We start from the raw sequence: 137,461 nt of genomic DNA, 5'->3' as shown, positions 1-137,461 counted from the left end.
ATCTACTAATTGGGCTTTCTCTCTCTGCTCTCCTCCTTCCCCTCTGCTTTCGGTGCAGCTGCAGATAGAGCCGACAACCAGACAGAGGGAAGAGCCGGCTCGGAGCAAGTGGCCGCGTGAGGCTGGCGCCGGCCGCGCCGCCCCGGTGGGCAGCCTGTCTCGATGCCCCTCTCTGATCTGTCCGGTACCCAGGGCAGGTCCCCTTTGCCCCCGGCCCAGCTGCCAAATCCATCTCCGTGGCTTGTCTAACCGGCATGGCACTCTTAACCCCCTGCGCCTGGTGCTTTCTTAATTCCGTCTCGAGAAGGGGGAAAGAAATTTGGAACCGAGCCCCCCTTTCCCGCTGCTGTGCCGCCCCATGGGAAGGGTGCCTGCCCGGCCCCGGCACCGCTGCTCGGGGACCGCACGCTGCCGCCAGCTCCCGGCACGTCCTCCGCATCCCTCCCTCTCTGCTCGGATGCCTCAGCCCAGCTCGGCTCCCCCTCCGAGGCGGCGGTTGCGCAAGGATCACGGCATGGCCGCCTGGTTGTTTGTTTGTTTGTTTGGATTCAGCCTCCCGCTGCCCTCCCTGCCTGGCCCAGCGTTGCAAATAAGAATCACTCCTTCCTCTCCTCTCTCCGAGAGTCCTGGTGCCTTTCAGACCCTCCGGGCAAGGAGGCCTGGAGGATGGGTTGGCATCACCAGCCCTTTCCTGCAGGCACCAAGCCCTGGCACCAGCACAGGGGGATGGATGCTCCTCCACCTCCCCTTTGCTGCCCAGTGGAGGTGAGGATGGGCCGGCCTCACGCTGGTTGCAGCTGAAGGAGGTCAGAGCCTGGTGTCTGACCCTATTCATGCCCCCAAGAGCCCAGAGCACACACCCTGGGCTCCCCAAGACATCGGAGGCTTCACTGGCAGGATGCTGGGATGCGGACCAAAGGCTGGGAGAGGAGGAGGTGTGTGTTGGGGAACTCAGTCCACCTCCGGTCCTACAAAGAGGGAGATGCTAAATGTCCCCTTTCCCAAGACAAAAGTCTGGAAAGGCTCATAGCACAAACTCCCTCCCCTCACCTTTTTCAGCAGGACCCAGGACACTGGTGGGGCAACACCTCTGTGCAAGAGCCCATTGTCTGGGCATAAGACCTGCCCTAGGCCTGGGGGACACACAGGGAGGGAACAGACCAGTGGATGCTGCCTTGCAGCCATAAATAACCCCAGAGCAGATGTGCAAGCCAAGCTGGTCCCTCAACATCCATTCCCTCCTTCCTGCAAGCCCCAGCATCCCCCAGGGCCTTATAAAGGTCCTACGGTTGCTGGCACCATGGCACAGGAGCACTGTGCGCCCAAGTACCATGGAAAGAGAGCAGGAAAGCTCAGGCCAGCCGGGGACCCCCAGGTCTGGTGAGGGGCGTCTGTGTCCCCTCCTCTGACCCTCTGCAAGGCACAGGTACCCAGAGCCTCTACCCAACCTGGCAGCACCCACACACCCATCCCATCACCTGTGTCTCTACAAAGGGGGTAGAGGGCACCCTAGTGAACAAGTGAGCTGCAGCGGTTTGCCAGAAACCAGGCTTTTTTCATCCAGGCAGGTGGTTAACCTGGAGCACCAGTACATGTCCCCGGTGCCAGCTGCTGCTTGTAGGGACTTGTCTCTTCATTAGCCTGGATCACTGCGTGAGGAGTTAGGGCTCCTGTCCTTGCCCCTTTCTCATCCCAGAGCACACAGAGACCCACAGAGCTCACATCATCCCTGATCCACATGACCTGATTTCTGCAGTGTCACCTATCCCCTACACAGCCCCTCATCTTAAACGTGGCAGAACCCAGCTCTGCAGCACCGCATTTCCCAGCAGGATCAGACCCCGGTTCCTGCCCTCCCCTGTGGCAGGTCCCCCAGAATGGCGCAGGGGAAGGCTGTACAGCACCACCCAAGCGTGCTGTGAACTGCCCACACAGTGGGGAGCTTCAACTCCTGCAGGGTGGCTCCTGGCTTTGGTGGATGAACCACCTTGCAGCCTGGGGTCCTTCCTCGGGTGGGTGGCACAAGCCCAATCCAGGGGACGAGCTGGGAAGGAAAGGCTGGGCAGGGCACTGTGAGGGATGTGGGGAAGAAAGGGGGCCATGGACAGGCCATGGGAAAGGGCAACAGCATCCTGGAAATCCTTTTCACTCCACCAGACCCTGAGCCTACCCCAGGGTTGGGTGAAGCAGAGCCAAACCTGCCCGTGTCCTGGGGGATGGAGCAGGTGGGATCTCACCCACGTCTGCTGGCCTTCCCCCTGCCTGCAGACCAGCCAAGCCGTGCTCCCTATGTCCCTCATCTCCTGCCATCGCAGGAACAGCCAGGACCTGGGGTCGCTCAGGCTGAGCTGTGAATGGTTATTAGCACTGTTCGGTGAGCAAGACCCAGAAAAGGAGAGATGGGGCCATGCTCTCGGCAAAGCCTTGTGCATAGAGGAGCTCCCCTGATGCATGGAGTAGGTTAATGAATGACTGCCTGCTTTTTCCTGCCCATGGGTAAAAGATACAAAGCCACACTCTGGGAGCAGAGTAGGACAAGAGGTAACGGGCACAAACTTGAACATAGGAAGTCCCATCTAAACATGAGGAGGAACTTCTTTACTTTGAGGGTGGCAGAGCACTGGAACAGGCTGCCCAGAGAGGTGGTGGAGTCTCCCAATCTGGAGACATTCAGAACTTGCCTGGATGCCATCCTATGCAAACTGGTGTAGGTGACCCTGCTCTGGCAGGGGGGTTGGACTAGATGATCTCCAGAGGTCCTTTCCAATCCCTATCATTCTGTGATTCTGTGAACTCCCAATGGCTCTCACTTCTCAGTGCAGGTTTCTTCCCCTCTCAAACATATAGCAGAAAGATCTTGCACTAATGAAGTTCTCAGGAGGGGCACAAGGGTCTCCACCAGCATGAGTGGTGTTTGCCATATATCCTGTGAGCAAGCTGTGCTGCTGGTGTTCAGCGGTGCCAGACACATGCCCTGTCTTTGAAGGGTGGCCATGGCGGGGTTTCATGGCGCCATCTGAGGCTATGTCAGGCTGTGCCCCCTGCAGTGCCCTAGAGAAAGGGGATGCAGGTATACGGGCCCTGGCTCTGCCCCATAAAACTCTCATCACATGCCACAGCCCATCATTACCTGCCTGCCTGCTGGCTGGACACCCCAAGAAACAGAACTCAACCCCCACTTCTGTGTTGGCTTTCAGTTGCTGACTGCAAAGCGCCGCCGGAGCTGGAGCATGGCTTTGTCACCTTCTCCTCCAGGAACAACCTCACTACCTACCGAGCAGCCATCCAGTACCACTGCCAGCATCCTTACTACCACATGGCCCCCAATAGCACCGGTGAGCGGTGGGGCTGGGCCGCATCCCCACGGCACGCTGCGGGTGGGCGCGTGGCCGTGCGTGTGTGCGTTTGAAGGTGGGGGGGAGCTTGGGATGCTCTGCAAGCAGCAGGCTGTGGATGTAGCCTACACACATGGTACCCTGTGTCTGCACTGCCTGGGTTGTCAGACTGGCCACATCCTGCTCCGTCACGAGGTAGGATGGAGTTAGCACTGCCTGGTGCTTTGTCCACGTCTTTTGCAGCCTCGGCAGAGCAGTGTGGCTGCTCTCCTGCGCTCTGCCTTCTCACCCTGCCATCTGCTCCCGGCAGCGTATGAAATTTTCTGTCTCTGCGAAAGGAGCTGCTGCTGGTGAGAGCACCAGGTTCAGCAGCCCCAGAAAGGGCTCCACAAGGGTCCCCATCCCAGCACGCACATTTCCAGAGTAGCCAAACCTGAACAGACAGCAGTGGGATCATGGCAGAATGGGTTTCCACCTTATCCCCCTGGTCCACAACCACAGAGACACCACAAGGTGCTTTGCCAAGCGCCGCAGGTCTCTGCACCCTTCAGACCCAGCTCTGGGCAGCAGAAGGGTTGTGCACACACACACACCCCAACCCTCCTTCCTCCTCCTCCCTCAGCAAGCAAAGCCAAAGGATAGCCTCACATTCCTGCCTCCCTGCACGCTGGCTCCGTGCATATGGTCCCAGCATCCAGCATGCATTAGCAGACCGGGCACTGGCAGCATTAATGGGGCGGCAGCTCCCAGCCGAGGGTGAGGGCACAGCACAGCCCTCCAGAAGGCAATGAAACTGAGGATGGTGGCACGTCCCCTGCTGGAGACAGGGCTGCCAGGACCCCCCAGGGAATGGAGCACAAAAGAGCGTAAAAGGGAGATCACCTCCTACTCTGGAAAAGGGTTCAAAAGGTCCTGGTGGCTGGGCAACATCTTGCTGCAAAAGACACCCCCTCACACCATGGCCACAGCCCAGCTAATACTTTGCTCTCTTCCAGCCACCTACACGTGTGATGCATCGGGGGTATGGAGGAGCGAGGAGCTGGGGACCAAGCTGCCGACCTGCCGACCAGGTACTAATGCTGGGGTGGCCGGTCCTGCGGCGATGGGTGCGGAGCAGGGATGTACGGGACGGGGGGTGCCGCCATGCCAGACCTGATCTGCCGCTTCCCTAGGCGTGGACCCTGCTCTCTGGTGGCAATGCCATATGTCTTGGCTATACATATTTAGCTGCTGCAACATGTGGGAGGGAGGGTGATGGGGACAGAAGCCTCCTGCTATCCAGACTGGCCCAGATGGTCAGGGTGTAGTGGTGGCACTGGGCAGCAGTGATGAGGGTGTCTGCCTGGCAGCATAGGGCAGCAATGGAGTCACAGCTATCAGGGCTCCCTGAGCTCCCTGCTCCAGCAGACAAGGAAACCAGCAGCCCCAGCAACCCAGGGCAGAGCCCACTGGCACCAGCCCCCAGCATCACCGGAGGTGGCTCTAGCCAAGATGAGAGCATTACCTGCCCAGCACCGCTGGCTGTCAGATCCCATTAGCAGTGCGTCCACATGCAGGAGCAATTAACACCTCTCTGAGCCTTGCAGAAAAACCCAGCCACTTCGCAAGGAAGGAGGAGCCCCAAGCCTGTGAGCAGTGGCAGAAATGTTTGCAGCCAGCAAGTTTTCAGGCCAGGCACCCACTCAGGTTCAAACAAAGTCCCTGGGATGTTGGCTGGCCATAGCCGAGCACGGAGCCAGGTCTGGCTGCCAGGCAGGGGGGGCTGGAGACAGCCCCGAGTGCAGGTTGTGGTCAGATGTGAAGGGATGGCTCTCTGGAGAGGTGCAGGAGGTTCAGGAGCTGGCTCAGCCCCATGGCAGGTCTTGTAGGGCATCTGCTCTCTGGCCACGCTGAACGACTGCAAGACCAGAGGAGGGACCCCCTGAGATTCCCTGCAGCCCACAGAGCTCCGAGGCCAGGGCTGCGGCTGCTGTTGTTGTGGCGGCTGCTCCCTGCATCTCCCCTTGATGTTTCAGCCTGAACTAATTTGAGCTGGGAGCATATGGGGACATCTTTTGGGGCCATAGCTGGTTTCATGGGCCATTTCCAGACCTCCTGATTAGTGACAGAAGTCAGAGAGGCTTCAGGAAAATGGAAAATCCCAGAGAGGGTGACGCTCTCCTGAGATCGGGATCTGCAGGCAGCAGCTGGCCAGCTGCTCTTCAGATCTTCCCCCATGTCTCACGCCACCTCCCCATCAATAGAAACTCCTCTTCCAGGCCACTCCATGCCTTTACTCTGCCATTAGTGGGAGCATTTGCAGCCTGGTCAGCGTTTTTGATATGTAATTTAATAGAATAAATATTTGGCTGGGTGCGCTTCCTCCAAAACCATCTCCCCGGGACGGCCGTCAGCTTCGGTGCAGCAGACCAGCTGGGCTGGGACGCAGGAATTATTTGCCTGAGCACGTTTTCTATTCCTTGCAGTGCTGGGAAAGGCAGGGAAGCGAAGCAGGCACAGAGACACTCACCACGCTCCATCTCTGCCAGAGTCGAAGTTTTCTTGGCAGCAGACCCCAGCTGCAGCAAATCCATGTTAGCAGCTCCTGGTGCTCCTTCCCTGGTTGCAAGGCTGACTCTTAGCCCTGATCCCATCACCCTGGGGGGTCAGACCCTCTTTCCATGAGGCTCTGAATGCTCCCCTCCCAGCAGAGGGGGCATCGGTGCACAGTCCTGGCACTTTCCGCAGAGGACATGGGTTTCCCTTGCAGACTCAGAGGGATGAGACCAGAACCTGCACTGCTGTGATTCAGGACTCTTCCAGCTGTGGAAGCAAAAGTCCAAGCTGGCTTTCACAACCTCCTAGTGACATTGGCACCCTCAAGCACTGACCATCCTGGGAGTCCCCCTCCACAGTGCTGCCACAAGCATGAACCGGCCCCACCACTACCACACTTGTCCCAAGGCTTAAGATCCCCAGTGTCCCTGCCCACCCTGTCCAACCCTCTCAGAACCACCTTCATCATGCTGAGTGCCTCCTCTTCCTCATGCCGGGTCACAGCACCTGGATAAAGCTCTTGGAGGTAAACCAGGCAGCACATCAGGGCTCTTCAGACATTAATTCCAGGTCTGTTGAGGAGCTGAGTAGAGGGATGCTGGTTTGGCTGCCAGAATTGTGGTGATGACTTGAGATGTGGGATTAAAGCCCATGGTGCTAGGCAACATCCCACAGCCAAGCCTTCTCCAGTCACAGCTCCTCTGGGAGGGCGAATGCCATAGCCATGAGACCACAGACCTCGTGACAGGTCTCAGAACAAGGGGTGAGGCTGGGCTGATGTCAGGCTCTGGTCCTCCCACCAGTGTTCCCCTGGGTTTCTTGGCACATTGAGCAGGAGCCACGCAAGTGGCTGGATGATCTGGGAAGAGCTGAGCAAGCTCACGGGGAACGGTGAGGCTGCAGGATTACTCATTTGGCCTTTCTGCTTCTGAAGTGGTGTGGATCCAGCCAAATCACTCCAAAAACTGAAGTGAAAAGTGAGGAATTGCAAAGTGCAGGCTAGCCCTCAAGCCATTTCCTTGTCCTACCTACCAGCTCAATGGTACAACAACCCTTTAAGTTGCGGCCTTGTTTTACTACAATCCAGGCTTGGTAGAAATCATAGCATCCACCACATCCTCAACATAGCAGAAGGATCCCTCCACTTCCCCTTCCCTAAGGGATCTGGTAGCATCGTGGTCCTCATCTGGAGCATAAATCACACAGGTGTAAACCAAGACTAAGATCTAATCCTACTTGAGTGCTTGAAGTCCCAACCTGGCTTGCATGTTTTGCTGGATCCACGCCTGACTTCAGTGTCAGGAGATCTGGTACAGCTTTGGGGTAGTTAACCCCAGATGAAAGCCTCCACAATCCCGTAGTGTGCTATACGCAATTCTGACTGTCCATATTCATGCCCACCAGGCAACAGCCCACTCTTCACACCAGATGAGCCTGCTATTTGCAGAGTAAATCCTGCAGCCTCTCTGGAGTGGTCCAGCGCATACCACCCCTTGGCACAAGCCTACCCTTTTCATCAAGGGCTCTCCACCTCCCTTCATGACAAGGCCACATGTGCTGCAGCCCTGCCTTGACAGGTACCAAAAGCTTGACTTTTCCCAAGCTCAGTGAAGACTCTTTGGTCCTGAGACCCACCTGGGCTGGTAAACAGAAACATGCCTTGAAAGTTCATGGTCTCATGGCGAAAAGCATTCACATAATCTTTTCACAGCCTACAGCAAAGGTGGGGAAGGAGAGGGCAGCTGGGAGGCTACTTTTTTGAGCAAACTCATGGGACTAACTGGGCCTTGGCTGCCCATGGACAAACCCAGGATGGACTCCCGCAGAGCCAGGACTGCAGGAGCAGGGAGCTCCCAGCTCTGAAGATGCTTCCTTCCCTGGTCCAGCATGGGGTCTAGTGGTTCAATTTGGTTTCAGTCTCATTGTCAGCTGAAGAATGGCCTGTTCTGGGCAGGCTGCCATAACCACGGGAGCCACACAGGCACACTCCATGGTGCATGCGTGCTGGGGAGATGCAAGGGGAGATGCAAGGGGAGATTGGACCCTCTGCCCCACCATGAAGGTATTGCAGTCCCCAAAGGTGCAATGATGGATGGTGCTGAGCAACGTGCATTCATCATTGCAGGTAGATTATGCCACAGGCGTAGTGGTACCTCCTGGGACAGCTGTCTGAGATCCTCCCTTGGGTCTTCCAGGGCGCCATGTGGGAGCAGATGCCAGGACTGTGGTTTCCATGGGCACCTGGGGAAAGGGGGCCCAAATCCTGGAAACCAACAAGTTCTACTGACCCACAGACAGGACACTTCTCTAATCTATGCCTCATTGTCCACAGCCCCAGAAAGCATGGGACAGCCAGAGGGCTTGTTATGACTATTTTTAATTCTTGGATAGCTGTACCCAATTGTCCTGTGGCTGTGAGCAAAGAAAGATGCTCTGTGCTCCAAAAGTATTGCCAGAATAGCTCAGAGAGCAGAGAGAGGTGAAGACCCCAAAGTCACGTAGCAGGCTGGTGACAGAGGCAGCACTAGCACTGAGGTCTCATGTCTAAGCTATCAGGCTTAGAGAAACATAGGGTGGCTCCTACTTCACAGAAGAAACTGGACAACCCGTGCACAAGGGCTAAACAAGGTCACCCCACCATCCTCATGGAAGAGCAATAGATTGCCCCTTCCCAGGAGGGCAAACCACTGCCACCAGAAATGGTTCCACCAGGCAAGGAAGACACAAAAGGAGCTGGGGCTGCCTTTAAGAAGTGAAATCCTTCAGAAGGACAGATGTATTCCTTTCCCAGACATAACTCCTAAGACCTGTTAGTATAGGGAATGTGGTGTAATGCCTGCTCCAAGCTCTGAAGCACACTCTGCCAGGAGAAGGTGAAGATGGCAGGGAGGATGGGTTTTATCCACTGAGAAAATAAGAAGAGTTTCCCTCTATGGAAAAAAAAAAGACACAATTGAGCATTTGGTTTGAAGATAACCAGCCATGTGGCATAATCTACAGGGTTGTCCCTTTTCATTTGTTCCCCAGGTAAGTGCTGGGAGTAACTGTCCTGTCCTTTTTGTCCCCAGTGTGTGGCCGGCCAGCTCGTCCTCTGCCTGGGATCATCAAACGCATCATTGGTGGACGAAATGCAGAGCCTGGCTTCTTCCCCTGGCAGGCCCTGATTGTGGTGGAGGACATGTCCCGGGTGCCCAATGACAAATGGTTTGGCAGCGGGGCCTTGCTCTCAGACTCCTGGGTGCTGACGGCTGCCCATGTGCTCCGCTCTCAGCGGCGAGACAAGACTGTCATCCCTGTCTCCAAGGAGCACGTCACTGTCTACCTGGCCCTTCATGATGTGAGGAACAAGATGGAGGCTGTCAACAGGACAGTGGAGAGGATCATCCTCCATGAGGAGTTTGACATCCAGAACTACAACCATGACATTGCTCTGGTCAAGCTGAAGGAGAAGGTGACCATGGGGAACTACGTCATGCCTGTCTGCCTGCCCCAGTTTGAGCACGAGCTGGAGGGGCCTCACCCTAACACGCTGGGGCTAGTGGCTGGCTGGGGTATCTCTAACCCCAACATCACAGTGGATGAGATCATCAGCTCAGGAATGAGGACACTGTCTGACATCCTGCAGTACGTCAAACTGCCGGTGGTGCTGCACGCGGAGTGCAAGACCAGCTATGAGTCACGGTCGGGGAACTACAGTGTGACCGAGAACATGTTCTGTGCCGGCTACTACGAAGGTGGGAAGGACACTTGCTTGGGAGACAGTGGAGGAGCCTTTGTCATCCAGGACCCAGGAACCCGGAGATGGGTGGCCCAAGGGCTGGTCTCATGGGGTGGCCCAGAGGAGTGCGGCAGCAAGCAGGTGTACGGTGTGTACACCAAAGTCTCCAACTATGTGGACTGGGTGGAGAAGAAAACAGGCTCCTCGGAAAGATGGACATTTCTGGACCCGGAGCTGGAGAGATGAGTGACTAAGCAGCCTGCTGCCACAGCTCCCTTTCTTGTTGTTGTTTTTTAATATGCTCCAGACTCTGGTCTTTCGCAAGCAGTAGCCACAATGCTCAGTGCACGCCAGGCCTTTGCCAGCCCTCCACGTCATTTGTTTCGCTTGGTCCCACGTCCCTTCGCTTGTGCTCTTAGGAAATGCTTGCTAGGGAGCTGGGGGAAGGGAGTGAAGGGTGAGATCTCAGCCGGCATCTTCAGCTTGTGCTGCCCATCTCCAAACCTCACCGGTGCTCCCGGGGACCCCTGCTCCAAGCCAGGACAAAGGCACAGTGATGGAGGCAGCATTTCCCTGCCACCAAAGCTTTGGGCCATGCACAGAGAATTGCACCCATCCCTGTGGCTCACCAGCCAGATCTTCCCCTCAGATGACACAACTGCAGGAGCTTCAGAGGTTATGGACAGCACGGGAAACCCAGCCGGGCAGGTCTGGATCTCACAGGTCCCCCACCTTTTCTGTGCGAGGAGTAGTGAGAGAGCTCTGGGGGTTTGCTACTATTTTTATTTGTAAAAAAAATTCCCTGCCTGATGGCATCTCAGGTGATGTCCACCTGGCCCCAGGGGTGTGAGGATGCATCCACATTAGTCCTAAACTTCAGCGATGGATGGCAAGCTAATGGCTGCCAAGACGGCACCAACCTAAATGGGCTACTTTTACCCCACCACGTGGGATGGGTGCCCCACAGAGGACACAAGGACAGGGAGCAAGGTTTGAACTCAGTGTCACCCTCACTTCCAACCACCAAAACTTCTCCCACCTTCCATCACCTCGAGCCCTCTTCAATCGTCTCCCCCAGACTAGCTCTTGGAATGGTTTCCAGCCACAGCGGACCTCCCAAGGGAAGTTTTCCAGGACAGGAGACAGCGTCGCATCTGCTGTACCTAAGCAATACTTATTTTCAGCAGAATCATTTCAGATAAAATGCCCTTCTTTGGGATTCCACCTCGTCTTTAGGGGCCTCAGTAGTCCTGCATGGTAGTGCATTCATTCTTGCAGGAACCTAGTCCCTTTTAACTGCTTTTAAGGCCATTGATTTGGCTGATTTACAGGTTATTGATGGTGTCCAGTGTTTGCTCATGACTCTTCTGGCCTATTGCAGGTGTCCAAGTCATTCTAGACTGACTCCAACTCACCCAACACACCAGAAGGATTCATATCTCCCCAGCCTCCCTCCACGGCCCATGCAGACTAATAAGCCCCAACAAGGAACAAGGTCGGGTGAGCTTACCTTCCTTCAGTGGGGACATCATCTCCTTCGCTGGCCAGCAAAGCCCTCCTATAGCTGCAAGCAACATGCAAAAATTGCCTGCTGTCCTCTCTGCGTGCCTGTAGCCTCCTTTGGGCCTCTCCTCCTCCTCCTCCTTTGGTTTCGCCATGCAAGGAATGGGGTCCACAGTGAATGAGTCACTCTGCCATTTTGCTATCGTCCAAAAAGCCATTTGTAGAGCATGTAGAGGAGCAGAAGGCCTAAGGAAGGTCAAACTTGCAGACACACTAAGAACTGTATTCTTGGCTATGTCATGTAATTGCAGAGTATTTTTTATATATCTATATCTATATATCTTTTTTGATACTACATTCTGTAAAATATCCAATGTCATGTAAGGATGGTTCAGTGGAATCCTCCTCCTGAGAACAAAATAAAACTTTGATATGTACCGAGTTTGTGCCATGAGTTTATGCCCAAGCAAGACACGGTCAAGGCTGGTTGCAAGTCTCTGCTACGGACACTTGCGCTGCCAGGGGGATTCTCACGCTGTCCCTCGCCCCAGCGGCTGCTCAGCCGTGGCCCGTGCAGCTTCATGGGCTGAGACAGACCCCGACCAGCCACGAATACAAATTGCAAAAAACGGCAACAAAGGAGATCCCGCCCTTCAATTATTTACAGCCTCAGCACATCACTGAAGACGGGGGCGGTGGCAGGAGGAGAGTGCAGCAACCTGTATGCTGAGAATAGCAATTAAATCTGGGTTCAATTGACATGCGGAAAAAATAACAGGTATGTGACTTTTGCTTTAAAAGGGGTGAAAAATCAGCCCGTCCCCACTAGCTGTTGGACTGAGAAAGTGCGTCCTCACAGCAGAGGCTCTGCAGCAGGCGCAGGCCGGGGCTGAGGCAGGGACACAGCTCTGCCGGGCATCTCTTCTCCGCATCACAGGCTGTGAAAATCCAGCCTTTGGAGAGAGCTTAAAATCACGGGCACTGTTTGCTACCATGTGCCTGGATCCAGGGCTGAGAGCTGGGTTATTGATCCCTATTTTCCTATGGCACAGAACTGAAATAACAGCACTGGGGTCCTCTGGGTTGGGAGGAGGGAGGTAGATCTGGCTCGCTCGCTCACGAGTCTGCTAACATGTCCAGAGACATCAGGGGGACGAAAGGGAGGAGAGAAAAAAAGCAAAATCAAGGCATGGCCCCCTGAGCATTAAACCATCAGCTGTAGGATCTGAGCCCAGACAGCTCCGGGGCAAGTTAAAAAATATCGCTGCCCTATAATAGATCAGTCATAAATACAGACTCTCCTCCGCCTCCCATCGATAGCTTTGCCGGGAAATCCCCGACGCGTCCCAGCCCTCGCCCCCTGCTCACCAAGCCGCTGTGCTGCCAAGTGCCAACCCTTCGTGCCCCGCGGCCGCTGCGGCTGGCTGCAGGGAGGGCTGGGAACGGGCAGCAGAGGAGAAAAGCGAGAGCAACAACAACGGGCTTTGCATTCGCTGGCACCTCGCGACCTGCCGGGGTGGTGAGAGCTTCTCTCCAGGGAGACAGGCACGGAGACAGCTATTCATCAGTCTGACTGCGGTGAAAGGCCAGAAAAAGGTCCCTGGGTGAGGTTTGGCCATCCCTGGCTGTGTGTGAGTACCAGGCATGAGTTGAGAGTTGGCTGCAGCAGACGCCAACCTCAGATGGACCAGGGGGGACAGCCAGGACCTGCCTGGGACCCACGGGGAGAGAGAGCATCCTTCATCCTTCAGCTGCCTTCCCCAGGATGGGCTCGCTGTCCCTATGCCAGCTGGGGGGCTGGCCGCTGCTCACCATCCCTGGGGGATGAGCTGAGCTGTAGGGGCTTGCCCTGAGCTCCAAAAGTGCCAAGAACCACAAAAAGCAGCATTTTGAGGGCAGTTTGCTAAGAAACAAGTGGGAGATGGGCACAACTGCACATCGGAAAGGCGTATCCTGGAATGAGCCCGAAAATGAGGCCGTGGCTGAGAAGCCCATGTATGCACCAGTGTCTCTGAGTAATGGGGAGCGGATGAAAGGGCTGCGTGATGGAGGGGACATGCACGCACAGCACGAGGAGACAGGCAGGCAGCGGCAGGGAGGGGACCAAGGACAAAGCACACAGGGCCATGGGTGGGGGAGGGCATTGCAGGGGAGTGAGGGATGGCTCTGCCCTTGGAAAAGAGGAGCCAGACCCAAGGAAGAAAATAAGGACCCCTGCAGGGATGAGGTCTCCACCAGAGCTGGCTTCCCAGGCGGACGCGAGGGAGTTCCCCCTCAGCAGCTGGGTGGCTGGGGAAGCTGCAGACAGCCAGACATGATGACTGGGGCTGGGAAAACCTCAGCATGGAAAGAAGAGGGCTAGGGGCAATGGCAGCAAGAGACTTGGCCCTGTCTCTGCTTCATGACATAATGCCGGCGGGGAGAGGGTGGGTTGCTCCCAGCGCGGGGAGAGCCACGCAGGGGGGAAGGGAGTTGGTCCAGGCTTCAGAATCAGCCTCCTCCTCCCCAGCAGAGCCACTCAGCATCAGCCGCCCCAAGCAAGGAGAGACCTCCTCCAGAAAGACAGGTCCATTCAGACACGAGACCCTTTGGGTCCCAAGCACTCCCTCAGTCACATTTCCCCTGCCAAAAATGCTCGGGACATCACTGATATTCATTCCAAGGGGGACAGGTCATGCTGGCTCTTCTTCCTGGGGAAGTACCTGCTGGTGGCACCGCGTTTTCCCCAGCCCTGCTGCCCAGGCATCACTGTCTCCCAGGCAGCGTTGGGGGCCAAGAGGGGTTTGAGGCCCCACGCTTTGTGCCATGTGTGCATCTCCAGTGCTCCGAGAGTGGAAAATCACAGCGAGGGACCAGTTCATCCACCAACCTGGACCATATCTACGTAGGATTCAGTCTGGGGGTACCACGCTACAGAGAAACAGCTGGGCACAGGGATGAGGGGGAGGGCATCCCCCATCTGGGGAACGCTGGCCCGTCCCAGTGCTGGCGGGTCACTGGTCCCACTGCTTCCCAGTGCACTGCTGGAGATCTCGCAGCTCCATCTGCTGGCTCCACGGCCGGGGCTGCAGAGGCTGCGGAGGAAGGAAAGCTCTGGGGAAGGGGGAGAGTTGGTGGGATAAGCAGGACAGAGTACTTAAGAAACAAAATCCACATGGCCCCTGGATCACACAGGGTTTTCTTGCCATTTTGATTTTTTTAACCAGTAGCCTGCAGGTTGCATATATGAAAATACAGGAGAACCTTACACCAGCAAAAAAGCAAACCCACAGTGAGCAGTGTAAGCAGCACACAGCAGGGAGGAGAGGACCTGAGAAGCTGCGCAGCCAGGGCCTGATGCTGTGCAAGCTGCACTGGTGATCCTGGGTTTGGTTATTGGCTTTCCTTCAGCCCATCTGTCTTCCATTAATTCAGCCATAAAATCTCTTTTACCGTGTCCATCTTCAGCATCAAATTGTTTGCAAAGTCAGAAGGGGACAGATGCAGCTGCCTCGGCAGCTCTGCAGGTCTGGCCCTTGTTTGCCAGACAGCCCAAAAAACAATTTCAGTACCTAGAGTAGTTTGGGGGTTGTTCACTTCAGCTCTTGCTACTCACAGTGAGCAGCAGGTCCCCAGTGTCTGTTTCTGCTCCTTGACCACCCAGGCAGTGTATGAACCCCAGAGAACATGGCAAAGAGTGAGTAATCCAGCTCAGTTCAGGGGGGTGTTAGAAACCCCCACAGCCAGCATCCCAGTGCTATCAGGTCCCTGGTGCCACTACAGCAGAGCAAGCTGGAATGTTGATGGCGTTAATAAAAGTTATTCACCATCCTGCAAGAAGAAGCTGGAGGCTCCTAAAATCCACCTTGCTCTCTGGGTATCAGGGAGGGACTCAGGACGCCACTGCTTAGCCCCAGGCTGTTCCTGGTTGACTGCTCATGGAGGGGCTGATCTGCTTCCGCCCCCTTTCCAAAACAGTCCCCACAGGATTACCCCAGAGGGGCTGAAGCAGTAGCCTTGGGGCCCCAGGGTGAGCCAAACGCCAGCCCTGCTGCACCCCGAGCTCTTCCCCTGGGGCACTGCAGGAGACAAGAGCCCCAGGGCTCAGGGGGATTGTGAGCCATTTTACAGATTGGGAAACCGAGGCACAGCACAGCTGCACAAACTTGCCTAGTGCCACTGGAGGCGTGACCATCTCTGAGGCTGGGCCAGGCATGGGGGAAGGCTCTGGTTACCACAATGGTTTTACAGCTCATGAGAGACCGTGAGACCCTGCCAGACCCAAAGTTTTGTCCCTTAAAACCCAGGCAAGCAGGCAGAGAGAGATGAGCAGAGGCAGACTGCAGGGGTGTGCCTTCGAAACAGGGGTCTGGTGCAGTTCATAGATAAAAGAGGTAAATCTCGTGGCTCTGCCTGTAAAGGCAGCGTTTCTGAACCCGTCCCTTGCTACAGGCTGGGGCTGGCTGCCCCCCTCCCCGCTGCCCTCACCTGGCCAAGCCATGCTCCCCCCCACACCTACATCCAGCCCCAGGGCAGGGCTTCCAGAATGAGACCCTGGTCCATCATCAGGTCCCACTCATCCTCTGGCTTCACCTCATCTATCAGGTCATAAAATATCTCCCTCCAGGTGTCCATCTGCAGCGCATCTACCTCTTCTATGGGCTGGGCTTGCTATCTGGGTGCAGGGTGAGTCACCAGGGGTGCCCAGTTGGCCATGATGCCTGCCCCAGGGAGCCAAAGCCTGAGCACAAGAAAGGAAACCAAAAGGAGTTTTGTCCACAGTGCCCAACTGGTTCCTCTCCAGCTCCTGTGTGTCTTTTCCCGCCTGCTGTGAGCAGCAAGGGGCAATGGGTCCCTGGCTCTGCCCATGGGCTGCACACAGGGCATCACCCACCAGGCATGCAGTGGGGGCACAGTCTTGCCTAACATGAAAACTCAGGCAACCACAACACACAAAGAGGAAGAAACAAAAACAAGTATTTCAGCAACAAGGTTACCCTGGGGGACTCCCCGCCACAGTTGATTTTGGATGCATAGCGGGATCAGGAGAGCAATCAGGTTGTTTACATGAAAAAGAAAGGGACACCTTCCACTAGATCAGGTTGCTCAAAGCCTCATCCAACCTGGCCCTGAACAATTCCAGGGATGGGGCACCCGCCATTTCTCAGAGCAACCTGTTACAGTGTCTCACCACCCACACAGTAAAGAATTTCTTCCTAATATCTAATCTAAATCCACCCTCTTTCAGTTTAAAACTGTTACCCTTCATCCTATCATTACACTCCCTTATAAAGAGTCCCCTTGTGAAAGCTCAGCACCCAGATGTTTCTGGAGGACAAAGCAATCTCTGGGGCCCCTGATGACACAAGGGACATCCACCAGTACGCGGGACCAGGGCAGATGCTGCTGTACACAGCTCACAGGAGGCAGTGCCAACCTCCACGGGCACTGGCTCCCTATGACTTTGCTGCAAACCTCCAGCTCTAGGTGCCCCTCAGATGTATTGGTGCCTAGTTCCACCAAAGCCAAAGGCAGGAAAGCGTCGGGATGTGCCTCCCTGGAAGCTGAGCCCAGCTGGTGGAATAAAGGCAGCCCCCAGCTTCCCACCAAGCTGCTCACACGTACCTAGAAAAGGCTTTGGAAAAATTAAAAAGCACAAATGCATGCTCGGGGTGAGGAGAAAGGGCTTGTTTTATTCTTGCAAGTACACCCAGGTGTCGCATGGGTCAGCTGAGGCTCTTCCTCACACTGAATATGTCCCATAAGAAACCATCAGAGCCACCAGGCTTCCCAAGGCTGTGGGACAAGGTGCCTGGCTGAGGCACCCCAGTGTGTCCTCATCCACCCACGAGCTGGGGAAGCCTCGCCATGCCACAGGAGAGGGCTGACCTAAGGCACCCTATTTTCCAGGCGCTCCATCAGCCCCCCCAGCCATCACCCCTGTTCCTCTTTGCGAGCCCCAGCTCCCACTAATTCTTGGTGAAATAAAGCAGGAAGAAGAGGAGCACTGCCAAAACACAGAGCAAAGAGATGCTGATGCAGCAGCAGCTTTTCCAGGGGAAGCTGCTGTTGGAGGGTGAGCGGTGGTGGGTTGAGGTTGCACAGGGCGTCATGCCCTGGCATTTTGGGGTGCAGTGGGCCCTGGCCTTGCCTGCACCCATCAAGGGCTTCCAGGCATCTGACGCTGGAGCCAGCCTTGACTTGCTGCAAATGCCAAGCTGGCAGCCCTCGCAGCGAGCACTGTTGTGTGGCCCTGTCACCAGCGTGTCCACCACGACTTCCAGGAGGTCGGAAGGCTGGACTGGCACATGATAGAAGTACTGGAGGATCTTCAGCACCAGGTTGTGCAGGAGCCTCTCCACAGTCTCTTGGTCGAATTCGGCCTCCTCCAGCCAAGGGTCAGGACACCGCTTGCACGCCTGGCGAAAGGTTCGCATGCAGACAGTGCCCCAGCCCTGCCACCGGCACATGTGGAACAGGACGTGCACTTTGGCAGAAGACCACTCCTGAAAGCACTGGGAGCACCGAAACCTGCCAGGGCGCAGAGGACACCAGCTTATCTTGGGTTCCCTGTGCTGAGCCAGCGGCTTCCCGCACAGTCAGCAGGGACCAGGGCAGCCAGGGCTGATAGTTTAACTTCCCTCATGCAAGCTTTACCCCGAACTGTCCTCCCCGTAACAGCATGATGCCAGTCCGGAGAGTTCAATACAGACATGAGCTCAGGGCTGGCCCCAGCTTTAAAGATTTAGGAGCCAGGCTGACTGCTGGGACCACCCTGGTCCCTTTTCCTAGCCCATCCCAGCATTATTGCCAGGAGCGGGGGTCCTTGAGGTGGGAAGCATTCAGGTCCCAGGACTATTTGCTGCTCCAGCCCCTCACCCATGCCGGCTCATCACAGCTCAGCGGAAAGCTGACATCAAGCCCAGGGCCGGGGAAGTCAAAAACAAAAAGAAGAAAAATAGAAGGAAGGTGTGGGTGGAGGCTGCAGGGCAGGTGAGGAGATGTCTTGAGGAGTCAAAAGGTGTGTAACCTGCAGCTCTTCTTCTTGTGCAATCTGTGTGGGGGCTGGTAGCCAAGGTCTCCATTTGCTGCCACCTGGGCAGGGTGTCTGGTCAATGGCCAGAGTCCTGCTTGGGGTGGCAATGTTTGGGATGGGGTCTCTCGTCAGCAATGCAGAGCCACAGCCTCTGCTGCTCCAGGACCCTGCAGCCTGGTGCAGATGGAGGGACTGCTCAGGTATTGTCCCATGTCCCAGCAGACAGCAGCTCTCCTCCTCATCCTCTGGGTGTGAACCCAGAAGATTTGGCTCTGGTGTGGTATAACTACCCCTGCTTGCTGGAGGAGCGATTTGTATCTTGACACCAACATGGAGAAACTGTGGCCAAATACCAGCTGACCTTTGGCCCTGTGGAACTGCCACACTCCCTTCCCCTCCCTTCCAACTATTGTGATTTTTTTCCAGTTTGGCAATAACTCACCAAGCTTGGAACAAAATGGGAAAACCCCTCCCAGCCTCACTCACCTCCAAACAGCCCCCTTTTTTGGTCAAAAGCTGTTGCCTACAAGCAAACTTTGAGAAAGGGAAGGTCTGCATGGCAGCCCATCGTCCCTGGTCCCGCTCCGACAGGGCCCAAGCTGGCAGTCCCCTACCTCCCAAGAGCACGGCGCTGCACAAACTCCTTCCAGCCAGGCTTGAGGACGTTCACTTGCAGCGTATCATCCTCCTGAAGCATCCACGGCTCTTTTAAGTGCATTTGTGCAGTCTTCTCTGCAAAAATGTCCTTCCAGGTCCTCATGGTTCCACCCGGAGCTGGAGAAGAGGCAGTGACCAAGCTTGAGGATTAAACTTGCAGCTTCTGAGTGCTGGTATATGTGTGCAACTGTCTCTTCCCCAAACTCTTCCTCTTTGCACAACGTCTTTGTGCTTGGAAAGGGGAACCTTTGCTCCCACGGGAGCAGCACCGCCCTGTCCCGATCCCTGTGCCAACAGGCTCTGCTGACGCTGCACCAGATCCTGGCCAGGTGAAATGTCCCCCAAAGCAAGGACAAGGTGGGTTTCCCCAAGCCCCACACATGAACCCCCAACCCTGCTGAAGCCGTGCTCTTGTGATGCTGCTTTGTTCATAGGCAGAGAGGTTGGAAATGAAACCCCCTGCCAGGCTGCCCGTGCCCATCACTGTTATGGTGGCGGCAGAGGTTGTGCGTAGCATAGGAATAACGGAAACGAAACCCACTGAAAACACAGGACTCAGCAGCTGATAAAGCCCCAGGTAGCCTTATCTCTCTTAATAGCTGCCACCAAGTATGGGCTGTTTTTAACATCTTTCAGCAAACTCGAGCAGAAAAAGGCCTGATGTGAAACCGCAGGGTGGAAAGTTGGGGAGGATGGCACCGCACGTAAAACCGAAAGAGGTGAGGTGTGCTCCGAGCCGAGAGTACCCAGGGTAGGTATAAACAGCGGGGCCAGGGCTGCCTGCAGCACTCTGCTCCCCAGCTCACCTCTCTCCAGGTGCTCAGGTCACCAGGACATCCCATGGAGAGTGATGCAGGATGGGGAGCAGGTTAGATAAAATGCCAAATGACAACTGCTATTGAGTTAGGGGAAGATCTGCAGCTTGATAAAGCAAGCTCAGCTTGCCATGGAAATAAAACAATCTCATCTCGCGTGAAGCTTTCAGAGGACCATCTTGTCCTCTGAAACAGGACAGAGAGGGCACAAAACTCCCCAGAATGGCTGGCCTTGGAGAAAATGTGCCAGGTGGCTGCTGAGGATGAAGCCACCATGGAAACTTATGGCAGCTACTCGTGTTGACTGTCCAGAGCAGCGCTTAGGCTCCCAGAAGCAGGGAGGGTTTAACACAAAGACTGTAGGATATTAAAGCTCTGCTTTATAAAAAAAAGGCAGAAGGATCTAGGAATCAGGCTCAAAATACTTCACATTGGTGTCAAATGAAGTATGTCCCTGTGGCAGCTCTTCCGGCTTGACACCCCAAAAGCTGGGTGGCCCAGGCAGCAATTCCCTGCCCTGGAGCTGGCTGGGGCAGTGGGATTGCTGAGGATGTAGGCGACGGCACCTATGGCCTCGCAAGAGGGACACAGTGGCTGCCAGCAGTAGGTGATAGCGGCTGCAAGGTCTTAAGAGGCACCAGCACATCAGGCTCATCCTCCAGATCCCAAAAGGGAGGCAAGACAACGTAGATAAGTCCCAGTAACCACAGGTTGGCAGGAAGCCTCTGATCTTTGCTGCTGGAAGGGAAAAGCCAGCGAGTCATTTGTACCAAGAGCCCTCCAGCACCTTCACAACATGCATTGCCCCTCCTGCGAGAGCAGAGGGAGGTGACGAGGTCCTGGGGCAGAGCCCATCTTCAGCTTCGAGATTCTTCCCTGCTTTGAGGTCCTCCCACCCTTTATTATGCCTTGATGCTACAGTCTGGAGCAAGACTAGAAGGAAGGAAAGGAGGTTTCCTGGAAGCAGAGAACCAAACCAAGGTCTTCAGGTACCTTACGGAAAGCTAGCAAAGCCATAACCTGTGGATAGGACCTGAGTCACCGCTGCCCAAGAGCCCTGCCATGGGGACATGGGGTCCCGCTTGGGCTGGGGCAGCACCCTATAAGCAGGATAGTGAAGGAGGGGTTGTCCTACCAGCATTTCCAGTGCACACAGGTGGGGACCGGGGGACATCCCTGGCTCAGGTCTGATATGTGGGGAGAAAGACAGGGAGCAGCAGATCTCCCTGGCCCCCTCCTACTCCTTTCCCAGAGCACTTGTATAGGTTCACTACAGAAGACCCCTTCGTGCAGCCCACCACAGAGAGGTCTCCAGGGCAGCAGATCTCCTAGTGCAGAAAGCTGGCACCATGTAGTGCCTGGCATCGTTGTGCCACAGCATGGTATGGGGAGCCAACAGCTGACAGGTTTGGGACCACCAGCCTTGAGGTATCTGCTGATCCCCTTGGACACCTGTGCTAGAGGCTGAGATTTACCCAGAGGTGGTTGAATGCAGGAAAAACCTAAAGGTTTTGACATCTCCCCTTTACTTCAAGGGCAGCCGTGCCTGTGTTAAACACCTCAAGCTATTTTGAGGAGAAGAAGCCCCCCGGGGAGGCAGCCCTCTCTCCTCACACTCTCATATTCACCCAAACAAACCGATCACTTCATCTGGGGGATCTGTGGTTTCAGCCCAGCCCTTCCTCCCCGAGGCTGCTGCTGCAGGGCAGAGAGATGCTCCCCACCAGGGCAGACACTGCTCCTCATGATACCCACCTCAGGGGGCAAAATGCCACCTCTCAGGCACACAGCTCAACGGGGGTCCGGTGGCACCCCTGGCGCAGGGACAGGCCCCTGCCTCCATAACCTGGCTGTGATGGAAACCAGCCCCCCATTACGTCATGGCAACACAACTCAAATCGTGACTTGCAATGCACCGAGCCCTCGCAGTCATCTCTGAGAAGAAGCCCGGCGCTGGTCCCTCTATTAAAGCCTTTGACTTGCTTTTACTAAGGGGACTTTCCCAGAACCACCCACAGAGCTGAAACTGCTTTGACGTCCTGTTCCACTTCACACACACCTCCCGGCGCTGCCCGAGCACCTTGCTGCTTACCAGCACCCACCTGGAAACAAAAGCTGCTCCTGCAGGTCCCCTTGCAGCCTGGCCTTGGCAGGGACCGAGGACAATCCCTGTCCCAGCCCCAGCAAGATCCCGCTTGCCTGGCCAGCCCCTGCCAGGGACAGACCCTGGCAATCCTCTCCATCCCAGCACGCTGGTTGCGGTTTCTCCATGGGATGCATGAAGGAGGCAAACACAAGGTGCATCTCAGGCGGTAATTTCCCTGCCGCTTTAACAGCCTGAAATTATTTTTGACTTCAGCTCCCACCCCCGGGTAAGCCGCCCAGGCGAGAGGAGGAAGGTTTCCCAAAGTTCTTTCTCCTCCTCTCCATCTCTCACTGTGTCTCAGCCTCCCCATCCCCTACCCCTCCAGCCCAGGGACAAAGTCCCCATGCTGTCCTGCTTGGCCCACGTGTGTCCCACCCTTGCTGAGACATCCATCCCTTCCCTTTGGGGTCACCCCATACGTAGATGGCTCCATCCTGCCAGCAGTCCCCAGGAGGGGCAGAAATATACATTCAACCCTGGTCCTCAGGCAGGACCGCAGAGCAGAACATCCCCTCAGCAGCAGGAATGCTGTGTCTGTGGGCACAGCAAAGCTTGCAAGACAGATGGACTGCCATCTGAGCAACAAGGCATAAGCCTAAATGCTTCTCTGTCTTTCACTGCTTACTTCATACCAAGGCTCTTTTTCCCCACTCTAAAGACTTTCCTCATCTTTTCCTGCACTAAATATGCCCAATTCTTTTCCATCAGTCATTCTTTCAGGGCATTTTTGCTCTTTTCTCCAGGTCATCAGGGTGAATTTGATTTCTAACCCTCCTCCCAGATGGCCCCTACACCCTTCCTCAATAGCATATTGCCTTCATTTGAGCCATTCTTCCTCAGAAAACCTGTTTGATGTGTCTGCCATCACAAGCTATTGGTAATTGCTCATGGGACACAGCTTCTTGGGTAGCCATCCACCACAGTGGCAGAATTTCCCATTCCCCTAATTTGCTTGTGAGACTGTCACATAAGGCAGCAAGAAGATAGCATCACTCCCACTTTCCCTGTGGTACCCAGCCCGTTGCCCTAGTGAAGAGAAAATGAGATTGGTTTGACACATGTTCCCGCTGAATCTGTGTTCTCAGCCCCAGCGCTGTCCTCTCGGTGTTTACCGTTTGGTGGCCTTACTAATTTGTTCCAGGGGCTTTCTGGGTACAGAGGCAGGCTGACTCATCTAGAGTTTCCTGGATCCTCTTTTTTCCCCTTCCTTGAAGCAAATGGTGAATTGGACATCCATATCATCCTGGGACACAGCTCCACGCCAGCTCTCTGAGCCCCAGTCCCCCTCCGACCTTGCCACTGTTGACGGTGAATGGTTGCCACCTTGTCACAGTGAAACCCACCACCTCTAGGGACAAGCAATGGCTGTAGGATCCCTTCCAGGTTGGACTGTCTTCATAGTCAAGCTCTTGGAGCAGAGTCGTCCACCTGTCCCAGGGTGGATTTGAGGCAAAGCGGATCCTCTGGAAATGGAGATATGCACAAGCTGGACTGTAGAGAGGGGATGTTGCCCCATCACCCCACACTTCTGGGATGAAGAGGGATGCTGAGTGATGGGGAGAGATTAAGGGAGGAGGTGGCTGTGAAGATGTGAGTAGGTACTACCCCAAATGGGTTTGGGCTCCCTGGTCATCTAGTAGGCCTCATGATGGCCCCTCCAGGAGGAGGCACAGAGCTTGTCCCCCTCCAACAAGACTCTGCCCCAGTGCCATGGGCGGTGGGTTTGGTCTTGATGGTGGTGGAGCGGTCAGGCACAGGGCTCGTGCCTGGCCCTCCAAGCCCCTGCGTGCCAGGATCCAGCCTGCCAGCATCCTCCTCGAGCAGCGCATCCTGCCAAAGCGAGGAAGAGAGAGGAGAAACCCTGGAGCTGACTCAAAGCAAAACTAGAGAAAGCAAAGTGAGGCTGGTGGGAGGAAACACAGATGTTCTGAAAGCCTACAGCAGGCTCAGCAAAAGGCAGGGCCAGGCTTTTGGTGGGACAGGATGGAGGAGATGCTGTGGGTCTGGACCCCTCAGGACACACCAGTGCTGTGCAAGCCGGCCATGGTTAGGGGACCAGGCAACCTGCCCAGCAGCCCATCCCTCCCACCACCAGCCAAAGCACCCACCAGCTCACCCCAGCCTGTCTCTTCTAGGACCGACAGCTGCTTTCCCAAGTCAAGGTAAGTCAAGGCCATGGCAATGGTCCCACACCATAATGCCCAACAGACCAGTCCCACCCACGGATCACCCTATTAACCCAGGAGCCAAATAACCCACACACCCTGCTGCTGCACCTCCACCCCAGCCTCTCCCAAACCAAAACGCAGCTCTGAGACTTCCCAGTGACCAGGAAAGTGCACACTTGTACATGTCCTTAATGCCACATGACCTGACCACCCCTTCTCCCCCCAGCTTCTGCAATGCCCCATTTTGCAGGAAAAGTGCATTGGCGCTCCATGGCACGGCTCTCCTCGAAGACGCTGCTGCAAGCAGCAGGACAGGACTTCCTCTCCATCTTCATCTGCCTGCCCAGTTTTCTCAAGACCTGGGGTTTGGCCTCAGGTTTTTTTAAGGGATATTTGCTCACATGTTGTTCCCAATCACCTTTAACGAAAGCTGGGATATATAAGGAGCCAGGCTTGCCCTCAAGCATTAGTATAGAGGATTTTGCTTGCTTGGGTATAGGTTGGAGTCACCCATCCAGCTTCCTGCAGATGCTGACAGGGATCAGTCCCATCTCTCTGAGGATTCCCTGTGGGATCCAGCCATTCCCCATCAGCAAGGCCCCAGCATGGGACCAGGGATGAGCTCTGCTCTCTGGAGGTCCCAGCTGATGTGAAGTCCCAGGGAGCTGACAAAGCATTTTGGCACCAACAGTGGTGGCAGCCACTCCTCAGGGGAGTGCCGAGGTGTCTGTGGTCAGAAGTGGTTGCTCTAAATCCCAGACCAGAGTGTGCAGGAAATGCAGCAGCTTCAGCGCCCACAGCCATCCTCCTGGGCTGCACCCGGGTCCTGGTATGGGGAGAGCCACAGCGCACGTGTGGGGTGGCTGTGGCTGGGGTGGCTGTGGCTGGGGGGCTGCAGGGGTGTGTGTGTATTCGGCACACAGTAGCTATGCAAATCTGGGGGTGTGCCCACTGATTTGCATGGGGAGCAGCGTGCACATTTGTGTGTTCATGGGCATTTGTGTGTGCTTGCACAAAAGGGTGCGTGGCCAGGCTGGGGGTGCTTGCTCTGGGGTGATAGAGGGGAAAAAGGAAAAAAATAAAAAAAAGTTGGAACCTCCCCAGTTTGCATGCTGTGTACTTGTGAACACAAAGCACGGGGGAAGCGGCTGTCAGGAGCATCCTCCATCACTTGCATCGTGACGTCGGTAGGAATGAGGTAGGCAGACCCAAACCTGCGCCCTGTCCCCTCTGACCTTTCAGGAGTCATTCCCAGTGATGGCACATGCTGAGAGCATGGAAGAGTCCAATCCAGGTGCTATTTAATTTTATAGGGCCTTGTTCTTCTCCCACTTGCACTGCTGTAAGCCTCAGTTTTCCCAAAACGGGATGCTGAGGACCAGGCTGGGGCCGTGCTCTTACTCTGTTGGTGGCCAGTGGCTTTGAGTCACAGGGGTTAGCTCCAGCGGCTGTGACGCTGCAAGGGAGCGAGGTCAAAAACCAGAGCCAGGTGGTGGGGTCCGCCTAACCGCTCTGCAGCAAACCTCCTCTCCACAGCCAAAACCAAAGACCACTGAAACCGTGCCACCCACACCCCTCCAGAGACAACAAAGCAGCTGCAGCAGAACGGATGTACCCCAAAACCATACCAGGCCCATCGCAGCCCAGCCTCTTCTTGTTGTGGGCAGGGAAAGCCAAAGGACTTGAGGGTGTCAGCTCAGCCCTGCCCAGAAAACCTGATGCAAACCTTAGCAGCACAGGTGGAAATGAGTTTGCTTGGGTCCCTGCTTCATTTGGAGGGGAGAAAAGGGGCATAAACCTGCCAGCTGGTGCAAATATCGGGCAGCCAGCTGGGATGGGTGCAGTGCTGGGCAAAAGCAGGAGGGCTGTGATATGGAAAGAGGGGAAGGGGAAGGAGGGATGTGGGACGGTGGAGCTGGGAAAGCCAGAACCAAGGATTTCTCAGGACTGGAGGTAAGAGCTTCCTCCAGATCATACACAGTGGCTCCAGGAAGATTGAACTACAATCACTATGCTGGAGGGAGAATCAAAATGGTCAGCGGTTGCTCTCCTGGCTTGCATGGAAAGACAAGAGTAGCTCCTGCACACGAACACGCTTGGCTCCCCATCCCCGAGCAGGATGCTGGGATGTGGGGGCTCACACCCAGCTCAGGGCACTGCTTGGTCTGGGCATGTTCATTTGGGAGCTCGAAACCTGCATCCTGGCCAGAGCTCATCCCAGCCCCATTCCTGCTCTGGCCAGCACAGCCAGTGCCGTGCCCAGTGCAGGGGAGTGTAGCTCAGGTCTCTGCTGGCGCTGAGCACCCTGTCCTCCAAACAGGGATGGGAGATGGTGCCTGGCAGCATCCCTGCCACTCACCCCATGTGTCCCAGGGCCCCAGCCTTGCTCCCTTCAAGGAGCAAGATCACAACTAGGCTGCTGGAGAGCTGGAGGGGCACAGGTACTACAGGCTGGGTGCTCTCCCATCCCCACTGGCAGTGGGAGATGCTTTTGCTACACCTCCAGCTCCACCATCTGGCTCAGGACCCTCCAGCTGGCTGCAGACCACCACCTGCTGAAAGGGGAAGGGACCCAACCCTGACTGCTCCTGGAGGAGCCATGGCCGCAGCCGGGGGGTGCAGAAAGGGATGAAGACCCAGCACCTCCACTGCCCAAGATGCAGGATGGAAAATATGAAGCAGGGCCCACCCTCTTGCTGGCGTCATGTCTGATGGGAAAGCAAAAAACAAAACTGCTGACTGAGCTCCCGCTTCTCGCCCGCTGCGGCTGCCTCCTGCCTCGGCTTTCCGGGCAAGCCGAGCCTGGCCGGCCACAGCAGGTCTCTGCCAGAACCACCGGGGGCAAGGAACAGGGCTGCGGCTTGCAAAAAGCCCCAACGGGCTGAGCCGTGCACTGGCATGAGTGAATGTTGTGTGAGTTACAGTACTGTCCATGGTGGCTACTGGGAGCCTTCAGCAGCACTAGGGACCAAGATGGGCCACCACATCCACTCTCCTATCCTGAGGAAGGGTGAAAACCATCCCAGATGGATGTTCGTCTCGTCTGGTCCCCTGTGGAGGTTTTTTGGGGACTTTCCAGCCCCCACAGGGGACAAACTGCGGTGCCTGGCATGTCTCACCCCTTCACCCAGCTCCCAGGCTGGCTCCCACAAGGCTGCGCTGGTTGTACTGGGGGTAAGAGAAAAAGAAAACTGCTGACACTGCCACCGAGGTGTGAGATGCAAGTGACTCTTCTCTGTTTCCGCTGGGTTTCATGGTCTCCTGACAGGTCTCTGCTGCCTCCAAAGCCACTCCTTACTGAGGTTTCTCACCTCTCAAGCAATGTCACTTCTTTCTGTTCTGGTTTCTGGCAGGAAGCACGGCCCTGGCATCACTTTCAAGAGGGAAAATGGAAGCTTGGAGCCAGAATGTTGCACCGAGCACCATGTTGTGAGCTTTGCCCCAGATGATGGCACCCAGGCCAACGGCACGGCAAGGCTGCTCATCCCCAATGGGCTGGGCAAGCACCCCGAGATGAGCCTGGTAAGGGCGGGCTTGGTTTGCAGCTGCACCTGGGTGACCGGCTAGACAGGGACAAGAAGAAAGACAGCAGTGGCTTCTCTAAATTATTAAGAGCAGCTTTGTGGAAGAGCAGCTTGCATATCACACGAAGAGGCCCAGGAACCACAACAGACGCTGCCACCTCCTGGCTCTTGCCTGCGTGCTGCCAAGAGCCGTTATTTGCCTGCCCACGCATTTGCCATCACGAGTCAACAAACTCCCCATACGTGAAACCCTTTATTCACTCTGCAGGGCCAGATCCATCTCCCACCTGTGGAGGGAGGGACACGGGGGTAGATTTCCCCTCTTGCAGAGGAGAAAAGTGACTGGAGACAGGAGGAAAACCAGCCACCCGCTTCCCAGGGGTTTCTTTAAATAGCGTTACACAAGGCAGTCTCTGCCCAGGGACTCAGCCCTGGTTTCCTGCGAACAGCATCTCCCAGGATCCGCTCCAGTTCTGGCCTCGGGAGTTTCCTCCCACAATTGTGCTTTACTGGTTGAGTCAGACCTGGGTGACGGAAGCAGTGTGGCCACTCCAGAGAGCCCTGAGTGGAGGTAGAAAACTGAGGCATGATATAAATCACCTTTGGGAGAGACCTGTTGGCATTGCTGCTCTGTCCCAGCCAATCCTCCCCACCCTGAACGAAGAGGTGGCAGGTGGAGCCCAGCAGGGACCTTTCTCATCCCACCGCACGGCCACAATCCCACCATGGCCAGGACTGTCTGATATCAACTCCAGCAGTGGTGCCTCTGTCACTCCAGTCCTTGCACACTGGATCTTTCCCAACTGCAAACTGCGGTGGGAGCGAGGGGCCAGGGCAGCCTGTCCCTTCCCGCACTGCCCGGCCAGGAGGGACCCCAGCCCTCAGCAGGGCTGCAAATGCAGCTGCCAAGTCCTCTCATCCAGGTGTTTCTTCCCACTCTCCGGCGTGACAGGTTTCTCCTCTGGGAAGATGATGGTGGCGTATTCAGTCTGGTCGACCGGTCGGGTCTCAGGGGGCACCTGGGTGCACTGGTCCCGCTGAAACTCCAGCACACCATAGTCCACAGTGGACACAGACACCACGGCGGGCTTCTCTTCCTTCTGCAAGGAAAACCCGTCAGGGCAATTCATCATCCGGAGGTACCCGCCATCCCCAGCACAAGCCCCCTTTCTACAGCAAGTGCGAAAAACAGCTCTGAAGCATCCCAGGAGGGCAAGAGCGACATAAAGCCGAAAGACGCACAGACCTGGTATAGCATTTGCCCAGAGAAACCAGACCATGAGCCTTGGGTCATCGTCGAGGCCATGTGGGTCTCAGCTCTCTGCCTCTGCAGGCAGGTGGAGCTCCCTGCCGGCCCGGCCATTGAAGGCAGGGCACGCTAGGAGCCCTTTTCCCACCTCTCCATCAGGCTCTGAGCTGGCACAGGGGGCACGAGAGCCCAGGACTGAGTTTCCTCAGCCCAGAGAGGGGAGAGCAAGGGGGGACCTACTCACTGCCTTCAGCTCCCTAATGGGGTTGGAGAGAAGATGGAGCCAGACTCCTCCCGGCAGTGCCCAGCAAAAGAAAGAGAGGGGACAGGGGCTAGCTGCAGCAAGAGAAACTTTAGCTTAATATATTGGGGGGTGGGGATCATTTTCCCCCATTGTCTACAGCAACACAATCCACTGTCAAAAATAACCCTGCTTTGAGCAAGGGTTGGGCTGCAGAGGTCCCATCCTATCTCAGGAAGTTTTTTGACTGTGATGGGGCTGTGCTGCAGGTGCAAAAAAGCAGTTGTAGCTGTGCAGAAAAGATCTAGCAGCATCAGAGAAGACAGGAGAAGCGAGAAGCCTGTGCGGGGCTGATAAAGGGAGGCCCTGCACCCTCCACACCCCAGCGATGGCACAATGCTCCCCTGCAGCACGGCAGGGCATCAGAGAGACAAAACTCACCGCCAGCGTGTTTTCGCTTGGTGGTTTCTGCGCATCTGCAAAGTAACGTATTTGGTTAGAAGATGCTTGTCTGCCAAGACAGCGTGAGCATCTGCAGCTGGGGCTGAGCCAGCCCCCACGTCCTAGGAGTGCTGGACAACACAACTGTTGCACCACACTTCTTCCTTCTCCACTCACGGTCTAACACCCTGACCATTACAAGGACAAGTAAGGTACCAGCCCACGGTCTAGGGTTTAACTGGGATTAGTAGGGTGCAATTCCTCAGGAGTCACCTCTGGGATAGCCCCCTCGGCTGCCCATGGCATGGCCAAGGAGATGCCCAGTGCTGCAGTGAGGAGACAACGAGATGCCCTGAAGGTGAATGGGACGGATTCACATGCAGCATTAAGACACCATGCTAATGAGTGGTTCAGAGCCGCAGCACGTAGCCTGGGGGCTCCATGAAGGGTAAGCATGACCCAAAGCACTCTTCTCCCTTAGGCATGGAGATACCTGTCCCGTGGGGATGTGCCACAGCTGAGTTTAGTATGTTGAACCTGCCTGTGTACCCCAAGGAGCTGCAGGCATCCGGCTGCCCCTGGGTTCAAGCTGGGTTTGTTGGATAAGCGTCACCCTGGCAGGTCCCCTGGCAGACCCCAGCCCCTTGGTGCAGCACAGCCTCCACGGGGGATCATACCTCCTCTCCTGTATGTGACGGTGAGGTAGCCAAAGATCAGCAGCACAACTGCCCCAGTAAACAGCAGGATGCCCAGGAGCACAGCCTTGATGTGGTCCGGGGGATTGACTTCCTCCATCTCAGGCTCATCAGTGGTGTTTGTCTTCTCAGGGGCTGCTGTAATAGCCATCCAAAAAAGAGGAAATAAAACAGCATGTCAGGAGTGTAAAATGGCCTCTATAGTCCCTGAGAAAGTCAACAGGGGAACACAGAGGCTGTACCCAGAAAGGGCTCAGTCTCAGGCAGGCTGCCCCAGCCCCACCACTCCTCAGGGGCCCTGAATTTGGGCTGACGTGGGGGACGTTTTGGCCATGTCCCATTCCTTCCCCCATCACAGGTGGTGAGGATGATCCCACACTGCTGAGAGCTGGGGTGCAGGGGGCCAGAACACTGCAGTCCTGTAGCATGACCCTATGCCCAGCAGAGCTCCATGGAAGACACGGCTTCCACAAGCCTCCCAGCTGCTTCCGCGTCCTGGGGCCAGCACAGCTTCAGCTGATGTTGGGAGGAGATGTTGTCACAGACAGCAACTTTTGCAGTGTTATTCCTTTTTATAAAAGGCCGTCTCCATCCCCTGCAAAGCCTCTATGCTGCCAAGCAAGTGCATGGCATATCTTCCCGTGAGATCTCTCTCCCACACCATGGGGCTGTGAGATCCCCCCAGGGCATGGTTTTGCAAGAACAGTATCTACACCAACACTGGCTACTCAAGGGGGCAGAGCCCTGGTCATCACCCCAAACACAAGCCCTGTCCTCAAATAAAGGAGCTGTTCAGGGTGCAGGCAGCTCCCTACGCTGGTCTCCTGCTTCCATCCATGGGTAAGGACTTGTTCGTCCCCACAGCATTGCTGGGGACACAGCCCCAGCAGGATGGAGACCTCTGTTTCAGGGCCAGATCCATCCTCAGCGCAGATGCAGGAGGACAGCCTGTGTCCCTGGGCATCAACCAGGCATGCAAAGGAGAGGGGAAAGGGCAGAGCTGTGCTCTCCTGATCCACAACAGGCCCTCCCCCAGCGGGGTCGGACCTGCCTTGTGCCCTGGGCCTCAGTGTGCCCGGGGGCCATAGCACCACATGACACCACCGACAACCTGTGCCCATCAGGTCAGCCCCAAAGCTGACCTGTGACAACCAGGTGGGACCGGTTGCTTTCCATCACTTTATCTGGTTCGAAGAAGGTGATCAGCCCGCAGTAGTAGGAGCCTGAGTCATTCTGGTGAAGGTTCAGGATCTCGATCTTGAATGCAGGAGTGTGGTTGGTGAGCAGGTACTTCTCCGTCTTCGTCTGGAGGTTGTTCCGGCTGATTTCAGCAATTTTTTGGGCTTGGCTGTGGTTGGTCTCTTTGTACCAATTGAGGCTGTACTCTGAGTCACAGTCATTCTCCATGGAGATGTTGCAGAAGAAGGTGGCTGAGCCACCTACAGGAAGAGTTAACATGGCTGGGAAGAAGGTCACTGTTTGGGAGAGAGAAAACAAGGAACAGACATGGTTACAGCAGGCACAGGTCTCAGAAACAGCTGTACACCCCGTGCGGGAACCAGGGACACAAAGGGTGTGAGAATCCGCCATCGCCCCTGCTAGCGCCCCATCTTATGGAGAGGTGATGGACTCCTACGTCCCAAACCCAGAGGCTCCACGCATTCCTCAGCTGTTTCACCCTCAGGTCCTGAAGGCCCCTTCAGGGATTTACAAAACCCTGCCGGCGAGTGCTTGCAAGCCCAGCCCTGTGCCATAGCCAGCACCCAGCTCACCCGTGGCCAGGCTCTGGGGTTTGCCAGCGACGCAAGCAGCCTGATGCTTGGCCCATCCACAGCATCACCCCGGATCACAGGGAGGTACACCAGCCCTTGTCTCTCCCCTCCCAAGTGTGTGCCTGCCAACCGGAGGGAAATCTTCAGGTGTTAGTAACTGTACCGTGAAGTGGTTTCAGCAGAGCAAATTGTGCTCTGGGCTACCTAAAATTAACCCAGAGCACCTGTACCGGGAAAAACAGACTTTGGGGTTTGTATTATTTTTAAATCTGTGCTGTATTTTAAAGTCTGAGTCATCCTTCCTCCAGCTGATGTTGCCTCTGAAAGTGAGCAGCAGGAACGAGTCATGAGCCGGGGCAGCACCCCACGGGGCAGCACCCCACACTGCAGCCCATCGCATGCCCGTCTGCCTGCCGCAGTCCCCCGGATCTTCCCACTGCTCCATACTGGGAGCACAGAGCGGGCAGGGGCTGCCCAGGGCACGGTATTTCCCATCTCCAGCCTGAGACCATCTGGATAGTGCAGAGTGACCTGGATCTTACGATGCCATCCCTTTCCAGCTGCCTGTCCCCTCCTCGCGTGTACGTGGGCAGCCGGGCACCCGTCCTGGGGAGTCCTGGCCAGGCTTGCCAGGCTGCTCCCAGCACGGAGGGCAGTTGGCCACGGCTGCAGCCCCTCCGGCCCTTAGCACCAGCCCTGCTGCTTCGCCACATTTCCCTGCCTGTCATCCCAGTGGGTTCATCCCCCCCTGGGCAGCGGGGATGCTGCAAACACTTCACAACATCCAGACTCAGCCAGCCCCATCCAGCAGGACAAGGCAGCCGCTGTGTTAACTTTTGTTCAGAGTAATGAAAAGCAGAAAGAAGCATTTTTCACACGGGTTATCTGAGCAAACGATTCAAACCGTCAGTGCTTTGAAAAATTCCTGCCGTTAAGAAATTTATCTTCCCTTTTCAGAAATCATCACCACCAGCAGCCCCAGGGCTTGCAGGCAGAGTTAGAAAAGTCCCTCCTGTCCCTCCAGCACTGTCCTGAGGCCACAGCACCATGTCCTCAGCATCACCAACAAGAAAAGGAACCCGGGCAATTCCTTGAAGAGATACAGGATTAGATGGAAAACTGGGCTGAGAAATGAGGGATGAGACCAAAGAGGAGGAGGGGGTGAGGGAAGTGCCCTGGCCCCCACGGGCAGCACTGGCTGCGGCAGTGCCCACACCAAGGGATCTAATTTTTGCAGTGTTCTGGATTTTTTGTGATTAACAACAAATATTCAGCAGGCTTGGGACTTTGCTTCCTACCCAGTGCCACCGCCAGCAATGAATGAAGGACTCCGAGGACTTCTGAAAGCAGAGGTTGGGTTTACGTGTTTCCCCACATCTTCCCAGCACCAAAGGTAACATCTGCTCCAAGAGATGTCCAGCCCTGTGCCCACCCTCAGGGCAGAAAACACCCGAAGCCACCAAAGAAAGAGATGGGCTGTGAGGAAGGGGGGACACAGCTCCATCGGGGCTCTCACTCACTCTGCCCAAACTCACCCCTTCCCCTCCACCTCCCATTCTCCATGAAATTTCACCCTGAGCAAAACCGCACGCAGGACCCTGTCTCCCTCAGGGTCAAGCCCAAACCAGGAGGCGCAACCCAAGGGCACAGCACGAGGCTGTGAGAGCCAGCACAGAAAACCCCAGGCGCCGCAAGACATTGGCAAACCCAGAGGCTCAACACCAAACCCTGACTTCGGCCAGTGTGCCCACAGCGTGGTGCCAGCACCGCGGGTGAGGGACCTGCCCCCTTCTCCATCCTTTAACTCCATTTCTACCCCGAGCATCCCTGTTTCCCTTGCTTCAGCGGCACGTACCCAAAAGCCTTGGATTTTTTGCCTTCCTGATGCCAGAGCTATTTTTAACTACAAAGCTCCCACCCCTTAAGACATTTTCCACCCTCTGCGAATGATGCCGGCTGTGCCAGCAAGCACACCGCACTCCGGTACCTACCCCGGCGGCAGCCGACCAGCACGGGGCCACAGCAGAGCAGGACAGTGCAGAGGCCGGTCAGGGCCACCTCCATATTGCCCCACATCATCTTCGGGGCACGCAGAGCCACGGTAAGGCGGTTGGTCCCCTGCCTGGGCAGGTGTGCCGCGCCGTGCCGTGCCGTGCCGTGCCGGCCCCGGCTCTCTCCGTGCTTCCTTCCCCGCAGTGGCAGCTTGTTCTCCGGCGTGCACAGCAAGGGCTGGGGTGGAAATGAAACGTGCCCATCTCTGCCTCAGAGGGAAACCCAGGCTGCCTCCCGCCCCCAGCTTCCTCCCCACAGACGCAGGGATCAGCTGAGCTGGGTCTGGCCCCTTCCCCTCCCCGTGTGCTCCCACGCAGGCACCCAGCCGCCGAGCAGCGGGGACAGGCACCGCTAAACCCACACCCTTTTTGGGGAAAGCTCCCAGGGATGGAGCAGGCAGGGACCACAGGGGACAGCTCCTTTGCTCCAAGCCTGGCCCAAGAGTAAAAAGGCTGTCTCGGGCTCCTGAGCACCCATGGGTGCTGCCACTGGGTGCCCATGGCTGTGTGGCACCAGGCAGCTGGGCAGGGTCTGAGCAGCCATGGGGCATGCTGAGTGACATTTCTCAGGCTGCTTCCACTGGGAAGGGATGGGAGAGGAGGGAGGAGAGGGAGGAGAAGGAGGAGGAGGAGGAGGCAGAGAAGGAAGGAGAAGGAGAAGGAGAAGGAGAAGGAGAAGGAGAAGGAGAAGGAGAAGGAGAAGGAGAAGGAGAAGGAGAAGGAGAAGGAGAAGGAGAAGGAGAAGGAGAAGGAGAAGGAGAAGGAGAAGGAGAAGGAGAAGGAGAAGGAGAAGGAGAAGGAGAAGGAGAAGGAGAAGGAGAAGGAGAAGGAGAAGGAAGGAGAAGTTTTGCCTCCTTAGATGTGTTTCTCCACAGACAGCTTCACAGAGCGCAGGGGCGGGTGCCCGGGGCCAGGGTGCTGTTATTGCGGTGACCTTTGCAGCACACTTCTATAACTTCTCTGCCAGCGATGCTCTCCACTCACCTTGCTGACTAATACTCGTATAGGAAACAACCAAAGGCAAAAGCACGTCGTGGCTGGCTCCTCCGCTTCTCTTGAACACAGCCTCGGTGCCCCACAGTTTTGGAAAACGTCAGGGGAAAATTAATAATCGGGGTGAAGGATGCGATTCTCATGATGATATCATTATTTTCCGGGCTTTCAGAAATGAGCTGCAGGGCTAGGGTTTGCTCACCTCTCGCTTTCAGGCATGGCCCCAGCAGGCAAGCCGGCCGGAGGAGCCACCCCTCATTTGGGATGGCAAACAAGGGGGCTCTGAGCCGGGGCAGGCAGGGCTCACGCTGGGGTAGTGGCTCGATCCAGCCTGTCCCGGGTCCTCTTTTCCACTCTCCTCCTGGCATTGCAGCATCACTCCTTTCTCATGAGCTTCTGGCCCTGCTTGGACAGCAGAGCAAACCTGGGGGGCTGTCCCCTCCTTGTCACCTCACCATGCCGCCTGGCCAGAGGCCACTGCCTGGCAGGGTGGCAAGGGGACTGCTCTCCACAACATGCAATGGTGCTGGTAGGCGTAGAGGTGGACATTGCCTCTTGCTGACAATTTCCTGCATTCTCATTAAAAAGAACCCTAACTAGAGTAAACTAAAAGGAATCCCAGAAAATATGGAAGCTCACAGCATGGAGGCTTTTCCACCTCGAGGCTTTTTGTCCCCATACGGTGACCCCAGGCATCCAGGCCGGGTGCGGGGAGGCTTGTTTGGTACTTGCAACATGTTTTGGTTTCTAGAGGCGGAAGATGTGATCGCTATCACTGCCGAGATCGCGACTCACCAAGCCAGGGATTGGCAGGAAAAACTGGCTCATCCTTCCCACCTCGCGTGGCAGCGCAGGGCTCTGATTAAAATCGTAGCACAAATTGCTCAAACTTTCCAACGCATGCTCGAAATGGGGCGTTAGTTAGTACCCGAGGCGGGGAGGCTGCCTCATCCACTAGAAACCTGTGGTGGCTAGATGCGGAACATACGGCAATGCTTTCAGATCCTCAGGTTCCTTCGGAAACCCCTGCCCCAATGGTCCCCCACTGCTCCCCAGCAGGAACCGGCACCAGAGCCTTTCCAGGCAGCTTGGGGTGCAGGATGAGGCCGTGTGTGGCCAGGAAGCACCAGGGAGGTCGCAGAGCTGCAGAGCGAGCAGCAGAAACTGCAGGGGAGGGTGAGCCGGGAGCCCTCCGGCAGCATGCTGATGGAAAGCTTGATCCACCGCAACAGAGAGAACAGGGGTTTTTTTTCCTCTTTTTGCTGAAAAAATATTTAAATAGGACAAAAAAAGACCAATCTCACTGCTAGGAAGCCGCTGTGGGGGAAAGAGAGGTGAGCAGCAGTGCCATGCCCCAGCCCGGCGCATGCCCTGGGTGCTGGCATCACGGAGGACTCTGGCCCTGCAGCAGCCCCCGGGGTTCAGGCAGGCTTTGTGCCCTGCCTGCACCCTGCCTGCACCCTACCAGGCCAACGCAGCTCCCACTGGCTCCAGCACCAGCTTCTCCAGCACCAAGGCAAACAGCCTAGCTCCAGCCATGCTGCAGCTCCCGCTCATGCTGGTAAATTCCCTCCAGCCCAAACAGGGTGGATGGCACATCTTGGGGTTAGCTGAGGGGGGGGTCTGAAAAAGGTCCTTTGAGGCTTAAATAAATGAATGCTCTTTCTCTGAGCTAGAATATGGCGAATTGCATGGGGCAGTCCTCTTCTATTTGGCCACCGAAAGAACAAAACAAGGGCTAAAAAGGAAGGAGAAATGAATGAATGAGAAAATAGTTTGTTCTTCAAAACTAAGGGACAGGAACTTCAGCAAGCACATGTCATACCACTTCATTGAAGCACAAATGTCCCTTTTTTCCCCAACAAGAAGCTGGCCCAATGTGTCGGCAAGGGCCCCACCAATGCATCTGGGACCCAGACAAGGCCCCAGTCTCCTGCAGCCATCACTGTCGGGGCACACAGTTATCACCCTGGGCAGTTACCTCAAAGGATCAAGCGTCAGTCCCAAAATGGCTTAAAAGCACCCTGGGGTATTTAAGGAGCACTGAAAATTTGGAAGATGAAGAAGAAAGCAACGACCAAACACATCAGATGGAGCCAACCGAAGCCCAGAGCTGAATGTCCTCAAAGCCCAGGGAAAGCAAAGCTTCCTGAATGAGATGGGGAACACAAATTACCACAAAACGATGCTGAGGAAGAGAAACCCACCAGTTCCCAAAGATCCCTCCCCCACTGGTTTAACTGAATTTACAGATGTGGGTCTGGGCCAGGCAGCAGGCGCTGTGGCTGGGGCAAAGGGAGGAAATGGTTAATACTGTTTGCAAATAAACACGGAGAGCGTTGAGATCTTTCAGATACTTCTTAGAAATTAGGAAGGCCCCTGCAAACAATTTGCATGAGCAACGCCTGACCCTGCGGGGAAAGGCAGCGAGTAAGGGAGCACGAAAAGGGGTGAGTAAGCAGCGAGTAAGTGGAGCATGAAACTGTTCCTTTAGTGAGCGGAAATCTGCAGGGCTCAGGCAGGGCAATGGCAACTGTGACGTGAAGATGCCACATGGTTATGGCATGGGGCCACCACCACCTTCAGCATAGCAGCGGGGTGCTGTTCCTGATGATGATGATGATACCCAGTCCGGCGGTACTAAGGGTGGACCACCTCTAGCGAGCGGTGCTGCTAAAGCCCGTGGAAATCGGGAGCTGCTGCTGCTGCTGAGGGTCTCAGCAACCCGCCCGCACTCAGAGTGGGTTGGGGCAGGACCCGGCACCAGTTGGGATGCATCCACGCATCCCAAGCAAAACTCCGTCAGAGGCACCTCCCACATCCTGGTGCAACCTCACACCCTCCTGGCACCCAAGGGACACCTCCAGGCAGCACCCTGGCCACAGAGCCCCAGTCCTGGGTGCCCCACAACCCTGCCGCATGTGACGGCCCCCACCAGCCCAGTGTCCCCAGCAGCAGCACGCTCCGCACCAGCAGCGCCTTCATGCTTTTTCCATTCGAAGCCTGGAGACCTTTCTCTGCAGCGTCACCCGCTGCACGTAGAAAGCGCGTGATCGTGAAGATTGCTGCATCAAGATAAAAGAGCGGAGGAAGCAGGATGTCAGCTTCTCAGGAGGGGGCTGTGTCATACGCAAGCTGTCTTTCACCAGCCTTTCCTGGGACAGCCAGCAGCTGCGGACAGGGGAAAGAGCGCAAGGGTGTGATGGGGGGGCAGATATTGGGGGGGGCAACAATTTTAGCCCCTTCTGGAAGAAGTTCCTGGAGGAAGGGGGCAAGGCTGGGATCTCCATGCTGAAGGTTGAGATGCATGGCCCAGAGGCAGGGAGGGGGCACAGAGTCTGAAATGGGGGCAATAGGCTGTCCCCCACCTGCAGCCGCAGCCCCTGCAGCAGTCAGGCACTCCCAACTGGAGCTGGGACACCAGCACAGCCCCCCTCCCTCCGGCCGAGGCCATGGGCTCGTGTCCTGGTTTGAGTGACACAGGACTGATTTCTCTTTCAGTAATTTTACTTTTCAGTAAAGTCTCTCCTAATGCTCGGGAAAACTGCACTTTTAGGAGACTCTAGTGTCTGAATTTGTGAAAATATTTACTTTATAGCCAGCTATGGTACGTGGGTTTCAAGGGCTCGGTGTTTTCGAGCTAGCCAGGTGCAGGGATGTGGATAAGCAAGACCCGGGTGCTTGACCCAAGCTGGCCAACGGGATTATTTCATACCATGAACCTCACATTAAATATAAATCAGAAAGTTTGCTGAGGAGTTCTCTCTCTCCCTTGATAACTGCGATCCTGAGAACACCTTGCCCCAGTGCCAGACCCCTGAGCCCTTCCCTTCCTCCCGAAGCTGTAGCGCTGGCAGTGTCCCACATTTGCTGTCCCCCGCTGGGAGTGCACAGCTTCCTACGGATGGACTGGGATGAGTATAATCCTTGTGTATTTCATATTGGTATCAGGATCAATGTTGGTTCTGTAGTGCTATTAATGTTAAGTATTTAGTCTTTATTAAATCTGTTTGTATTTCAGCCTTCGGGTTTCCTTGTTTTCTCCCCGATTCCCCTTCCCGGATGGGGAGGGCTCATCAGGTGACAGAATAATTGCCTGAAGGACAATAAATTGTTGCAGGTTCCTCCAACCATAACAGCTTGCGAAGACACCCCTGGGCACGGGGACCCCTCTGCCCCGCCGGCCCCCCAGAAGCACGCAGGGGCCGCAGCTGCTCCGGCCCACCCAGCCCTGGGCTCGAGACCCCACAGGGGCCCGGGCTGCTGCGGCTTTTGGGGCAATTTTGGGTGGGAGGAGGGCACTGGGGAGCACCCCGCATGGGAAGGTGCCTGCCCGGCCAAGGGGTTGCTCTCCCTCCCCATGAGACCCCCGGCCACGCTCAGCTCCCCTGGCAGCAGGCTCGTCAAACCCTTCATTGACAATCTACAACCATTATTGCAATTATTTACCATTTATTGACCAATTATGGTATTGTGTAATTTTTTTAATTGTGTAAAATGGCAAAATAATAAAAAAAAAAAACACACACACAACCTTTTGACAAATATCAAAAATACAGACACACCCCCCTCCGCGGGTCCGGTGCCCCCACGGCCACGTGCAGCCCTCCCCGACGCGCTGTGACGTACAGCGGCGCGCCATGACGTAAGGAGACAGGAAGCGGAAGTGGCGGGGGGGTTGCCGGGGTAACCAACGCTGGGGCGGCCTGCCGGAGCGGGGGGGGGGGGGGGGGCGGCGGCGGCGGCGGCGGCGGCGGCCATGGGCGAGCTGGGCCCGGACGATGGGGCCGGGAATACGTACAGCCTGCGGCCCGGCCTCCAGCACCGGTGAGACGGGGGAGGACCTGGGGCACGGAGGGGGGTGGTCCTGCTGGTTCCGGGGAGGGAGGGATGTGTTGGGGTTGTCCTGGGGGCTTTGGGTCGGGCGGGTGAGGGGGTGAGGAGGGGACAGGCGGCCCTGGGGGTGTGGGAGCTGCGGTGGGACTGTCAGAGACGGGGTCCCTGGGTATGGGGGGCTGGCACGGGGCTGTGAGGACTGGGGGAGGATTGGGAATGGGGGAGCCACCGGGGTTTGGGGGCTGGGGCAGCACTGGGCTCTCAGAGCAACTTTGACGTGAGATGTAGAGGGGGCTGTGGTTGGGGCGCACAGGTGGGGGATGCTGCTGAAGGGGCAATCTCGGGTGGGGCAGGTTTCATACCTGTGGTGTTTGGCTTTTGGCAGGGCTGGTAAAGGATCTTCACCTCAGCAGGGCTTCTTGTCTCCATGGTTTTTTATTTGTCATTTGTTTTTATTATTTGAAAGCTAAATTTTCCCAGGTTGGGTTATGTATGTTTCTACATGTCATGTGAACTTTCTGGGCCTTCTGTTACTGTTTTTTTTCCCTGATAGATTTAAATCATCCACAGTAAAAGAATGTATCCATGCGATACTGAAGGAGAAGCTAGCCAACGTACAGTACATCCCAGAAGAAATGCCTCAGCTTACAAAGTCTTTATCAGAGACAATAAAAGACAGACTGAAAGGTAAGGAGGCTTGCTGGAAAAGTTGTTTCTTTTCTTATTGCATCCTCTCCCTTTGACAAAATCCCCCTTTCCTCCTTTGTTTTTGAAACCTATATTTCTTCGCTGTTGACTGACTGGAGTCTACTGTTATGAAACATTCTGGCCTATATACATACGTTCCTTGCCTGTGGAACTAGAAACCTAATTCAAGCAGACAAGATTTGGTTTTGTATAGACTGGCTGGTGTAGGATATCAGCCTTGGAGGGGCTGCAGGGGGAAAGAAGCTGCATTAGAGAGAAGGAAGAAGTGATGCTTCATTGCTTCTTGCTTCAATGAACAGAATCATTCCTGCCTTTTTTCTGCTGCAAGTTAGATCAGAGTTGGGTTAGAGTGGAATAGCAGGGAGGTCAGAACAAGGCCCAGTGGGAGCAGCAAAGGGGGAGAGTTTAGGAGCACAGCCAAGGAGGGCTGTGACTACAGCCTTACTGCACTAGAAAAAATGTCGAGGTGGTGCTGCGCAGGATGCCCTCCAACGTTTTTGAGTTCAAGAATTAAACTTCAGGCTCCAGCAGGTGTTGCCTGTGTTCCGTGCTGGAACAAGTACATAGATGTGAGTTGGCAGCACAGTCCCTTTTTTTTTTTGCCTTCTTCCTGAGGACTGGCTGGTGCTCCATCTACTGGGCTGGCCTGACAGGGTGACACAGACATACTATCAGCCTCGGCAGGAACCGTGGATTTGTGCTTCTCCCAGAGTTACTGCATCTGCTTTAAAACCAGCAGCAGCTGTAGTCCCAGCACGTGTTGATGCTGAGCTAATATGCACAGGGCTTGGCTTCAGTAATCTGTAAACACACTTGCAGTAGCCTGAAGCGAGACTGGCCCAGTGTGGCCGTTGTATCAGCTGGCATCTCTGGAAAGCATTGACGTGGTGGATGTCAATAGACCCAGCATGTTGTGTTCATTCCTCTGGGGGAAACGCTACGCCAGAGTCTTCCCAGGACACTGCTTTGTTGAGGACAAGCATTAGGATCTGTATTTTACTTTAAACATGCTTGTTCTGATTTGGCTTCTGGAACATTGCCATGGCCTGATTGGATCTGGCCTGTGCCCCAAAGGTATTTCTTTACTACTGTAAAACAACTGCATATCTTTGCAGACACATAACATAGACCTGCATGTGCTTTTATGCAGCCTCTTATCCTAGCTCAGAAGCAAAGGAAACATCTATATGGCTGAAGAATCTCTGCAATACCCTTGCATCAGAACAGTTTTAAAATAAGCCATTTTTTTTCAAATTGGATTTTGTCCATCAGCAGCCCTATTTACGTTCTTTCCATGTGTTCAGTTCTTGAAAGTTGTCAAAGTAGAATGCTGACATACAGTGTGGCTGTTCAGGGGTGTCTTTTCCCTTAGATGCATCTTTTGATGGATGCCAAATACCCTGTTGACCCTTTAAATCCAATAAGACAGTGGTACTCTGTACCTAGGAAAATGAAGCCGCAAGGCACTCTGTCCACTTTGCCAATTGCATGGACTTGTACAGGACATTTGCCTTGTAACAGAAATCTTTAGCTTTCTGGGGCCTGTTTTGGACTCATATTTTAAACAAGTTGTTGCTTGCACTATTATTTTTTTTTTCTCTCTCTCTCTAGAGGAGGGATTTGACAGGTACAAAATGGTGGTGCAGGTTGTGATTGGAGAGCAGAGAGGAGAAGGAGTGAAGTAAGTTTTGCATCTACTAATTGTATTTCTATCATTTTTGTTGGGTTAAGGTGAGGTTTTTTTCTTTGGAAGCTGCTTCCAACTTTCCTAGCTACAAAGATCTCTCCGCAGATGATAAAACACTTTCTTTTAAGTGGAAAGTGAGGGCTTGGACTGTGGCTGATTGAATTACCTGGTGATAATTGGCTGTATGGTGGTTCTTAGCAAGCTGAAATGCTGAAAAGCATTTGTGAGGAGTGTTGCAGAAAGTTATTTTACGTTGTACTCATGATGAACTAGAGCACACACCCAGTCCATTCTCAAGGCCCTGCTGGAGCACAAGAGCCACAGTAACTCATTTCTGTCTAAAGCCACAAGTCCCTAAGTGCTTCATTTGCATTTAATCCCTCAAAATAGGCATTTTTTCAGAAGTTTAAATACCTGTAATCCACATGCAATACTGTCATGGGAATCGAGCCTAGACTGTGGGTGCTGAGCACTTGCAGTCTAGTTCCAGATGCCTGCAATCAGACAAAAGTATTCCTCTTGGCTGCAGTAGTGGGCTATGGCTTTCCAGTACAACTGAGTAGAGAGAAGACAAAGAGAACAGCCTACAAGGTTTATGTGCTTTATCTGCTGGGCTTATCATTATTATTGTGCCTGGTACTCCAGGAGATGAGTGCAGCAGAGCTGTAATCAGACCTGCTGCCTCAGTATTCTGGAGGTCAGGAAGGAATATCTGTACCTGCTGTTCAGGCTTTTGTCAGGAATGTCAGACTGCTCCAGAAGCACCATACCAGGGTGAACGGTTTGATGAGGTGGTCTGATTTGAAACGTAGAGCCCAGCAACACAGACTGACAGAGCAATTGGGAAAATTCTCCAGCTTGCAATAGGCAGGAGGCAAGACTGAAGCATGATCACTAACATCCTTCATGCAAAATACTGGGTAACCATGGGATTCCAGAGGCAGAGTGGAATACAGATTAGAATATTGGACTGGAAAAAAAAAAAGGCAGAATAACTCTGAGGGCTAAGGTAATAGAAAAAAAAAAAAGTAAATTCATCAAGCTTATTGTTACAAATCATACATGTAGGGACTAGGAACAACACGCTGTGCCATAAACAGGGATCCCGTCAGCTGAGACTGACCAGGGCAAGCAGGGAGCTGGGCACTGCAGCAGAGAAAGGGGAGCGTCAATGACATTAGACAAGGCAGCAGCGAGGTCTCATCTGTAATACCCTGTTACAATCTGGTTGCTTGTCTCCAAGGTAAGACTTGGACTGAAGCAGGTGTAGAAAAAGGCCACAGGATCATTAGGGAACAGAGAGTATAGATATGAAAGGACTAGAAGAGCTTAGGTTGTGGTCCAGTAACACGATGTCTGCCAAGGAATATGATAGCTCCCTATAAATAAATTGGGAGTATGTACCGTGAGGGTGCAGGAGGTGAAGGACAAGAACAAATAAGCTAATTTAGCCACCATTTAGCTAAATTAGCCACCTGTTAGCATAGGCCAGAAGTCAAGTATTCTTAAGCACCATAGCAATGAGGTCTCAAAGCCTGCTGCACAGTGGATGTGGCAGCGTCAGTAGCTGATGAGTTTGAAGATGGAGTTTGATCCACATACAGAAGGGGTTACAGCATGTGGTGGAATGCAGCAGTGAGAATCTAGGCTCAGGATTCAGGACAATGCTTCCCATTTCCTTTATCTTTAAAGAAAGCTCAGATTGCTTTTTGAGGAGAGTCTCTGAGGTCCTTACACATGAGCTCTGTGGGTAATGGCTCTGCACTGTCTCCTCTGTCTAGTATGGCTGCGCGATGTTTCTGGGACGCTGACACTGACAGCTATGCTCACGATGTGTTCATGAATGTAAGTATTGTCTGTTTTACCATGGGAAAGTGTAAAGCTACTTGTTTTTATATGAGAGGCTGAGTCACCTTAAATGTGGAGCTGACAAAAAACAACCACTACAAGGAAGGAACCAAGACTCTATTGAAACAGTACAATTTACGTCCTTATTCATGAAACATACTTAGATATAATATCCAACATAGTAAATCGTATTTCCATATAGTACTGTATGAAAGTCGTTATAGTCACACCATTTTACAGACGGGGAGAGGAAGCACAAGAGATAGTGTCTTATATGCTTTGCTGAACTGATGTCATGGAGTATGGCTGTAATCCAGGACTGAGCAAAAGTCAAGGTTTTATTTCATTATTATTCTATTTTTTATGTTATTTTAAACTGACACCTAGACACCTGCGGGTGTGTGGATGGAGTAAATTGAGGCACTTCTGGCATTCAGACACACTGACCCGGGTTACACCACAAGTGAGGTGAATGAGAAACTGACTAAAAGACAGAAAATTGCAATATGTTACGATAAAAGGTCACGCTCTGGTCTAAATGTTGCCTTAGGTTAGCCTTTTCAGTTAGGCTAGCAAAGAGCTTGCCTTTATTAACACAGAGCCTTTCTCTGTTTTCCCCAGGACAGCCTGTTTTGTGTGGTAGCTGCATTTGGCTGCTTCTACTATTGAAGATGGTAAACACTGCACAGAAGGACAGAGGTGGGGGAGAGCGCTTTAGGGTATTTTTGGTTAACATGCACAAAAGCATCATTTTCTTCCTTTAATACCTAAAAAATAACAGCTCTACAAAGTACATCCTACACCTGTTCTACACACTACAACATTCCTTCTTCCTTGTGGATATTGATATAGCTTTAAGCACAATATTATTATGTCCTTTATTTAAATCACCCTTTGTTTTTATATAGCATATTGGTTTTGTGCTTAAAAAGTGTATTGCCAATAGCCCTTGTTTCTAAGGCAAACTCAACTTACATCTTGAAAGGGTTCTGATTTTTGTTAATATTTTGAAATGAATGAAATATTTATAAGATGTAACATAATAAATCTATGTATTTAACATTTCCTCTCCCGTGGGTTGACCAAATTGCCATTTCCACCATTGTCCTTCCACCTCTACAAGATGCACTAGCCTTGACTGCTTGTCTGTGCTTCTCAGATGAGCGTTTTCTGAGGGTTCTTTGTAAATTAAACCATAAAGCCAACCTCATATTCTGGTTATCCAGATTTCCTGTGACTCCCATAACAATTGGACTGTGAATCCCAGTCGAGTGTCACACAAGATGATATTAACTGATAGGAAGACAAAGTATTTAGGACATTAGGTCAGGCCAGTAACCTGCACACCCCACTGACTGCCAAAACTCCTCCCTGCTCTCATTGGTTTGGTGCAATTTGGCACCCGTGGATGCTGTGAGTAATCACTGCTCATCATCCTCTTCAGCAGATACTGCAGTGTTTTCTCAGTCCTTGTCCCTCTGTAATTATTTTGGGATGTGAGGGTGGATGTTTGGAGCCCAAATTTCTTAGGACTCCAGTCTTGGAAAGGAGCAGTAGAGAAGGCTGCTGTAGATCAGAAAAGGAGTGCTAAGGCATCTCATCTCCCCAAAAGTTAAAGGACTGGGCTGGTTCCTGAGAGAGTGGGTGCCACCAGAGTGCATCTCAGGTGCCCATCAGAAGCTGGCATGAGTTGCTCTGTGGTGATGCCTGTTGTCTGTGTCCCGACTGAGGTGAAGCACAGCTGAATCATCTTACTGGCATGAATGGCTTTTAGAGTGCTGAAGTTGGGTGAGGTGAATCCCGAATCCTACCCTCACTGGCTGTTCGAGCAGAACAGGCTCTGCCCATGCAGATCTTGGAAAGCGGGGAAGTAACAAATTACAATGCATCTTCTGGAATCACCTTTTTTTGTTGTTGTTTTTTAGCTACAATACTGGAGGCAGCACGCTCCTGTTTATGATGTTTGTTTATGATGTTTGTTTGAAAGTGGTTTCCTCTCATTTTCCTCTGATGGGAAACAGAGGGTGACTTCCCTGATTGCTTTGCCGCTACCTGTGTCTGTCGCTCATTAAGGGAGCTGCAGAGGGGACGCAACGGCACCGTTGGGTTTGTGTGTGAACCCGGGAGTGCAAGTTTTGGGTAACAGTAAAACCCTCCACATAAAGACACTTGCCAAGAGATGATACATGCCCTTGGACTCAAAACTCTTGTTTTGACACTTTTATCAAGTCACAGCAATTAAACCCCCATTTTTCACCTTGCGCTCGCTCTATTTTTGAGGTTTTTTAACAGCTGCTTCACCAAGGCGTTGTACAAAGCCGGGTTGAGTCTGTGATCGCCCACCTTCGGCCACCCTTGGCCGCAGCCTGTGCTGGGTGACAGGTGCTATATTTTTTTCCCTGGAGAGAGACCGAAGCGGAATTCCCGCCCCACCACCCCGAGACCGGCCGGGCCGAGCCTGAAGGGCTGCCGTGCAGCCGCCGCGGCCGGCTGTGCTGTAGGGCCACCGGGCTCCCCTCTTCCACGACCCCCAGAGTCTGTATTTGACAGGTGAAGGGCCGCCGGGCACGGCGCTGGGCCGTTCCCCCGGTGTCAACGCGGAGCCCCCGGGCACCCTCGATCCTATGGGACCACCCCCGGGAGGGGACGGCCCGTTGCGAACCGGAACGGAGGTTCCGGGCGCGGTTTCCCGGGGCGCGGCCGGTCCCTTCCTGCCGCCCCGGCCCGACACGCAGCGGCTCCGCCCGCCGCCCCGTTGGCGTTGGCGGGAGCGGGGCGGGGCTGGGCCGGGAGCGGCTCCGGCAGCGGCGGCGGAGCCGGACCGGGCTGCGGAGGTGCCTGCGGCCGGCGGCGCGCTGGTAGGGGGGAGCGTGGGGACACCAGGGGGGAGGACACCGGTGTGTCTGTAGGGTCTGTCACTGGGGTCTGGGGGGTGCCCTGGGGTGGCTATGGGGTCTGTTACTGGGGAATATGGGGGGGACACTGGGGTGGCTGTGGGGTCTGTTACTGCGGAATGTGGCAGGGACAGTGGGGTGGCTGTGGGGTCTGTTATTGGGGAATATAGGGGGGACACCGGGGTGGCTGTGGGTCTCTTACTGGGAATTGGGGGGGGCACTGGAGTGGCTATGGAGGTTGTCCCTCCAGGGTGGCCCTGGGGACAGGTTTCCCCCCAGGGGTGCTGTGTCAGGAAGGGTACAACAGGCTGACAGCAGTAGATGCTTTGGGAACCTTTTGGAGTACACTGCCAGGGCTTGGGGCTTTGGGGGACATCCCCCAATCTAGAGGACACAGCCAAGGTCTGGGGAGAGAGAAGGAGAACAACGAGGAGATGGCCCTGGCTGCGGAGGAGGAAGGTGTGACCTAGCTGATGTGCAGGCACACATCCTCTCCAGCCCACGTTTTGTGTCCACCAAGGTCCTGGCTGCACTAATTAATGGTTTTGTAGTTAGAGTTGAAGTCTGCAGGAATTCTCAGAGATGTGATGCTCCTCAGGAGCCCTGGCTCGCTGTGGAGGGAAGTGCAGGGGGCTGCAGGTGGCCTTCCCTCCTCTGTGCCCACCCCGTGCCATTGCAGCACCAGGTCCCCCAGCCTGCAACTGGCAAAGACTGGCATGGTCAGAAGCAGGTACTGGTGGGTTTCCATCCTCAGGACTCCAGGGCTTGAGGACAGTCACCGTATTTGCTTCTGAAATTCAGATGGCAAATGCACGCACTTTATTTCCTGAAGAAATTTCCTGCATATACAGAATTATTAAAATTCATGACGTGGAAGTTTCTTGGTCCAAGATCTGGATTGTAATTGTCTTGAAATTACTGTAGAGTGAGCTACAAACAATAATTGTTGGACCGAGGGTTTGGTATTGATGTGTAAACTTACTAAAGGAGGTCACCTCCCAAAGTCTCAAAAGGCTCTGTTGTTAAGCCCTAAAAACAAAACACAAGGCAACACAAAAGTCGGGTTCGGAATGAGCGCCCATCCTTGTACTTTATTGTCCCTGGGCAGGCTCCAGATATTCTCTGATACTCTGCATAAACCCTACCCTTGCTGCTTCCCTAACCACAGCAGAGACTTTTTCACGTGCCAGGACGCTCAGTGCCTCGGGGTTATGGTGTACCTAGAAGGGCCGTGAATTCACAGAGAATGTCTTGCCAACAGTTTCTCTTTTTTTTTTTTTTGCGTGTATTTCATAGCAGCGCTGCCTAGGTGACCATGCTGCACTGCTTTCAGTTGTGGTGGTGTTAGAGAGAGTTATCCTAAGCCGTTTGAGACTTTGTTGGTGAAAAGCAGCATCTCTTCATCAGTTGCAGGACACAGGTACCAGATCTTGTGTGTGCTTGGGCTCTCCTTGAGAAAATGTTATCAGCCTGCCTGTAGCAGGAGGGGATGCAAGGCTTGGGGGTTTGTTTTAGCTGGTATAGCAAAGGTCTGGGTCTGTATACTGTTGGACCAGTGTGTGGCACTGGCTGAACTGGAATGCCTTTTATACATTCACATGGCTATGAATACGCTGCAGGATAGCTGCTTTTGCTCCACCAGAGTAGCTGAACAGCCTGTGTCTTCAGTGTAGGCAGGACTCTGCCTGCCAGATCCTGCAGTAACCTTTATGAGGGGCTTAGACTGCCTAGATAGAGCTGGTGCTGTCTGTGGGGAGAGTCGCAGCCTTCTTGATGTGAGGAGGCTGGGTCACTCAGTTTTTAAGCAGGTGCCCTCAGTCTGGAGGTTGCGGCGAATCTGGGCCTCACAAGCCTGGGCTGGGAATGACATTACTTTGGATATTGGGCAAGATTTTTAAGCACATACTGGAGAGGGAGATCCTGATCTCTCCCCATAATTATGTACAGGTTAACCCTCTATCTTGTGAGCAGGCTTTCATCAGTTTCTCACTGTGATGAGTCTTCTGTCATTAACCTCTTCTGAGTCTTTCTATCTGCAACAGACCTCCACAGGGATACACACCAGTAACGTTAATTGTGAGGGGGGGGGGGGGTTGGAGGTGGGGAAAATGATTCTCTTCTCCCCATGACCAAGGAGTGCAGGGTACTTTACAGCCTGGCAGGGGAATTATCTGAAGTGACAGGACTTGTTTCTTTTCCTTGAGGCTCTCGCTGTCCATGTGTCAAGGCAATTCTCTGCAGACAGCTGGCAGAATGCAAAGTTTAGTAGTATTTGCCTGCAGATGAGTCAGCAGAAGAGAGATAGCTTGCTCCTGTAAAGTGGAGTGATCTTATAGGCAAAGCAGCACATGACAGTCACATCTGACTGTGCCAACGCCTTCCAAGTTCAGCGGGAGGATGGGGGAGCCTGGGAGTGGGCAGTGCCACCCGGGGAGCCTGGCAACTGTGGGTGTCGGAGGGGCTCCGCTGGTCCAGTGTGCCAGTCTTGCATGGGGTCAAATCTCTGGGAAATGCAACAGCCTTGGGCTGGAGCATTTGCTGAGTTGTTGCAGTCAGCTCTTGTTTATCGCAGGCTTCAAGTTTAAGTAGCAGGATTTATTTTGCCTTGGTGCGCAAATCTTCAAGTGAAAAGCGGCGGAAGTGGCCAAAGAAATCCTGCTTTAGCATGTAGATTCGCAGAGAATGTCCTTCAAGAAATTCCTTGGGACACCAAAACACAAAGAATGCAGATGGGCCAGGTCCTCATGCATCCGTGTGCTTGGGCTGCAGAAACATCTGATCTGCTCTCCGTTGTAGTGTGAGGCAGGCAGTTCTCTGACACCACCAAGGCTAAACAAAACATGTACTGTCCATGAAGATGCAGGCAGTGAGATAAGGCTTTGGCTAAGCAAGAAGATTTGCCACGCCTATTCTGACCTTTTCCATCTGCCAAAGGTGTTAACTTGGGTGTTGTGGTTAAATTCCAGCTCTGATGATGGTGTAGTTAACTCACACTAAAGGAGAAGTTTTAAATTCCTTCCCTACCTATATAATTTTTTTCTTTGTGGTAATCAATGCTTGTCCTTCCCTCCCAGAAGCGGCTGCGTTTCAGTGGGAAATGACTTGAGCTTTGTAGTAGTATTCTCAGCAAAGTGCTGGATAATTTCTGAAGGCTGTTATTGCCACAGTTCAAAGAAAACTCCTATTTGTCCCTTCAGCCTGCTTCCCCTCCTTCATTCAATATCGGCACTTGGCAACTGAGAGGAGCAATTCCCTGACAGGGAGAGCAATTCCCTGACAGGGAGAGCAACTCCTCTCCTGTCTGACAGTCGGCTGCCCCTCGCAGAGTCTGTGAGACTCTCTCTCAAGGTGAGCTTGCTGGCAGGTGATGCAAGGTGCTTCTTTGGTACAGGATATGCACCAAAGAAGTAAGTTTCAGAAGCAAAGCCCCAAGTGTTTTGCAAAGTGGCGCAGAGACTGTGATTTGCCCATTGGTTTCCTAAATGGGGTACTTCTTAGCTTTGCTCCTAGCAAGCAGTTTCTCATATTCTCAGTAATGCAAGAGAGTGACGCCTTAGACAAAATAGAACAATGTTAATATTTTACAGCGAGGCTCTTTCTTCTGGTTATGCCTGTTTTTTTTTATCTTGGGAGTTTTTCAGGATGTGCTTTGAGAGCTATCTTCTCTTCCCCCTGCCCCATCTGCTGCAAATGTAATTAATTTTAGAACAGTCAGTGTTTTACGTATTTGGGGAAGCAAAGCTGTGTGCTCATGTGTTAAGCTTAGCTACAGATGCTGGATCCCATTGTTAGTAAGTAATTGTTTGGGTTACTATTTTAGTCATTGGAGTCAAAATAAAACATTCTAAGATTAGTAGCTTTATCACAGTAAGGTATGGTTTGTTTTTAAAAACAGTGTGTCCCCAGTTTTTAACGAAGGTGAGTTTGGTGCTGGGAGGATGTCCCAGAATCATACTAGCCACAGAACAGAGGTTTTAAAACTCTGAAGAGTGGTAAAATTATTATTTAATTTCTGTATTCAAATTAATACAGAAATTAGCAGAGATTAGAGTGATTAGCAGAGCTGTGTCACTCTTGAGGTGCCCAACCCAGCTTTCTGGATACTGCAGAGGCTCCTTCGGCATCATCTAGCCTGTAACATCAGACCAGGTAGAGCATATTTGCACCATCCTCAAAGCTGGTGTCTCCCTTGGTACGTCAGGTAGAGCCACTGCTGCTGCGGGTGGCTGATGCTGTCTGACCACTGCTGCTTATTTAATGCAAAGCAAATCCATTTGCTTAACCTATTGTTTGCCATCATTTGACTATGTATACCCTGAGAAGTGGAAAAGGGAGTTAGTGTGGAGGAAAGCAGATGGTTGGGTGTTGTGAGGGATTGGAAGAAGCTGTTGGAGATTTCCTGGGCTCAGACAGTGCTGCTGTACATCGGCATAAAGCACAGTGTTGCCCTGTGTTGTAACCTGCGGTTCTTTGGCTGGCCCTGAGCTCTGCACCCAGCAGCAATACGCTGGCGATAACTCAGCAGAGAGTGTGCTGCTGTGCAGACAAGTCTGGTTGCTCTCATGGGCCAAGCTGACATGGGAAGAGCTTTACCTGTTTGTGTGTGGAGGCTGCTATGTCCGTACTTCAGCACCGAAACCTCTGCCAGTGCTTTTTAATGTTTTACTGGGCAGTGGTTCAGAATGACTGCGCTCAGCCCACTAACAGACCTTTTAATTCTCTCCAAAGGGGAGCAAAGCAAGTGGTCAGAGACCAACAGGTGACTCGAAGCACAGTTAAATTATTTTGAGCAACTAACAAGAAAATCTGCTACTGTTTCCCTCCACTGCTTCCATGAATGCTGAGGTTACTTGAACCAGAGGTCTGCTGCTTCTTGTGAACTGGATGGTCTGCTCGGACTGTGGTGGTGAAGTAAATAACTGATACAGAGTGCTCTTGCAAGATGGCACCTTGCAAAACCTAAGAATTACTTGTGTCATACCCTGTGTTTTTGCAGAGGCACTCTGGAAGCTGCTGCATTTATAGCACAGATCTTGCCTGAAAGTTAAATCTTAAGTGTTTGAAGACTTGGAGCTCAGGGTTGCAAACTCTTTTTGCCTGAGATTGCTTTTGCACACTCCCATATGTTTGTCTGTTATTAGGAAATAGTAAATTAATTACTGGAATGGGGGAAGCTCAGCAAACTTGACTCGGAGGCATTATGGAGTGAGTGCTGGATGGCTCATGCGGTTCTGAAATGTCCTTGTGGCTGCTCTTCACTGTCATTTTTGTCTTCTCCCAAATATTGTTTTGGCTCCCCACTCACCTAAGATTCTTTTTTCCTGTTCTTAGTGCATTGTGCTAGGTCTAGCAGAGCAGTCTGGTGTACCCACATGCATGTAGCCCAAAACCAGTTCAGCTGTGTTTGGCCCTACTGCTGTTCATGAGGTATCATCTTGTTGATGCTAGGTGGGGAGAGCGGTATGTTCGTGTGTATTAAGCTGTGTTTGACTCCTTACTTTGGAACATTCCTTAACTTGGAGTCATTTGTGCTTGGGTGAGTCCAATCACTCATTCTGCTTCTTAACAGCTCTCTTTCACAAAGCCCACACTTCTTGGTTGCTGAACAGCAGGGCTTTGCCCAGCAGCCCTCACTGAGGACAGTCCCAGCTCGTCTTGAGTAGAAACGCTTGGCAGACTCTGCCAAGGAGAGGGATGGTATTCAGAGGGACATCTGCCCTTTCTCATACCTCGCACTTGCCCCACCTGACGTGTTCCAGCACACCTACTACATCTGGGTGGGGAGAAGTTTTAAATTCCACACAGCTGTTATTATTAGGGTGTTGAGGCACACACGTAAGCATCATTCCTGGGCGGAGGGGTCGTGCTGCTCTCAGGAATGCTGGGTCAGAAGTGCCATTTGCTGCAATGGAGAGCTGCACACTTCAAGAGGGATAATGCTGCTTTTTAGTTACAAACTTCACAAATCTACCATCCATTCCTAACTCCTGTAATAGCTGAAAAGGGAATGTTTGCTGCTGTGCCTTTCTATAAATCCCTAGCTTTGCTTCAGCTGTGTGAAGTGCTGGGCTTCCTAATGCTCCAGGGCCCTTTTGGGAAGGTACAGTGACTCCAGTTCAAAAGCAAGGATAGCTTACTTCCAGATAGCTGTCATGATTTCTGTCCCAAGCTGGTTGTCTATCTGTCTGTTCATCACAGAAGCAGTTCAGCTGAACCACCACTAATTACAACCTGGTACGTAAAGTGCCAGAAGTAAGTGTGCCCTAATGTGGTGTCAGCAGCTGCTTCACCGTCAGCTGAGTCACCACTGCAGTGGGGACAGGGGACAAGAGGGGAGCATGGTGGCAGCCATCCCAAGGTGAGCTGTCCCTACTGGGGAGCTGCAGCTTGGTCTTACACAAACAACAAAGCAAACATCAAGCCAGCTATTTGTTTAAGTTGTGACCATGGGTTGCACCTTCCTTTCCTCACTCTTGTCCTTCTGCTTAAACCTGCTCCTTCCTCTGCACACTCACCAGCTGTCTTGGTGGGCAAGGGGGAGGCACAGAAGGGCGGAAGAGTGTTTGCATTCATCAAAATGAGAGCTGGGGGAGGGCTGAATGTGGACTGGGCATGCCTTATTCCTTAGGTTGCTTTTCAGATGCTAAAATAGCATAATTAGCCTTGTAGTAATGATTTATAACTTGCATTGCAACTCTTGTGCGAGTTTCTCTCCAACCAGCTGACTGCTGCATGCTTCTCTCCGCAGAACAGCTCCAAGTGGCATTAAATGATTCAGTATTCCCACCAGGCACTGTTTGTCAAGCCTTGGCAGCTGATGCCAAATACAACTGGCTAAGCCCCTTGTTAGGTGGCTGTGTCTTTGCTCTGACCTTCTGTGCACTGTGCCTGCTGTTGACTGATTCTTCCTTGGAAGAACTGAGAAATATCTCTTTTTTTTTTTTTTTTTCTTTTTTTTTTTCCCCCCTCTCCTTCATTTTGTTCCAGTTCTTACTGGACGTGCTTGGCAAGATGGAGCCGCCAACCTCCTCCAGGCTGAATTCCCGAAAGAGAAGAAAAGATGGAGCTGGCCCCAATGGGGCCACAGAGCTGGATGGAATCCCTCCAAAAATGTCCCGACGCTCATTCGTAAGTAAGCAGAGATAGGAGCTTTAGGTGCTTGCCAGATTAGGACATTGAGCTATAACAGCAGAAAGATAAATGTGATGTTTTTTCTGTGAACACAGAAAACAAGGGGGGGTGGAAGAAGCAAATGACAGTAGCTATCCTTCTTGCAAAGCCAATTTAAAATCTTCCTTTGGTCGTACTAATAACATACTTACAACATGGTCTTAAATTAGGTCTGAGGCCGGCATTGCTAAGCTGCTTTTGTGGTGTGTCCGGCTTGTTGTAGTCCCTTAAGCTGAACCCGAACAGGCATGCATATAGATATCAGTGGAGAAGTAGGCATTCCTTTCTCACAGGTGGGTTTTCTTAAGTGACCTGGCAGGAGGGAAAAATAATCCAAACAAACATGTAACAACTCATGCACCTAGCAGAAAGCAGTCCTGTTCAAGTCAGAGGAGCTGCAGGAGGGTCTGAGATCTGTAAGCACCTGCAGAAGCAAACTATTGAATCCACACTCTGAAACACCGGGAAGATGACTTAGTTTGATTCTCGTGGTCTGGCAGGAGACTGCATTTATGTTGCTGATGCTTCAGGAGTGTTCGTAGAAAAAAAACAAAACAACAAAAAAAGTAAAAGGGTTTCTCCTAGTTCAACCTTGGGACAGCTTTAACAAGCTAAAGCTAGTGGGGTCTCTTCTAAAGGGGGTCTGTGCCAGTTAATGCCACTGTAAAGAGTTGACTTTAACTTGTCCTTACCACAATATTGCAATGATGGGCTTGCTCTTCTCTGCCCTCTTCCTGGAGCTGTCCTGCATATCACCTGTACTCTAATTGCTCTTTCCTTATCTCTGTCAAAAGCCAGCTACCATCCCTGCCACGTAATATTGGGGTCATAATCCGTGGCAAAATACAGTGACGTGTTGCAGCCTTCCTCTTTGATAATAACATTTTGCTCTTCAGTCCTGTCTCAGGGCATTTGACAGATGGTAACGAAGTAAAAGCAGCGCCAGCAGTGAGAATTGGGGAGGGAAGCTTTGGGAATGGAGGCTTGAGCTGTTGCGTGACTTGTCCCACAGAGCCTTAATATCCATGATTGTTGTCAAAATCCACCCTGTCCCTCTTAAAGACCTCATATATTTCAGTAAGGAAAGAAAAGTGCACAGATTATCCTATGGGAATCACTTGTTCTTCAAGTTGGTGTCTGTCCTGTGTTAGAAATAAAGCATCTGTCTATGAACAGCACAACACAATATCTAGCCACTTTCTAAACTTCCTGGCTGTTTTTTAGCGACAGGACTAATGCAGACAACCTGATGAAAGATTCCTTTTTTCTTCCTTTTGTGAAAGTTTTATTTATTGTAGCAAGAGTAATAGCGTTGCCTAACTGTGACATTGCCTTGAAGCTTTTACTGCTCCCAACTAAAGAGCTGGCTGGCAGAGTGTTCCCCTAAAGCAGTGGGGCTCGGCAACAGATGGTAGTAACAACACATAAGCCTGTTGTATTGTGCACATCAGGTTGAGTCCTGACCCTCGTAGGTGCTTCAGATGAAGGGCAAGACTGCGGTAGGAGCTTTTGAGGGCATTTCTCTGTGATCCTCTGATAATTTTGATAGGTTTTTTTTAATGCTTTCATTCCTAGCTTCTTATCAGGTATGTGACAACCAAACTGCAAAGAATCTGGTTTTATTCACAAGTCCCAGATATAATAGCAGTGATGAAAGGAGAGACCTGCAGGCCTTAACCTAACAGTAAGGATCCCAGTAGAGGAGGTGTTGTGTGAAATGCGGGTACTGGAGCCTCTCAGTAAGTTAAAGGAGATTTTTGGCAGTATCAGTTTGCTTGAATGCTGTAGTGGTCAGTGGTTGCTTTCCTTCACTTTGAGCACTAATAAGGAATGACGTTAGCAATAATAGCAGTGGTTTTTCTGGTTGCAGTGGTGCTGGGCACTGTGGCAGGATGCTGCAGTGGGACAGGAAGCCAGAGAGTAAACTGCTGATTAGCTTTTTGCAGCATGAAGGTATTGTAATGACCTGCACGCTTGTTTCCTAGTCTTCTGGCTCAGAAGAGAGACATCCATTGCTGCCCCACACCTTCCTGCTAGAAGGAAATCGAGCTGTTTGTTCTCTTATGGGAAGGGCAGATGTTTTGTTTACATTCAGAAGAGACCAGAAATGATATCTGAGCTTCAGCTGCTGGTTAAACATACCACTGTGGTCAGGCTAGCAGATTAGAGGGGTTTTCCTGCAGCAGCTGGAGGTATTCTGCCGCAGGCTGAGGTCAGTCTTTCACCATGTGTGGCTCAGAAATAGGTGACAATATACATGTTCCCTGGGAATTTGTGCTACTGTTGGTGTTGCTCTTCTGCTTGTTCATATACTCAAATTGAGGAGCTGTTACAATTTGTACATCACAGCAGAAGCAGTCAAACACAACAAAGTGATGGTCTTGCCCGGGTGGGCATAGCTGGAGCTGCGACAGCAAGGTTTGATGAAGCTTGGCTTGTGTTGCTGTGAACTGCTGTTTGTCAAAAGTCTGTTTTTACCAGCTGCAGACCTGAACCGCCAGTTTTCTTGGGTCCAGTATGACTACCACCTTCTTAAGTAGAGTTTTCTCTCTCCATAACTCAGGCTAATTGCCCTGCAGGGCTGTTTTGAGGTTTAACGCTAATTAGTCTTTCAGTACATGTGTTTGAATCGTGCAGAGACACAGTGAGTCACTTGGTGACTAGGACACTGCAGTCGCAGTGCTACCGCTACATAGTGCACTCACCTTTGCGTTCTCACAGCTAACCTTCTCTGGCTCTTTAGGGACTGAGGGAACCGGCCCCATTTTCAGATGAAGTGGAAATCGATTACAGCAAGCCATACATCAGAGTAACATATGAAGAAGCAATGAGAGGGACCCCTTGTAAGTAAAAAACAGATGGAAAGGGTTGTGTAAATGTTGAGTTCTGGGGGGGGGGGTATTATTTTGATATCTCTGAGACTGATCCAACCTTGTGTATCAGACCAGGTTTGCAGCCAATGACTTAGTTAATGCTCTGGTGATTAGATAACTGTTCCATGTGAAACTGGGCCTTTCAGTATAACTGAAATTGGAGTCTTTGTGTGTGAGGAGCTGTACCTTCCCCAGTAAGACTATTTGAAGCAAATAGATATTTGTGGTTTAGCTCTTCCTGTGCTACTGATACCTATAGATTAGTATTAGCACTTAACGTTTTTCTGCACTACTTTGTCTGAGGTAGCTTAAAGTTAAGCACTTTAAAAGTCATCTCTTCCGAAACTTAAAATGGGCAAGTAAAACCAACATACATCTTTGTCCAGAATGTCCCCTTCTGATCTGGATTTGGATTGAAGTCAGTGTCATTAAACACAGTAGGCCAGCCCCACAACAAGAACATGTCCTTTTATTCTGTAAACCAAACTAGGAGAAACACTGTTCTCTTTGCAAGTCCAAAGAGGAGGCAGAGGCAGGACTGACCCTTGACTCAAGGATGGCTGCCCTCTCTTGCCAGAGTGTGCAGACAGTGCTGTCTTACTCGCCCTCTCTGTTATGGAAACAGAGACAATAAAAATGCTGCACTTCTACCTACCTGACTGCTGCTGAGAGATGAGCCAGCTCAGATTGAGACCTGGCAGTGGTTTCCTGCAGAAGGTTCTGGAAATCCAATGCTTTTCACAGTCCACGTTAATTTCCCAGTTGAAAGTCTCCAGATCCTGCACAAAGGTCTCTGATTTCAACAGTGATGGCTGTCCTGCCTGCTAAGACTGAAACACACTGCATGCTTCCTTGTTGCTGTTTATGCCTGTGCTCGGGATCTGTAGCTGCTGCAGGTGTGACGGAAAAGGAAAGGATGTCCCAGCCAATTTCCAGAACGTGTTTGCACTTTAATAAAGGCCTGCCAGGTCCAGCCCTCTTCTGGCATACAGAAAGCTTATGCAGCCTTAGACTTCCAGATCCTTGGCTCTCCAGAGCCTCCTGGCATTGTCAGACTGAAATGGACTTGCTAAAAAGTGATTGTAAGAGGCTGTCCTCAAACTCGCTGCTCTCTTTAACTGGAAATTAACAACCCTGCCTTTGTATCGACTCTGTCTCTTGCTGCCTCCCAGACTCTGTCTCTAGGAAACTTCAGGGCCCTGCTCAGACCCATGGGGTTTCAGCTCTTCTGCTAGGTCTTATCTCTTCCCCTTCCATCGCTGCGACTTTGGTGTGCCTCTGCTCACATCAATTCTCTGAAACTGTCTGCCTGAATTGGGCCAGAGAGCAGCAGGCCATTCCCAAGTGTGTTGAATACCAGGAATGTGTGGCTTTCTGTTACCAGCAGCAAGAGAGCTGGAGTCCTGTGCAGTCCCAGGAGACCAGAAGTCAGGGAGCCTCCTGCTATTACGTGGTAGTGCTACACTGTCTCGCTTTACCTCTGTGGTGTCCTCAAAGAGAAGAGCTACAATTTCCCCTGGCGTAGGTGGCCCGAGGAAAACTTTTTTTTCTCCTTATTTATTTATGGATTTAACTGATAGTGCCAGTGGCTCAGAAGAATTTTATCTGCTTTTCTTTAAGTTGTCCAGCTGGGTTTTTGGATACAGTCACACACTTCACAGGCCTCGGGGGAGCTAATGATGCAGGTGGGGAATCAGAAGAGTCTAGTCCCTCAGCCACACTGGTAGCTGTGGCAGCAGGCTGCAGAGGAGGATGCTGAAAAGGTCTTGAGATGCCACTGTGGCTGGCACGGGGAAACTGGGCACTCCTGAAGCATTTTGCCCAGTTACTCTCTGGTAGCTTAGTGCTGTGCAAAAAGTCAATGCTGCATTTGGATTTCTGTAGGAGAGAGATGTCCAGGGTTTGCTTTCCCCTTGGTCTCCCTCCACCTTGTTTTGGTGGATACGTGGCAGGTTTTGAGTCTGTCTTTGAACATGGTTGTATTTCAGCTCTGCGCTCAGCAGCATTTGTTTCCATGTGGGAAGGCAGAGTGCCAGCCATCTCTCTTCACAAATCTTTCCTGGCTATGGTTCTGCATTCTGCCAGTCTTCTGCAACGCCCCCATGAGTTTCAGAAGGTCCCCAAATGCAGGCATGAGCAACAGCTGCTTCTCCAGGAACACATCTTCACAAATGTCTCTTTGTCTCTTTGGCACAGTGGATCGCCCTGTCAGAGTTTATGCTGATGGAATATTTGACTTGTTTCACTCTGGACATGCCCGGGCCTTGATGCAAGCGAAGAACCTCTTCCCAAACACATACCTCATTGTTGGAGGTAAGGAGTGACCTTGTTGACTTTGGCTGTCGTAGGAGTACACTTTACCTCCGTCCGTGGTTGTGTGTACAGATGGCATAGCAGGGGTTTTGTCTTTATGCCCTTAGCAGCTCTCAGTGCATCCCGAATGCTCTTGGAGTCTTATTGCAATATTTTGAGAGTTAATGTGTCTGCAGAAAGATATCCTGTACCAAATGAACACTTGAGGGAAAGATTTCTGATCAGGCTGTTATAACTTGACCCCTCTATTTTGTGACAGATACTGGCAAGTGAGTGTCAGAATATGAGGCAGTTGAGCATCTGCCTCTTGAATGAGACAGTTAACGAATGAGGAACTGTCCCTCTGTGCCTGGTTGAGCTTTGTGGCATCTGTATCGCCCAGCAAGTCAACCCCTGACACCGCTCCAGCTCTCCACTGGGCATTGCTTATGGCTAATCCCAAACAGGTCATGCTAGGAGCGTGGAGATAACGGTGGTTCCTTGGGCATGGTGCCTGGCCACGTGGAAATCAGTGATGCCATGTTTCTGCAAACAAAACTTCCCTATTTTATCTGTTAGGTTAAAGGGTCTTTACATGATGTCAGGAATATCCTGCTGACTGCCTGAGGGGAATGTAGCAGAGGTGTTTCAGCCAAACCTCCTTCAGGAATATAACGGGAAAGGAGAAACCCTATCTCCTGGCTGCTGTAATATGCCAGCCTCTGTCCACACAGTGCCTCTGTGCCAGTGCCTTCACCCACCTTAAAGACGGTTCAGGCTGTGCATGTTGTCTATCAGGAGGTGACCTCTGGTCAGACTGCATAACGATGTTAAAGTATTAGAGCTGAGAATGCCTTTAACTAGTTTTCTCAACTACTATTAACTTCCTGAAGCAAAACAGAACTCGGATCCTATGACAGTGATCATAACGTCTTCATGTGGTTTGTTTCCTTATCAGTTTCACTCGCTGCTAAGGGTATTTTTGTAGTGGTACTTCTGCATTTTTTGTGTGCTACAGTAGTGTCTGTAAGGGGAAGGGAGGGAGGAGAGCTGAAATAGTTGCTCCGACCCACAAAACGCTCTGAGCTTAGACATCTTGGAAGTGGAAAGACATCCCCATGTATGTAAATGCTGTACATCAGACAGGAAAATAACTTCAGGTCAAACTATTAGCATGTTAATGTAGCAAGGTGTGTAATCATGCTCTCTGCCTCTGGGAGACTGGCGAGGAGGTGGAGAGCAATGAATTGATCCCCTCACACCAGGAACTGAAAGACAAGAAGCCACAGCCCAAGTGAACATTAGCTCCAAGCTGGGAGCAATCTCACCCGCTCTTTATCATCTGTTTGTCTAGAACATAAATATGTCCAATACCAGTGAGACTGGTAATTTCTTGTTTACTTTTGGGTCTAATAACCAAATAAAACTCTCTCCTTAATGTCTTACATTGCAGATTATGAAGAGTTGTTCGTTTACTTTCTCATAGAACGTAATAATTAAGCTAACTTGATTTGCTGTGAACTCACCCTTTGTTTTAATACAACTTTCAAAGAACTAGACTGCGGTGTGGCATTTTATGAAATTGGAAGCTTAGGCAGTGGGCTTTTTCATGGGCTTCAGTTTCCAAGCCGGAGACACGCATAGGTTTAAAAGCAGGTATTTGCCCAATAGGTCCCCAGGTGCCATTTCATACAGCAGTTTGTCTTCTGTATTGGCTGATTTTCTTGATAAGCATTGTAGACTCTAGAGATCTTGGAGTCATGGGGTGTAGGTCCCCAGCTTGCGCAGAAATCCCCCAAACAACCTGCCTAGAATTGCTCAGGAGTTTAATGCCCTGCACTGCTCCCTTTTCCTGGTCCTTTGTGGCTGGAAGAGCTGGGTTTGGCAGTGCCAGTGTCAGCAGCTGGAACTGCCTGTCTTAGCAAGGGTGTGTGCAAGGTCCTTTTGCTGTAAAGGTAAGTACCTCAAGCTCACTCTTCTCTGCCTCTTTCTTCAGTCTGCAGTGATGAGCTAACGCATAACTTCAAGGGCTTCACGGTAATGAATGAAAATGAGCGGTATGACGCTGTGCAGCACTGTCGTTACGTGGATGAAGTGGTGAGAAATGCGCCGTGGACGCTCACCCCAGAGTTCCTGGCAGAGCACAGGGTAATTTGTGATATCCGATCTGTTCTGAATTTTGACTAGCCTCTGTCTGCTTGCTATTTACAGCAAGAATTCATTCACGGGGATGACCTCTGCCTGAGCAACCAGTTTCTGTTGAAACTCCTTAAATATAGAATAAGATGGGTTATGGGAATCAAGTAGGTTTCTTGGAAGACTCGAAGCATTAGCTGAGCTGGCAGGTAACATTAAAATAAGGTAGAGATTGTGACATGATGAAAAATCCTGAGAGGGTTCTTGCTGTTCCAGCAGAAGTTGATGCTGGTTACAGATTGGTGTGAAACGTACAGTAGGGAGAGGATAACATGGGTTGGAAGGGATTTCTGGAGGGCATCTGGTCCAACTCCCTGCTTACAGCAGGAGCAGCTTTAGATCTACATCAGCTTCCCTGCAGCAGGAGACCAGGCAAGCTGTCTTGAAAGTCTTTTATCAGTTGGTAAGATAAAGTGAAAGGATTCTCTAACATCTGTTGAACTGCTTTGGGAGGTGAAGGAGTCTCCAGGGGAGTTTACTTAGTTTACCCTTATTGCCATTAACAAGCCATTTCTCTGTGGAGCTTAAAACAGCTGTGTCCTTAGTCCCAACCTTTCCTCTTTGATGTGTGCTTACAACTGATGCGCAATTGCTAGTGAGAACTTGGAACTGCTCTGTGTTGCTTTTTAATAGAGCAAAGTGTATTGCTGTTCTCTGTCACACCCCTGTGTGGAGGTGTTGAGCAAACAGTTACCTTCCTTTGACAGAGAGGAGACCTACACCTTCAAGATAAAATGTTGACTCGCATTGCTTTCTTAATTTTCAGATTGACTTTGTTGCACATGATGACATCCCCTATTCTTCTGCTGGCAGTGATGATGTTTATAAGCATATAAAAGAAGCAGGTGGGTCTGAGTCAGATTCTCCAGGACTTCCTCTCTAAGATCTCCTGTGCCCCGGTATGGCAGGATTATGCCTGGGGAAGTGGAAGTGACCCTCTGGAAGCAAGGTCTGCCCAGGAGGCTCTGAGGTCTGAAAGAAACACAGCTTTGGGCCCTACTTCATAAGGCTGACACTGTTCCATGTCCCAGGCCAAGCCTTTCCCAGCATTAATTCCTACTTCTAATTTAGGTATTGTGATTGAATTTACAGCCACCTTTTGAAAAAATACTACAGTTTGGCTTACAGATTCTCACAAATGGAGAATCTCATGAACTTAGCAAAGTGGCTTCTCTAGTTTGCTGTGAAACTCAGTGGGGGTGCAGCTTATTTGAATCTGTCCAAACCCAGCCATCAGAGCTGCTTGTATTTCCAACCACTAAATTGTAGGACTCCTTGTCCTGTCCTCATCACCACACTCTTCTGTATCCACTGGATTATAGTCACTGGTCTTTAAACAAGCTAAAGTGAAGAGGTTTTCATTAGAAGACATAGTATTTTGACATGATTTTGACATACTTAGGTCTTCTTCATAGTCCCAGAAAGGAGGACCCTGGTATTGTACATTCAAGGACAAAGACATGGTGGTGTGAGGACAGTTAGGACGTGAGCTCTTGACAGGAGAGATTGTTTCCTAATAGAGCTGGCAGCAGCTTTTTGCCATGTGTCTTGCTACAGCTGTCCTGGGTCCTGTTCCCCAACTTTAGGCATGTTTGCACCGACTCAGAGGACTGAGGGGATCTCAACATCAGATATCATCACCCGGATCGTGCGGGACTATGATGTTTATGCCAGACGGAACCTGCAGCGGGGCTACACAGCTAAAGAGCTCAACGTCAGCTTCATAAACGTGAGTCGAAGCGTGTCTCACCACAAGCTGCATGAAGCAGAATCTTAAAGAGTGGGGAGATGTAGAGTCTTGTCTAGTGGTAGCACAGTCTGGCCATATGCCAGCAAAGGGCCAGTGTGCAGAACTAAGCAGTTGCACCAAACCAGTGTCCTTGGAGTAGAAGTTAGACTACTTCTGCCCCTGGAACTGCCTCCACCCAGAGGAGCTGAGTTTTGCAAATACTGCTCCATTGTCAGAAATGTCTTGGTGACTTTACCTGTTGAAAGAGCTGGAGACAGGGTGTGTGGCAAAATGTTTGTTTTCTTGAATTGAATGAAGTGGCGGTTGTTCTTGGCAGCAGCTGCTGTGTCTCATCTCTCTCCTCTTCAATCAGCCGCCTTCTTCAGGTAGAGTCATTTGTTAGGATAAAATCTGATCTTGCTCTCGCTGTACTGTTGCCTTCTTGGAGCTGCAGGAGCAGCAGTGCTTGGGTAGGAAAGAAGGACATGCTCTGATGCTGGGCTGAGCAGCTCTAGCCCACAAGCAGAATACATGGCAGAAGGCACTTCTGATGTTGGAAGTAAAGTAGTAAACATGGGGTTTTTATCACTCAGATACTATGCCTAATTTTTTAAATACAGTCAAATACAAAAATAAAACAGGAGAGGTAATGGCTGCTTGACCTCTCTTTGGCATGTAACTCTACCTCTGTTTAAAAACACCCAGCAAAAAGACTTGTGCTATCATGATAGTCAGAGACCTACAGCAGGTCACTCAAATCTAATCTGTATATTGTATAAATATTTCCCTCTTCCATGCACTCCTATTAGATAGTGCTTATCTGGGTTTAGTCTTGCTCTATGTACTGTCCCAGTGCTTGCCACAAAGCATCTCACAGCCCCACTGTGTCTGCCATTTAGTCTAGGGAAGAAGTGTCACTGAAGTGAAGGAGAAGTGTCACGAGACTAATGGAGATGCTGAGTCTTAAGCAGCAGTTCAGTGTAATAACACAGAGCAGAGGTGGTCGCCACTCAGATCTGGTGAGCTGTATTCTCATCCACCACTTACTGTACAGGAGAAGAAGTATCACCTCCAGGAGCGTGTGGATAAGGTGAAAAAGAGGGTGAAGGATGTAGAGGAGAAGTCAAAGGAATTTGTCCAGAAAGTGGAGGAGAAGAGTATCGATCTCATTCAGAAGTGGGAAGAGAAGTCCCGGGAGTTCATCGGCAATTTCCTGGAGATGTTTGGCCCAGAAGGTGCATTGGTAAGGAGCTGCTCTGGGAAGAGGGGAAAGGGGATTTTGAAGAGCTCAGCAGTCACTGTGGGGCTTGTGGAGCTCATGCTCTGTAGAGCAAAGGTTTACAGTTTGTTGTGGTGCTTGATGCTGGTCTCCAGACAAGTTCTCCCAGGTTTGGGCAGCCTGTTTATAGGGAACCTTCACCCTTGCCAGTGGGGTAACAACAGTTATGTTTGTCCTGGTGTCCCACAAGCTGGCCTGTAAGCTCCAGCTTGTGTCCTGCAGGCCACTGAGCAGCCAAGAGATTGACAGTCCCTTTGTCACTGGCCTGGGATGACTCTGAAGCTTCTTGTTTTTGCCAGCCTGTCCTGTGCTGTCAAACAAATATCACAGGCACTTCATGCTAGAGGTGCTTGGAAACGGGTGATGATTATACTGTGTGCAGTTTCCAAATGCTAGAGTGATGCTTGGGCTTTTTCTGCTTTATTTCCATTGCTATTTGAGCCATGCTAACTATTTTCCTGCTTTCATCACTAGAAACACATGCTGAAGGAGGGCAAGGGCCGGATGCTGCAGGCCATCAGCCCAAAGCAGAGTCCCAGCAGTAGCCCCACGCATGACCGCTCTCCATCTCCCTCCTTCCGCTGGCCGTTTTCAACCAAGACTCCTCCTTCCTCACCAGCCAATCGCTCCAGGAACGAGTCTGCAGTCACCTATGACATCAGTGAGGATGAAGAGGATTAAGCTACCAGCCGGGATGTGCTGCGAACCGCTAATCATCGAATCCTAAGTCCGGACCCACTGGGGAACTCTAAATGTGCAAGAGAGCCATAGGAACAGGGCTGTCGGTGAGCATAGGGCCTTGGAGGCACCCGTTGCTCTTAGAAAGGGCTGCTGCCTGGAAGCACATTCAAACCTCCTCTCCCTTCTCCTCCCCAAATCCCCTTTTTATTGTTTACGTTCTAGCGGTTTCCAGGGGGAAGATGGTTTTTATATTTTAGGAAAATACTCTTTTAAAGCGCAAAGAATAGCACTCAAGCGTGGCTTTTGTTTTGGTTTCTTTTCCCCAGTTAAACCCCCAGGCAGGAGGGAGAGTGGGAGTACCCATCTGTCCCTTCTTTCCTTCAGCTCCTCTGTCTTATATCCCCCCCAACCCCAGGCAGTATCCGTGCTGCTGCCAAACAAAAGGTTCCTCAACCAGCATGACCTCAAGAGCACACAGGTAGCACTGGTGTAAAGAGGCTTCTAGGAAATAGAGACATCTCTGCTGCACTGGAACCAATAGGAATCTGTCCAGCAGACCCTGTAGTGCTTGTGCGCCTCTTAGCTGAGCTTCCCAGCGTGTCACGGTGAAGACGTGCTGGGGAGGGGGCTACCAGCTTAGCACGCAGGAGTTACACCCTGGAAGAAGTCACAGCGCCATAGAGTCGCACACTCCGTAAGTGTGTGGCATCATGGCTCCAAATGTGTACAGGGGCTGCAGGGGAAAGGCCTTTCCAGCTAATCTTAACAAGGCTGCTAAATCTTGAGCTAAAATTCAGCCCTCAGTTGCTGTTGGAGAGAAGAGAATTAATCTTTGCTTTGGGGCACTTGCTCTCTGTGCGTTTCCTTGGGTGTGTGAGAGCCCAGGTAGGAAATGAATGTGCGTACTCGTTTGAGAAGTTCCTTGTCCCAGTCTCTGGTGTGTAATAAGTTTTACTGTCTGTCCAAATGCCCCCTCAACACTGTGCTCTGTGCGTGTGTTTGTCTGTGTTTCAGTTGCTGTGCTCTAGGGGCTGGAGCAGTCCTTTACACTGGTGCCGTGAAGCCGCTGCTATAAAGACAAAACATGAATTCGTACAGCCCGTTTGCTGTCTGTGTTGGTGTGTGCAGCTGGACAGATGAAGGGCACGTTTTCCCCCAGTGAAGGGTCCCAGTCCCGTGTGACAGTTACTTGCCTTGCGCAATAAATGCACAAATCTGTGCCCGCTTACTCTGCTCCTTGAGGCGGGCCAGAAAGAGCATCAGAGAGCGCTGCAGCTTTTTAGAATTTTAAATGTGTAATCTGCTCGTGTGAAACCATGGTCCGAGTCATGCCTGCTGTTGTGTCTGTAATAAACACTGAGCTCTGTGGCCTGCGGCTCCTCACAGGCAGTTGCCCTCCTCATGCTGCATGCCCGTGTACAGAGCAGGTCAGTACACTCTGTCCCAGCAGCCAGCACTGGAGGGACTGGACTGTCTGTCACGTAGCCGTGAAAACTCCCACTTGCTTTTCTGGTTGGGTTTGCCTGTGATATGCGTTGTCTCTGGATGGAGCTGCTGGGCTGAGTTTCCTGTCTCCTCCTGCGATGCTGGGAGCAGAGGACAGCTCGGAGCCTGGTCAGCAACACTGCAGGGAAGTCTTCGGAGCAGGATGTGGGGCTCGGAGAGCAGCGGGTGCAAGGAGGCAAACCATCAAGTGCTGCCACAGGCTCTGCACGATGCGATGCTGCCCGGGGACACAGGGGCCGTGTGGTAGGAGCAGGCTGCTGGTTCTTCGCAGCTTTTATCTTGCTGATCCTTTGTCATGCTGCTTTAAGGGCTTGACAGAGACTGTGCTTCTGTTGAGGCCAGAGCCGGTATGGGAAAGGGTATTTTGGGGATTCCTCATCTGCCACTTAGATCTCTCTCAGCAGGGATGTGCATGGCTCTGGGAGTGTGGCTGGCTGCTATGGATTGGAAGCTGTAAGGAGCAAATAATGGTCACTTGGGACAAGATAGTTGTTAATCCCCTGGTTTATGAGTGGTAGAGCACTTTATATCACTCACGTTCTCTCTTCCCTCATCCTTCCCACCTTCCTTTCCTCACCCTTCCCTCAGTATGGGTGTTGTGTTGCTTTCCCGAGCCAGATCACGAAGGCCAGGCTGCTTTAGAGCCTTACTACTGTTTTAAACACAAGTTATGCAACAGTGTTCTGTAATTTTGGATAGCAATGGTGTTTTGGATGGTGGCTTGTTCTGCGGAGACCTTAACGTATTTCTTGATCTCTCTGCAAAACCTGGGGTGCTTGCTAAGAAGCCAGCCATGGTTTTACATGTAGCTTGGAATAACAGAGCTGTTATTATTGTAACAAATAATCCCTGCTTCATCCTTGCACTTAAATTAAAATGGACACTCGAATCCCAGATGAGTCTTTTTTTTTCCCCTTTGTTTATTTGTTTCCTCCTGGATTGCTGCACCAGACTTATCTCCAGTGCTGCCCTGTCCTATGAGGAATAGGACAGAACTTAATCTCTGGGCAAGACGTGTGAGCCAAGTTCTCCAGGAACTTCTTGTCACCCGCAGATATACCCAGTGCTGCTGCTTCAGGGCTGTCCGGCACACACCTCACCCATCCCACACTCTTCAAAACAAGCATCCGGAAGATACGTGATTGAATTAAGCATGAAGCAAGAGGTAGAGTGGAAAAATAAAACTTTGCTAGCATGCATTGAAGAACATAGGGAGTTTGCTGCTGCTAAATCCAGAGGTGTCAACTCCTGCAAGAGAGTCCTACCTCAGTTCCTCTGTCGATCTGGGGTGTGGGGCTGCTGGCACCGGCAACCAGCCCCTGGAGAGGATTTTCTCGTGGCAGGGAACAGCAGCAGCAGGGCAAAGCTGAAAAGTGCCAAAGATGCTGGTAGAAGCAAGGCATGAAAAGCGTGGCACTTTTAACGGCATGCTAGTTAAGGTTGCAGGCAAAGATTTTTAATCTCTTGAGGAAATTATGGCACACGCCCGCACTGACATGATTTTGTGCATTTTATAGAGGGTTGGGACTTTACTGTGGGGTCCAGTTCTTGAGACTGGAGGCGGGTGCTGGAGCAGTGAATACACTTGGCAGTAGTGGTGACTTTGGTGGGACGGACCCTGCGTCTTGCCCCCTGCCTCCAGAGAGGGCTTTTTGCTGGTGTAAAGGTGTGGGTTTCCTACCTGCCCACAGAGAAGGAGCTGGGTCTGGCTGTCTGATGGCAGGAAATGAGTCCCATATTTTGCTGCTTGCCTGTGTGTTGCTTCTTGGCAAACCCATGAGATTGCTGGGAACCAGCGCTTCTGCTGGGGCGTAGAAAGCCGTGGTGGTAATGGCCATGCGCTGTTGCCCGCAGTTTGTTAAATTTGGCAATCTCATAACTAATCACCAGTTCGTCTTCCGGCTGAGCAGTTTCACTTTGAATACAGCCACCCACAAAAAGCTCAGAGTCACTTTTTTTCCTTCCTCCTCATGGGACAGAAAACTTGTTTTTTCCCTCAAAATGAATCAAATAAATAAAAGTCAGGAGCTTTGGCTTTCTGACTCTTCACTTCCCCAATGTCTCGCACTGGCCAGAGGTATTACATTGGGAGGGCAGGAGGGCACAGGTCAGGGGAAGCTTCAGCAGTGCCTGGCAGCAGGCTCTGGTCTTAGCCCTGGTGGTCTGGCGTCTGCTGCCCATCTCCAGCCATGCTGCATCGCCCAGTCCTGCTGTCACCTCGAGCCCCACAGCAGCCACTGCTTCGAGCTGGCCCTTCCTGGTCAGTGTTCGCTCTGCTGGTTTCTCTGTGTGGGCCTGTGTGCACACCAGTGTGTTGTACTGGCTTGTTCTGGAGTTGGGTTTTTGGCTTTTAATGTTTAGCCAAATAAATGCAAAGTCGTTTTACTCAGTGTGTGCCATATCCCTTGTGCCATATCCCTTCTGCCATCCTAGCACAGTCAGCTCCCGTTGTGGTCTCCTCACCTGCCGTCTTAGCAGTGGTTTGAGTGAGAAGATGCTTCAGTCGGAGGGGAGAAGATAACCCAGAGGTTTCTTCAAGTCATCATTGCTCATGATGTCTGTCTCCACCTATGTTATAGGTGCAGAGCAGATATTGCTACCAGAGCCGATCCTGGGCCAGGCTGGTTAAGGCAGCATTGACTAATTGCCTGTGTTATGAAGGTGCTTCAAGCCTCCTTCCTCTGCTTGGCCCCAGGCTGGCAGGTGTGGATGCTCCCATTGTTTTCTCAGGAGCAGACACTGCTGTGGAGGACATGCCCTCCAGACCTGCCCAGAGGTCTCAGGAGAAAACACCGCTGCCCTGGTGTTGCCTTGGTCGTCAGACCCCAGCCAGCAGCGCCCAGAGGTCAGTGTCACGGCTGGGTGTTAAGCACCCCATGGCAGCCCCATGCCGTGGCTGTGCTGGTCTGGGCTCCGTCTTCCTTCCCTTGTGTAGAGTCATCTCCCACCCAGCCTGGGCAGGAGGTGTTCCAAGCTCAATCACCAACGCAAGACTCAGGTAAAAATTTATCTTTATTCAGTGACAGACAAGAGTCCCCCATGCTGGAGGCAGCTTCATGGATCTCTTTGGCTTGTGGCCTTTGGGTTTCAGACCCTTTCACCCCACGCCAAGGTGCCCTTTTCCCCTCTGCCTCCTCTGCTGCTGGCAGCTCCCCAGGGCCAGAGGAGGAGGAGATGGTTGCACAGGGCAAACCAGCCCCCCAGCATTGCTCTGCCCCTCAGCACCTGCTTTGCTCCCTCCTGCTCATGCCTTGACCTCAGTGCCTGTGGATGGAAAGCTGACGGGCTGGTAGCCTGGCTTGTCATCCTGCTTGCGGTAGTACATGCGGGTCACCACTGCCAAGATGAAGGTTTGGGGGATCAACAGCTGCATGTTCATCTCTGGAAGAGGAGAAGAGTCATTTGAAGCTGCCTTCATCAGCCGTGCCCGTTCCCCATGCCCCGCTGTGCAATGGAGGGGCTCAGCTGGGAGCAGGTGATGCTACTTCCCCATCCCCAGCTTACGTTGTGACCTGGCCTTGGAGGAGAAGGGCGGCGAGCAGGCAATGCTGCCACTGTTGGCCAGGATGCTGAAGATGGCGGGCTGCAGTGCCGTCAGGAGGAGGAGGACCTGCAACCACCAACACCCAAGGTGGTGGTTGTCGTGCTGCTGCCAGGCTCCTGCCCTCTGCCTTCCCTGCTGTCCTGCAGCCAGACCTGGCTCTCGCCTGCAGCAGCTCCTGCCCCACCATCTCCTCCCCATTCATGCAGGAGGAGCCCCTCACCCAGGCAGGAGCTGGGCAGGACAGGGGCTCACCTGGAAGCAGGTGAACTTGGCCTTGATGTTCTGCTCGGTCAGGTGCAGACGGGCCTGTCGGAAGAGGATGCCCAGGGCCCACAGGCCAAAGAGGGTAGAGACACCAACCAGCGTGTTGATCCAGAGGGCCACGCTCTCTGCCGAGATCTGGTGGGGGGACACAGAGAAAACACACCTGGGCTGATAAAACTGCTGGGCAAAGTGAGGGCGGGTGGAGGCTCCCCGTCCGGGATGTCGTCCTGCCCGTGCCTGTGCCCGTGCCCTGGCACTCACGTCAGCAGGGTTGTAGTTCCCATCAGTGAACAGGACCAGCCCCAGGAAGACAGCGAACACCCTGCAGAATGCGTACTGGAAAGTCCCCAGCATCATCAGTTGAAGCTTTCTCCTGGAACAGTGAGAGAGACCAGTAGCACCCTGAGGTCCCCAAGCCCCTGCCCAGGGATTTCTACCCCAGCAGAAGCAGGGGATGAAAGCCCTCCTCGGGGGTAGGGGTTACTCCAGGTCTTCCTCACTTGCTCATGGTGATTCGGGGCAGGCAGGGACAGCAGCAGCAGCAGGGGCCGGTGCTGACCACCATGGGCACATCCTTCAGGGTGCTGACCACCGCCTCCTTCCCCCCGAAGCCCTCCACCATGACCAGCATCAGGAGGCAGAAGCAGATGGAGAAGTACCTGGGCAGGTGGAGGAGGAGGAAGGCAGGTCAGGCCCCGTGGGCTCCCCAGTGCCCCTGACCCGGGGTGGGCGATACTCACGCTGTGGTAGCCATCTCCACCACCATCATGGAGCGCGGGAACCACAGCCCAAAGCAGCTGACCACGGACACAACCTGAGGGAGACGTGAGCTTGGCACACTGCTGCTCCCCACCTTCTGCGGGCTGGCACCCCTTGGGCAACCCTGCCCCCCTGAGGTGATGCCCCACCCCCACACCCTGGCTCACCGTAGGGGCCGAGCTGCTCCAGCGGAGGGTTTTCATCTTGATGGGGCAGCGGATCTTGCGGGTGAGATAGAAAGCCTCTTCCACAAAGATCGCGACCGACAGTAGTGTCATGATGGTGGCGAGGCCCATGATGATGAGTTGGGCCACGTCCAGCTCTACCATGGAGGGGTGAGAAGCTGGCTCCATCCTGTCCTGTCCCCCCTGGGGCCACCATGGCAGGGAGCCACCACCCGACCCACCACTCCACAGGTTTGGGAAGCCCCTTGCCACATCCTTGGGGTGGGAGGCTGAGACCCCGGCAGCACCCCGCTGCCTTCCCCTTCCTCGGGGCTGGTCCCTGCCTGTACCTGCCACTGCCACCCCCCCGTCCTTCATCCCTGTCCTGCTCCCACCAGTGGCAAGATGAGGGTCCCCCCACCCAGTCCCCCCACCTACGCTGCAGCAGCTGCCGGGAGGTGGGTGGCAGGGAGAAGCAGGCTGCCGGCACGCTGAAGTTCCTGATCAGCATCTCCACCAACGGGCGGGGGAACCTGCAGAGAAGAAGGGGAGCGCTGCATGGGGCCAGCAGGGACACGGGGACACCCAGCCCTGCAGGCTCCCTGATGTCCCCTGGCCGGCTCATCCTTTACAGATGGAATAACCCCAAATCCTGCTCAAAAAAGTTGGAATCGCCCTGCCGCAAAGCAGCACGGGGTCCCCAGCACCCACCTGGGGTCTTCTGCCAGCTCCATGGTGGGGTCCATCCTGCTCTGCTCCTGCCCGGCTCTGTCCCAGTGGCTGTGGGGCTGCTCGGCACCGCCTGCCTCGGCTCCCCTCGCCGGCCCGCGGGGTCAGAGTCCCCAGGGCAGGGACCGCGGGGAGGCCGCCGCGCCTTGTTCCAGTTTAACCAGCAGCCTCCAGCGTTCTCCTCCCTCTCCCGCCGCTGCGGGCGCCCATTGGCGTGCCCCCACGCCGCCTCGGCCGCCCGGTTATTGACCCGGGGTGCTGGGAATGGTGGTTATCACCCATGCCCATGCGCCTGCGCGTCCCCAAGGCTTGGGGAGCAGGACACCTGCACTGGGGTGACACTGCCCACGCCACCCCCTCGGGCAGCCCGGGGGTGGGCTTGTGGTGCCAGGGGTCCCCATGGTGCCATGCAGGGTCCAGGACTTGTCCTCGTGTCCCGTCCCACCCCCAGCAGCGGTGGCCGGGTGGGAGGTGATGCTGCGGGGGCCGTGGGAAGCCTGCCAGACCCCGGGTGGCTCTGCGGGCCGTGTGAGGAGTTTGTGAGGGCTCAGCTCCCGGCAGCCCAGGGCTGAGCCCGGCTGAGAGCGGCTCCCACGACACTAGAGGGCAGGGCTGGCCCAAGGCTCAGCACCCCGGCTCAGCGCCGGGGAGGGGGACAGAGGGATGGAGGGGGCACACCAAATGGGGAGGTGGGGCATTAGGCGTGGGAAGCAGTGTATTCTTGCCCTAGGTGGATCCCAGCATCCTCATGGGTCCCAGGGGTGCCCACCACTCCTAGTGTCCTCCCAGTACCCCAAGGAAAGTGAGTGTTGGTTTGTACTGGGTCCCCAGGGACCTTCAAGCCCCCACCTTTTGCCCCTCTGGCAGTGGGCTCCTGCTGAAGCCAGAGTGGCACCGACACCCCAAAACTCAATCTGGCTATTGCTGTAAAAGACAATAAAAAATGCTTCTATAAATATATTAACATCAAAAGGAGGACTAGGGAGAATCTTCCTCCTTTATTGGCTGCAGGGGGAAACACAGTGATTAAGGACAAGGAAAAGGCTGAGGTACTAAACGCCTTCTTTGCCTCAGTCTTTAATAGCAGGACTCATTGTTTGTTGGGTACCCAGCCCCTTGAGCTGGAAGACAGGAATGGGGACCAGAATGAGACCCCCATCATCCAAGAGGAAACGGTCAGTGACCTGCTGAACCACCGAGACACACACGAGTCTATGGGGCCGGATGGGTTAGACCCAGGAGTGCTGAAGGAGTCAGCGGATGTGCTCACCAGACCACTCTTCATAATTTATCAGCAGTCCTGGCTAACCGGGGAGGTGCCAATAAGAGACCTTATTGCTCTCCACAACTACCTGAAAGGAGGTTGTAGAGAGGTGGGTATTAGTCTCTTCTCAAAAGTTACAACCAATAGGACAAGAGGAAATGGCATCAATTTGCACCAGGGGAGGTTTAGGTTAGTAATTAGGAAAAACTTCTACACTGAAAGGTTATCAAAGACTGAACAGGCTGCCCAGGGAAGTGGTTGAATCGCCATCCTTGGATGTATTTAAAAGCCATATAGATATGGTGCTCAGGGACACGGTTTAGAAGTGGGCCCAGTAGAGTTAGATAACGGTTGGACTTGATGATCTTAAAGGTCTTTTCCAACCATAATGATTCTATGATTCTATGAAAGGGTCTCCAGCACCCTGCTGTGGGAGCAGGATGCTGCAGTTGCCATGGGAATGAGATATGGGGGGGAATGCTGCAGTTGCCATGGGAATGGAAGGGGGGGCGGGGAGGATGGGGATGCTGTGGTTGCCAAGGGAACGGAATGGTGGGATTTGTTGTGCTGTGGCTGCCATGGGAGCAGAATGCTGTCCATCCTGTGAGGCCCGGGCCCTGCAGCTGCCCAGTCCACCACGGAGCTGCTCATCCCCCATCATTTCAGCACCCTCATCTACCTGAGCTCGCTGTTCTCCTTCCTGTAAGTTACCTCATAGCCACGGGCCAAGCCCCATCCTGGGGACGTGGGGCAGCAGAGACTGAGACACCGGTCTCCTGGAGATGTTAGAGCCAGGCATCAGCTCAAACGGCCTGGATCTGCGTCCTCTTCCCCAACACCAGTCCAATTCCAGCAGCCCCTGGGGCTGAGCACCCCAAGGCTCTCTGCTCGCTCTCAGCCTCTCCCGCGGCAGCCCCAGGGCCTGACCCTGGCCCCGTCTTCCCTGTACCCCGCCTGCAGGAGTGGCTGGCTGGCTCTGCGCATCGTGCTGCTGGTCCCCAGCTCCACCACCGTCCTTTTCCTCTTGTCTCTTGTCAGCTTGGTCCTGCTCAGCTTGGTCAACTGGTCTCCTCCAGCTAGGTGGGGTGACAGGGGAGCAGGGGCTGCTCTGTGGCAGGGTGACCCCAGGGGTCTGTGGGGGACACAGTCTCCTCACGTGTCTCCTCCAGCTAGGTGGCCTGGGAGGACAGGCTGAAGCAGGGGCTCTGCAGCACAGCGAGAGAGCGCTGCCCGTGTGGGTGCCACAGTCACAGCTGGCCACACGTCCTCCGCTGTCCCCACTGCATCTGCTCCGTGGAGGTGAGGGACATGGGGTGCCCTGGGAGCCGGGAGGCTCTGTGCGTTATTTGGGGTGCTGCGCACACCCGGCCCTACCCACCCCACCCCATCCCACCCCTCAGCCCCATTAACCGAGCCCTGCACCCCTGTGCCTACACACTGTATACCCCTCCCCATCCTGCCCTATATACTGTGCCCCCCACACCTAACCTGGCACACTGCACCCCATAAACCCTATCTGTAACTTGCACGCTCATCCCTACACGCTGCACCCCGTATACCCCCATCCCTATACATTACAGTGTGCACACCCAGCCCTGTACATTGTGCCTGGCCCACACAGCTCACTGTGTTGCCCCCTAAGCCCCTGCCCATACATCCTGCACGCTGCACACCCAGTCCTGTGCACTCAGACACCCCTTGCACGCCCCTTGCACACACAGACACTCTCACCCCCGCCTTGCACAAGAACACCCCCCTGCAGACAGGGTCCCTGCGTGCAGCACTGGGCAGAGGGCAGCCACAGCCCTGGGTGGTCCCAGCCCCACGCGGTGCACAGGACCTATGGAGTACCCCCAGCCCAGCGCCCCTGTGCTGCACCAGTTTCACCAGCATTGCCTCCGGCTGAAGAAACACATCAGCTCCTACGACATCTGCTGCATGATGGTCACCACGGGCTGTCTCATGGCAGTCCTGCTGTCCTGCTTCGTCTACCTGGTGATCATCCCCTTGTGGTCCATCACCACAGCAATGATGTGCATGTATCCTTGGCCTGGGGAGGCAGAGCCCTGCCCTGGCACGCACGCACACATGCTGCGCCACCCAGGCTGTCACATGCAGGAGCCTATTCCCCTGCCTGCATGTGTCCACAGCACGGGGGCATGTGATGGACCCCTTTGACCAGCCCGCCTGTGTCTGTTTGTCCTTAACTCACTGCTCCAGCATCATGACGACCCTCCTTGCCGCTGTCTGCCTGAGCCTGATTGAGCCCTGGGTCCCCTGCGTCCCCCAAGCACAGCACACCCCTTGGTGCCAGGTACGGCTGCAGGGCATGGAGCATCTCACCAGCTCGGGAGAGGGAAGTAGGACATGGCTGGACCCCAAGCCCAGACCAGGGGGGCAGCCCCAAATATCAATGCTCTGTGTGAGTTGGTCCCCCCATGCACGCCTACACGTGCACGGGGGGGCTCCATCGCTGCACACACTCCCCTCTCAGTGCCAGACTCACCGGTGACACCCAGCAGCACTGACCCACTGCACCGAACCCTCAGCCCCAACACCATGCCCAAGCCCACCCTGCCTTACCCCGCATGGGGGCAGGACACATCCGCCGCACCGTCCTGCTGTGGGTGGCGCATTGTGGGGCTGGGTGTCACCTGTGGGGCTGAGTGTCACCACCCCAGAGCTGCCCTGCGGTGATACACAAGGCTCTCACTGCTGCAGCCCACACCAGAGATGGGTACGGAGAAGGAAAATGCAGTGGGATGGGGTAGCCAAGGGTCCCTCCAACTTCTCCTTTTGTTCCAGTTCCTGTCCACGCTTGGGATGGGTGGTCCTCGGCCCACCAGGGTCCATGGCCACCCTCCTCCCCCAGTTACCCTTCTCCACACAGGCTGCTACTACCACGGCCAAAAACTGGCAGGACTGGCAGGAGCCAACGGCAGGTGAGCATCCCCTGGCATGGGCAGGACAGAGGGGCCACGCAAGGCTCCGGGCAAGCCCCACCAACCAGCTCAACCTCAGCTCCAGACCCCGGGATGCTCCAGGACAGAGCAGCACCGGGCACGGGGAGCCCCTTTCCTGCCCAAAACACCTTCAGCAGAGAAGGAAAGTGGAGCATCGAGATGGCAGTCATGCACCCACCACCCCAGGGCAAGGGGGAGTTTGAAGGCTCATGGCCCCCTCGGCATTTGGGGCTGTTTTGCCCTGAGGAGCTGGTGGAGGGGGCCAGCTGCAGCACTGGCAAATCTCCCCATTTGCTCAGTTAGCTTTTTTATTTTAAGCAAAACTGTTTGACCGTTGAAATCCTGCCCCCAAAAAAAAGCCAAACGGACCCTCTCAGCATGCCTGCATCGCCCACGCTGCTGCTTTGTCAGCGTTCCCCAATACTTAGAAAAGCGCTCGAAATGCAAATATTTGCATGGGTTTTTAGACAGTTTTCCACCCGTCTCTAATTCCCTGTGGTTATGGCCGGAAAGGCCAATCCCGGTGGGAATGGCAGGCTCCCAGCCGACCATCACCAGCGTCCCCACGGCCAGGACACAACGGGGAACGAAAATCCTCATTCAAAGCCCTGGTAGGAGCTGGTAGGAGGCCAAAACACATTCATCCTCACACTCTCCTCTCCCACCCAGAGTCTGGGGCCATGGTTGATGGTGAGGACGCCGAGGAGTGAGACACACCAAGTTCAGACTGTGGTCCAGCCGGACAAGCAGACAATAAAGATCTTCACCCCAAGCTTTTGGTGATCCATGGTCACTGCTGTCCCAGCACACAGAGGGATGGACTCTGCTCAGCACGACAGAGTGGCCAGGACGCTCTCTATCCCAAGGGACATCTCTCGCTCTGCCCAGACCCTGTGCCAGGCAGGACCAGAACCCTGAGAGCAACGGGACCCTGTGGCGCAGGGGAATACCTGACACCCACCTCTGGGGGAAACCACACTCCACAGGCACCTCATCGTAGGGATGCCCATCCTCTGCATGACCACAGGTGGCCCTGGCAGCCCCCACCCCAAGGGGTTAGGGGAGAGATGGTGTTACCGCCCCACTGGTGTCCCGGCAGCACCCTGCTGAGCTGCTGTAAGCAGGAGGGTGGGCACCACTCAAGAGAAACAAATAAAATATGGAACTCAACCAGACTTGTGAAAGGGACATGAAAGCCTTTCCCAGGGCTCTGGTCCCATCTGCCACCCCCCCCCCACCCCCCCGCCAGCCCCTGCAAGCTTCGCCTCAGCAAGGAAACCACCACTGAGAGTTTGATGGAAGTGGATGGGGGGGCCAGATCCTGTTGACGGTCACGGGAGGCTGCTGCCACCACCCGCCTTTGCACGCCACACAGCAAACCTGCACCAACTGCCCGGCGCGATGGCCTCGCCTGGACCCCTGCAAACCCAGCAGCGTCACGCTCACCGCCAGGCTGGAGAGGTGTCCCGGGCCCCTCAAGTGTCCCCCTGCAATGGCCAGCGTGGGGCCGTGGCGATGCCCCCAGCCCTGGCCCCAGCGCGGCAGGGATGGGGCCGGCTCCCCTCGCCCCCAGGACTGGAGCCGCCCCGCTGATAGGGCTGCGGGGAGCCCTGCCCATGGCTGGCCCACAGATAACGCCCGTGTGCTCCCCACCGATTGCCCGAGAGGTGGGAGATACGAGGAGGGGGCCGGAGGGTTACTGCAGGGCTGTGAGGCACCGGGCCCCTGTGGGTCCCCTTCTCTGGGCAGGGGAAGGCTCCCTGGCTCCCCCGAAAGCACAGCTGGGGAGGCACAAAGCGTGGACCCTCTGGCAGCCTCAAATGCTCCCCTTCCCAGCAGGAAACAATCCCACCGGCACTGGAAAACTCCCGGTGCCCTGCAAACCCACAGGGCTGCATCACAGGCTCGTGGCAAGGCAGGGTCAAGGATACCACCATGCCTCAGTTTCCCCATCTGTAAAATGGGGCAAGAGCCCTGCGGCACGAGGGCCGAGAGGGCTCAGTCTCTTATCGTTCCGATGCCCATGGAGAGACCCGTGCCAGATGTTATTTATAGACCAAGCTGGCATTTCAGACAGGGACACGCTACCGGCTGCCTCCAGCTTCTGCCTCAAGGTCACGAGGAGAAGCTCTGGCCTCAGAGGGGCTCAAGGGGTCCTGCCAGCATCAGTCTCCCCTCCTGGGCAGGGAAAATCCCCCTTCTCCCAGCATGAAGGAGTAAGGATCATCCCCACTGGACACACCAGGAGAGCTCCTTCCGCAGCCCCGAGCCCCCTGCCCGGCTGCAGGTGGTGGGACACAACAGTGGGGTGGCCATGGGACAGTGATGGTGGGGTGAGAGCAGTGGCATGCAGCACGCTGAGGGTGTCACCCCTAGAGAGGGCTGCGTCACCCTTTCCCCCCCGCCCCAGGGGTGAGAGTGCAAGGGCGACTGGGGATTTTCGCTAACCAGAGCAGCACACCGCTTCACGGAAAAGCCAGCCCCCAGATATTTCATCATCCCCTCCCTCGCTCTCTCTGGAGAGGCAGAAGCGGTGCAGAGGATGCGTGGGGAAAGTCCCCCCCGTATCCCGCTCCCCGCCAGCCCCGGCTCTCAGAAACATCACTCAGCTGCAGCCGTGGGGCCGGCTCCTGCGCACAGCCCCGGTGGAACCCCCGGGGACCCTCCTGCCCCCATCCCTGCCCCCACAGATGCTGACATCCTGAACAAGCCTCTGTGCCACAGGGCCAGGCTGGGGAGAGAAGTGGGATGTTGACACAACTGGGGGCATCACAGAGGGGTCAGTCCCCGGGGAACTCACTCGTGGGCACTCAGTGGCCTGACCCTGCAAGTCATGGCAGCAAAATGCCTTTTCTTGAAACTGCTGAGACTTCTTCACCATATATATATATATGTAGTTGGGGTTTTTTTAATGGAAAAGCAATACATATGTATACCCACACACACATATATATATATGACTTTATATACTATATAGGATCTTCTGTAGTGTGTATATATTGCAGTGAGGTGGGATGGGTGTGCCCTCAAGAGAGGAACAGCACGTCCCCACGGGCTTGCTTATCGCCCCAGCCGTAGCCTCAATCACACTTCCAAACCAGTGCTCCCAGGGGACTGGCCCTGCCGCTCCTGCCCCCTGTGTCCCCCTAGCCCCAAAGGTGACCGAAGGGGAAACCCAGGGCATGGAGCTGCCCTTCGCAGTGCCCAGCTTCCCGTTACTCTCACTTTGAGGGTCTGTCTCCTGGCAGGAGGAGAGGAGGAGGATGGTGGGGCTTGTCCCTGGCCTGGGAGGAAGAGGAGCCCACCGTGAGTGGGAAGAAGCCTGACAGAAGCTGGATGAAACCCTTCTCCCGTCTAGACCGAGGCCATCAGAGCAGCTTTGATGGCTCCAGCATCCTCCTCCTTTCTGAACACAGCCTCACAGATGAGGCACCCGATAACACCCCCCTTCTGCCCAGCCCTTCTGGACTCCTTTTCTGTTTGCTTTTCCTCCCAGCGGCCCCATGTCCGGCACTGCCGCGCTCAGCCGGAGTGGAAGCGACCGAGCCGCGGGGCTCAGCGTGGCGGGGGCTTTGTCTCCTTCAAAGGGGACGAACAAACGGCCGGCGGTCCCCAACCTGGCCTGGGGGGATCCTGCGGAAATACCGCAGTTGACACCCTCGGGCACTGCTTCCTCGCTGCTCCGAGGCTTCGGATTCAAAGCGTTTTGCTGCCGTAAGGCAACATCTGCATTTCCAGCGGGCGGCCCGGTGAAACGCCGCCGGTTTCTTAGAGGCGCCTCCAACCTCCAAATGAAAAGGCACCTTGTCTGAAAAACAGAAGGGCTTTTTTTCTGCCGCAGCCACCTAAAATATTGCACGTCACTGCTTATGTTTGCTTTTTGTGAATGAGGAGGTAAAAACACACTCAGCGTGGGCTGCAGGCATTTGCTTTGGTTGCGAGTTTTATTTTCATAGTTGTCTGTCTCCTGCAAGAAGCTTGCAGGTGAAAATGCTGAGGCTTTTAAAAAAGCCCGGCCTCAAACCGACAAATATTTTCCCAGAGAGCCAGCAGAGAGGCGGCGTGTTTGTGGAAGGGGGGATGCTGCTCCCCTGATGGCCCCAAGCCCTCCCGCCTTCCCAACAGCCACCCGCCGGCCTCGGCCACGCTACGGGGACACCTGCAAAGGCCATGAGTCGGGCACAGGGAGCAGTCCTGCTCACCAGGGAAAACCCTTCGGCCCTTGGTGGGTCTCCTTCAGCAGGTCAAGGCTGTCTCGGAGCGACGGTGCTTCCCATCGCAGGTGGGAGGTGGAAAGCATCCTGAGTGCAGCTCAGTGGGAACCAAGAAAAACACCTTCTTTCCGCTCCTGTCGCCTCCACCGGTGCCGGATCCACGCCACGGTGCCGGGCAAGCGTTCCCGCCCCGTTGCCCACTCCCTCTTTCTTTGGCAGGCAAGCAGGCAGAGGGGCAGGAGAGGGTGGACATGCCCAGAGAGGTGTGGGCACACACATGGGTGCCCGTGTCGGGTGTGCGTGTGGATAGGGGTGTATGTGTGGACTTACACGTGTGTGTGTGCCCATATTGAGACATAGATGCGTGGGTGCATGTGGTTTTGTCCACCTGGCTGGCGTCCACGCCTGCGAGCACGGCACCCTACGGGGTGCAGGGAGCCATGGCAGGGGGTGGTGGGGATCCAGCATCACCCGCTCTTGCTTGCTGTCAGCAAAGCAACGCTCAGCCCTGGCCAAGCCTCTGTCCCGGGTCTCACTTCTTCCCCCAGGTCCCTGCTGAGGGTTAAAGCGAAGGGAGACAGCATTTCACCCCCAGGCTCCAATGGTGAGGAGGAGGAGAGGAGGGAGGGCTGCGGCAGCACCAGTTCCTCCCAAGAGGTGTGCATCGCCACACACACCTTTGCCTCTTTTTCATCACGGGGTAATAAATAAAACCTCTGCATTCACATCTGGGCAAAGCCATAAAAGCCGCTGGGACATGCACAGGCAAAGAAAGGTGCTTTCTCCAGAGCAAAGTAATCTCACCCAACAAAACCCACGACTGCACCCAGCTGAGGAGGGAGCCGGGAAGGGGACATGGTGGGGACAGTGCCTGCTCGGGGCTGGAGGCTGTCACGGGGCAGACAGGCTGGGATGGGAAGGTCAGCAATTTGGCACGGGGCTGCTTACGTCTTGTTTCCAAGAGCTGGGGGAGTCATAGTCCTTCTCCTGGGAGATTTGCCCTTGAGGTGCTGACCTGCTTCACATGCCCCAGGGAAAACGACACCCCCGGCTCACATTTAAATCACCCCTGCCTGCTGCCTGCCCCTGCACGAAGCAGGGGCTGCCTGCGAACTGCAGCCCGCGGGTTTCACCTCAGCCCCCCCCCCGGGACCCCGCAACAGCCCAAAGGAAAGGCCCCCCGGCGCCTGAGTGCCGAAAGCATCCCGAGCCCTGTGGCTGCCGGAGCCGGACCGAGCTCCCCTGGTTTGAGCAGCACGTCTCACCCTCCGCTCCGTAAATAAACCCACAAGGCACATGGCATCGCCTGGGCCCCCATGGCACAAAGCTGGCACCCAGGCAGCCCCGGGCAGGTGTCGCAGCCGCTGCCAGTGCAGATAAGGGGCAATTAGCAAGTGGGGAGAAACCTCCCACTCTCCCTGCTCAGCCCGGCTGTGCTAATCCCACCCCAATTAAAGCCCCCTTTTTGCTTTCAGATACTGCTGTGAGAGATTAATCTGCTTTAAAACAAGGCATTTCCAGCAGGCGGACAAGACAAAGCCAAATCTCGGGTTGCAAAAGGCTCCAGCACCTGCCTGGGAGCGTTTAATTACCCTGACAATGGCTCCAAAAGCAGAAAAGCCACCGAGGCCAGGAGAGCCCTGCAATCAAAAACCCACAGAGGAGGCACTGGCTTAGCCTGCTGCTCCGGGGCGCCTGGGGCCAGCGCCTGCAGGTTTCGCCCATTTCCCAAGAGCAGAACCATTATCCAGCCCTCTTGGGGACACTTTTTTTTCTTTGAGCTTTTTTTTTTTGCTGAGCTTGTCACGCTGCACAGGGTGCTGGCTGCTTCTTCATGTTGGCTTGTGGTTTGTTTTATTTTTTTTTTTTTTCTTTTGTCCTTTGGGCTGCTCTTTTGCCAACAAATGCACTTTATAAAAACACAAAGCAGTGGCCAGGTCTAATCTCCCGCGTCAACATGCTCCCTTATCGCGGAGGGTGGTTCCAGCCAAGCAGGCTCGGGCTGTCCTTTATCCGAAGGTGGCAGCGCGTGCATGCGTTGCAGAGCAAATCAGAGGCAAAACTTCCCCCGGTTTTCCAGCCCCTTCCCAGGCCATTTTGGGAGCAGAGGAGTGAGCAGAGAGGGACTCTTTCAGGACTGATCCTGCTAGAGAGGTACTGCAGAGCCCTGTAGGGCCAGTGCATGTCCAGTGAACAAAGCAGACCCCCTCTCGCCACATCTTCATGTCCGTCACGGCTCCATCCAGACATGGCTCAGAGCTCGGCTTTCCGAGGCTGTTGGGTGACAGTCACTCTCCTTCTGGCTACATGGGCTTCTCAAGCAAAACACCACAATGTGGATGGCATCCCTGGCTTTCTAGGATTCAAACCAGCAGGTCTGGAAGGGAAAATCCCCGGCAGCCCCTAGCTGCGGCACCCATTGATTCGAGAGAGGTGCTTGTGAAAATGCACACAAAGCGGACAAAGCGCTTTGCAAAAATGCCTGCCTGGAGGCGCACCAAAGGAAGGAAGAGGGGGAATGTGTGCTGCGCTCCAGGTACAGACCAGCAAGGGCCAAAAGAAAGTGGGACCGAGGAACTCATCAGAAACCCATGATCTGGAGGCAGAGACCCTCGGAGCTGTGTCCCAGCTCCCGCCTGGGTCTTCTTCCTGCTGCCGTCTTCTCTCTTTCCGCTTCCCACTGCTCAAACCCTCTGCCCCTTGTGCTGACAGGATGCCGGGGCCGCGGGCAGCCATCAAACACACGGGCGGTGCAGAGCCGGACAGACCTTTGATGTGGCCCAGGGCGGCCACCGCGCTGCGTCCCCTTGCTTTTCAAAGGCCCTGTCCTTGGCTATTGTGCACACATCCTGAGCTTGTTTGTACACTCCTCGGAGGTCCCCAGCCCCACAGCCCCCTGCCGCAGCCACAGCCGCCCTGACCGCCAGATAAAAGCAGCCAGGCTCACCGGGCAGCGCCGCTATCAGAGCAAGGACAAGCGGCACGGTCTCGCGGTGCGGCCGCAGAGATAGCAGGAGCTTTGCCAGGCTGACCCCGCGCCACCAAAGGCTCCAGGTCAACAACAGCTCCTGCTAGATCTCCACCGGCCCCCGGCTGCCTGCCGCAGGGCCGCCTGCACGCTTCGTCTGTTGGCAGGAGCGGTATCAGCCCCGCGCACGCCGGGGATTTGTCCTCCTGCTGCTGCTCTCCCCCTCGGCTGCACCCGGGGAGGGCCAGCGTCTTGCCAAAAGGCATAACCCATGGGGCGGGAAGCAGCGCTAAAGCCTGGCTCTTTGTTAATTGCCTCATAGAATCATAGAATAGTTTGGGTTGGAAGGGACCTTTAAAGGTCATCTCATCTCCCTGCATCCTCTCAGCAGGGATAAAGCAGGGATAAAGCAGGGATAACTGCCCGCCCTCCTCCCTGTAGGCAGGCTGCAGGGAGCGCAGAGGGGTCCCCAGCACTTTGGGGGCTGAAAACCCAGCCAAACCCAGTCTTTGCAAGCAAGGAAGCCCCGTTGAAAGGGCCAACCTGTTTAAACCCCACTGGGGGAGAGTGTCAAAGCCTGAACCTCTTTGCTGAACCTCCATGCCAGCCTCCGGCAAGCAGAGCAGCGGTAATGAGCACCACCACGTCCACTTCCCTCCCGTGGTCTCAGTGGTGGGAGAAGCGGGAGGAGATGAGCCTCCATGCTGCAGGGAGGCAAAAAAACGCCCCCGAGGGGTCTGAGGGAGGGGCGTCCACGGGATACCCCTGGTCCGCACCGCCCTGAGCCCCGCATCTCTCCCCCAGGTTCTCGGTGGTTTCTGTCTGCTCTCCGGCTGCCAGGCGGGAGCACCGGGGCAGCTGCGGACAATGCGGATAGCCAGGCCGGACACAGGTGCTTCCCCGGGAAGGATGCAAAGACGGGTGTTATTTTGAAGGGAAGACGGAGCTGCGGCCACCTCTCAGTGTTACCTGCCACATTTCCAGTCTCTCAAACGCCTTTTCCGGGCTGCACGTGGCCCATCCTTTGTCTCCTCCACAGCCCCTCTGCTACAGAAGAGGCAGCAGATCCTCTCCCAGATGCCGGTGCCTGCCAGGATCCCCCTCTTTCCTCCGGCTGCACTGCAGTACGTACCAGGACTGTGGCAGAATAACCAGAGCTCCCGAGCATGGCCATGGGCACCTGGATTGCTATGAGCGAGAAGGATGGGGTGACCTCTCCCAAGGCAGCACGATGGCTTTTCCTGTAAGGGACAGATACAACTACTTCACCCCTCTTGCAATTGGGAAGTGCAGCAGCAAAAGCCAAAACCACAAGGTCTTCTAGAGGATGAGGATTCTCATGGTGGTGTGAAATTCTTGGATGTCGCACTGCTGGCTGGGGGAGACAGGGAGCAGTGGCCACCAGCCCCGACGCAGAGTGGGGTTGCAGCTTGATTCCGAGTTTGCAAAAACCTGGATTTCCCAGCTCCGTCCCGGAACCTGTAATAGCTGATTGCACCCCGGTGCAGCCCACGAGCTGAGCAGGGAGCACAGCCAGCGTATCATTCAAATCTGCTCCCAGGAAGGCAGGAGCTGGCACTGCCGCTTCTCCCAGTGGCTGTGATGCAGAGGAAGCAGCTGACAGACAGGGCAGGAGATCAAAGTCTTTCTTTTGTCCCCAGGTGCCCATTGCCTGCCTGGCCCTGCACCCTGGGGTGCCTCACAGCCTGTTTGCAGAGCACACGGCCCATAGGAGCCCTGTGACTACCTGCCCCACCACGGGCCACCACATCTCCCGCAACCCTCGGCCTCAGCCCATCAGCGCGCACTTGGCTGCAGCACCTCCAACTTGGCACCATGCTCCAGCACTTGGTTCTTGGCTTCTTCATCCCTTCCAGATTGAAGAGCCATGTTAGTCCCAGTATTTCTTGCCATAAAAGTGCTCAAGTCACCTCCCGATGTTGCTCTTGATAAGCTGCTCACAAAGCACTGGGCATCCTTTCCAGCCTGTTTATCTCTGTGGTTCTTGTTTTCCCTCTGCTCTTTAACCGCCTTCCCAAAACATGGGTTGGACGGCTGGTCATACGAAGGTCAGCCATGCTGCAAAAATGAAGTGAAACTGCATTTTTCTTCCCATATTTTGGTCTCATGTTTCAGCGTTAATCCTGCAGGAGGGACGCTCTCACATCACGGGGTATTGCACAAAGGAATGGGAAGTCATTTGAGTCCGAGTCAGGGGACTCACAAGCCCCTCGGGAGCTCAGAGGAAAACGGGGACAAACATCTCCTAAACTACCAGGGCCAAGCTGCAACGAGGAGGAACGCCCCGATGGAAGCTGGGCTAAAGCGAGCTGTCGGGACAAGCACAGAGGCTCCTGCACCAAATTGCAGGCAGGAGTCAGGCCAGGCAGGGAGCAGAGCGGGCAGAAGCCAGCAGGAGCTTAGTGCAAGCCGCAGATACCTACGGCGTGGCGCAGTGGGGCTCGAACAACCGCCTGCTGCAGCCACCTTCAGAGTTTAAATGCTCCCGGTCTTTGGGAATGAGGCAGGAAGCTCCAGGTAGATGGCTCTTGATTTTTATGGGCCTGAACCATGCTAAGATCACACACAAAGAGAGACTATGCATCTTGCTGGGATGAGGGATCAGCAGTCAGCAGTCACCAATCCTACACCCCCTTCCCTCTTTGGCCATTTCCCAGCTTTGGCTATCTCTGCTCCTTGCAAAAATTTTTGGCCGAGCCGGGCAGCCTGAGCTCCCGGGCTCAGCATCAGCCACAGCACGGGCACCGCTCTGCGAACAACGCAGGCACCGGGACCGAGGGAGGTGGCACCAGCCACTGACAGCCGTAGCCAACCGACCCCCACTCCCCACTGGCCACCAATGCAAGGTAAAGGGTGCTCAACTGCTCTCGGGTACCATGTTGCATTTGAAGAACCCTCATTTTAAGGTATTTCACTGTCAATGCTGGCACAAAAACACCCGAGTTTCTAGAATGTCATCTTTCTTCTCTTTTTCCTAGGAGATGTGGAGATGGGGAACTGCTCAGCACACGGTCAAACGTATTGTGGGAGGGAACAGAAAACACCTTCAGCGCGTACCTGTCAGAGCAGGTCGGGGCTGGCACAGTGGGCACACAGCACCTCCTCTGCTGGAAGGGAGGCACAGTGGATGGAGGCCACGGGAAGAAATAGAACGGCCTGCCCCTTTCCTGGCTTGCATTTCAGCATCACTCCCGGGAACCTCCCGAGTCTGAGCTCTGCTGCAGGCGTCCCTTCTCCAGTGGGACCTTGGTGTGGAAACGCTGCTGTGCTCAGCACCACTGGCCAGCAGTGATCACAGCCCTGCGCCCAGCGGGAAGGCGAAGTCTTGGAGTGGGGAGCTCAGGAGGGACGTAACAAACAGGGCAGGGCTGGTGCTGTGTTCCCCGGGTTACACTTTCCTGAGCAGCAGGCTCCATCCAGACCGTTGCGTTGAGAAACAATCGGAGGATCCAGCCTGCAGGACTGATCTAATCCCGTTCCAAACCCTCTCACACCTTCGGCTCCTACCGAGGCACCTGGCAGCGGTATGTCCCACAGGGCAGCCACACACTGAGTGACAGCAGTATCCCCCCCAAGACTGGCATCACCACACACGGTGATGGATGGAGCTGGAGAAGGGGGAGCCCCGGCACCAGAGCCTGGCTCAAACCTTCTCCAGCAAACGGAGCTGGTGGGTCCACCAGTACATCTTGCTTGGGAGCCGCTTTACAGGGGGCTTGTCTCCAGACAGCTGCATCGAGTTTCAGATCTAGTTAATCCCCCCTTTACAGGCGCGGGAATGTATTGCTTTTCACAAAACATAATCCTCTTTGCAATCATGTGTTCTGCCAAACTACAAACTTTCTGCTCCCGGCCTTCTTTCCTGAGAGAGGATTTGAGGCAATAATCCAGGCCTACTGATTTATTTCTTTAATGAGCAAGGGACAAATGAGCACAGCATTGGAGAACGTGTGCACGCCCAGACCTTGAAGCGTTCCCCAGTTCTGGCACACCTTTGAGGGATGCCCTGAGCTGAAGGACCCAGGCTGGAAGCAGTAACATCCACTCGTGCTGGAGCCCAGACAGACAGGGCAGAGGAGGCTGCGGCCGCAGACTCATGACCATGGGCAATTCCAGAGACAGCAAACATCAGCGAATGCTCAAGGAGGGTGAGATGCCCTGCAGAGTCCATGTAGCTGGGGCCTTCATGAGATTAGCCATCAGCTGAAAGGAAGCAGAGCAAATATCACAGCCCTGGTAGCCCTCGGGAAGCCACGGCAGAGAGTGCCCCTGGCAGGGGAGATCCCTTCACAGCCCAGGCTGGTGCCTGGCTGAGCTGCGAGCTCCAACCCAGCATCACACCGAGAACTGGACATGGACTTGCCAAGGGCATGGGTGGCTTATGCGTTCCCTAAATACCTCCCCATTATATTATCTACCACTTTCACTCTAACCCACTGAGCTGCTTCCTTACCCGTTTCTTCACCTTATGAAGCCTACTGAAAGAAGATGCGTGCTAAAACTTCGTTTTGTCCAATGACCGATATGTTCTACTTCTCCTTCAAGTTCCTGAGAAACAAAACAGGAAACCTCAGCGCTTTGCACCTGCTGGCTTTTACAGACGGAGCTCTGCACACCAGGGAGCTCCCACCACAGCGTGGGGTCACCCTGCCTGCCCCAGGGAAAGGGCTGGGGTGAGGACCAGTTAATTCAGGGCTGGAGCGATCCTGTGGTGTCCACCAAATTGATGCTTTCGTCAGCACAGCCTGGGTGGCCCCAGAAACTGCTCTGCATCCTGTGGCCTGAAACGGGCTGTCTGTGTTTCTGGTGTTTAAGTGCTACTGGGGCTGCCTCTCATAAAGGCCTGTCATGCTTTTCGTCGTGCAAATAAAATAGCAATCTCAGGTAGCACATCATGAAGGAAAGGCACCCTGGGTGCCTCTGCTCGTTCAGATCTAAAAAGGCAGCCCCGAGCATGTGTGACTTGATGGGACCTGAAGATGCTGATCGCTTCCCAAGGCAGAGCGAGCCCTGCGTCTGCTTTGCACCACCCAGGGAGGAAAATGTTTTTCCTGCCGGCTTCCCTCAAAATGCTGAGAGGGTGGGAATGATGGATCTGTGACCTGCTCCTTCTTTTGGCTGCTGCATCCGGTGGTAACAGCACAACCGTCCCATGAAGTGGTGCCAAACTCGCCTCCCCACGCACTTGCCCCGCTTCCAGCCCTTCCCGTGGGGGAAGCTGGAACTCGCATCCCCCTCCAGTAAAATACAGGCCGCTCTGCAAGCGTCTCCTCTGCCATCCCGAGGGCAGCTGAAGGCAATTTAAAATGAATGTAGCTTCTTCCCATCCCATCCCTTCCATCCCATCCCATCCCATCCCATCCCATCCCATCCCATCCCATCCCATCCCATCCCATCCCATCCCATCCCATCCCATCCCTTCCCTTCCATCCCATTCCACCCCATCCCACCCCATCCTTTCCATCCCATCCCTTCCATCCCATCTCACCCCACCCCACCCCATCCCTTCCACCCCACCCCACCCCACCCCACCCCACCCCATCCCATCCCATCCCATCCCATCCCATCCCATCCCATCCCATCCCTTCCCTTCCATCCCATTCCACCCCATCCCACCCCATCCTTTCCATCCCATCCCTTCCATCCCATCCCATCCCACCCCACCCCATCCCTTCCACCCCACCCCACCGCACCCCACCCCATCCCACCCCATCCCATCCCATCCCATCCCATCCCATCCCATCCCATCCCATCCCATCCCATCCCATCCCATCCCATCCCATCCCATCCCATCCCATCCCTCCCCGCAGCGGCAGCGGCCCGGCCGGAGCTGGCGGAAGGCGGTTCCCCCGCTTGGCGCGCTGATTGGCTGCGGGACGTGAGGGGGCGGGACGCGGAGCGGGGAAGTAGAAGGGCGCTGCGGTGACCGGTGCGGCAGTTGGGTCCCGGCGCGGCGAGCGGAGGGGCGGCGGGTGAGAGAGCGGGAACGGGCGGGGGCCGCCTTGAGGCGCGGCGGGGGGGAGAGGAGGGGTGTCGGGGGGTTGTGGCGGCGCGGGGAGGGCGGGCGCAGGGGCTGCACCGGCGCCGCCGCTGCAGCAGCAGCCGCTGCTCCGGTTGGCGGCGGCGGCGGCGGGGCGGGCGCGCACGTGGCCGCGGCGGAGGCTGCCATGGCCGCCTGACCTTGAAGGTGCGTAAGGCCCCGCTGCGGCGGCAGCCCCGCGGCCCGGGCGTGCGGCTGCAGGCCCGGGCGGAGGGGAGACGTGTCCTCGGCGGGCGGCGTATCGCTCGGCCCGCTTATCTGGCGGCCCGCAGCCGGGCCCTGCCCGCGATACCGGGGCCGCCCAGCCCCTCGCCGGAGGCTACTCCTATGCTTCCCCCCGCCACCACCCTCTCCTTTACCTTATTTTTGAGGGATTGTGGGTTGTTGGCCGCCTCCCGGGCCGCTTGGCGGGAGGAGGGAAGGCGCCTCCGCCGTGAGGCGCCCGGAGCGCGGGCTCTGCCCCCGGGCTGGCGGGGGGGGGTGGGGGGGGGTTTGGGCCGTGATGGGTTCGGGGTGGTGGGCTCGGGGGGGTCGCCGCGCTCCCGGGGTGCATCCACCCCTGCCAGGTGCCATGCCCTCCCCCGGCTCTTCCCTGGGTTAGGTGGTCTGGCTTTCGGGGGGCCCCGCTGTGCCCTGCCTGCCAGGTGGGAGCCTGCGCCTCGGGTTGTCACTTCTCAAAGCTGCCGGGGATTCATCTCGGCCTGCTCTCGCCCTAAACAAAAGGTGAAATGAGCGGATGGCCACCGTTAACCTTTGATCCCCCAATTAAACCTGCTTATATCGCAGAGCTCCCAGGTGTAAAGCTAATCCGCGTGTGCTTGAAGACCAGTTCAAAGCCGTTTCCTAGTAGCGCTGCTTGAGGGCATGCTCAAGTCGCGTGCTCCCAACCTACATGCCTGTCCCAAGCTGCCTAGTCACTAATACACTTGTTCTTTCAAGCATCTTTTCAAGAAGAAATGCTGAAGTAAATCGGTTACCGTTTACCTTTCAGATAAGTTTGCTGTTTAGAGAGTTGCTCTTGGCTATTCTGGGAGACTGTTCAAAACTGAAATTGCCTTCATAAAGTGGCAAAAAATATAGCCATCTAGAAGGGACCTTGCAGTTGGAAGTGTTTTGGCAGGGTAGGAGTTGGTGCTGCTTTGCCTTACAGCATTGTGCCATTCGTGGCTACCAGTCGGACTCTTGTCTCCCTTCTGTCATTGAGACAGATGCCAGGAACCTTAGATATGTGATGTCTGTTTTCACGGTTGAGCAGGTGCCTCTTGCCAGCATTCCCTGAGTGGAGGTGGCCCTACCATTACTAAGACCTTTGGCTGAAATTAGCCTTTTGAGACTGTATTACTCATTTATATACACACCCCCTCCCCCCCATCCCTGGAGTTCAACAGAAAGAGTCACTTTGTTCATCAAAACTTATATTTGCCGTGGCAGTATGTGAACCTCTCGCTCGTGTTCAAGGTTGACATAGGTTCACCAAAGTTGTGACTTATGTAGAAGCACGCACATAAAATCTATGGACAAGCATTGCACTAGTGGCAGTGACTGACCTCGGACATCTTATGCAGTGGCAGGGGAACAGCTTGACTTGACTTGTTGTGTTCTGAACTTCTAGGGGTTTGGTGAAGTTGGTGGGCACTCATCCAGAAGGCAATGGACCATGCCAGAGCAGCGATCTCTAACTTGGTAAGACACAGTCCCCCTGTGCCATTTGTCTTTTGGTGGGCTGACAATACTGCAGCGGAAAGGTCCAACAATATCTGTGTCAGTATTGGAGAAGATGGCGAATCCAAAGCAGCATTGGGTGCTACTGTGTGGGCTGTGAGCCAAAAGTCACTGTAGCTAGCCAGCCAAGATAAGGAGGTGGCTTAGCCGTTCAGCACTGGTGGGTTATCGTTAACTGCTGCAATGTCTTGAGTCTCTCAGGATGTTGATAAGGAGTCGGGGTGAGCCTTGAACAATGTTTCAGGAGGAAGTGCTGCTGAGGAAGCTGATTAAATGACTATCAGGACAATCAACATGTGCTCTATTATATTACTTTGGCGGTGGGAATTCAACCACAAGTCCAGCCTTTGAACGTGACCTGTGTTTTGAAACAACTGTGCAGGAGGAGGTAGCTCAGAGCTTGCTCAGCCAAGCCTGCTGGTCCTAGAGAACTTGGACTGTGAAATGACCCTAAGCTAGGACTGCAAATGTGATGGTTTGGTCTCTGAACAAGCATGGAGGATATATGGGGCTGAGGCATATCCTCTGCAAAGTATGAGGGGAATTCAAGATACCAAGCAGCTGAGCAGGGAGGCTTCTAGGATAGGCTGTGGTGTTGCCTTTCTGAAACATGAGCAGACAGCCACTTTATTGGGGGTAGTGTGGGTCAGAATGGAACTGCGGGTCTGAAATGACATCGGTTTAGTTTTGACCAACCAACGTGATGTCCCGTCTCTTCACCTCTAGCTGCTGACTTGTAGTTAGAGAGTGAGCCGGGAGCTACCAAGATTAACAGGTCTTGGGAGCTTGCCACCAGCTGCTTCTCCAGTACAGTGGAGAGAGGCTACAGGACTGTTGCTCCCAAAACTATTTCTCTGGCCTTTCAGCCAGTCTCCTGCCTGTCCCTAGCACAGTTGTGGCCGCAGGCAAGTTCAGCGGCACTAATGGAAGCTGAGTGGTTCTGCTCAATGCCTGGCTACGCCTGGAATTGAATTTAACTGTCTGTTAATTTGAGCAACTGCCTTGTGCACAGGCAAGTTCTGTGGACCGTTGGACAGTGCATTGCAGCTGCTTAGAAAAGTGAGCTCCAGAGTGGAAGCTGCTCTGCTTGGGTGCTGATAAAGACCCATTGAACAGTCCCAGTGGCTGGTGGATGTGGGAGCTGTATCCTCAGCTTTCATGTTAGCTGAGGTAGCAGGATTCCCATGGGTCATCTCTCTTCGGCCTGGCTGCTTTATAATACTCATCAATAGTGTAATTTAAGAGTAGCCTGGGGCAGTTTAATACAAGATTATCTAAATACTGGATGAGAGTATTTACGTCAAAGTGGATGTGGCTCAAAGGCACAACCACAGAGGGGTTGCCCTCCCTTTCCTCTGTCATGATCAAAGTTCCCTTCTGTGTGAATCGCAAATGTTCAGGTCAGATCAGCGCACTCCTGACTAAGACCAGGAGTTTCTGCTTCAATCAGCCTTTGTTCTGGGGTCACATGGGAAATGCAACTGCCGTTAGCTCTGTCATACCTGTAACAGGCTCCAAGCTAGAGACTGACCAGTGTGGCGTTGAACTTGTGCAGGGCAAACATGCTAAATAGACTCTGAGTGGGTCTGAGTCTTAACTGTGTGCTCAAAGGAGCCAGCCCAACTTCTTGACAGCCAAACACTCAGGCTGCGCTGGCACAGTTTCAGATGAACAAGCTGTATTTGGTTTGGAGTATAGGTACAGCTGGCTGCAAGGACTGTAGGATGGTGTAGCAAACTCTTCCATCATATGGCTGTCTTTCAACACAGTTTGGTGGTGAGCCGATGTCATACACACGCTTCAGCATTGCCCGACAAATGGATGGAGATAACAGCCATGTGGAGATGAAACTATCTGCTGATGATGAAGAAGGAGGGGAAATTGGGAGGCCAGAGCACCTGCATGCCAGCATGCCTCCTCCACGGAGGGTTGGGAAGAACCTCTGCTTCCTACTCATCGCAGCTGTCCTCCTCCTTTTGATTGGTAAGGAAGGGTGAGAGGCAACCACATGAAGTGGACTCCCGGTATTGAGCATATCTGAGGCTGTTCATTTGAATCTGTATTATTTCAGGAGATAATTAAAGCCTGGATCCAGGCTGCAGCCTCTTGTCACTAACTCAGAGTATGTCTAGCTCAGACTAATGGTACAGAATTGGCACAAAGAAGTGTGAAGTTTGACAGTGGAACTGTGACTTAACTAAAGGGCAAACTGGTTCGTGTGGCAAGTGTACTGGTTTCCCCTCAATTAACTCTTAACACTTCTCTAGAGATGTGGGTCAACAGATCAGTAAAGCTTGTGGTGCTCTTCTCTCAAGAGTTTTAACACTGTCACTGGCCTAAAGTAAGGATTCTCCTTCCCAAGTGGTGCTGGAGGGACTCTGCCAAGCACAAGATAGATTTACAGTGTACCTTAAAACATGCTAGCTCATGCAAAATGTCAGGCTGCATACTTCTGTCTGTCCTTAGGTATGCCAGCTTGTCAAATATGGTGTGAGGGCAGAGATGCATATTAACCCTGAAGCTGCTCTGAATGCACTTGTATGGTACAGGGCTGGTTTAGTCATCTTTCTGCAGCACGAAGAAGTACCTGTTCTGTCCTTAGGGTTTCTGATTGGCTACTTGAGTTATCGTGGACGAATGCAGAAGGCTAGCAGGTGTCTGGATGGAAGTGGCAAGTGTGAGATGACTCCTACCACATCTTACTTAGCGGACGATGATGAAACTGAGGAAGAAGAGGTTTCTGGACCACTTGTCTTCTACTGGCCTAAGCTCAAAGAGCTGTTGACAAATAAGCTATCAGCTGAACATCTTCAGGACAACTTGAGGTAACAAGGGTCTTAAAGATGTTGTGGGCTGGCATGTGGTTAAACATGGGCTTAAATGGCCCATCCAACTTGAGTTTGCAGGCTGGAGCACTGCAGTGCAACCTGGTGCTGTAGCCTAAGCTGTGCATCTGTTACCTACAGGCAAAGAGCAAATAAGTACTCTTTTGAAGCTGGCCAGAGTGAAGATGAGGCCATTGCCAGCTACATTCACGACCAGTTTTCCAGCTTCCTCTTGGATGAAGTGTGGAACGATGAGCACTACATTAAGCTGCAGGTCAAAGGCAGGTATGTTAATGAAGAGATGCAAGATCTCTTCCTTACAGCATAGATACCTGTAGGCTTCAGCAAATACGTGATTTCTGCTGAATGCAGCTGAAAGTGTGAGCCAGTTACCTCTTTCCAAAGAAGGCCTCAATCTAGCCAAGCAATAGCTGCTACTGTCTCTTCTCGGGCTTTCTAAATCCAGAGGGTATGGTAGCAACCTTCTGGATTTTTTCCTGGGACAGCTATTTCCTCAAAGCATGCCTAGGAAGTGGAGAGGAAACAAACTTGAGTGAAAACTCAGCTGAAGAGCAGATTCCCTGTGTCTAAAACTGCTAGCATGGGCAACTCTCTCTTGTCACCCGGACAGCTGTTGCAGCCCTGGCAGTGGCTCCTATAGTATCTCAGGACGGTATTGGCAGGCATTTTGTTGGCTGACAGCTCATACCCTTATGTCTTACTTGGTACTAAGACACTTGGAAGCACAGATTCTTTCTGCTACTTGTCTCATAAATTAGCCTTTATTAATGTCTCTGAACAATACCAGAGATTCTTGCACAGATGTGCAAGACTGGGATGAGTCTGTCTGTCTCAGGCTCTGCGTTGACTTGATCAGAATTGTTAGGGCACAGACTGAAATGTGGGAGCTAGGTAAATATGAAGTTTATGTAGGAAAGAACATAACACTGTCTCTTTACATTCAACAGTAGCAACAACACAGTGTCTATTCTGGAAGACGGTAAAGAAGAGAAACTGGAGAGTCCTGATGCGTATGTGGCATATAGCAAGAGTGGTTCTGTTGTTGTAAGTGATTCTAAGATCCTGGAAATGTGCTTACACACTTAGCAGATGGCAATGTCCAAAATATGTCCCTTCAAGATATGGAGTATATAAACACCTTCCCGGTTAGAGAGCTGGGGGGGAGGGGGAACATGGGGATGGGGGGACAACAGTGGGGTGAGGAGTTGGTCCATGTGGTTTTGTTACTTCTGCATCTTGCAGAAGTAACTTTAAACTTCTCTGCCGGGATCCAGCCAGGTACCTTGACAGAGTGCTGCTCCAACAGGCATGTTGCATGTGATCAGAGTTTACATTGCTGAGCTGTTAACGAGCGTCACTGTTGCTGTGACTGTAGGCTGTTTCAAGTGTCTTACTAACACAGAACTGCTGCATTTATAACCACTGTTTCTGTTCCAGGGCAAACCAGTCTACGTGAACTATGGACGGAAAGCTGATTTTCAGAAGATACAGAAGCCAGGTGTTTCCCTGAATGAAACTATAATCATCTTCAGAGCTGGAAAAATAACCCTTGCTGAGAAGGTAAGCAGTTTGTGCCCCAAAGCCAGGCCAAACTTGGCAGCAGGAAGCTATGCTTCCTCCTCTTGAAGACACACATCTATGCCTCAGTTGAGGTCTCTAGAACTTGTGTATGTAGGCTTGTCCCTGCAGGTCTGGTCTTGCTTGTTTGCATTAAGCCTCTGCGTGCAGGTCTGGACACCAAGACTGAACAGAGCTGGTTACTGTTCATGGTGGCATTCTTCTTGGCCTCTGGCAGTTTTGGTGGGACAGCCAAGTATCTGGAGTGATGGAGCTGTGAGGCAGCCTGGGGGCTACAGTGCGCAGAGCTGGCTGGTATTGCCAAATGCAGCAGTAGGGCTGCTAGAAGAACAGCGTTGCCTCCAGAGCACCTCTTGCTACTCCAGCTGGATACTTGCAAAGCTTGGCTGGAGTGTCTCACTTGGGCCCTTGCTGATTGTTCAGTGAAGGTGCTGGCACTGCATGCCCGGTCAGCTGCCTTGCATGTTTTTGTAGAGTTCCTGCTGTAGCGAGTAGAACCAAATAGCCAAACAGCCTAAAGGATCCAAGTCCTTCTGTGTGCAAGCCTGTTCTAGCTCTGACCCAGAGCTGCCCCTCAGATGGGTGCTCCTGGGGATGCTGGGCCATAGGACTCTTTCCAGTCAGACTCTGCCTATCTGCATGCACCACAGACACAGCAGAGCTGAAAAATGCTTCCACAAGAGGTGCTTGCTGGTTCTCCGGTCTCCTTCCCACTTTTCAAACTGGTGTCTAGCCTTGCAAGAGTGTTTGTACTGGTGACATACTGGAGGCAGCTGGATTGTAGGTGTATTAAACAGGGATGTGACTAGCCCACTCTGCCTCTGTTTTTCATGTGAAGATGAGCCTCCAGTGGCCTTGACTTGAGACTAACCTAATCTTGGAAAAACAGATGGAGCATAAGCAAAATTAAATAATGTCTTCTAAGCTGCTCTGAGGAGCAAGGATGAGCTGAAGGAATTGTAGGGTGAGACACTATCTGTGGAGTGTCCTAACCGTTCAAAAGGGTGTTAGACACACTCTGCCTGGAGTAGGATTAAGCTGCTAGTGTTCAGCTTCTTTGTGTACCTGTCACTATAGGGTTGCTGTTAAAAATCTGTTGTGGAGTTGGGTGTTGAGGAGCACAACCCTTCACACTGTTGCTCCATCTACATGCCTTAACTGCCCTTTCTTCAGTGCAAATGTTAATGTTCTTTGCTTCAGGTTGCAAACGCTCAAGAGGCAGGAGCAGTTGGTGTCCTGATGTACCTGGACCCCTCTGATTATGAGAACACAGATATGCTTGTCCCCTTTGGACATGTGAGTATGCAACCGGCTCTCCTCTTTGTTCTCTTGAACCTCTGTCACTGTGGACTGCAGACTGCTACAGTCCTTCTGCAGGCCTCTGGCTCAGCAGTGCTTTGTGCCCTTGTATAGAAGGAAACTGTTGGGCTTCTCTGAGACTTGAGGAATTTTCTTGCTTTTCACAGGCCCATCTTGGAACTGGAGACCCTTTCACCCCAGGCTTCCCTTCTTTCAACCACACCCAGTTCCCACCAGTGGAATCTTCTGGATTACCTCGCATTGCTGTTCAGACTATCTCTAGCAAAGCAGTAGGCAAGCTCTTCAGGTAACTGTTTCTCCTGGCTTGTGGGCTAGGCTGCTGTGGCCCTCTTGCAGGGGTGAGGATGGTGTTGAGGTGCTGTGAGCCCAGGGAGCTCTCTGCTGGTCTCTGCTGTGTATCACAGGGAGCGCTTATTGGAACTGGCTGGAGACATGTCATTTGTGTCCATGTCTCATGTCTTAAAGACTAATCTTAATCCAGTGTTGGATTCCTCTTGGCTTCTGCATCCTACCTCTCCCTGCATAGTCAGTGGGACAGGACTGCAAGCTGTTTCATGAACAGGCCCTGAACAAGGCTGCACCTGCAGTTGCAGGCTTGCTTTTTTAACAGATTAGCTAAATGAGGTCAGAGCTGGATGAGTTCAAAGGCTCTCTCCTTTTCCCTCAGTAAAATGCATGGAGAAGAATGCATTCTGGAGTGGAAAGGTGGGGTCGTGGGATGTAAGGTGATGCTGAACAGCACGAGCAAGATGACAGTGAAACTGAGCGTGAACAACGTTATGGTGGACAGGAAGATTCTGAACATCTTTGGTGCTATCAAGGGATTTGAAGAACCAGGTAACAACAACTGCCTTGTGGCTCAGTCTTGAAGGGAACCCTTCCTCTTTTGTGATTATCAGAACATGACAGCTGCTCCCAGCCACAGAGACACACTTTCTCAGCAGAACCAAGACCCTTCACTAAGGGTCAAGGAAAAAGCTGAACCATGCTGCCAGGGAAAGGCTAAATGAAAGCAAGCAGGGTGCCAGATTCAAGGGTCAGACTCCGTACTCTGTTCCTAGTACAGAAGCTCAAAGCTGCTTTTTTGATAAATGGTGTTTGCAACCTGAAGCTTGCAGCTCAGATCTTGATGTCTCCCTTGTAGATCGGTATGTTGTGATCGGAGCCCAGAGAGACTCCTGGGGCCCAGGAGCAGCCAAGGCTGGTGTTGGAACTGCCATGTTGTTGGAACTTGCCCGTGTGATCTCAGACATGGTGAAAAATGGTAAATATTTGTGTGCAAAAGCATGGGGGTGGGAGGTAATGCGGGTTTAGCTCTATGTGTGTTAACATTGGAGAGCCCAGTTGCAAAATAATCTTTTAGGAAGGCATAGGGAATCTGACAACGCTTCCTGAGGTGCTATTGCTTGTCCAACATAGACAATTTGTCTGCAGTGAGCACTTGCTTCCGAAGGACTGCCTGCTTGTATCTGGTATGGCTTGCATGCAAGAATGTCCTTGAATAACAAAACAGTGCAAATCTCAAACTTGAGCTGTCTGTTGGACAGCCAGGCCTGAAGATGGGGAAAATACTGAAGTAGCTGACCAGCTGGAGCAGTGGGGGCTGCACAGTGGCACTTAGTGTGAGTGCTCTTGTCTCCAGGGTTAATTGTGGGTGCAGGCAGCTAAACAAAAAAGGAGGGAATTGCAGACAGCATCGTTTTCTTACACAGCTCTGCAGCATGGGGGGCAGGGTACAGTGTCCATGCAGCCACTGGTGTGCGCGTTTGTCTGCAGCAGCCAGAATTCTTCAGCGCTGTCTGAGGAGCAGATGATTCATCAACCCAGGCCCTCAGTGCTAATGTACATCTCTGGGGGAAGCACAGACATCTCAGCCTCTCTCTCTTTGCAGAGGGCTACAAACCAAGGCGCAGCATCATCTTCGCTAGCTGGAGTGCAGGAGAATATGGAGCTGTGGGTGCTACTGAATGGCTGGAGGTACTGTTTCTTTGATAGACTTCTGCACGATGACTGTGCAGTTGTGATATCCCGTTCCTGTGGACTAAACCTGGTGTTGTACTGCTCATCTTAAAATACTTGTTTTGTTCTAGGGGTACTCTGCCACACTGCATGCGAAAGTCTTCACTTACATTAACTTGGATGCTGCAGTCCTAGGTAACCTGCTACACTACTCTTAAATTTCTTGAAACTGAGTGGGACCAGAATAGCTTGACAGGCATCCCTTAACCTCCAGGAATGGGGACTGTGTCAAAGGTTGCTACTGGGTGTTTGGCTGAAGACTTGTCCTTGAAGCTGGGAGGTTGCTACAGCCTGAGCCAGGAGGCAGCTCTACTAGGTCCCAGTACAGTCTTGAGGCCCAGCCAAAAGGGCACTTGCATGAATACACTTCTTGGAGGGTATTTTTTTACAGCTGCTGTGGTGTAAAAAAACTCCCTTCCCAATAAAGGGAGAAGGCATCCCATAAAAGCAGCAGGTTGAGGGGAGCACTAATGTGGAAGGGTTTGAAAGTTGAGGGGGACTTTCCTTTGAGCGTGGCAGCTCCTGGATGGCATGAGCAGCCAGACTACAGGTCCCACAAGTCCAGTCTTGTGTCTGTTGGAGATCCTTTGGCAACAAGTTGTAGATCAGTTGTTGCTCAGTCACAGGCCTGAGCAGCTCTAGCAGTAGTGGTTAACTGTGCCAACATGTCGAGCACCCTTTCATTTTTGCAGGCTTCAACCATGTGAAGATTTCTGCTAGCCCATTGCTGTACACATTGCTGGAGAAAACTATGAAGGGGGTGAGTTGAAGGGTGTTGGGCTAATCAAGGTGTCTGGTTTTAAGGAGGAACTGAAAGCAGCCAGAGCTGTGGTGGGTCACTTTCCCCAGCTGGCACCTTCTGAGGAGAAAACCCTGGTTAGGAGAAAGGGCTGAGATACTCTGGAGGGCCTTGTCTAAAGTGGGAATTGCAGTTCTTGTATGTGGAATCTAAAATCAGCAAATGCCACAGTTCAGTGGGAGCTGAATGCCCGTCTGGCATGAACTGTGCCTGTGTGGAGAAAGGTCGGGGGAGCAGACCTGACTCTGGCATCTGCACAGCAATGCAAACTCCAGGATGGACCTGGAAGCCCAAGCAGAGGTCAGAATGAGTGCAGTGATTGTTGTCTCTGTGCAGGTGAAGGACCCAACAAAGAATTCGGAAACCCTGTATGACAGAGTTGGCTCTGACTGGGTAAAAACAGTGTAAGTATTGTCATCCTGCTCTTTGGGAAAGCAAATCTCCATAAAGGAACAAACTAAATGGGTTCTGCTCTTTGTGCTGGAGTGTCATACCGCTGTCTGGGGTGGGCTCAGGGATCAGGAGCCAGGCAAGCATGAACAGTACAACACTAGTGGTGCTTAGTGTTGCCCCAAGCTGCCTGTAGGCAGCCCAGAAACCTTTTTGTAGGGCAAGAACAGCCTTGTACAAAGACTGGTGGCCGGAAATGGGCAAGCAGCCCGTGGCACTTGGCTGGGACTCCTTGCCAAAACTAGTCTTGTCTAGACAGGGTAGTCCAGTTGTCTCAGAGCTTCAACTCTAGGGCTTGTAGCTTTTCTCCTGGGATGTCCAAACCAGTTAGTAACTACTCAAAACTTGTCTTTTGCAGTGTTCCACTTGGTCTGGATAATGCAGCGTTTCCTTTTCTGGCCTACTCGGGAATCCCCGTGGTTTCCTTTGGTTTCTGCGATGTAAGTATTGTCTGCCTGCCTGGTATACTCATTCGGTGGAAGGTACTGTAAGGATATCTGCTCTCCCATGTGGCAGAGCACAAGGTGCTGTCCCAAGCTCATTGTCCATGCAAAAGCCTCCCTGGGGGAGGAGATGTCACCTCTGGACCTGGTGGCTGTGGCAGTACTAGCTGTGAAGGCTGTTCCTGGGGTATGGTTGGCCTACAGTCTCTGTTCCAGGGTCCTGAGCACTCATGTTTTGTTGAGAGAGGGGGCACTTCCTCTTCTGGAGGCTCAAATGTCAGTGATTCAGAAGCTAAAAGCACTAAAAAGATGTCAAACTTTAGCTGCTTCAGCGAAAGACTGCTACTACAGCCTGCTGGTCAGCAAGCAAAGTGCATTGGGAAAGCAGTACCATTGGCCAGAGCAAGTACTAACTCAGACTGCCCAGGTCTGCTGCTGCAGCTTGGGACTGGCAAAAACGGCATCAGCTACACAGCCTGCTCTGTTACTGCAGGTGTGCAGCTGGGAGCCTTTCTGATAACAGCTTCTTCTGCTTATGAATGCTTGGATTTTGTTAGTGTCAGATTTGTTCCACAGGAAAACTTGAGTTATCCTGCTGAGAAGGGTTGGAGGGTGTTGCTGGCACGTACCAAACTGGGTGCTGGGGTTTGCCTTCCCGCACTTCTGCAGTGAGCTCTGAGGGCGGGGGGAAAGTCTATATGGTTTTGAGTCTAACAAACTAGCAGAGCGTCCTTCTGATCCTTGGAAACTGTGAGGGATGAGATGCAGGAGCTCTACTCCCTTCCCCTGTCCTTCTAAGTTTTGCCACGCAAGTCTCAGCAGCACAAGGAGATGGAATGTGGTGGAGGTAGCAAGCAAACTGTAGTGGGAGGTGAAAAATCCTAGCTGGAGAAGCACTCTTGCCTAACTTCAATGCCTTCTTTCTTGCAGAAAGATAAGGAATATCCCTTCTTGGGCACTACTCAGGACACTGTGGAGAACCTGAAGATGACTGACAACTTGTATGCTCTTATGCGTGCTGCTGCAGAAGTTGCTGGACAAATAGCTCTCAGGCTGACCCACGATCACGAGCTCTTCCTGGACTTTGAGAGATACGGTGAAGAATTGCTAGCGTTCCAGGAGAAGTTTTTGCCCTACGATCGGGATGTGAAGGTAAGAAAGGTTCCAAGTGCATTGAATCCCTGTAGGCTGTTATTGAGCCATATGCCAATAAGGCTGTGCTGCCATTGGATACAACAGGGTGGACACCTTCCTCCTTTGGGCATGGGAGTGTAGCAACATGTGACCTCAACCAATGTTCTGTATAGAGCAGCGCAGGCAGAGTAGCTGTGGCAGACAGATTTGGCTAATCTGGCTGCGGTAAGCTCTTGAGCTGGATGTGGATGGTTTCTCCTCTGGTTATCATTCATAGCACTTTGCATCTCATTTGCACCTCTGCTGAAAGCCAATAAGAAACTGGGTGGGGAAAGCTCAGTGACCTTAGAAGAGCCTGCCAGGAACTTGCTCTGCTGCTTGGTTAAACTGGCAAAAAAAAGAAACCCAAAGCTTTTACATGGTAAGAGAGCAGCAAAAGAAGAAAATCAGGTTTGCTAACAGCTCCTCCCTCACAGGCGCTGGGATTGACCTTGAACTGGCTGTTTTTTGCCCGTGGTGACTTCCAGCGAGCTACAGATGCACTGAGAAGAGACATCGCAAACAGTGACAGGGAAAACAGGATCATCCGCAGAGCCCTGAATGACAGGATCATGAAGGTGGGTATTTACAACTGGTTTTCCTTTCTTCATGAAGGAAGAGAGTGCTGGCTGGGATGGGACGCTTCCTTAGGAGCCATGGGCACTGTGCAGACTGGTATCTCTTCCGCTTACGTAGTGTCAATGTGCTTTGTCTTCTGTGCTTGCTGTCAGGAGAGGGTCTGGCCCTTGCAGAGCCCCTGTGGGAAAGGGCTGGGTGAGGATCAGAGGTTGGGAGCTCATGATGGGGCAGATTAGGAAAGAAAAACTTGAGAGGTGAGAATATAACCCTAGATTTGCACCTCTACTACAGGTGGAGTATGACTTCCTCTCCCCATACCTCTCACCAAAAGATGCTCCCTTTCGCCACATCTTCTTCGGCAAAGGCTCCCACACCCTGCAGAGTCTGCTGGAGAACCTACACCTGCTGAGAACCAGCAGGGACAGCGTGGACGTGAACATGCTGAAGGAGCAGCTGGCCCTGGCAACCTGGACCATTAAAGGAGCTGCCAATGCCTTAGTGGGTGATATCTGGGATACAGACAATGAATTCTAGACACGGCAAACACCTGGTTAAGGTACAGGATTAGGGAAACCCACTCCCTAACATGGCATTACTCTTCTGTAGATTTTCTGGCAACAAATCTTTTTTGACCAAAGCTGAGCATAAAATTTAAATCTCACCTTGACAAATTCACAGGAGGCAATTTTAAAGCAGGTACTAAGATTACCATGACATCTCCTCTGACCAGGCTCCCATCTGACCACAGTCTAAACCGGTCACGTACAGCTGCTTGTGGGGCTTGCTCTCCAGTGTACTTGAGAACTAACAGCTCAGGTGACTCCTGAACTGGTACCTTCAGTGGGGAGGTACCTCATCTATTTAGGGTTTTAATTGTTGGCCCCCTAATTCTATGACAAAACAGGGAACGGATTCCTCTTAACACTTGTAATGTAGATCCCTTTGCTGGCAGGGAACTGCAGAGACCAACCTGTAGTTCAAAAATAAAACAACATAGTAACAGCCCACAAGCGCTGGATTATCAGCAAGCTCTGAAGTGTCTGGCCTGCCTTTACTCAACAGCAGGGTCCCAATGATATCTTGGAGGCTTGCGTCTGCTAAGGCAGGTCTCAATACCCAGGGAAAACGACCCAAAGATTATCTAACGCCCCCTTTATATCCTTAGCTAGCACCTCAGCAAGTCCTGCAGCATTGAGAAATGGCTCTAGAATGACACTTCAGACCTTGCTGCTCTGGGGCCTTTTGTGAAATCGAGTCTCTTGCTGGCCAAATCCTGTTTGACTGATGCCATTTTGCAGGATGGCTCTTGTTTGGCACTGAGATATTTATTTGTTTATTTATTTATCAGTGACAGCGTTCACTATAAATGGTGTGTTTTTTTATAGAAGATAATTATCGGAAGCAGTGCCTTCCATAATTATGACAGTTATACTGTCGTTTTTGAATAAAGCAGCATCTGCTATTACAATCAAACATGATACTGGAACTTTGCATTTAAAATAATCTAAACAGGCCCCTCCAAAAACAATCTCTGAAAACTAGCAATTAAGCTTTCTGTGGCAAAAACACCCCTCTGGAAGAAACACGGAGGTGTAAACCTGGTAGCAAGTCTCCAGGTTGGGCTCCAAAATGATCCTTAACATGCTGAAAACCTGAGTGGAAACTCAAATACTAGAAATTCGGCTTCCCTGTGGTGTCTGTGCCTCTGGGCTTCAGACTCCCTCTCCCACCCCATCCTTTCTGGATGCTGTGTGCTCACATGAGGAGCACGGCTTCCTTCCCAGCTCTGGTGGAGGGGCTCGCTATGTAGCCCCAGCTTCACCTATGGCAACAAAAAAACAAACTTCTTGTACCTCAGATTTGGCATTGGCCCAATTTTTTTTAATTTTTTTTTTTTTTAATGGCAGCTTCCCGCAAACTTCCAGTACCTTATGTATCATGAAACCTAACTGACATTATCGGGGGCAGTGTCTTCCATAATGTGTAAAGAACAAGGTAGTTTTTGCCTACCACAGTGTTATATCGGAGGCAGTGACCTCCATATGTTGCACTATGGGTGTACGTAATTATCGGGGACAGTGTTTCCCATAATTGTTCTATGCTTATCATGCAATGTCATCTGCGAAGCTTGATGGTTAGTATCTAACATGGATCAATTTCCTGCAATCCTATTTTTTTCACTCTCCTGTGGTGATGCGGATATAAACGTTGGTCTGTTATGTACTTCCTTAGACTCTACCTTCTCCGTAGGCTGAACTGTTTCAAATAGCTGTGCTGTCTTGAAGTGGCTTTCTGCCTCCAGTCGGGGGACTGGTGCTTGAATGTTTAGTGGAAACTAGGCTAGTTAGACTGTGTGCTCTGTGATTTAGTAAACTTCCTTCAAAGGAAGTTACAAAGACTTGGGGAATTAAAGGTGAATGTAGGCCTTGGGGCTGACTGCTGTCTGGAGGACTCTGGTCCACCGCTCTAGGTGGGTGTGCATACTACTTAAGAGACTGGCCTGCTTTGGCACTGGGTGGATGCTGGTGTGCACGCATGGGAAGCTGCTTGGTCCCCAGGTCTCGCTGGAAACTCCAGTCTTGCCACCTGGGTGATGTGCAGAGGGGGAGAAATGGGTGGCATCTTTCTCATTGTGCCCCTCTGCTCCCTGACCTGAAACTGAACGCTGCTGCTGTTTGACACCTGCTGAACTCTACTGCCTGTTCCTAAAAAGCAGCTGGCTGGCTGTGGCCAGCCCCCTACTCTGCAAACAGTTTGATCTGGCATTTAAACCTAAAGTGAGCGAGCGAGTGACCTGAGCCCCGGCAGTAGTCCTTGAGGGTAAAAGAACACTTCAGCTGGTGCAGAGACCCGGGCCTCCGCCAGGAGTGGGCAAGGACAAACCCTCAGCCTAGTTCCTGAGCTTGGTGCTCACCAACTTGGAGGGCTGGATTTCCATCGCTCTTTCTGGAAGCCAGATGCCCAGGCTTGTACAACTCCTTGCTCTTCTTTAACTACCCTGCTCTCTGAGGCCTGTGTACAACCCTGTCTGTGTTACTGTTTCCTAGTGACACTTCTCTGGATGGCATTTAAGAGCTGCTGTCTGGGAGTCCTCACTGTAGTGTTTGCATGCATCTTGATGTCAGACTTAATCATGCGCTTTACAGCCAGCAGAGAAAGACAAAGCCTGACTGGGCAATGCAACCGCGACTACTGGGATGGTGGGATGCCTTGGCATCTGACTGGTGTGGGGTGCTAAACTGTGTTTCTGGGTTACCTGCTGTCTGCTTGAATAAAGTTTTAAAGCTTGAATATGCAACTCCTCTCGTGGGTTATTGCAAAGCCATGATGCTGTTGTGGCCACAGGTGAACTCGGGCAGCTGGAAGGAGGCTGTTCTCTTGCCTCACCAAGGCTGGCAGCTCCAGTTCCACCTTGTTGACTTTCAATAGCAAGTCCAAACTTCACTGTGCTGCTTGACTCTGAATCCTGCCTCACCACAGACTGGGATGAGGTCTCTACCCCCCAAAACACCTTCATGGCTGTGACCTGCCTTGCTGCCTCTCAGCCTGTGGTATTGAGGTGGATGGTGGGAGGAGGATGAAGTGTCACACTTCTCATAGGCCCCAGTTTTGCAGGTGTCTGCTGCTAGGAAAGTGGTGGGGCAGGGCTGTGGGTGGTCAGCGTGAGCTGTCCCCTGCCTTGTCCCTGCCCCTTATCACCCTGGCAGGGGGGAGCGTCAAGGCACAGATTGATATTTGGTTTCTGCTGAGAGCCCCAGAGAGCTCTGACAGAGCGGGAGCTGCATCCCTGTCCCCAGAGGTCAGCTCAGGTGAGACTGCACTGGTTTGGGGCTTTGCATTTTAAACAGGCTCAGCTTTTCTGGTGCCAGTCTCGCCTCCTGCTTTACTGTATCCCGGGAAGATGCACCATTTGGGGCAGGGGGCAGCTTATCCGGGAGCCCTGCTCACTCCTTACGGGCTGTCCTAGGGTAGCTCCGGTGCCTCCTCTTCCAACAGGGATGATTGATTTGTTGGAAACAGGTTGTTTCCCGCATCTCCCTACCCAAACCTGGCAGGGCTCTCCGAGAGAGGCAGGGCCAGGGCTGCCCCGAGCTCCACTGCAACCGGGCACAGCCGGCCCCGACGGGGCTGCGGGGGGGGACGGGAGAGAGGGGGATGCAGCCCCTCTCGCCACCCAACCGAGATCAAGAATTCGGGAACAAGCCCGTGCCCTGTGTCCCGTCTCCTCCCGGTCCCTGCGGTGGAGCTCTCCCGGGGCCGGGCGCTGCCCCGCGGTGAGTTTGTCCGTCTGTCCATCCCCGCGCCCCACTCCTCCCTCCCTCCCTCCCTCACCCGTCCGTCCGTCCGTCCGTCCGTCCCCGCTCTCTCCGTCCGTCCCCAACCCCCCCGCCCCCCCCCCGCCGTTACGTAAAGCGGCGACGCGGCGCCTTTAAGAGCGGGGCCGGGCGGGCGCGCGCCGCCCCGGGAGCTCGCGCCGGCGAGGGGGGGCAGGCGGCGGCGGAGCCGGGGCTCAGCGGCGCGGCTCGGGGGGGGGGGGGCGGCCCCGGAGGGGGGGCTCCCCCAGAGTGCGGGGCCGGGGCGAGGGCCGGGACCGCGTGCACCATCCGGGGGCAGGGGGCGAGCGGGGCCCCGGGGGTGCCGGAGGGCGGGGGGCTGAGCCCGGGGGTGCCGGAGGGCGGTGGGGTGGCCCCGGGGGTGCAGGAGGAAGGGGGCTTCTCCCGGGGGGTGCAGGAGGCGGGGTTGGGGGCGCTGCCCCGCGGTCAGGAGCTGGTGACCGGAGGCGGCGGGGAACCGGGGGGCGGCGGCGGCGGCGGCGGGGGGGCGGGCCGGTGGCACTGGGTGCCGCTGGGGGAGCGGACGGGCCTGCAGGAGTGGGGCGAACGGCCCGGGCCGGTCACCGCCGTCGGTAGCCCTAAGCCGGGTGCTGAGCCGCGGCGGCCCCGGGAACGAGGGGCGGCCCGGGCGCGGCGGAGGGCGCGGAGCGCGGAGGAAGCGGCGGCGGGAGAGGCAGGGGGCAGCCCCGGGGCGCAGCCCCCGCGGCGGGCGCGGGGAGCGGTGCGGGGGGTGCAAGAGCACGGCTCCAAAGCCGGGCAGGAGCAGGGTCTGAGCCGGAGGGCGCAGCAGGAGCGGGGTGGGGGGCGGCGGGAGGTGACCCCCCCGGGCCGGGCCCGCTGGTGGGTGCGGCGGGGCCGGCAGGAGGAGGGGGAGGCCCGGGGCGGGGTGCAGGAGGAGGGCGAGCTCTACACCGGGGAGCAGGAGCACCCTGGTGGCACCCCCGGCACCCGGACCCCGGCACACCGCCAGAGCCGCAGGAGGGCCGCCCGGGTGTGAGGCCGCACCCGGTGTCCACCGTCCCACCGGGGGATCCCACCCGGTACCCATCGGTGGGCGTCGATCGGCACACCCCGCCCCAGCAGGTGGAGAGCATCCCGCCTGGCATGCCGGCTGTCCAGAGCACCGCCGTGCCCGTCCTCTCCCTGCGGTGACACTACAGACCCAGCGCGGGATGCGGTGACAGTGAGCACCACGGAGGTGAGGAGCGGGGCGCGATCCCCACCCCCCCCTTATCACCGGGCAGGGGGACAAGGCAAAGGGGCAGGAGGGGTTTGGGGTTTGGCACTGCGGCACTGCCCGGGTCAGCATCTGCGTGTACCCGCTGCGCCTCACCGGGCGCTGCTGGCACCGTGCCCTGCAGCACTGCGGGCTGCCGGTGCTGCCGTCGTGCCCGGGCACTGCGGGGCTGCTGAGCCCCCAGCCGGCAGCGTGCCCGACTTCCCCCCCCCCCGCCCCAGCTCCTGCCTGCCAGGGCAGAGCAGGCAGCGGGATCTGGTGCGAGTGGGTGCCCGGTGCTGTTGAACTGTCCCAAACCGCAGCGGAAGCCGGGGGAAGGTTCTTTTCCTGGAGAAAAAGGCGGCTTTGCTCTGCTCTTCCTCTTCCCCGGGCTCGTGGGAGCTCCGGCGCTGAACAGAGGATCCTTGTCCTCCGGGGCCGGCCCTGCGCCTCGGGGTGTCGTGCTGCTGCCGAAACCCAGAGCAGCGGTGAGGTGTGGGGAGCTTCTGCCCACCGGGTGCTCGGCGGGCTGCGTCCCAAACACTCGGGACCCTTTGGTCCTTTCTGGTTTTGGGTTGTTTTTTAATAACATATTTTAAGTTAAACCTGGTAAGGTGGTGCCGACAGCCTAGGTGAGGATCCCACCTCGCCAGGAGGACTCTGCTCAGCTTCTCCTGGCGTGGTCGAACCCCTCACCTGCTCTTGCACGCTGCAGGGGGGTGGGTTGTAGGTGGCCGGAGGAGCCCGGGCAGGGGCAGCGTCTCTGCCGCCAGCCGTGGGCCGGAGGCCGTGCCGGGGCTGGGCTGTCTGGGCAGGGCAGGCCGGGGCAGAGCCCGGCGCTGGCGCTTCCCCACGCACTCGCCTCCCTGGGGCCGCCTTGGCGCAGCGTTCCCCGGGGTGCCCCAGTGCCGCTGGGCTCCGGCGTCGGCTCGCCGCCCCACAAGGTGGGTCCCCCCTCATCAGGTGCTGTGGGCTCTGGGGGTTGTTCGTTCCCTCCCCCCATAACTGAGCTGGCTCAGGGCAAAGCCCTTGGACAAAGTTTTTCAGGGCTGGGCTTTGCAAAACTCCCCTAAAAAGAGGACCTGCCCAGAGCGGTGTCTCTGAGCGGGTCTGCGCTCCCCTCTTTAGGGAGAGGGTCCATGATGGACGTCGGGTGCTGCAGGCCCACCCTCGGCTGCAGCCCTGGTGCCGCTGCTGGCCCCAAACCCGCTGCTCCCCGCAGGGAGCGGGGCACAAGCAGCCTCTGCACACACACACCCCCCCCCGGCCCGAGGCCTGGGGGTGCTGGGTGGGGGCCGTGCAGGCTGTGCAACCTGTTACCAGCCCCTGGAGCTACCCGGGCCTCGTTAGCCTGGTATTCATTAGTGCAGGGTGTGGGCCAGACCTGCCAGTGGGGTATTGTGGGTATTGCTGGGGGGGGGCTGACAGTGCTTCCCTCCTCCTCCTCCTCAGGCGGCTGCCAGCCTGCTGTTCCAAAGTGGCTCAGCCTCCCCCAGGGCGTGGGGGGCCTCCGTGGGCAGAGGAACAGCTCCAACGGGACCAGGAACTGCTGGGGGCTTGTAGCCAAGCCCTGTCCCAGCCACTCTGCGGACCAGACCTTGCTCTGTGCCTCAGTTTACCCCCTGAGAGGCCCCATCCTGCCCCTGGAGCACCAGGGGTTTCACTCTGGTTATGCCCACAAGGGCTGGTAGCCAGCTGGGGCAAAGCATGCCGGGGGGCAATACCCACTCGTATGGGTTTTGGGGGGCAGGAAAGGGCTCTGCCCCACACACAGCCCCCGCTGGGACAGGCTTGAAGGAGAAAGTCTATCTCCAGCCCTCTGCTGAGCAGCCCCGGGGGGGCACTGCCAGTGCTGCAGCCTGGCTAATTAGGCTGCTGTCAATTAGAGCTAATGACCAGCAGATGCTGGATGGTCTGGCCAGAGTGCTGATGCTGGGGAAGTTGGGGGGTGGGGGTGTTTAGCCTTCACCCCCGCCAGCTCCAGGGGTCCCACCTCCCCTGCTCCCAGCACCTAGCGCAGAGGGGAGATGCTGCGGCGTGGACATGGCTTTGTGCCCAGCTGGCCTGAGGCCTGGCAAACTCGTTTCGTGCCAGCTGCAGCCTGCCCCAAGGGCGCATCCTGCAGTGGCTTTGGGGTGGAGGGTACTGCTGGCAGCACCCCTAGGGCAGAGGGGCTGGTTGGACCTGAGGCTCAGGGTGCGTGCTGGTGCGCCCCCTTCCCTGGCAGGACCAGGGGGCAAAGCCCACCCGTGCCCCAGGGCGGTGGGGGGGGGCAGCTCCACAAAGGGTCTTTCAGCCGCCTGGGCAGGGCGGGGGGTGGCCTCGGGTCTGGGGAGATGTTCCCACCCCTGAACCCCCAGGGAGTCTGGAGGGTCCAGGGTGGGCAGACTGGGGGGGTTTCTGGACTGGGGGGCCTATCCTGACCTCTCCCTCCCACTTTGCCCCAGGGGAACCCAGCAGCTGGTGTCACCGCAGCCCTGCCATCCCCATGGCTGAGCCCTGACACTGTGTCCCCTCGCACACCGCCTGGCTTGCAGCGACACCGGGGCTGGCACTGCCAAGGGACCCCTGCAGCGCCGCCACCGCAGTCCAGGTGAGAGGAGCGTGGGGGCCAGGGAGTGCGAACCAGCCTTTCGCCGGCACAGGGTGGCCACGTCCCCACCATGGCAGCGTCCCCAGGGGCCATGACGTCAAGGCTCAGTGACGCCAAGCCTACTGCCCTCTTCCCCTCCCCGGCGCTGCCCGTGGGCACAGAGCTGAGGGTGGGCAGGGTGCTGTGAGTGCCAAGGGGTGCTGCTTTGCCTGCTTGTCCCCCAAAACGCTGTGCTGTGTCCCTGCCTTGGTGGGAGTGCTTGGGGCTGAGGTGGGGGTCAGCTATGGGGTGGGCAATTCCTGCCGGTCTGCTGCCTGCGCCGGGGAGCCGGGAGGCACAGGGCGGGCTCAACCCGCCCCGGCTTGACCTGCGGAGGGGATTTAGTGGAGGAAAGAGGCTTAGGGAGGGGATTGGGGTTGCGCCGGGCTATGTCGGGGTGGGGGGGTCCCTCGCTGCCTGGCTGCGTCTCTCTTCCCTGAACGGCTGCTGCTGCAGGCAGGGCTCAGAGCAGGGGATGCTCTGTGCTGGCGAGCAGGATCCAGCCATGGGGCCAGGCTCCGGGAGCACGGAGACAGCAGCAGGGGGGAGGCTGGCACCCCGACCTCCCCGGCCACCCCCACCACGGGGGTCACCAGCCCTCCGTGCTGGACCCCCGAGACCTCCTGCTTGCCCGAGTTGGCCGAGCGAACGGCATCAAATGCCAGCGCCGAGGGAGGCAAAACACCTGCCGGTATGGGGCCCTGTGGTGGGGACGTGGGGTGGCACAATCCAGCGAGGGGCTGGGGACGGTTCCCCGGGGAGTGGGTGGCAGCAGCATCACGGAAGTGGGCAAGCTGCAGCCGGCAACCCTGTCTCTGGCGGGAGCTGGGGTGCGTTTGTATGCGTGGGTATGTGCATGCCCACACGCCTGCGCCGCCGCAGCCGGGCTGGGGAGTGTGTGTCACCGCAATTTGGGGCCGCCCCCGGGGCCCTGCCAGGGCTGAGCGAGCCAGCCCGAGGTGCTGCCGCAGTCAGCCCTGCCGCCGCCACAGCCGGTGAGATCACTTCCAGGTGACACGGCCACCAGGAAGGTGGCAGGCGGGCTGTGGCTGTGACAGCGAGCGGGGTGATGTGCCAGAGGTGAGTGGTGGACCCCATCCTCCTCTGGGAGCTTGTTTTGAGGACCCGCCGCTTCCCGGGGTCCTCTGCTTGGGGCGGTGGGCGCAGGGCATGGAGGATGCGGTGTCCCCGGTCCCCAGAGATGCTGGAAGGGACGCGGGGCCAAGCGTCGTGTCACGGAGGTCTGGGGTCTCTGTGGAGGGGAGGGACACCCTGTGTTCAGTGTGACTGTCACCACCCTGAGAGGCAGGGGACAGCGTGCCCTGTGCAGCGGCTGTCATTGTGGTGGCAGCCCCCCAAGGGTGGGAATCGCAGGCAGGCAGGTGGGTCATCACACATTGTGTGATGCTGTTTGTTCCCTTGTAGGGGACTTTGTTGTTTGGGTTTCAGCTGAGCCTGGGCAGGCCAGGAGGACCCGACACATTTCGGGGGGGTGACCCGAATCCATGCCAGGGCTATGGGGACAGGGGTTATCCCCTCTTGGCTTGGGGACTCTGCAGCATCGCTCTTGTGGGGTAGGCTGGCGGGGGTTTTGGGGCAGCTGGGGCCGGTGGGAAGGTGGCATAGCACGTGCATCAGTCACCGGCCCGTGGCATGCCAGCGTGGTGACGCCGGCGGGCCGTGCGCGGGGGAGGCTTGCTGCTCCCACGCCCCAGGCTCAGCCTGCCTCGGCTCCGTGGCTGAGCTCACCTCCGTGGTATGGCAGGAGGAGCTGCTGAGGGCCTGCCCCCGCCCGGCCCCCCCTGAGTCCCCCCCCAACCCAGGGTGGGTGCTCCCCAGGATTGGGGGGAGCAGGATGGGCTCATGCCCCTTGCCCTGGCACGGTGACAGCCTGGTGTCACTCCGGCTACACCAGGGTCTTGAGGGGTGGGGGGACCGTGGGGGGCAGTTCTGGGGGTCAGGACAGGGCATCGTGTCCCGTGGCGTTGGCATGAGGAGTAAATTGGTCCCTGGGGCTGTGCCATGCCCCAAAGGACAGGCAGGTCCTGGGGGGACTGCAGGTGTACCCCTCACGGTTTCAGCCTGCTTGCAGCTCTGTCGCAGGGGGCTCAGAGAGGAGCTGCGGCCAGGCGGTTTTGGGGTACGGGCCAGTCCCCATGTGCAGGTGGAGGGGTTCCCCATCCAGGGGGGTGGCTTCCCAGTGCCACCTGCTCATGCTGGGGGCCATGCCTGGTGCAGCGCCTGGCAGAGGTCTAAGAGACCCCCAGCTCCCTGCGAGGGGGTGGAGGAGAGGATTGATCCTGGGAGGAATCCTCCTGGTGTGCCCCCCCCCAGGTCCCCATCCCAGCAGCGCCCGCTGGAGCCTGGCTGCTCTCTAGGCCCTCCCATGTGTGCGCCAACGCTGCTGGGTCGCTGCGGAGCAGCCATCTTCCCAGCGCACCCCATCCCCCTCTGCCGGCGCAGGGAAGCAGGAGGGATGCTGGGGACGCTTCCAGCCCCAGACCCCCCCCCCCCCCAGCCCTCTGCAGGTGCCCAGGAGGGGGTTACGGTGCCTCCTCACCCACCCCGTTTGCCACAGAGCCGTGGCTGCTGGACGATGCTCCCCCCTCATCCTCCTCCTCCGCCCGGCTGCCTGCACCGCATCCCTGCTGGTGGGCTGCACTGTGCCGGGGTGGGGGGGAGAAGGGGGCTACGAGCGCAGCGCTGGGGCTGGCAGCAATGCCACCGCCTCTCTGCTCGGGTGCCGGAGCGGGGTCAGCAGGCGGGCAGTGGAGCTGCTGAGCCAGGAGGAAGAGAGCGGTGCCAGGCTGGGATTGGGGTGAGGATGGATGCTCAAGGGGCTGCCCCCCCTTCTCTTTTCCCCGTCTCCTCTGCATCCCTCCATCCCCCCCTCCCCTCCATCACGGTTGCGGTCACCTTCACCCTCTTGCTGTTTTCCGGAACTGCAGCAACTTTCTGCCATGTGATCCCAAGCCCGGCTCCAGCCCTCGCCACCCCCAGGCAGGCGCGGGTGTCTCCGCAGAGCCCCCTGCTCGCTGCTGCGCTGCAGCCGCCACCGCCACCCTGGCCATGGGCGAGAGATGCGACTACCAACGCCTGAGCAGCGCCGAGGAGGAGGAGGAGATGCTCGGCCCCCTGCCCCACAGCTTCTCGGACAGCACCGGGCAGCGGGTCCTGCGGCCGGGCAGCAGGAGCTCCGTGCCATCCCCCCGGCAGGACATCGTCCCCGGCATGCCGTGCCGGCGGGTCAGTGCAGGGGGAGCTGGCGGGGGGGAGCAGCAGGGAGCACCTGGCTGGACTGGGTGTCCCCTGGAGGGGCAGGGTGCCGCTGTGGGGCACGAGTCAGTGGCTGGCATGGGGCTGGGGGGTCCCTGCATGGCATCTCCCCTCTCTGGCACTCGCGATACCCCATGGCATCTGGGGTGGCACGGGGACAGCACCCCCTGCATGGCTGTGCTCCAGTTCTGACCCACATGAGTAGGGCTGCCTGTTCCTTCCTGCTGGGGAAACTGAGGTACGGGGAAATGATGTATGGCAGCGTCGCTTGGCTGGGCCTGGCACAGCTTTGGGGGGGGGGGCACAGCGCCTGGCACAGAACGGTGACCCTGCAGGCTGCCATCTGCATATGGGGGTGTCACGGGGGGGGGGGGGGACGGCAGCTGTGCTTGGGGGCGTTGGGACAGGGGCTGGGGAGCTTGTAGGTACATGTGGAGGGTGCAGCTGCCTCGGGGTGTAGGGCAGGTGTTGGGGTGTCATTGTGGGTAGAAGTAATTGAGGGGGGGGAGTGTTGGCCACCTGTGTGCCAGCTCGGGCGGGTGTGCATGGCCATGTGTGATGCTGGGCGAGCGTGGGGGTGAGGAGCATGCCACACTGGGGGCCCGCACCCGTGGGCGCGCAGGGGTGCAGGCGGCTCCAGGTGTGTGTCAGGCGGAGGCGGGGGAGTGGGCTGATGGGGTGCCGGCGGCTGTGCGGCGCCGGTGTGTTTGCGCACGTGCGGCCAGGCAGGGCGGTAGCTTGGCGGAGGGGGGTGCACAGAGGTGACGCGTGTGTGGGGGGGCGGCTGCGGTTGTGCAGGTGGCGGGAGGCGCGCAGGGTGCCGGGGGTTGCGCCTGTGTGGTCCCAGGGTGCACGTGAGAGTCGTCACCGCCCCTGCGTGAGTCTGGGTGCTCGTAGGGTGTATCCCCGGGGATGCAGGGGTGGGTACGCACAGCATGGTGTGTGTGCAGGGGCCGGGGCCGGGGGGATGAGCGAGACCTGCACCAGGGGTCTTTGCTGCCTGCCGGGTTATGGGGGCTGTACGGGAATCTGTGACCCCCCCCATGATGGGGGTTTGCTGGCGGGACTCTGCTTGCCCGTCTCGGAGCTGAGGTTGCCATGTTACCCCCTGTGCCTGTGGGTCTATCAAAGAGAGGGAAACTGAGGCACGGAACCTACCCCGGCACAGTAGGAGAGGCTGGGTCTCCCTGCTCCCTTTTGGAGACCAGTAGTCCCAGTGCGGGTGCTGAACTGGGCAGCCTCATGTGGTGTTTGGGGGTGCAGGAGGTGGGCTGGGGTGCAGGAGGCAGCGCACCAGCCCCAGGGTGTGCCAGTCCCAGTGGGGGTCGGTACCGGCTGATGAGGGTGATGCATGGTGTCAGAGCAGGGAACCCCCCGCATCCCCGGTGTCTCCTGGACCGGGGAGGGGGAAGCTGGCGCGTGGCAGAGGTTGGTGCCGAGGGCACTGTGCCCGGGTGTCCCCAGTCAATGGGCTTGTTGTGCCGGACGCCTGTGCCGCCGGGTGCCAGCCGGGATCCCAGTAGGGTGGTGTAAGCCACAGGCTCCTCTGGGCCTGGGGATGCACTTAACCCACTCCCAGCTGCCCCCCAGCACAGCGATGGCCACGGTTTAGGGGGGCCAGGCAGGTGGGGGCCGCAGCAAGAGGTTACTGTGGGTCTTTCCTCTCTCACGCTGTGGCTGCCGGCATGGCCAGCTGTTCTCCCCGGGGACTCCGTGGGTGGACAACAGGGCTGGGGAAGGGGAGCGAGCCCCGGGGTGCTGGTGGCACCCCACAGCAGAGCCCTGCCGGGGCTGGCAGCTGGCTAGCGGGTGCATTTGCCAAGCCAGAAGCTCCCCCTCTTGCCGTGGTGCCCATCGCCCTGGCATCATGCCTATGGCCTCGGTCGGGGAGCGGATAGCCGGATGTCTCCTCTCCCTCCCTCCCCGCTTCCTGGGGGAGAAACTGAGTCCCGAGAGCGTTTCCCAAGGCTGGGGCGAGTTTCCATGGAAATGGGAGCGAGGGTCTGGGCTCCCAGCTGCCGGAGCCCGCCGAACAAGGGAGAAAGCGGCACATTGATGGGAGCCCAGCCCCCTGGGCGCGCTTCCCAGCCCCGGCCGAAAATAACCCCTCCCGGGGAGCGCCGGGCGAGCAGCCGGCTGGGACCGAACCCCGCTGCCGGCTGGGGGTCCCCAGGAAGCGGCTCCAGCCAGTGGGGGTGACCCCTGGCCCTGCCTGCCACCGCTCCCCCCACTCCCCGGCCCGCCCCAGCCCCATTGCGTTGGGGAAGAGGAGGGCCAGCCGGGAGGATCGAGAGCTGGACGGAAGGAGAGGGAGAGCCACAGCCTGCGTCCGGCCGACAGACGCCCCGAGCCCCCCTGCCCGCTCCGAGGCAAGGGGGGGGATATATGGGGTGGCCGAGCCCAGGGAGCATCTCTGTAGCCCAGATGACGGGGTTGCGGGTGCCCCGACTGTGCTGAGGGGGCTCTGCCGTGGGACGCCAGGGAAGGGACATCGGCAGTGCCAGGGGCCAGCAGCGGGCAGCCAGGCAGGATGCGACGCTTCCAGGCTTTGCGCCGATCCTTCCCCTTCCTCACCCGCTTCCGCCTCTACCGAGTAAGTGCCGACCCCCCCGCGCACCCCAGGCAGACCCTAAGGCTGGCCGTCACCCGGCTCTGTCCCCATTGCCGTGCAGGCAGGGGACCGGCCGTCACCGCGCTGAAGGCTGGCGGCTGCTTTCGCCCTGCATGCCCCCGCGTGCCCCCACGCGCCCCCGTGCCCAGCTGCTTGCCGCACCCGCCGTATTTTTAGCCCTGCGCCGAGGGTTGTAATTGCGGTGACGCAGCCAAGGGACCTGAGCGCAGGGGGCGAAGACGCCGGGGGCCACGTTGTCTTCTTGGGGGGGGACAAGGAGAGGATGGAGGGGGCTGCCCCACTGTGAGGCCAGGATGGGGGGGTTCTCACCTCCCTCAAGCTCTCGGCAGCGAGGGGAGAGCTGGGACAGCAGGCAGGGATGGGTAGCGGAGGGAGACCTGTTTAGGGGGGGCACAGGGAACCAGGGGTGAGACCTGGCTCCATCCCCTCCCTCCCCGTGCCCTGGCATGGCTAGGGGGGTGACAGCAGCAGCACTGGGGTGCCTTGTGCCTTGGCACCAGGACCCCCCAGAGGCCCTGATGTCCCTGTCTGCCCCCTCGTTGTGGCTGCCCAGCGAGGTGCCACCGCTCATGGGCAGAGGATACTCGCCATGGGGCTGTGCTGCAACCCGGCCAGGTGTGCGGGGGTGTCAGGGGGGCAAGTGGCAGTGCCAAGGTGGCTGTCCCCACTGGAGACAACTGTCCCCTTGCCAGTCAGCCCCCCCAGCTGGGCAAAGGGAGCCTGGCAGGCACAGGGCCAGGCATGGGGTGCCGCTTGGCTGGGGGCCACTGCCAGGCATGTCCATACTGAGGCTCTGTCCCCTCCTGTGTCCCTGGCACCGCTGCCTGGGGACAGCCTGAGCTGGGGTGGAGGGTGAGCTGGTGTTTCTGTGGGCACAACTGGGCAGAGTGGAGGTTCCTGCCTGTCCCTGGGTTCACGTTGATGGGGTGCCTCTCCCGGCCCGCCTGGGGAGCTGGGGATGGGCTCGGGAGATGTGTCCCACTAGCATCTCTCACACCCAACCCAAGCAGAACCTCTGCCTTGGCTCTCAGCTCCTCCGGGTGACTCCCTCAGGGGACACAGGGCAGATGGGAGTGGGGCAGAGTTCCCCCTGACCTGGCACGGTGTCTCCGGCAGAGGCTGAGCTGTAGCATGCAGGCGGAGGAGGGCACGGACTGGCTGCTGGAGCTGCTCACCGAGCTGCAGCTGCAGCAGTACTTCCTGCGCATCAGGGACGAGCTCAACGTCACCCGCCTCTCCCACTTCGAGTACGTCAAAAATGAGGATCTCGAGAAGATCGGCATGGGACGCCCCGGTGCGTACATCCCCCCCAAACCTCCCCCTATACTCCCAGCTAGCTGCACAGCATCTTTTGGGGAGCCCAGAGGAGCATGCGTTCCATGGGGCTGGAGGGGACCCCCACTCCATGGTGGTTGGTGACAGTCACTGTCCTTGTGTTCTGCAGGCCAGCGGCGGCTGTGGGAGGCAGTGAAGCGGAGGAAAGCCATGTGCAAGCGGAAATCCTGGATGAGCAAGGTAGGGATGGGAGAGGGGCAGGTGTGGCAGGGAAACTGAGGCAGGCAGGATGAGCTGGACCTCTCCCCATGCTCCTCCCTAGTGCCCAGCTTCTCCCACGCCACCAGTCCCTGGGGGCTGGCAGGGAGATGGGCAGAAGCCCGTGCCACGCATGCCCTGCCTATGTGCACTCTGGTCCCACGCGAGCTCCTGGGTCGCTTCCCAATGAAGGACGGCCCTGCCACCCTGGCACTTGGGAAATTCATTCCCCTTGTGTTGTTTGCCTCTTTGCCAGGAAACTCGTTTGCAGCTAACAAGCCATAGAGCCTTTGCATCTCGCCCCAGTCAGCTCCGTGGGCAGCAGTGCTGCCCAGTCCACTGCCTGCCTCGCGGCGAGGGGACACAGCCTTGTGCCAGCAGGCTGAGGGCGCACCAGGGCAGGGGACCTTGGGATGCTCACGTGTGCTCATGATGCCAGAGGTGGTGCTGCTGCCCACCCTGGCACCCTCTGGCACCTTGCACCCCCAAAAGAGCAGGATGCTTGCCAGCTGGGTGCTGGGTCGTGGTCTCTCCCCTGCGTGACTCATCTGGGCCGGTTCGGGCTTTTAATAGAAGGCTACTCAGCCTCGCACCGGGCACAGAAATGCCACCTCCCACCCCGGCCACATGCCGGGCCCAGCCCCCGCACGCCCCGCCATGGATCCTGGTTGCAGAGGCTGGGATGGACCCGTCCCAGCACATCATCAGTCCTGGCTGGGGGAGAGGGAGGGAGAGCCTGTCCATGTCCCCTCTGGGCTGGCAGTGGCAGCAGCGCATACTGCAAGGCCCACGTCGCTGCAAGGATGTGTTGCCACGCTCGGCCCAAGCTGGAGGTTTCTCTTGGCTTCGTGCCCAGGCACATCGTGTGGCTACAGCCTGGCCAAGGAGTGCCCAGGGCTCTCCAGCTACCGGCCTGGTTTGTTGGGGAGCCACCGTGGGGCTGCTGTGAGAAGCATAACCCCTTCCCTCCACACAAATCGCAGCTCAGCATGCAGGCAGCTGGAGGAGCAGAGCCTGCTCCCGCAGCCAGCCTGCTCTAGGTAATCACCAGTTTGGAGCCATCATTAGGTTCCAGAGTGTACAGCCCAAGCAGGGGGTCACCCTGGCATGGCGCACTCACAGACCCAAGGGTCTGTGATGGAGATGCTTGGGGCATCTCCATGCCTGCATCTCACCTGCCTCCATCTCCCGCAGGTGTTCAGCGGGAAGCGCCCTGAATCAGAGCTGCCACCCCAGCCACAGAGCACCTTCCGCAAGCCCCCCACGCCACCGCCCCCCGAAGCCGGGGGCCAGCACTCCCTCACCTGCCTCGTGCGGGAGCGGGACCTCTCACTCTTTGAGAAGCTGGGTGACGGCTCCTTCGGCGTCGTGCGGCGCGGCGAGTGGTGCACACCTGCCGGCAAGACGGTGAGAGGCTGTTCATGGTGGGGGGAGCCGGGCAGTGGGACCACCCAGGGGATAAGACGCTTCGGGGCTCATCCCCGCTTTGGCCGTAGCTGAATGTGGCGGTGAAATGCCTCAAGACGGACGTGCTGAGCCAGCCGGAGGCACTGGACGACTTCATCCGGGAGGTGAATGCCATGCACTCCCTGGACCACAGGAACCTCATCCGCCTCTATGGTGTGGTGCTCTCCCACCCTATGAAGATGGTGAGTTGGGGGGGACAGGGCCAACCCCGATGCCACCCTATGGGACGGTCCCGCGTGACGGGGTGATCAAAGCCAGGCTGGTTCCATACCCCGAGTCCTCTGCTGGCATCCCCAGTGGGACACAAGAAGGCTGGAAACCAGTCCAACCAGGGTGGCCCTGGCCTGACTGACCTGCTCTCTCCTTCCCATGGCCCAGGTGACAGAGCTGGCCCCACTGGGCTCCCTCCTGGACCGCCTGCGAAAGAACCAGGGCCATTTCCTCATCTCCACCCTCTGCCAGTACGCCATCCAGGTGGCCAAGGGCATGGCCTACCTGGAGTCCAAGCGCTTCATCCACCGCGACCTGGCTGCCCGCAACATCCTGCTGGCCTCCAATGAGCTGGTCAAGATCGGGGACTTTGGACTGATGCGGGCCCTACCCAAAAATGACGACCACTATGTGATGCAGGAGCATCGCAAGGTCCCCTTTGCCTGGTGAGCCCTGGGGAAGGGGGGGACCTGAGGGTGCAGCATCCACGGCCTCCTGATGCTCATGTCCTTCCCCACACAGGTGTGCTCCTGAGAGCCTGAAGACGCGCACCTTCTCCCATGCCAGCGACACCTGGATGTTTGGGGTGACCCTCTGGGAGATGTTCACCTATGGGCAGGAACCTTGGATTGGCCTCAATGGCAGCCAGGTGGGTGCACAGCAGAGACTTGCCCCAGCGGTGCTTGGGGGGACCTGGGACCCCCTGACGGCACTCCCTGCCCCACAGATCCTGCACAAGATAGACAAGGAGGGTGAGCGGCTGCCGCGGCCTGAGGACTGTCCCCAGGATGTCTACAATGTCATGCTGCAGTGCTGGGCACACAAACCTGAGGACCGACCCACCTTTGTGGCCTTGCGGGACTTCTTGGTGGAGGTGGGTGAGCAGGGAGGGGGACGGGGGCCCAGCACCCCTTCGCACCGGCTCTGCTCAAGCATGGGCAGAGTTAAGGGTATTGCCAAGGTGGGAGGTGGTGTTGGGGGGCTCAGGCCAGGCAGCCCTACAGGCTAGGGGGTGGTGGGTGGTGGCATGGTTACAGCAGAAGGACCCCTAATGCCACCTTGCCCTCACCCACCCCAAGGATGTCACAGCTGTGAAGGGGTTGGGAGTGATGCTGTCTCTTGCCCATTTTGGGGGCTCTGCTGTGTGGGGCTGGGCCTGGCCTCAAAACGGGGCAGGGATGGATGGGGGGGGGCTGTGTCCCCTGTCCTCACACCCCTCTTCCCCCCCCTGCCCCCCCCCCAAGGCCCAGCCCACCGACATGAGAGCGCTGCAGGACTTCGAGGAGCCTGACAAGCTGCACATCCAGATGAACGACATCATCACGGTCATCGAGGGCAGGTACTGCACAGGAGGGGTGGCAGGTATTGCATGGGGGGGGAACACGGACCAGCTGCCAGCTTCAGGGCTGCCAGCCTGCGTGGGGACAGGGGACCCCAGGAACACGCAGACTAGGGGCACTAGCAGAGCTGTGGGGGGCAGGAGTGGGGAGGGGGGCTCTATTCCCCCAGCACACCCAGCCATGTACCCCACAGGTGGGCAGAGCTGCCCCGGCTCCCCCGGGAGGTGTGTGGTCCCCCAGGCAGCACAGGGCCACCCTGGTGTGAGGGGGGGGGGGATGTCACAACCGCAGCCCTGCCCGCACCTCCTCCCCCCCCCCCCCCCCATCCCCAGGCTGACTCAGCCTGCGGTGCCCGTGGGTTTGCCCCAACCTTGCCCTGGGAAACCGCGCACCGCAGGGCCGCTCCCTGCTGATAGTGGTGGGGACGTGCCACCAGCACCCGGGGACATGCTGTTGTCACCGGGCCGGGAGAGGCATGGTACCACGGTGGTGTGACCTGTCACCCCTACGCCGTGGGCTTCGCTCCTCAGTCCCCGTCGGCCACCCCGGAGCACGGCCATCCCCCTCCGCCACCCTGGGGACCTGCGGACTTGGGGGGACCTTTGGTCCCCGCATCCCCATCCCAGGATGTGCCCAGCTCAGGAACAGCAGGGACACCACCCCCACCACCCCCACCACCCCTTCCCCCAAAGGTGCTCGGTGTCCCTTTGCCCCGCTGGCACACGGGATGCTGCCCCCCTCCAGCTCCGGGGGGATGAGGAGAGAGGCTGTGTCCTTCCCCCCCTCCCTGTCCCCCTCCCGGGGCCGTCTCCCCGCGGTTAGTCACGGCCCGGAGGTGAATCAGGCCGGATTTGTGTGTCTGCAGGGACCGGCTTTCTCCCCGGCCGCCGCCGCCAGGGATGACTCTTGCCCAGGGTCTGGCGGTTTAATTGCAGGGAGGGGAGGGGAAGGGAAGGGAAGCGGCGTCGGCGGAGGGAGGGAGGGAAGGAGGGAGAGAGGGAGGGAAGGAGAGAGGGAGGGAGGGAAGGAGCGGCGGAGGGCGGCGCGGCAGCGCCAGTGCGCCTACATCGTCCCCGCCGCCGCATCGCGGCCGGGCTGGGGGTCCCGCTCCCGCGCCCCCCCCGCCGGCCCCAGGTGAACCACGGGGAAGGGGGGTGGAGGGGTAGAGCGGGAGGAGGATGGGGGGACGTGGCCGTGCTGGGGGGTGCCGATGGGTCGGGGAGAGCCGGGAGCGCGGTGGAGCGGGGGCGCAACCTCCCCTGCCTCAGTTTCCCCCGGAGGACGCCGGTCCTCGGTGACCCCCGGCGGGCACGTTTTGGGGTGTGCGGGGTGGGCTCTGCAGCTGGGGGGGAGGTGATGGCAGGAGCCCCAGAGGCTGCCGGTGCTCCCGAAAGGCCCGGAGGGGAGCCCTCTCCCCCGTGCCTCAGTTTCCCCCCGCGGCGTCTGCCCCCCACCGCGCTGCCAGCGGGGATGCCCGGGCAGGGAGGGGAGGGTTGGCGGGAGGGGGGGGCTCCTCCCGGGGGCCCCATCCGGCCCCGACGAGGCTGCCCGGGGCACCGTAAACACCCCCCCACCCCTTTTTCAAGCCCCTGCCTGTCGTTCGGCGGGCGCCGAGCGTGCGTACGTGTGTGTGGGCAGGGGCAGGGACCTACCTGAAAGCCCCCCGGGGACCCAGCCGGCCGCGGGAGGGGGCTTTCGGGGGGAAGCCAGGGCAGAGCCGAAGCCGGATTAGTACCGGGGGTCCGAGCCCGGATCCGGTGGGACGAGGCTGGAAGAGGAGTGGGGGAGTGGAGGGACCGGACCGGCCGCAGCATCCCTCCGGCGGGATGCGGCGGTGTCGGGGCGCGGGGAGGGCGAGCGGAGGGGACCTCCCCGGGGAGGGGAACCGTCTTTCCCCCCCCCTCGCCCCAGCCAGCCGCCGGTGAGGGAGGGTGCCCGGTGCCGGCTGAGCTCTGCCGCGGTCTCGCCGAGGGGTCCCGGGGCTGAGTAAGGCGGCTGGCTGGCGGCGAGCAGGGAAGGTAAACAGGAAAAGGGCTGAGCTGGTGGCCGGGGGTGACTCACAGGTGACTCCAGGAAACCGTGGGGCCTGTGCCAACCTCGCCGGGCTGGCACCACACGCCGCCCCCCTCCACTGGTGCGTGCTCTGCCCGCGGGGAGCGGGGGGACCCCAGCATGCAGGGAGGAGGGTGACTTGGTGGGAGTAGGATGGGGGGATGTATTTAGGATCGGAGCCCCCCATGTTGATTTGGTACAGGCTGGGTGGGGGGCACCACTTGGGGTGCCCTTCCCTGCATCCTACCTGACCGGTCCCCCTGGGCTGGGTGACCGACCTGTCCCACCCTGGAGGTGGCCACATCTTAGGGCAGGCAGGCAGCTCCTGCCGGCTCCTGGGGCACGCTGGGCTCTCTAGGGGACCGGCACCCCTGCCACCCTACTCACGTGGCCACGGGAAGTTTTGCAGCTTGAGTCCTCCAGCCTGTCTGCCCATCTCCCACAGCCCACACCACCCTGCATGGGGCTCACCGATAACAGGGAGTGAGGAAGACGCCCCAGCCCCTGTCCCCCACCATGCCCACCCCCAGTTTCCCCTGCAGGACTGGGTTATTTGAGTATTCATCAGCAGATACCGTGCACATCCTTCGCGCTATCCCCAACTGCGCGGGGTACAGGAGGGACCAACAGTGAGCAGCTCAGTGCAGGCTCCTGCATAATTTGAGGCAGCTGGGATGAGGAGGAAGGGGTGCATCTTTTTGGGCACAAATGGGAAGCTTTGTTCTCTGCCACCCATACCCCCAGCACCTCCTGGTGCAGCAGCCGTGCAGGGTGGGAGGCAGAACGTGTTGCCGGCATAGGGTTGGGATCCTGAGCGCCTGGGTTCCCCTCCCGCTTGTGCCACCGCCTGCCTGCGTGGCCTTGGGCGAGTCACCTCGCCTCCTCCCTGTCACCAGGGCAGGCGCGTGTCCCCCTCCCATCCCCTTGTCGGTAACGAGGTCCTTTTTATTCCTTAGGGCCGAGAATTACTGGTGGCGGGGTCAGAATAAGCGGACCCTAAAAGTGGGCCAGTTCCCCCGAAACACGGTGACCTCGGTGGCAGGGCTGTCCGCCCACGACATCAGCCAGCCGCTTAAAAACAGCTTCATCCACACAGGCCATGGAGACACCAACCCACAGCACTGCTGGGGGTTTCCCGATAAAATTGATGAGTAAGAAACTTTCTGACTTCTCTGCATCCCCTGCCTGCTCCCTGCCTTCCCCGCTGCCCGCCGGGCGCGGGAGCGAGCCGCGGCTTGGCTGCCCCCTCCCTTGAAGCATCTTTTCCCCCCCGCTGTACTGGGGATGGTGGCTCCGGGTAGGGTCCCTGTGGCTGGACTAACTCCCTTGCCTCTTCTTACTAATGGGGTCAGGGATGTGGGGGGCTGCTGTGCTTGTGGGGGGCTGTCCTTGCAAGGAGCACCTTCTCCCAGCCCCGCAGTCCCTTGTGGCTGTTCCGAGGTGGGGGGTTATTGTAAGCACCACCCCAGAGGTGGCCACGTTACCCCAATGCTTTTGGGGTGCCCCAGAGCTGCTAAACCACCACTTTTCAGCGCCTGCATGGAGGGGGAGACATGGTGGGGGTGCATGAATCCTCTTAAAAAGCAAAATCTGAAAAAAATCCACCAAAATGCTCTTTTTTTCCCCCCATGCTCCATCAAGAGAGATCTGGCTTGGTTTGTGATGGGAAGGGGGGGATCGGGTGCCTGCACCCCAGTGTGCTCTGTGCCCCCCTGCCAGGTGGGACTGACTGTGCACAGCGTGGGTGCTGGACACTGGGGGTGCAGTGGCTCAGGGCAGGGGGCATGGGTGGTCTCTGCCAGTGCTGGGCTGGGGGGACGTGGGAAGGCTGTGTGTAGGGGGCAGGGATAGGATTTCTAAGCCTGGAAAGCTCCCGCTGTGTAGAACCAGCTCCTGCGCTGGGCTCGGTGCATCCCCTGGGATAGTGATCCCCACCGCTGTTGGGCACCCCAGCCCTGGGACAGCTCTGCCGGTGCCTTCGGTCCCAGCCTGATCCCCCCACAGTGCCCTGTGCCGCAGGCTGTGCTGGTGGCCCTTGGAGGGCTGAACCGAGGCGCTGCGCACACGGACCTGGCTCGTGCCCCGGCAGGCCTCCCCGCGCCCCGCTGCGTGGGCACGGGCGCTGGGTACGTGCCGCCCGGGCCGCCGAGAACGCACCGAGCTCGGCACACGCCCAGGCCTTCGGGCTGCGCCGGCTCCCGCCGGCTCCCTGCCTTACCACGCCTGGCTTGCGATGGCTCGCCCGGGCCTCCCGGCACCCCACCGGCATGCCGTACTGGGGAGCCGTGCCCTGGGCGCAGCATCGCACTGCGGCACCCCGGTGCTGGTGGGGTGTCCCAGGCACTGCACCCTGCACAAGTACCCTGGGCATGGCGCATCGTGCACATGGAGCTGGAGAGGGGTGGGTGATGCCAGGATGGCACCGGGCTTTGTGCCATAGCACTGGTGTGCGGTGCCCCAGTGCTTGCGGGGATGGTACTTGCTGGGGCATTGTGCGTGGTGGAGGGGCTGTGGGGTGTCCTGAGGGATGTGGTGTGGGAGCGAGGGGTCCCACGCAGCCCCCGCTGACGCCCAGGTGCTCTACTCCTCTCTCCCCACAGGCTGTACCTGGGAAATCCCATGGACCCTCCTGACATTTTAGGTGTGGACCCGAGCACTGCCAGACCCACCCAGCTTCCAGGCAGGGCTAAAAGTGAGTGGCTTTTCCCCTTCCCTCTGCCTGTCAGCTGCGCGGAGCCCTCATGTCCATGCCCTGCTGCCAGGGTGATGGGCTGGACCCTCTCCTTTCCACCTCTCTGCTGCCACTTGCTTTTTGCAGACCTGGGGGGAGCTGGGGTGACAGGCTGTGTTGTCACCTGGCCATGTGCCACTGGCAGCAGCGTGGGCGGCCAGTGGCTCTGCCCGGCTGGACTCTGCCCCGCTGCCCTTCGTCCGGGTCCCTTGTCCCATCCCAGCCTCCCACGGCTGGGATTTCTGGTACGGGGGATCTCAGCGGAGCTGCCACGGGGAGGGAGCTCAGACACTATGCATGTGCTGCAACCCCCCCTAAACCTGCAGTTTTCCCTTGGGGGGGCTTCCCACCAGCATCCTCCCCATGCTCCACTGGTGATTGGGGCCACGATGAAGCATGCACCCCGCTAACAAGCACCCCGGCTTGCTCTGAGCACTCACCCCGTGCCTCTCCTCCTCTTGGGCTCTCTCTTCTCCTGCAGGGCAGCCGCCTCCGCGCCCACCTCAGCCTACCGTCCTGCTCACCAGTAAGTTGGGCTTTTTTGGGTGCTGCTCTCCTTCCTTTGTGCCCCCCTTCTTTTCTCTCTTAACTCCTTTCACCTTCTCTGCCCCCCGGGTACTGCTGTGCACCTATGGGTGATGGTGTCTGTGGTGGGGACACAGACGTGGAGCAGGGTGGCCAGCCTGGGGCAGTACCCTGCCTTTACCCACCCCACAGCTCCCCGGCACCCTGTCCCCTGCCCTGGTGTGCATCACTGTGCCCAAGGGGGGGAGCAAAGGTGGCGGAAGCTGGGGGGGAATTTGGGGGCTTGGGGTTGCAGGTGCTCCCCCCTTGCACCCCAGGGATGGGTGCCAGGACCCTCACCGTCCCTCTCCCTCCCCTCCTAGAGCCCTGCTACGACCCAGTCAGTGAGGAGGAGGAGGGTCTGCCGGGGGGTCTCCGGAAACTCTGCCTGAAGAAGCCGGGTGCAGGGAAGGGTCTGCGACCGGTCAAGCCATCGGCACGGGTACCAGGCACCAAGGTGGGCGAGCGGCAGCCTGGCCGACTGGCAAGCGAGGGGCCAGCGGGCGGCGAAGTGACCCTCATCGATTTTGGGGAGGAGGTGCCCCAAGGTAGCCCCTCGCCAGTGGGGGAGCTGACGGCGCCGTCGTTGGCCAAGCTGGCCATGGAGGCCTTCTCCTTGCTGGACAAGACCCCACCGCAGAGCCCCACACGGGCTCTACCCCGGCCCCTCCACCCCACGCCAGTGGTGGACTGGGATGCCCGCCCCTTGCCCCCACCACCTGCCTATGATGACGTAGCACAGGATGAGGACGACTTCGAGGTCTGCTCCATCACTAGCCCCCCGAGCCGGCGGGGCAAGACCAACTATGGCTTCGTGGATGAGGGCGAGCGGGGACCAGTGCTGGAGGACAACCTCTTCCTGCCCCCCAAGGAGACCAAGCAGCCCAGCCTGACGCAAACCACCGAGCTCTTTGAGGAGCTGCAGCAGGAGTGCATGAAGAGGCTCAACGTTCCCCTGGGACCAGCTGCCCCCACCGACGACAAACCCCAAATCCCACCCCGCATTCCCATCCCACCCCGGCCCCTACGCCGCAACGAGCCCGGGCGCTGGTCGGGGGAGCTTTCCCCAGCTTCAGGGGGCGAAGAAGACCGGCCGCCCCAGATTCCCCCCCGGGACCCGCTGTCGCAGCCCACCTCTCGGACACCCAGCCCCATGGCCCTGCAGGTGGGCTCCCCCCAGCAACGCGCCGCCCTCTGCTCCTGCCTCTCCACCTCGCCGGGGAAGCCCATGCCCACTACGCAGAGCTTTGCCCTTGACCCCAAGTATGCCACCCCCAAGGTCATCCAGGCACAAGGCAAAGACTGTTCCAAAGGACCCTGCATCCTGCCCATCGTGAAGGATGGGCAGAAAGTCAGCAGCACCCACTACTACCTGCTGCCCGAGCGCCCTGCCTACCTGGACAAGTACGAGAAGTTCTTCAAGGAGGCCAAAAGCCCTGAGGAGGTGCCAGCATCCCGCCTGGTCACCACAGCCACCGTCCGTCCCATGGTGCAGCAGCCGCCATCAGAATGCAAGGGCAACTTCTCCTCCAACAATAGCAACCCTGGGCCCAAGTGCCTGGTGAAAGCCTCCTGCAGCCTCCAGAAGATTGTCTACGATGGGCCAGATGGCTGCCGGCCTGCTGACAAGATCCGGCTGGTAAGCACCATCCTCGGTGTCTGTAAGCAAGAGGGGACACGGTGGCCATGGGCTCCCTTGGGCAGGAGCTATCCCCACCCTGTGCCTCGGTTTCCCCAAGTTCAACCCAGGGAGATTGGCTACAAGAGGTCTCCAGATGTGCTGTGGGACGTAAGTGACACCACAACTCCAAAATGGGGAACGCAGGCCCTTTTAACCCAAATTAGCCCCACTCACAGCTCCAGGGAGGGGGGGAGGAAGGTGGCTGTCATTGCAGTCCCCTTGGGCTCTCTGGGCTGGATCCGTGGTGGCTGGGAGTCTGCATCCATGCCCAGGAGAAGGCTGAAGATCCCAGGGATGGGGATGGTCCCAGCTCTGGGCTTATGGTACTCCCTGAGGATGGAGCCACAGTCAGGGGCAGCCCCTGTGAGCCCCTGCTCCAGCCACGGGCTCCTCGGCTGTGGGTGGTGGCATGTGCTGATCACACACTCCCCCCAGGTGCAGGACACAGTGCATGGCGTGACCACTGAGGAGTGCCAGGCGGCCCTGCAGAACCATGGCTGGAGCGTCCAACGGGCCATCCAGTACCTGAAGGTACCACACACCCCTGTCCCTCCTCCCCGGCTCCCGTGAGAGTGGTGGCACCCATGTCGCCCCCCTCACTGTGCCCTGTCCCCTTGCAGGTGGAGCAGCTCTTCTGTCTGGGGCTGAAGTCCCGTGTTGAGTGCCACCGGGTGCTGGAGATGTTCGACTGGAACCTGGCCCAGGCCAGCTCCCACCTCCTCGATCCCTACAGCACCGCCCGCCAGAAGTAGGGGCACAGATGTGTTTTTTGAGGGGGAGGTCTCCATGTCACGCTGCTCTTGGCCAGCTGGCACCATCGCTCCTCCTGAGCTCACGTCCTCTCCTCTCCTTACAGGCGGTGACAGCGGGGACAGGGCGAGCTGCGTCGGATCCGGAGCAGGCGTCTCGCCGCAGGGCCACCCCCTCGGGTCCCACCCCCACCCACGCAACTTGCTGCTGGACTCTGGCCTGAGCCCCCAACTGGGGGAAGGGGACGCCCCGAAAGAGAGCCTGCCCAGTGCCCCAGACCCGCCAGGGTGCCTGCGCCCTGGCTTTGGCGATGGGCTCCATCCCCTGGCCCCTTGTTGAATTGTTTTTGTAAAGAGAAATGTAATTTTAATATATATATATTATATATATAAAAAATATTCTATGGATAGGAGGAGGGTGCCTGTGGCCGTCTCCCAGGTTCATCCCTGCCAACACACAGGAGCAGGTCATGTCTCTTTCCATGGGTGCCAGTTCCTCCCTGTGGGCAGCCGGGACTGTGACTGGCGGGACCTGCTGCAGGGATGGAGCCCGGGTGCAGTGTGCCGGGGAGGGGATGCACGTGTGCTGCGTTGCCCCGCAGGCACTGGGGATCCCCAGGGAGCTGTATGCCGTGGGCACCCATAAACCCCCCCGGTGTTGGCTCCCAGGCTGTTTTGGGGTGTAAAGGTCCCCCTATCCGGCGCTGCTGGAGTTGGTCCCATGCTGTCCCAACCCCAAAGCTCGAAGGCTGGCTGTGGTTTTGACCCCTCTGAGCAGGCAGTGCTTGCCCACGGCGATGCCCCTGTGCAGGGAGCCCCACTCAGCTCCCAGCCGCCGCCTGACTCATGCCTGGGCAGGGAGTGGCGGGACCTGCGTCGCGCCCCCACCCACGCGAGGGACATTGTGCAACCGGGTGCACCCCGCTGCCACAGCCAGGTGCTGGTGGGGAGGTAGGGGGGCTGGCCCCTGTGGCGTCCCAGGCCAGGTGGCAGTGCTAACTGCCCCCCAGGTGGGTGTCAGAGCCCCTTAGCTGGGTTCCCTGAGGTGCCACCTTGCAGCAGCATCAGGGAGGGGTCTCCGTGCAGGTGGAGCAGGACCTTGGTGCCCAAACCTGCTGGGTCTGTGGGCATTGGTGGTACCTCGTCCCCAGGATGCCCTCTGCTCCAGAGCTGGTGGCTGCAGAGGAGAGACCCTACCACACGTGGTGAGTCGCCTGGCACAAAGGGCTGTCTCAGCATGGCTGTGGGTCCCTCTCTGTGGCAGATGGTATGTAGCCACACCACCCATGGCTCCACTCATCTCTGGTCCCCTGGCCCTTCCTGAGCTTGGAGACGGGGAGGTGTGCTGGTGCTGCTGCAGGAACGGCCATGCGTAGGTGCTTTGGGTGCACTGTGCCTCAGTTTCCACCTCTAAGGTGCAGCTACCATGGCATGATGGCCAGGTGGGACAGCTGTCAATAAAGTGAGGAAGGCACACAACCTTCACTGGCTTATTTCTCATACTTAAAATGATCCTGGAGCCGGGCAAAAGCCTGTGAAGAAGCAAACGTGTTTGCTGCAGTGGCCCCACTGGGTCCCTTTGCACGGCTGGGTGCTCCTGGCCTCTGTCCCTGGTGGAAGGTGACCTGCAACCCAGGGCAAGGCCCAGCCCCACCGCCCAATGCAGGAACAACCCCCCCGCCTCCAGCCAGGCTTGCGTGGGTGTTTGCTGCGATGGCACAGATAACCGCTGCACGCAGGTCCCCGCGGCGGTGCCAGCAGCAGGGCTGGGGCAGGGTTAACACACAGGACCCCAAGGCAGCAGCAGGAGGCTGCTTCTTCCTTCTTCCTTCTTGGTGGAGAGCCAACCCCTGCCAGGGGTTATCAGCCAAGCGTGGCAGGGACCCAGCAGTAAATGGGGGGGCTGGTGGGTGCAGGGGCCAGGGCTGACCCCCCCCTCCTAGAGGTGCTGGGGACCGCTTGCCTTTGGGCAAAGCCTTTGGGCCAGCTGACTTTGCAGCCCATTGGGTGCTCCCCTGGGGACCCTAATCTTGGGGTGTCACCAAAGGGTCACCCTGGGAAGGGCCTTAAAACCTTCCATGGCAAAATGGATTGTCCTCCAGCATCAGTGGGTCCCCAGGACTGGGACATGGTCACCTCTGTGGCAGGTTGTGAGGACACTGAGCCATTGGTGCCCCAGGCAGGGCACGTGGTGTTCCTGTCCTCCCCCCCACCCCGGGGGAGTGCTCACCGGCGGAGCCACCCAGTTGCGTCGCTCCCTTGGGACTGGGAGAGCTGCAGCCCTGTCGCAGAGGAAGGACCATGGAGTGCCGGGGTCAGTGGCCGCTCTGGAGCTGGGTGCTGTGGGGGCTCTGGGTGCTGCCAGGTAAGTGCTGGGGTCACTTGCACCGATGCTGGGCTGACTGGGTGGCCAATACCATCTGGGCAACGGGTGATGGGTGACGGACTGCGAACAACACTCGGGCTGCTTGAACGCTGCGGGTCCAAGCCCAAGTGCCCGGCCGGGGTTTGCCCCAGCCCTGCCTGCTGGTGCCACAGCCGCAACGTGGTCGCCCAACTGCAGCCAGGGAAGGGGCAGGGGCATTTGTGGGTCAAACGGGGACTCTCGCCCATGGGGAAGGTGCCTGTCTTGTTCTCAGCATTGGTCCAGCTGTGGGTGCTGGAGTGGGGACCATCCCCAAGGGCTGGGGGCACCTTCCTCCCGCAGCAGGGAGGAAGGATGGGTGTGACGGGGACCCCAGGCTGTTTTTTTTCCCCTTATCCTGCCCTCACCTACCTGCTCTGCCACCAGCACAAGCTGCTGAGACGAGAGAGCAGCCCTTTGTCCCCGCGCTGGCCCTGGTAGAACTGAACAGCGTCTCCCCCAGTGCTGACAGCACCAGTGCCGAGCTGCCTCCAGACATGGGCATGTGCCAGGCGCTCCCCACCACCACGGCCACCCAGCCGGAGCACCCCTCTCCCACTGGCAGGACCACCACCTCGGCGGGCAGCCACAGCTTAGGTAAGGCTGGCAGGCAGCTGGGTACGGGCAGGATCCTGCCTGCTGGGGCCACGGCAGGGTTGATCCAGCTGGGGCCACCTTGTCTCGCCCCGCAGGCAGCCTGGTGCCGCAGATGACGGTGAGAGCACTGGTCCCAGCCAGGACCAGTGGTGAGCAGGGGGGGCCTCCCAGCGCGGCAGCTCTCCCCGGCGGTCCAGCAATGCGAGGCAGCCCCCAGGCGGGGACAGGGGCTGGGGACTCCTCACCAGGCGCTGCCAACCACCCGACCAGCGTCCCTCCAGCTCCCACCACCACTCGTCACAGGCAGCTTCTGCTCCTCGTGCCAACGGGGCATGCGGTGGATCTTGCCACGGGTGGTGGTGGTGCTGGGCCAGCTATAGCCACATCGGCCCCAGCTCCAGGTGTTCCTTCCGTAATGGGGACAAGCAAATTGCCATCAAACAGCAGCACTGCTCCCAAGCAGAATGTGGAAGTGTCCAGAGTGGCTCTAGATAGCGTCTCTGGAGAGCCAGTTGTGGAAACAACTGTCCCTGTGCAAGAGGGGACTGCAGCCAAGGCACCCATAGATGCCACCAGCGCACTGAGAGGTGTCCCCTCAGGCAGAGGTCTGTCCCCAACAGTGGCACATGTCCCAGCTGCTCAACCAGTGCTGGGGACAAAAACATCTTCCTCAGTCACTGGCGAATTGACTGATGCCAATGAGTTGGTGCAGCTGGGCGATGCTGTCATTGCGGAGGGGACACCAGTGACAGCATGGACCACAGTGCAATTGCTCCCCAAGGATGAGCACAGCACCGGGACGTCACCCCTCAGCATCAGCAAGGGCTCTGCTGAGCCATACAGAACCGCCGGGCTCCCTTCCCAGGAGGTCATGCTAGGGCTGGACAAGGTCACCTCACCTCCAGCCACAGCAGCCAGCATCTCTCGGGACACGAGCAGCCCCGTGAAGCTGGCAGCAGCTTCAGCCAGCCCTGCCGCTGGCCTCCCCGCGGGTCCCCCCCAGGCAGCCATGGAGGGAGACAGGATGGCAGCCCCACCGTCTGCAGACCCCCCAAGCGCATCCTCGGCAAAGATCAGCTTTTCTTCTGCCACCATTGGCATGGGTGAGGCTACAGAGCCAGGGACACGTGCCTTATCCAATGCCAGCCACAATGCCTCGCAGGACCCCCCTGCACCCCCTGTTCAACTGCCTCCAGCCCTTTCGCCCCAGCTCCCCAGTGGTGCTGTGCCAGGCGCAGGAGAGATGCTTCCCCCGAGCCACAGCGTGGTGCCTGGTGCTGCTGGAGATGGGCTGCCTGGAGCCAACGCTGTCACCCGCCCCCAGGCCACTGCACTAGCTCCAGGCATGCCAGCTATGGCGATGCACGTCACCCCTGCAGAGCATGTCCTCACTGCGTCATTCCCAGCTCTGGGCAGCACCGACGCTGAGATGGTGTCCATCAGGAGTGAGCCCAGCGCCAGAGCCACCACAGGCACGGCTTCCACAGAGACCAAGGCCACCCTAGTGGGGCTCAGCATGAGGCTGTCCCCCCATGCAGCTCCTGATGGCCCTGATGGTCCCTCTCCGGGGCACTTTGCACACTCCACAGGGTCTCTGCTACCCCAGACCCCCTCAGCAGGCTCTGGGGCCACCACAGCAGAGGCGGCTGCAGGCAGATCCTCTCCAGCCAGACCCAGTGTGGCCATGTCCTTGTCCCTCACGGATGCTGGAGAAGCAAAGCCAGATGAGGCCCCTCAAGTCACTGCTGCGCCAACATCTTCCCTCAGCGCGTATGGCATCGGGATGGGCCCAGCTCCCCATCCATCCTCCCTTGTTAGCAATACTCCAATTAGTGAAGCAGGGATGGGAACAACGTCGCTGGCCAGTGGCAATGCCATCACAATGCTGTGGCACACCGAAGCCACACCAGCTGTGCCTGATGCGTCTCCCAGCCGCAGCCAGCCTAGTCCCACTGCAGGCTCAGCATCCCCAGGAACTGGTGTCACCCCTGGACCTGCACCATCCCCACCGCTCCAGGCTGGGCTCCGACGCGGGATATCTCCAAGGGCAGAGACGTCGTCACCCAGCGCTGCACCAGGTATGGGCACGGCTGTGCCAGGCACCTTGGGGATACCCAGAGCAGCCAGCGTCCCCGTGGCACCGCGAGCAGGCGGCACTGCTCTCCTGGAAGGCAGTGCCACTGCAGGGATGGATCTGGGGGTGTCCCCATCCAGCATCCCCCAAGAGATGGCAGCAGGCATGTCCCCGCTGTCCCTGGCCACCCCACTGCCAGCAATGGGTGCTTCAGGTGACCCCCACCCCGATGGCAGCACTGCAGGACAAGTGGTGGGGACAGCATCCCTGGCGGTGGACATGAAGGAGAACCCACGTGCCAGTGCAGCGGGGCCAGCTCCCAGCCACGTGATCGTCACCGTTGGGTCATCACTGGAGCCACCTGCCCAAGGGACTGATGGTCCCGAAACCAGGCCCCCAGCAGATCTGCCTCTCCTGGCTCCCAGGGGCGGTCGCTCAGCCCCACTGGCCATGGCTAATCCCAGCCCAGGGCCAGCCATGGCCAGCCCCCTCCTCAACACAGCCACTGGCAAGACACCCCAGCCTGTGACACCACCACCCTCTGAAAACGCAGTTGTGGAGGGAGGGGAGAGCAGGTCCCAGCCGGCAGAAGATGGCAGCACCACGCAGATGGCCTCAACCCTGGTTGAAAACACAAGGGTAGGTGTTGTGACAGGTATCCTGCACAGAGGTGATGCTGCCCAGGAGACAATCCCACTGGTGCCACCCCCCACCACAGCCAGCATTGCTGCTCAGCCAAGCGCAGCTGCATCAGACCACAGCTATCGTACTGCTAAGCCCACCGCGGACACAGATACAGGCATGGACTTGGACATGGACATGGCTTCTCCCACCACAGGGAACAGGGCTGGGGTGGTTGATCCAGGCACTGAAGATGCCACCCAACTGTCACACTCTGTCTCAGGCAGCAAAAGCCCTATGGCAGTGGCCATTGTGGGGACGGTGTCACCCACAGCTCCAGAGCTGGTTATAGCACCTTCCCCTGGCCTCTCTCACAGCACTGCTGAGCCAGATGTTGGTGTGTCCCCTCCTGTCCCTGGGAACATCCACCTGGTGGTGTTGGCACCCTCTGTCACCCCCAGCATCACTGCCACTGGTCCAACAGCAGGACCAGGTGATGCCAGTCTCGATAGGGTCACGACACCCTCCTTTGCTGTTCCCAGCAGTGCCTCAGCTCCATATAGTCCCCATGTCACCCTGAGGCCATCCCCTAAGGTCACCGATAGCACCCATGACTCAGCCTTGAGGGGTCTCAGCCCAGTCGCTGAGGACAAGCCCATGGCTGGTATCTCCTCGCTGGCTGTTGGCCACACACACGCATGGGAGACTACAGCTGCATCCCAGTCTGGTGCTGGGGGTACCACCGCCTGGGCAGACACCACCCCCTCTGAGAACAGTGTCAGGGGTGCAACACGCCCAGCCAGCACTCCTGTGCCTGTCTCCAAAGCTGCTGGCACAAGCCCAGCCACTGCAGCAGCCACCAGCACGTTCCCCAGCAGCACCATCCCACCAGCCACCTCATCTTGCGGGAAGACCTTCACGGTGACCGGAGCCACCGCAGCCATGCTCTCTGCCACAGCAAAGGCCGCCAGCACCAGCAGTGCCCCGTCCCTCGCTGTGACGCACGACGAGGTGGGCAGAGGCAGGCAACCTGTCCTAAACGCAGGAGCGGGTTCCCCCTCGATGGAGACAACTGCTGGATCCTGGGGCATCCTCGGTCCCAGCCCTGCAATGGTGGTGCCCAGTCCACCCCACCCCAGCTTGCACAGCCCAGCAGAGGAACCAGCAACAGCTCCCTCATCCCTGATTGGTGTTGGTGCAACTGGGGAGCCAGCAGCCAGACAGACCCCCACCGAGCCAGCAACAGGCACCACTTCTCCCACGTCCATCAGCAATCGTGTCACGGGACAGGCAGTGAGCATGTCACTTCCTGGCTTCCAGACATCTCTAGGGGCATCTGCGTGGCGGGAGAAAACAGCCCTTGCTGCAGGCAGCACCGCAGCCGTCGCTGCAGGCAGCAACACAGCCATCATTGCAGGCAGCACTGCAGCCATCACCACAGGCAGCACTGCAGGCAGCACCGCAGCCATCGCTGCAAGGAGCACTGCAGCCATCACCACAGGCAGCACCACAGCCATCGCTGCAGGCAGCACCACGGCCGTCACTTTAGGGAGCACCATGGCCGTCACCACAGGCAGCACCGCAGCCATCACTACAGGGAGCACTGCAACTGTCACCGCGGGCAGCACCACGGCCGTCACTACAGGGAGCACTGCAGCTGTCACCACAGGCAGCACCACAGCCATCGCTGCAGGCAGCACCGCAGCCATCGCTTCAGGGAGCACCACGGCCATTGCTGCAGGCAGCACCACAGCCATCGCTTCAGGGAGCACCACGGCCGTCACTACAGGCAGCACCACAGCCATCACCACAGGGAGCACTGCAGCTGTCACCACAGGCAGCACCACGGCCATCGCTGCAGGCAGCACCGCAGCCATCGCTTCAGGCAGCACCATGGCCGTCACTGCAGGCAGCACCACGGCTGTCACTACAGGCAGCACCGCAGCCATCGCTTCAGGGAGCACCATGGCTGTCACTGCAGGCAGCACCACGGCCATTGCTGCAGGCAGCACCGCAGCCATCGCTTCAGGCAGCACCACGGCCATCACTGCAGGCAGCACCACAGCCATCACCACAGGGAGCACTGCAGCTGTCACCACAGGCAGTACCATGGCCATTGCTGCAGGCAGCACCGCAGCCATCGCTTCAGGCAGCACCACGGCCGTCACTGCAGGCAGCACCACGGCCATCACTGCAGGCAGCACCACGGCCATTGCCATTGCTGCAGGCAGCACCATGGCCATCGCTTCAGGCAGCACCATGGCCGTCACTGCAGGCAGCACCATGGCTGTCACTACAGGCAGCACCGCAGCCATCACCACAGGGAGCACTGCAGCTGTCACCACAGGCAGCACCACGGCCATCACTGCAGGCAGCACCGCAGCCCTCGCTTCAGGCAGCACCACGGCCGTCACTGCAGGCAGCACCATGGCTGTCACCACAGGCAGCACCACAGCCATCGCTGCAGGCAGCAGTGCAGCCATTGCTTCAGGCAGCACCACGGCCGTCACCGTGGGCGGCACCACGGCCATCGCTTCAGGCAGCACCGCAGCCATCACTTCAGGGAGCACCACGGCCGTCACTGCAGGCAGCACTGCAGCTGTTGCACCCACAGCCCCAGTGAGCCCAGCCAAGGATGCGGGAGGTCTCTCTGCCCCAGGTACCACGGCACCAGGGAGATCGCCGGCCACCACCAGCTCTGCCACAGCCCCGGCTCCTGCCTTTGGGACACAGAAGGGACTGGCCACAACACCAAGCACATCTGCCCACACTGTCGCTGGCCACAAAAATCCTGCCCCTGAGCCCCAACCCACCCATGGGCCTATCAGTAAGTAGATTTTCTTCTTCCCAAAGCAAAGAGCAGGAAGGGGTTGTCAGCCAACCAAGCACCGTGATGGCTGACAGTACGGCCTGGCCTGGGGTGACTTGTCTG

At 56.3% G+C, this 137,461-nt stretch overlaps 7 protein-coding genes and 1 long non-coding RNA gene across 9 annotated transcripts in view; 5 read left to right on the top strand and 3 right to left on the bottom strand.

Annotated features, from left to right (window-relative positions):
• Positions 1-9,834, top strand: part of LOC309674779 (mannan-binding lectin serine protease 1-like) — a gene marked incomplete at both ends in the record, with an annotated part of 25,096 nt that extends 15,262 nt beyond the window's left edge. Inside the window, 3 exon segments of the mRNA XM_082486926.1 lie at positions 3,198-3,335; positions 4,331-4,405; positions 8,939-9,834. Of these exon segments, the coding sequence (XP_082343052.1) occupies positions 3,198-3,335; positions 4,331-4,405; positions 8,939-9,834 (1,109 nt within the window).
• An 18,463-nt stretch (positions 9,835-28,297) lies between these two features.
• Positions 28,298-33,893, bottom strand: PDCD1 (programmed cell death 1; the record flags this gene model as incomplete). The annotated part of the gene is made up of 5 exons (XM_082487222.1): positions 28,298-28,516; positions 29,348-29,382; positions 30,025-30,180; positions 31,185-31,517; positions 33,806-33,893. The coding sequence occupies 5 exons, from the start codon at positions 33,891-33,893 to the stop codon at positions 28,298-28,300; spliced, it is 831 nt and encodes a 276-aa protein (XP_082343348.1).
• Positions 33,894-39,611: 5,718 nt separating this feature from the next.
• Positions 39,612-44,991, top strand: DYNLT2B (dynein light chain Tctex-type 2B). The gene is made up of 5 exons (XM_082487373.1): positions 39,612-39,685; positions 40,248-40,381; positions 42,014-42,083; positions 43,871-43,934; positions 44,559-44,991. The coding sequence occupies exons 1-5, from the start codon at positions 39,618-39,620 to the stop codon at positions 44,604-44,606; spliced, it is 384 nt and encodes a 127-aa protein (XP_082343499.1). The 5' UTR covers positions 39,612-39,617; the 3' UTR covers positions 44,607-44,991.
• Positions 44,992-46,725: 1,734 nt separating this feature from the next.
• PCYT1A (phosphate cytidylyltransferase 1A, choline) lies at positions 46,726-67,459 on the top strand (the record flags this gene model as incomplete). Of its 2 annotated transcripts, XM_082487372.1 has the most annotated exons (9): positions 46,726-46,795; positions 53,819-53,959; positions 56,745-56,844; positions 59,071-59,187; positions 61,163-61,314; positions 62,129-62,207; positions 62,949-63,091; positions 64,146-64,334; positions 64,845-67,459. In XM_082487372.1, 8 exons carry the CDS (start codon positions 53,843-53,845, stop codon positions 65,049-65,051), a joined length of 1,104 nt encoding a protein of 367 aa, XP_082343498.1. In that variant the 3' UTR covers positions 65,052-67,459. The 2 variants fall into 2 exon arrangements, with proteins under 2 accessions (XP_082343498.1, XP_082343497.1); XM_082487371.1 differs by lacking the exons at positions 46,726-46,795; positions 53,819-53,959; positions 56,745-56,844 and having other exon boundaries at positions 58,848-59,187.
• Positions 67,460-69,557: 2,098 nt separating this feature from the next.
• Positions 69,558-72,049, bottom strand: SLC51A (solute carrier family 51 member A). Its single transcript, XM_082487370.1, has 9 exons — positions 72,000-72,049; positions 71,727-71,821; positions 71,292-71,446; positions 71,106-71,179; positions 70,866-71,024; positions 70,627-70,738; positions 70,354-70,500; positions 70,062-70,167; positions 69,558-69,938 (listed from the first exon to the last, which is right to left on the bottom strand). Exons 1-9 carry the CDS (start codon positions 72,032-72,034, stop codon positions 69,802-69,804), a joined length of 1,020 nt encoding a protein of 339 aa, XP_082343496.1. The 5' UTR covers positions 72,035-72,049; the 3' UTR covers positions 69,558-69,801.
• A 15,501-nt stretch (positions 72,050-87,550) lies between these two features.
• On the bottom strand, positions 87,551-88,776 carry LOC309675146. Its single transcript, XR_014269454.1, has 3 exons — positions 88,550-88,776; positions 87,901-87,995; positions 87,551-87,650 (listed from the first exon to the last, which is right to left on the bottom strand). It is a non-coding gene; the product is annotated as an uncharacterized lncRNA (long non-coding RNA).
• Positions 88,777-89,252: 476 nt separating this feature from the next.
• Positions 89,253-105,700, top strand: TFRC (transferrin receptor). The gene is made up of 19 exons (XM_082487425.1): positions 89,253-89,419; positions 91,100-91,170; positions 92,979-93,192; positions 93,812-94,034; positions 94,176-94,319; positions 95,003-95,099; positions 95,493-95,615; positions 96,834-96,929; positions 97,100-97,239; positions 97,621-97,790; positions 98,098-98,217; positions 98,845-98,930; positions 99,044-99,107; positions 99,665-99,732; positions 100,108-100,175; positions 100,580-100,661; positions 101,595-101,816; positions 102,275-102,415; positions 102,708-105,700. The coding sequence occupies exons 2-19, from the start codon at positions 91,138-91,140 to the stop codon at positions 102,948-102,950; spliced, it is 2,334 nt and encodes a 777-aa protein (XP_082343551.1). The 5' UTR covers positions 89,253-89,419; positions 91,100-91,137; the 3' UTR covers positions 102,951-105,700.
• Positions 105,701-117,622: 11,922 nt separating this feature from the next.
• Positions 117,623-130,294, top strand: TNK2 (tyrosine kinase non receptor 2). Its single transcript, XM_082486925.1, has 15 exons — positions 117,623-117,800; positions 117,951-118,021; positions 119,234-119,446; positions 119,536-119,688; positions 119,885-120,162; positions 120,239-120,365; positions 120,444-120,590; positions 120,961-121,055; positions 124,065-124,259; positions 125,709-125,800; positions 126,321-126,365; positions 126,727-128,042; positions 128,520-128,615; positions 128,705-128,832; positions 128,941-130,294. The coding sequence occupies exons 1-15, from the start codon at positions 117,638-117,640 to the stop codon at positions 128,945-128,947; spliced, it is 3,126 nt and encodes a 1,041-aa protein (XP_082343051.1). The 5' UTR covers positions 117,623-117,637; the 3' UTR covers positions 128,948-130,294.
• The last annotated feature ends 7,167 nt before the right edge of the window (positions 130,295-137,461 follow it).

The sequence above is a fragment of the Vanellus vanellus genome (assembly GCF_965231255.1).
Source record: "Vanellus vanellus genome assembly, chromosome: 8".
In the NCBI taxonomy this organism is placed as follows: Eukaryota; Metazoa; Chordata; class Aves; order Charadriiformes; family Charadriidae; genus Vanellus; species Vanellus vanellus.
This window is presented reverse-complemented; position numbering and strand designations above follow the sequence as displayed.

What these genes read in the sequence shown, in the direction of transcription:
- DYNLT2B (XM_082487373.1), top strand. Translation starts at nt 39,618, where the DNA reads ATGGGCGAGCTGGGCCCGGACGATGGGGCCGGGAATACGTACAGCCTG. An exon ending in AATAAAAGACAGACTGAAAG is followed by an intron (nt 40,382 to 42,013) that starts GTAAGGAGGCTT and finishes CTCTCTCTCTAG; the next exon opens with AGGAGGGATTTGACAGGTAC. An exon ending in CAGAGAGGAGAAGGAGTGAA is followed by an intron (nt 42,084 to 43,870) that starts GTAAGTTTTGCA and finishes TCCTCTGTCTAG; the next exon opens with TATGGCTGCGCGATGTTTCT.
- SLC51A (XM_082487370.1), bottom strand. Translation starts at nt 72,034, where the DNA reads ATGGACCCCACCATGGAGCTGGCAGAAGACCCCAG. An exon ending in GGAGCAGCTCGGCCCCTACG is followed by an intron (nt 71,180 to 71,291) that starts GTGAGCCAGGGT and finishes CGTCTCCCTCAG; the next exon opens with GTTGTGTCCGTGGTCAGCTG. An exon ending in GGAACTACAACCCTGCTGAC is followed by an intron (nt 70,501 to 70,626) that starts GTGAGTGCCAGG and finishes TCCCCCCACCAG; the next exon opens with ATCTCGGCAGAGAGCGTGGC.
- TFRC (XM_082487425.1), top strand. Translation starts at nt 91,138, where the DNA reads ATGGACCATGCCAGAGCAGCGATCTCTAACTTG. An exon ending in GCAAGAGTGGTTCTGTTGTT is followed by an intron (nt 95,100 to 95,492) that starts GTAAGTGATTCT and finishes TTTCTGTTCCAG; the next exon opens with GGCAAACCAGTCTACGTGAA. An exon ending in CAAGGGATTTGAAGAACCAG is followed by an intron (nt 97,791 to 98,097) that starts GTAACAACAACT and finishes TCTCCCTTGTAG; the next exon opens with ATCGGTATGTTGTGATCGGA.
- TNK2 (XM_082486925.1), top strand. Translation starts at nt 117,638, where the DNA reads ATGCAGGCGGAGGAGGGCACGGACTGGCTGCTGGAGCTGCTCACCGAG. An exon ending in GCCTACCGTCCTGCTCACCA is followed by an intron (nt 126,366 to 126,726) that starts GTAAGTTGGGCT and finishes CTCCCCTCCTAG; the next exon opens with AGCCCTGCTACGACCCAGTC. An exon ending in CTGCTGACAAGATCCGGCTG is followed by an intron (nt 128,043 to 128,519) that starts GTAAGCACCATC and finishes CACTCCCCCCAG; the next exon opens with GTGCAGGACACAGTGCATGG.